Source organism: Carassius auratus, chromosome 50 (assembly GCF_003368295.1).
Source record: "Carassius auratus strain Wakin chromosome 50, ASM336829v1, whole genome shotgun sequence".
NCBI classification, from domain to species: domain Eukaryota; kingdom Metazoa; phylum Chordata; class Actinopteri; order Cypriniformes; family Cyprinidae; genus Carassius; species Carassius auratus.
In genome coordinates this window covers 10,124,621-10,244,106 of record NC_039292.1, presented here as the reverse complement: position 1 = coordinate 10,244,106, position 119,486 = coordinate 10,124,621, and the positions used below count along the sequence as shown (strand labels likewise).

Below are 119,486 nucleotides of genomic sequence, written 5' to 3'. Positions count from 1 at the left end.
GATCTCGGTGGAAATACTCGATTTGTGCATGTTATTAGAGATATCTTGCTATCTAGCCATGTCAATAGGTTTTGTCTAAATTTTTATTATCTGTCAATCATATTTTATTAGAGCACACTGTGACATGCATTTGAGGATACACACACACACACACACACACACGTTTTAGCCATATACACAAGAGAAATACTGAAGGCCAACACCTGTGCAAACAGAACATGGAAAATAGAGAATAAAGAAAAAATTCCATCATACATGTTAACTGTTTTGAATATGTTTTCTTATATTAAGCTTTTTGCGGATTATTTCAAATCTGTTTTGAGCTGTGAAAAAAGTTGAAATGAAAAAAGATTGACAAGTGTCAGAGCAGTCGATCAGATTTTGACAGGGAGGAGAGGAGGATAATAAATCCTAGGTCACATGAATGCATAAATCAGCCTCATACCAATCGTGGTGATGACAAAGTGTATGTTTAAGTAAATGTATCTTATGCATTATGAAATGTTTTATTAAATATTTTGATATGTAATCCTATTAAGGCATGAACCAGGGTGTTATGTAGGCTAATAAAATATGTTTAATGGGACTGACTTTGTATTTCATGTGATTACAATTTAATTAAAACATTAGAAATGTATAATTATTTAACGTTTCCAATAAATTACACAGCCGACAGAAAGTGAGCTTATCACTAACTTTGCTCTAACCAGAATTTAAGAACTCTCTTTCTCAAAAAACAAAAACCTGTCGTTATAATCTCTGAAGCTGCCTTCACTGCGAAATGAACCTCTTACTTACACGTAAAGCATTAACTACGACTAAAATATGTACAAATTAAAAAATAATAATATAACTATCCATTGCTTTCATGCACTTACTTTCATTTCCTATACAATCATCACGTATTAGATCAAATTGAGGTCGTGCAAATGAATTTATATTTTCAGCCCGAGTCTGATTTTAAAACCGTCATATCCTCCGGGTTTGAATGCAGTGCCTGGATAGCATTATATTGTAAACAAGATTGGAAATTAAGAATGGCGCAACAATAAAAACAATTCATTTAATAAAATAAAGCCGGTGTATATATTTCAAGTATTCCTCAACAGTAACGTGAGCAGGCGGGAATATTTTCGCTACTCGCTCGAGTCCAGATTTGACCACACGCAGACTTTTGTTTTGAAAAAGGTCAGGCTTTTTCACATGTTGCCAGATCAACCTTAATTTAGCGAAAAACTGGCTCATTTGTATCAATTGTGGAGATACTGAGTATGAAGTATAAAATATATATTTGAAAGAATTATGATTTTATTGTTTAAATAATACATGGTTTCCTAGTTCAATAACACAGACACACACACACGATCAAAAACTGCTCCTCTTCGACCTAAAAAACAGACCTGGCAACATGGGCTATAACGGTCCCGCCCCTCCTGCATTTTCAGAGGCCTATGAGGAGATTCCTCATGTTGAGATTTTGGTGAAAGTAGCTAAAGAAAGCGCTGAAGAAAACGCATTCATCACAGACGGAGGAGGGTTTCTTACACTCATGATCAGTAAGTTGTTCAGTATTTACGTGGAATTACGATTTGTTTCCATCGTTTATAATCTGGCCGTGATGATTTTGCAGGCTATGCTTGAAAAAGGTCTCTAGGTTAATGTTAGAGTTTGTGAGCGCTCTTTCTGGTTTGCTTAAACGATAACTTGGAGAGCCAAACAAAGCCAAGACTGTACATTTAAAGGCTTCTTAAAATACTTATTCGATTAAAGATGACATTCTTCATGGAACGTATTTAAACGCTATTTCCTGTAAATGCTGTTATAGCAGCCCGCGGGATTGTGCTGTTGTGACCGTTAAATGTGACGATTCTTGAATTCTTCAATTTTGGTGCATAGGTCCAGTGATAAAGCTACGTAACATGTATGTATTTAATTTATATTTAATTTATGACAATCATCTAAGTTAGTCAAGGACAATAGGTGTGGAAGCTAATTGCTACTTTTTTATCCCACAAATTCACATTCAGACGATTTTCTTGCAAGATGGTCAAAAAATAAACAAACTCGGAATTCTGAGGGAAAAAGCCTGAATTGAAATAGCAAGATATAGGATCAGTTGCATAAATTTGGTTTCTGTGTTAGATAGTATTAATATTAGTAATAGTATATGGTAGTTATTGCTATTGTAATACACCTGCACTCTAAAATAAATATAAACGAACAATGAATATTTTATAGCACGTATATTAATCAGCTTTACAATAATATACTTTTATCTCAATTTCTTAAATTTCAAGAGCTAAACCCTTGAGACGTTCAATCCTACATATTGTGAAAAGTAGTATCAGTTTTGGTTAATTTTGTTTTAAAAGTGATGAAGGCAGTTTGCTTCTTTTAGCAGAGCCGGGTGAATTAATTTTACTCTGTGCATATGGTTGTGTGGTTTAAAAGTTTTTGGACCTATCTTTTGGAATTTATTTCAGGACCATTTGGACAAGATGGTGCCTTTGTTTTTAAATGCGGATTGGACCCCTATAGTGAGGGTAATGGGGGGAAGGGAGCTGTGAGGTTTAGATTACTGATGGAGGAAATGGTGAGAACCAGCAGAGGTAGAGATGAGAGAAATGACTAGAATTGACTAGAACTTGTTTTGGGGTTAAAGTGTTCTCATTTGAAGCCTACTTAGTTTTTTTTACGAACCCATTTCCAGTTGCTAATATAATTTCAAGACATTACTCCCTGTTCTGTTTGGTGTGTACTTTCTGTCATCTACTTTTCACACATTGTGTTGAGCTCTTTAGGGTGAGGAACTGAAATCAGCTCTGGACAGACACTTGCATGCACCTCTCACTTGCATTTCGCACCTAATGATTATAGTGCTCTCTATGCATGTAGAGGGTAATGTTTCATTCAGCAATGGTCTGACTTCAGTTTTGTGATACTACATAAAACATCTGAACTAGAGCTGTAATCGGGCCTTAAAAGTTAGGCCCGACAGGACCCGAGCCCCAAAAGTGCATTTTAATTGACAGCTTTTTAAAAGCCCAAACCCGTTTACAGCATGAGATTATTCAAATGTGCGCCCACACACCGCTCTTTTGCCTTTTGTAAAGAATGACACATTTATACATAATTTATTCATAACTAAAATAGACTATAGGCCCCTCGGAAGTTGGAACAAAGAAATAAGTCCTAAAATAAGATGAATCGCCTTCGATAATGAACGCGATATTGCGTAGCTTGTCAGGGAAATACAGCTCTGTCTATTAAATGCCGCTCCATTTGAAAGCAGGTGATGGCGATTTAGCATGATCATATCATTAGATATATTGCCCAGCCCGAATACATGTTTGTATTAAAGGTGCTGTAGGGAACTTTTGTAAAAAAAATATTTTTTACATATTTTTTAAACCTGTCATTATATCATGACAGTAGAATATGAGACAGATAATCTGTGAAAAAATCAAGCTCCTCTGGCTCCTCCCAGTGGTCCTATTGCCATTTGCAGAAAGCCATCTGCTCCCGGTAAGAAACAACCAATCAGAGCTGTGGTCCGTAACTTGAATGAACATAATAAGCGAGTACACCATGAATCCATTTTCCAAATCGTGTTTTTAGCTTGTCCTGAATCACTAGGGTGCACCTATAATAAGTGTTTATATTCGGACTATTTTAGATTGCTTCGGGGGTACCGCGGCGGAGTAACCCAGTACCTTTGTGATTCTTCATAGACATAAACAGAGAGAAGTAGTTCCGGCTACGATGTTCTTCCGCTAGAGCATCAAAAGTTCCCTACTGCAGCTTTAAAGTAAAAGTGGATTGAGAAATACACCTTTCGTATGGAAAGTATATCAAAGTTTTTGCTGGGAATTTCATGTCCTTTAATATATATTTTTTAGTAATGTTTATTTATCTTCATTGTTACTAACGTTACCTTATGCACTTCAAGTGTTTTCAGATGGAATATTTGACCTGGAAATGGTCTCTATATATTAGCCAGGGCTCGACATTTAACGCTTGTCCAGGACAAGTGGATTTTGTGAAGGGGCAAGTGAAAGAGAATTGTACTTGCCTGAACGGACAAGTAACCTAATCAAACTTTTAATAACAAACAATAACTAGGGCATCACCGAAATTTTTAAGAGAATGATTCTGATTTTATTACTTTCAGTGTAAACAGTGACTAATAACAGATAATGTATTGACAGTATCAAGGTCGCGTCAGTTGAGGCTCTTGCAGTCTGTCTGACTCGCAGAGAAATAAAAACTATAAGAACAGCACACACAAAGAAACACTGCGGTTGAAAAAAAAAAATATTCCGTATAATATGTGCAACATCACACGACCAGGAGTGATGTTTTTCTGACTTTCAGCTCGATTGCAAATGTGAAATTGATTTTATACATCTTCAGTTAAATAAACAAGTAATATTAACTGACTTACATTTTAGACACATTAAGGGTCATTTTTGTTCCATTTCAATCAAAAAATAATTCTAAGCAAAGCCAAAGCAGAACAATCGCGCATCTGAGAGCAAGAGTCTTTCGTTCTAGCCAATGATTCAATGAACCATTCATAAAAACGTTTACTTGCTAACTGAATATATGTGTTATCAAATAAGGGTTAGCACAAATGTAATCCAAAAGTAATCAGATTACGTTACCAAAAATGTGTAATCTAAGAAATTATATTACTGATTACAATTTTTTCATTTAATCTGTAATCAGTAACTGATTACAATTCATAAGTAATCTCCCCATCTCTGTTCCCACAAGGGGAGTCGTGAGGTTTCCAAGGTGATGAGTGTCTCCAGGGAATTGCAAGTTAAGAGAAGACCACTTTTTGGGCGTGGATAAGGTTTTACATTTACATTTACATTTAATCATTTAGCAGACGCTTTTATCCAAAGCGACTTACAAATGAGAACAATAGAAGCAGTCAGGTCAACAAGAGAACAACAACAGAATACAAGTGCCATGACAAGTCTCATTTAGTCTAGTATAGAACGCATAGCCAGGTGTATAAAATATTGTATATATGTTTTTTTTTTTTTCTAATTAAATGAAAAAGACAAGAAAAGGAAAAGTACTGGTGTTAGTAGGTTAAGTGCAGGCGAAAAAGATGAGTCTTTAGATGTTTCTTGAAAATGAGTAAAGACTCCGCTGTACGAATTGCGATTGGGAGGTCATTCCACCAGCTGGGCACAGTCCAGGAAAAGGTCCGTGAGTGTGATTTTGAATTTCTTTGGGATGGCACCACAAGGCGTTGTTCACTTGCAGAGCGCAAGCTTCTGGAGGGCACATAGGATTTAACCAGTGAGTTTAGGTAAGTTGGTGCCGTGCTAGTGGTTGTCTTGTAGGCAAAAATCAGTACCTTGAATTTGATGCGAGCAGCTACTGGTAGCCAGTGTAACCTGATGAGGAGAGGAGTAACATGAGCTTTTTTTGGCTCATTAAAGACAACCCTCGCTGCTGCATTCTGGATCATTTGCAGAGGCTTGACAGTTCATGCAGGAAGGCCGGCCAGGAGAGCATTACAATAGTCCAGTCTGGAGAGAACAAGAGCTTGGACAAGAAGTTGGGTTGCTTGCTCTGACAGGAAGGGTCTAATCTTCCTAATGTTGTATAAGGCAAACCTGCAGGACCGGGTCGTTGTAGCAATGTGGTCAGTGAAGCTTAACTGATGATCCATCACAACTCCTAGGTTTCTGGCTGTCCTCGAAGGAGTTATGGTTGACGAGCCCAGCTGTATAGAGAAGTTGTGATGAATCAATGGGTTAGCTGGAATCACCAGTAGTTCAGTCTTTGTAAGGTTAAGCTGAAGGTGATGGTCATTCATCCAGCTAGAAATGTCACTCAGACAGGCAGTTTTATCTGGTTTTCCTGTAACACTTGTACTCGTTAAAATGCCTCGTTACCAAATGCCAATACCACACAGCACGTGATAAGTGCCATATTCAGACAAAGAAATACAGACAACAGAACAACAGAAAGCAAAACTAACTTATTAGACATAAAGGTTGTCTACGTAGGATATCTATGCAATGAATATAATGTTAAACACTCAGTATTAATGTCTGTATAGCTGACGTGCACGAGCTGATAAAGCACACTGAGTGGATTGAGTGTGCGGCATCGGAGATGTGCAAACTTGTCTAGTGAAATACATTTTATCACTGGAAAGTTTGCAATTCATTTGGACATGTCAAAAACAAGTAAAACAATGCATAGGTTACTTAACGGTAGGGAGAGAGAGGGGACGCTCACTCGTGCACTTCTATTGTCATGATCTTTGATGTTCCCTCACTTAGCACACGCATTTGGATTAAAACTAAATCGTAAAAAGAGACAATTTATAGGGGCATTCACTATAAAAAATAATTTATTTTCAACCTAAGGCATAGATGACTTTCTGGCTAAAGTGAATCTAGCCGACTGTGTGTACATTACTACTGTCCCTCTCATTCTGAACCAGTACAAATACATGCATGTGTTGTGTGTGTTTTGCTAGCTTGAGTGTTTCTGCATTCTATGAGTGGCTTTGGAATCTAAATTGCAGCACGTTTCAGATAAAAAAAAAAAAAAGTGACTACAGTTTTTGAAAAATATCGCAGGAGACTTATAACATGTGGTTCCCTTCATTATTACGGCAAAAGCTTGTCATTACAGTACTAAGTCGTTGCAATGGATCAGCTCTAATTCTATTAAATTACAGATGATGAACGGAGCAAAAAAAATAACAAAGAAAGTAACAAAATCTTGTAACATATATTTTAATGGGCACAATTAAGTGTGAAAATAACTGAAGGATATAACCAAAAATTATATATAGACCAGATATATTTTTTTCACTAGTGGGTGCCAAATGTAAACAAAAATGCAATAGTAGCCTATTTATCTGTATGTTCACATACACGAATATAAAGCCCTGGAAGTGACGGTGGAAACGCGACTGGCCCTGGCACGCACTAGCACACCCGGTTTAAGCTCGACAGTGGAAACGCAGCTAATGATCAGCCGCCTGCTTGAACAGAGGTGGCCTTTGACTGCAACACTTTCCGATCCTGATGTCACACCATGGGGGAAGTGCTTCATGGATTTAAAACATGTTCAGTGGAGCTTACTTGAGGAAGTGGAACAACTCTTGAGGCCTTCGAGTGTGCTGCTGTTTTCTTGAGTGGAGAGTCCTATGTGACTGGTTCCGCTCTAACTCCCCTTGTAAAGGGCCTCCAGAAATCCATACAGAGCACAATTTTCGAGACCGCAGCAGCCAAGGCTTTCCAAAGTGTTGCTGCACAGGAGATGACATTAAGATGGGAGCGGGAAACTAAATTCAGAGATGATGGAGAAAATATATGTCTTATTGCTGCAGCCCTGGACCCCAGATTCCGCAAACTAAAATTCCTGCCAGCAGAGGACAGATAAAAAGTTCACCTCAAGGTTCAATCTCTTGTTCTTGAAGAAAAAAAAAGATACGAGGAGCAAACACATCAACATCAGTGTGAGGAACAGGTTCAGTCAGCCAATGCAGACATGAAATTTTCAGAGAAGAGGCAAGTGTCTCTGTTGGACACTTTGCTCGGTTCAGATTCGGATGACCACAGTAATGGTGAGGATGACACTGGCCACATCCAAGATGAAGAAAGTCACAGTGAAGTTGTGAAAAATGAAATACACATGTACTTTAGTGAGCAGGCTATTCCAAAGGAAGAAAATCTGCTGAAATGTTGTAAGGCAAATGAAGTGAGGTTTCCCATCTTGGCAATGCTGGCAAAGAGTTACTTGTCTAAGCCTGCAACATCAACCCCATCTGAAAGGCTTTTCTCAGTTGCTGGCAACATTGTGACTAAAAAAATAGCCAGCCTAACTTCAGAGCATGTCGATATGCTAACCTTCCTCCATTGCAATGCTATATAATTAGTAACACGGGCCCCCAACCTTTTGCACTGTTTGTGTTGGGCTGTATTTATGTTGGACCTCTTTAAACTACAAGATGCCTCCAGGTAATCACTGCACTGTATTGGCTGCCTTTTTTGCACAGTTTTGAGCAGTGCTTTTGTTGGACAGCTCTCAGGCTTTTAATGTCAGGTGGACTTCTAGATGTTCCGTGTTGGTTTCAAGAGAGGGAGCGGAAGGTTGCCGCTTGAAGAAACTGCAGGGGAATCCCTCTCTTAGTTGACTAGAGGGGAGTGTGTGTGTGGGGGAGGGTCATTTTTGGACTTCTGTTTTATTATCTCACTTAAATGTTTGTTCCAGTCTATGGTTTGTTCAGTCAGTGTATTTGTTTTTATAATGGTATAGTCTAATTAATTAGCACAGTATATTACATACAGCACAAGGAAATTGTAAACTTTTTTTTAATATTCATGTAATTTACATTAATACTTACCAAGATGGACATTTCGTATGCAGGATTCAAGAAATGATCTGTTCATGTTACGGAGGAAAGCACTGTTCATGAGGGGGTGTGGCCTCAATAGCCCTGCAATAAGCAGTGTGCATGTGATTGAGCAATGTGTAGGGTAGAAATTAAACTGAAATTGGATTAAATAAGGTTGTTTTAACCCAAGATTATGTTGCAAGATTTTTTCTCAACTACATTTAAACCCCCAGTTCCAGCAGTTTAGCAAATTTCCAGTTTATTTCCATTAATTCCCATGGAAAGTTTCCAAAATTCACAGAATTTTGCAACCCTAATTTTCTGGAATTTCTTTGTGAAAGAGGATTGTGTCTGCTCATTCTTTCTCCCAGGCCTCGGTTGTAATGAAAAACCACTGGGGTTTGCTGATACAATAAGTAATAGATATAATAAACTTCCAAAGAATTACTCTAACTCTAATGATCGTTGTGTGCATCTCGTCAGTAAAGCTGGTTCTCTAGTCAGCTGTAAATTCCCTCAGGTGCGTGATTTCACAAAGAGCAGCTGTGACTACACAGAGCCTTTGTTAACTGCGAAGCTTCACAAATCCACGTTCATTTTCAGTGTTTATTTGAGCATCTTCTCAGTCAACAACGGCTCTGTTTAGTAACCGCTGCTCTATGTGAAATCACGCACCTGATGGAATTTACCGCTGATTTGAGAACCGGCTTTACTGCCCATAACGATCGGCCGATCGTGATTGGAGCACCCCTTGTATTTTAACTTTGAAAGTATTTTGTTACCTTGACTCTTTGCTTGTCTTTTTTTCCAGGCATGTGATTATTCCACTCCTACATTCTGTCTGGGGTTACAATTGAGCATTCAGTAGAATGCAAGCCAATTCACAACATTCTGGACAATTGCAAAATTTGCATGGAAAAGGAGCTACATCTGGAGATGGGACAGGCCAAAACTTTTACCAGCTATGGTTACCACCTCACACTGTAAGTCCCTCATATCCTGGACAAAGTGACACTGGAAGTTACTTCACCTGCACAATCCAACCGGCAACCAGTGACCAGATTTTGACTAGTAGCGTTCAAGCTACCAATGACAAAAAGCTTGCTCAACAAAATATGCTTAATTCAAAACATGCATTGCCAACAGGAAAACAGGACTCCCAAATGATTCTGTGGAACATGCCCTCTAATTGCCAGATAATCCTACCTGTTAGCAACATAAATTTACAAGGTGCTCCCAACATGCACCAGCAAACTACCTCCTCAGCAGTTGGCCCACATAATTCACAACAGTTTAAAGCAGTGAACACTACAAGTCTAAACGAAGCTACAAAAAATGTGAACACTAGCAACTTGTATAGCAGGCAGCAACATGCGAATGCGCCTACTAATTTGCCAAAAGACTCCTCGGAAACAAGGCAGAGCTTGCCATCTGATCTTAAATATTGTCCCTTAACAGAAAACACATGTTATGGTCAAAGTAGTTTGTTTGGTGGGTACCCTTACCAGTTGTTGATTGCTGAGATGTCAAATGCTAACGCAAAAACGTTTTCTACATGTGTGCAGAACCTGCAACCGAATAATGCTACTCAGAGAGCTGTTGCTGTTGTCACGCCATTGTCTCCTATAGGAACAGCACCTGTTAATGTTTCTGACAAATCTGCTAATATGAAAATGAATGTAATGCCTGTACAAGCGACTGTACACCATCATCCAAATATTCCACATCATCTGGTGGCCAACGCTAATCTGAAAAACCAAACTAGAGAACCAAACAATCCAAGAAGCCAGCATCAAAGACCTAAGTCGGCCGAGCCAAGGCTGAATGATGGACTTTGCAATGTAGTTGGAGCCAAAAGTCCAGTTTTGGCTGATGAATCAACTGGCCAAAGTTGCTGCGCAAAATTGCTGAAGCTGAAAAATGTGGTTGCAGAACAAAAGGAGTCTGTTCAAACTCTAATGCAAAGTGAACTAGCTGAAAAGACAAATAAAAACTGCACCATCACAGACAAGAAAAGTGTTGAACCGGACACTGTTCATTTTATTGAATGGCCATTAGATCGATTGCAGGCCTTAATTGCAGTGATTCAGCAAATGGAAAATGGGGATCAGATGAAAATCCACAAAACTGATCCTTGGAAGGACATCTTAAAGATTTACTGGAACGAGGATTATTTCAAGTTTAATGAAGCTGTGCAAAGTGGCATATATCAAAGCATAATGAAAGAAGTTTCTGTTTACTCTTCAATGAAAGATCCTGTGATACTGAGGCAAATTGTAAATGATGCACGTAGCAAAGTCAACGAGGATTTTCATGTTTTAAAACACAACGAAGAGCCACCGAAGATGATGTACAAGTCGTCTTGGTTGAATCTTAATGAAAACGTTGATGACATCGACAAGGAATGTGGTTACTCTTGGTCTTTTCAAAATGTCTCTGTTCACGAAGCTCAAAACTTGGAATGTGAAACACCAAGCAAATTGCAAGAAGCCACTGAAAAGCCAATATTGATTAGGTGCAAACAAGTACCTTCAGAGGTGGAGAACAAAGTATCAGCAGACAAACCATCATCAAACAATGAGAGTCTACATGAAAACATGCCCATTTCGTTTAATGGGCAATCTCTATCTGTGCCTGACATCAGCAGCTCACCAAAGCATAACTGTCAGTTTACAGAATTGACCAACAGTCAACCAATTATTACAAATTCTCTGGAGGCAATGATTACTCTTGTGAAGGATTTGGATAAACAAAGTGTATCGACTGGAATGTCCAGATTGGATGACCAATTTAATAATGATGTTGGAGCCAAAAGTGCTGTGTCGCCCAAATCAACTGGCCAAAGTAACCGTACAAACTCGCCAAAGCCCATACATGTGGTTACGGAAGAAGAGGTGATGGCATTATCTTCTCAAATGCAAGTTCCATTCAGTGAAAAAATTCATAACAATGGTTGTGCTGAGACCTTGTCAAAACAGAGTCAAGAACTTGGTGTGCACATGAATGAAGAGGAGACCGAAAATAAGTATGCTTCAGCCACAAAGTTGATAGAACAAAAAGTCATTGCTGCATTACTAGAAAAGCACAGGGAGTCTTTGTTAAACACACCCCAAGGACTTGACACAATATCAACAGAAGAACAAGCAAGCAGGGAGAGGCTAAAGGAGAAAAACAAATATCCAGCATCTACATTTCTAAGGACATTGCTATCAGCTCCTTATAAGCCATCTTTAACCGAACGTAGTCAGGGTGCAACGGAAATAACGGACAAAGTAAATGAAGAAGAACACATGTCCTCAGAGAAAAGTAGGTATGATAAGAGTTGTGAAAAATCTCCTGTTCCCTCGAATGCTCCCTCTCCACCATTGATTGATAATTTCTCTCCGAAACTTAATGAACAAGAACGCAGTTGTCAACCAAATACTGTTATTCCGCTGAAGGGCATGACCGATCTGGTGACGAAATTGAAAAAGTGGGATCTTTCATTAAAGTATCAAAACTTCATTGAAAAACGTGGTGGTTTAAAAAGAAAGCAGAAACCGTTATCTAGAACATCAAAACTGGACAAGAGTTTTTGTAATCGTGTTGGAGCCAAAAGTCCCATGATGACTGATGAATCTTCCAGCCAGAGTGACTGCTCAAATCCACTGACACCTAGTCCTGTAACGTTTGAGCCATTAACTCAAACGCAATATGAATCCAGTGAAATTATGCCTAACAGTGACTTTGATAAGGCAGTGAGATATGAGACTGATCCAAAACCTTGTCAAGAACTTTCTGTACAAACAAATGAAGAGAATACTGTTGAGATGGACGCTTCATCTTCTGTTAAGATTGTTGTTCTCACTCATGAAGTTGCTAAACAGTACTTTGCTGAAAATAAAGACATTGCTTCAAAACCAAATGGATTAACCAGCGATATTGACTATGCCAGTCCGCCAAAACTTTATCCTGTTCTCGCAGGACCATCTCAAATACAAATAAAGTCCAGTGAAGAAATGCCTGAAATTGACTGCATGCTCACAGATGAGAGTGTGAGATACGAGACTGATACAAAACCCAGTCAAGAACCTCCTGTGCAAATGAATGGAGAAGATATTGTCAAGTTGGACACTTCAGCTTGTATGAAGATTAATGTTCTCCCTCATGAAGTGGCTAAGCAATGCTTTGCTGGTCAAATAATGGAAAATAAAGACATTGCTGCACCACCAGCGACAATACACAAGACCTGCTTGTTGAATTCACCACAAGACATAGTATCAACAAAAGAACAGATAAACATGGGAAGGTTGAAAGAAACTTATGGAGCTGGTAGTCCAGGGTTGACTGATGGATCAACAAGCAAAAGTATCTCTGAAACTCCACCGAAACTTTATCCTGTGATCACAGAACAATCTCAAATACCAATAAAGTCCAGTGAAGAAATGCCTGAAATTGACTGCATGCTCACAGATGAGAGTGTGAGATACGAGACTCTTCCAAAACCTAGTCAAGAACGTCATGTGGACATGAATGAAGAGGAGACTGAGAAGATTGACCATTTAAACTCTACTAAGATCAGTGTTCTCCCACATGAAATGGCTGAGCTATGGTTTGGCAGTGAGATGGAAGATGAAGACTTGCGGAAAGATATTGCAGTTCACATTTCCACTGAAGAGAAGGTGAAAGTTCAAGTCCTGGAACTCAAATCTGAAAAAGGACTGCTCCTAAAAGATGTGAAGCCAAAAGAGTGGAAATCTCAAAGTTCTGGTGGTGAAAACTTGGAGTCTTACTGTTGTGTTGCTAAATGGTTTCAAACTTTAGACTCTGGAAATGGCTCAGTGTGCATGTGCCAGATAAAAGCTGAATTGAGAGAAAAGGAGATTAAAACCCATAGCACAAGTTTAGAGGTGCAGACTAAAAAAGACAGTCCACGTGAATGTGAACGAGTGGAAATGGATAACGCTGCTCTTGAAAGAACAGATGATTCTGAAATCACAGATGATTCTGAAGCCACAGATGATTCTGAGGACGAATACCCATTGCTGCACAATCCTTCTATGGACAAAGCAAAGATTGCAAAGGACATTTCAAGTTCCGAAGAAGTGTGTAAGGTAGAGACTGAAACTTCAGAGCAGAAAAGAAATGAATCACCCACAGAATGTGCAGCAAACCTGAATCTTATGAATGAGATTGAGCAAGACATCCCAGCTCCAAATTTGAAGAGCAAAACTAATACAGTATATCTTGCACTGTATGGGTCGTCTTCTGAAAAAAGAAACAAACTAAAGCGAACTAAAAGATCCAAAGAAAAGAGAAGTTGTGAAGAACCCCCCAAAACTATTCAAGTAACCATAAGCTCTCACCAGGGGGTTAAAGAGATGGATGAATCAAAAAAGGGCAAATGTGTGGAAACACAAGATGAAGATGCCATGGATGGTCGAGAAAGAATACGAAGGGCAGTCTTGCAAAAAATGGTTCAGCATAAAATCTTCCCCTTGCGTCCCACTTTTGCACTCTGCAAAAATGGACTTTCAGACAGTGAACTTCTCAGTCCAAGTGCTGTTGTGAAAAGTGACGCCCATTTGGCTGAAGGAAATACACGAAAGAGAATATGTAATAATGCAACACAACAAATGTCTATAAATAAATATATCATCAGAGGGAAAACTGTGCCATCCAAATTATTTAATTCACCCGAGAATGGGACGAAAAGTAAATATGAGTTGGGGAACCCTGTTTTGATGCCATTGGATGAGGGTCCTGCTTTGGAATTCAGAGTATTGCCAGAATCTTTTAACTTTGAAGATGGAGCTGAACTTAGTTGTGCTCAAGGAGACACGTCGCAGAGTACGCAAAATGGTAACTGTTGAGAATATTTAATATTTCAATTTATATATATATATATATATATATATATATATATATATATATATATATGTATATATTTATTATTATTATTATTATTATTATTATTATATTTTTTATGCCGTACCTAATACTTTCCCCCCCCCCTTTTTTATCAGGGATGTCAGGCCCAGAAGAAAAAGCTAAAAGGATGAAAACTAGTCATGTGCCAACCCAAGGTATTGGACACAAGATTAATTTGAACTGTAACCATATGCTATGCATAGGCTAAAGCAAACTTGCAGTGTACCATTTTTGAATACTGATAAATGAAAATAATGATAATGCAGGTTAAAAAAAACAGTGACTTTTTAAAGCTTAAACAGGGAGTCTGAATTGAATCCTGTTATCTACCCATCACATAACTTTGTTTGGCAGGTAGTTTAACACTCATCTAAATTGCTTTGTACTTATCTACAGGTGTTTGGAGTTTAAGTCCCTTGAAGAAAAAGCAAACTCAATCCATCCAGTCCACCAATGACTCTGGTTCATGTAGCCTCTTCCAAGAATTCAAGAAGAAATATCAAAAAAGAAGAACATCGCCATCAAGCAGAACTTGAATTCCAGTGAAATTTTTATTAACATTAAAGCGAATGGGTCATATGTTTACTTCCTGTGAATGATAAAACTCAACAGATGCATATCCAAGTGTACAAATACATTGTTTACTGTTTAATTATACTTGATTATTTGCATTATAGTATAAATGCATCGTTTGCACATTGGTCATCCAATTCAACAGCTGCTATTAACCAAGTCATCCAGTATTTTGTGTACAAGTTTTATATTTTACATTTTCAAGAAACGTGTTTGTCATTATTTTGTCATTATGTATATTGTGGTAAAATCATTTGGATTCGACTGGTTTGTAAAAAAATCTATTTTTGTTTTTATAAGACCTTTTTAATAAAAACATTTGGTTACAAATGCAGTTAATTTTGCTCCTGGCGTTTAAGTTCTGCTAAACCATGATTCCTTGAAGACTGGTAAAACAAGTAGACATTATTTTAAAAATTGTAATCCTTCAGAGAACACAAGTGAAATTGTGAGCGGGAAAGTGCATAATATTTCAAGAAACCCTTTGGCAATAGGCTAGATAGATTCCCAGACACAGGCATTACCATTACCAGTAAACGTACTGATAAAATATTTGTTTTTAAGCTCTAGCGTTTTTACACTGCTTTTGTAGATTCATTTTAAGATAAGTATTAAACATAAGAAATAAGTGCAAAACAGAATTTAAAATAAAAAATATGGATTGTGGCGAGTGGGGCGGGGCCGAGAGACGTAGGAACAAGGAGTGAGGCCAGGTGTAGTGATTGGAGATGAGCTACACCTGCGACCCACCACCCGTCTCGAGCCCAATGTAGGAGATGGAAGGATATAAAACTGGAGCGACGACCGTGAAGGACGAGAGAGGACCAGGCCTGGGCAATATTTTATGTTTGCTTTTTATTTTGTGTGCACCAGTCGTCCGTGAGGGGCTGGTGCACTGTTTTGTGTTTATTTTTGTCATTAAAGTTTCATTTCCGGTTCCCGCCTCCTTCATCCCGATGAGTATGGAGTTTTAATATTATTACACGGATAAATACAAAAGAACACTTTTTGTTTGTCGCTTATGAAGTAATGCTATAAATGAGACCCGCCAACTGTGATACTCCCAAATGAGAGAAAACTAAAACAATGAACGAAAGTTGACACTGATCAAATTAGAAAACAATATGAATGCGTATTACATATATCTTCATAGTTAGTCATATAAATGTGTATAAACAGCACTGAAAACTACCAAATCATGGCTACCACAGATTCCCTGGTGAGCTTTGAGTAAGATAAATTAAAGTGCTACTAGATGAGCCTTAATAAGCTTAAGGAACTTCTTTTAAAAACATAAACAATTGAATTATTCCAAACCTTTGATGAGTAGTGTATATACCAAAATCATAATGCTTCTCTAACTCATGTTTTAGTAAATTGCAAACATTTTGCTTGCACACATTATTGATAATGATTGTTCATGATTTTTTATATTGACAATGATTATATTGATATTATTATTGACTTGGGAAGTCAATATTATTATTTATAAGTATTATTTTGATTATTTAATATTACAGGAGTTACAGATGATATGATGTCGCAATTTGACTGATGTGGCAGTGACTGTTCTTGCAAACTGTGCCAACATCAGAAGTTCCTTGGATGTCTCCTGATTACATGTAGTCACATGGTCCCTGACATAAAATGCAACATATATTTTGTTGTTCAAAAATGATGTTTCTGTACATCTACGTGTCTCTTTTAGAAAGATCAAGGGAGGCGCTCAAAAACTTTACTGGCCCCAACAAAATCCAAGATGTCTTGGACTGTGCACAGATCACACTGTTGACTGAGACTATGAACCATCTTCAGAACATCAAAACATCAACTCTATTGTCGTAAATGCAATGCAGTTATCAAGCAAGATAAATGACAATCATCCTTGTCAAATTTACTAAGCAACGCGTCAGTGTTTGATAAAAAAAGATAAAATCAATGCATTTTCTTAGTAATGTAATTCAATATTTCAGACTATATTTATGTAAAAATTGTTGTTTACCACCTTTAATTTTCTGTCTGATCTAAACATGTCCCATTATAAGATTTCTTACAAAGTTAGTCACTTACTGATTTTTTATCTGTTGGTATTTGATAGAATCAAAGATGCCATTTGTCTGAACAAGACGTCCAGGACCTCCAGCAAAAATATAGGCCCACAACATAAAAAAAATACAGCAGTATATTTCATTGTACACATGGGGTACTTGTTATCCCTGTGTTCACCAAAAAAAAGCTAAAAAGCTAATTGTTTAGTTTCATCTGACCATAGAAGGCAGTCCCATTTGAAGTTCCAGTCACTTATAACTGAATATGCTTTAGTTTGTTTTTGGATGAGCTAGGAGAATTTCGGTAGCACTTTATTTTACAGTCCTGTTCCTCGTGTACATACTATGTACTTATAGTAATTACAATAACTATGTAATAACTAGGTACTAACCCTGAACTTACCCCTAAACCTAACTATACCCAATGTAGTTACCTTGTATTACCAGAACTTTCTTAGATAAATACACTGTAAGTACACTATAAGTACATGTAAATGTACTGTAAAATAAAGTGCAACCAGAATTTTTCTTGAAACCCTCCCAAACAACATGTGGTGATGTAAGTACTGTTTGACCATTTTTTAAAGGTTTTCTGACCCTGACACTCAACTATTTTCTCCAGCTTTCGTCTTTTGAGAGTCTTTAGACACTCAACTCTCCTCCTCACCGTTGTAAGAATAAATTGTATATTGTTGCCTTCGAGATCACAAATATTATTTTGGTTCAGGTTGGGTTATCTGAGCAGAGAAGAGCAGGTACCCGGGAACAAAGAATGAGTCACACACGTGGTGCAGGTCATTCTAAGCTCAACTTTATTGTACAAGGGGTGTTACTTTTATAGGGAAATGAAGCAATGGAATGTCTGGCAAATATTTCGATGATCAAGCATAACACACTGCATTGGGTAATACCATGAATCTAGAGTAAAGTTAAAATAAATACATCATACTTTTCATCACACAATGTCCTTTATCACAAGATGTTCACGTACACGAGCAGAACACAGTTACTGGTTTAAGATCATTAATGGGGCTATTTGATTTTAATCGGGTTATATTCCTGATTTTTCTGATTTGGCTGAACCTCTAACCGAGGCTCTAAAGGGAGGCCTTCCGGGTGCTTCCCCTCTAAAGTGGACAGCAGACATGGCTGAGTCTTTCACTCTTCTCAAATCTGCACTAGCCTCTCTCCTGTTAAATGACCAAAACCACTCCACATTTGGACACATGTAGGCCCGAATGCTTACAACTGCATGCTGGGACAGCATAAAGGTGACAAAAGTTTTGGAACTGTTGGATATTATTCAATTGTGATTCCCTCTTCTATGAAAGGACAGATGCCATGCTTGATGGCGTTGGACTGTGCAGAGTGGGCACTGAAGGTCACCGAGCACATCGTCGGCTACAACCAGACTTTTTTACATACCCCACATCACTTTTTACGTTTGCTATCTGAAACAAAGGTGAAATCGATCTCCAATCAGCGACCTGCTAAGTGGGAAACTGCTCTAATGAGTCCTCAGCTTACTGTCGTTGCAGATATCCGGACGAACCCTGCCTCCCTGATGGAGAACGAAGGGAGTGCACATGACTGTGCTGCGGTGGTTATTTGTGACAGAGGACATTTCGTCAGAAATGAGACATCTGTATGTCATGGACATGTTCGTGGATGGCAGCAGCTTTATGAGGGGGAAACACGCTACACAGGTTGGGCGGTAGTAGAGGGGAGGAGGGGCGAAGTCTTGGCTGAAGGGTCGCTACGGGGAGGAAGTGCTCAGATCGCTGAACTGCATGCTTTGAAAGCTGCTTTAAATTTTACACTTAAATTAACTGCAAGCGAAAATAGCTCCATTTATGTGAATATTTTTACTGACAATGCCTACAGTTATCATGTAGTGCGGAGTTATGGCCCTGTCTGGAAACGTCGCGGTTATCTGACCACCGCCGGTACGCCAATAAGTCATCAAACCATTATTAAAGAAATTCTTGAAACATGCGAGAAAATTTCACCTAACAGTGCAGCGGTTTGCAAGGTTACAGGTCACAGTACTTTCAATGATTGGTGGGCAAAAGGAAACTCGCTAGCTGATAAGGCTGCGAGAGAGGCGGCCAGGGGTGCATCACTTGGAGAGGTAACTGCAATTTTCCCTGTTCATCCAAATTGTGCAGGATCAGAAACTCTATCTAAACTGTACACAAATGAAGATAATGAAATATGTCAAACAGGTTAGGAGCTATTTTAAATGAAGAAGGAATTTATGCTCTAAATGAAAAGGGTGTTCCGCCTAGCGGATATTAATTGATCTATACCACAGGATTGCACACCAAGGGGTTCATAAAACTAATACTATGTTATAACAAACATGGTTTTGACCAGAGCTGTTACAAACTGTGAGGGATAGACTGTCCAGATATATCCATCATTTACAAACAAAGCCACGATTATGAAGAGGTATGATATCAATTAGCCACAGTCCTCGCCTGCGAGGACCTTTTACACATTGACAGGTAGATTTTATTTTTGTACCCTCTGATCATGGGTACACATTATGTGCATTTAAGGATGCCCATTCAGTGCCCTCAGCGTCCAAAATGCTGGAGACTTAAAGACTGCTGCATTTAATTTAACGGCTAAAATCCTGTACAAGTAAGGGTGCAGAAAATAGGGGATTTAGGTCTTCCAGGTATGAAGGTCCTTACTCAGTGTTGCTGACTACTCCAACTTCTCTCTACTCATTGAAATCGAGCCAGGCTTGACTCGATGGAAGCATCTTGCACAAGTGAAGCCCCTGTTGCAGCTTGCTTATACTAACAATATCTCTCAATGCACAATAGATTTTCTTTATATAGATTAAGGGTACCCTTTCTAAAATTAAGGTTGTAATCAATGTTTGTTTCCAACCTCTGTGAGGTGACTGAGGGTCTGACTTATGTCAGGAGTGTAACCGTGATTATTCACTTGCTTCCAGAGAATCAAAATTAACCAAAATTCACCATATCTGTTCCTTAGGTTTGTTAATGATACCGTTTTCACTGTGAATTTGTCCAACAGGTGTAAACTCTATCAGACGGATTGCTGCTAAGGACGAACAATGATTAATGATTAATTGTTAACTTCTCTGTGACTTCTATGCTGAGTTCCCCTGGATCTGATGTATTTATTTGTTTATGAAATGATGAAATGAAACTGAAAACCATGATGTTTACATGTAACAATTGTAATTAATGTGTTTTATCTTTCTTGTTGTGTCCTTGTTGTGTGTGTGTGTCAAAATGTTATATGTAATGTTTGTCGCTTCGCTTTGGCATTATATGTGTTTGTGTGTGTGTTTGTGTTTGTGTTCTTTTTGTTTCCACATATTTCTGTTCCTACTACTCTAAAACTTAACAGGTATGAGTGCATGCTGATACAGACCTATCCTGCGTACATTTACCACACGACTGGTTCTAAGGGTGACCCTTTGGTGTGACTTCTGCAACAGTGCAGCTCATTGACGATTCGGGAGAGGTTGCTGTGCTCGTAGCTGGACATCAGTGTTTGATCCCAAGAACTGGACGTCATCACATTGCACGCTAACTCTACATCATCTGAGAGACTTGTGCTTTAATCTACCAGCTTATATATAGATTTACAAATCCCTACATCAAGATGCCTCACAAGATTATTGATCAAAAAGATTCTTTTACTCCTATTGCTATCAGCAGTGATGAAGAAATGTATGAATTAGAAGTGAAGGGTAAGGAAAGATACGAGATGTTGAAAAAGATCAACGAAAGTTTGGAAATTTGCGACATGATACCCCAATCTGATAAGGACAAATATCTTAAGAAATTACCCATTAAGAAGAGAAAGTACGATGATAAGTTTAGAGATGAAAAGAAGGGTATGCTGTAGTAAGTCCTCGACCCAGCAAAAGTCCAGGTGAGGTCAGGGGTCGGATGCTTTTAGTGCTCCTCGTCTGATCAGCTTGGTGAAGAATTCCTGTCAACTTTAACGTGGCTGGGGTTAAAGAGGTATCTACAGTCTATCTGAAAAGATTTATTAACTTTTTCTATATCTCCTTAATGTTTACACAGTTAAGTGCTTATCTGAAATGTTTCATTTACTAATTTTTCTGCATATGTATTTGTTTCTTTTGAATATTATGTATTTTATTTTTAGGGGAAAGAAATTTGGTTGCGAGTCTTTTGTTAAGACTCGAGTGGGGGACTGGTGTAACCCAAATTTTGACTTCTGTCATGTGTACATTTGCTACGTGCTTAAAAGTACAGGACAGTCTGTTCTGATGGCCTCAGCTGAACTTAAGACTTTAGAAGACTTCTGTATTAATATAGAAATAGAAAAACAAAAAGATGTAGATTTCCATCTAGTCTCACAGAACGTATATGTTTTGCGCTTATGACGCTGTTTGTCTGAGTTTTGGCTTCACAAGTCTGTATTTTGAGTTATTTTTGATCCTTGTGGGTTTTTGATAAGGGAAACAATACAGCCAATCTCCTGAGGTCTTTGCAACCCTGCATATAGCTGAGCAACACCTAAAGGCAGCAGCTATCTGTTGATCTTCTAAAATGTGGAAGTGAAACTGGACTGCAAGACTCATCTGGTATCTTTATATGGACCAGAGGCATATGACCAATGTCTTTCTATCTATTTGAGACATGACTTCATTTCTGGATCACGAGACTCTTTGCTTGAAGGGACTACATAAGGAGGTGCAAACCCCTCCTTCCTCAGCACAGACTGAGTTCAGCCTAGACCCTTCTAGCTGGACTTAGCCTTTTCTCACCTTCTTCTTTATCTTGATTCCGGGCTCACTTGAATACTTCGAACTTCTCTCAGGTTTATTCATCTCAGATATGATTATTATTATATTATTTGTTATTATATGAATATTATTATAACTTTTGACTTTTGATATACAAGTATTGTTGTATACTTTGTATTATTATTTGTAACATCTTGATTACTTTTGAATATTATAATGCATTTTGTATTAATCTTAATTGGGCAACATCCATCATATATTGATTGATTTTAAAACTATATTGATTTTGGGATTTGTATTTTCTATATTTGAAGCTGATTTATTACTTACTAATCTGTTTGTAAGTTATGAGTTGTATTCTCATTTCCTTTATTCTTTGAATAAATTTGCATACTAAAATACCAACCCACCGTCTGACATGGATTGAAAGTAAATTTTTTGCATCAATTGGTTTGGACATTTTTTTCCCCTTTGGCTCACGTACCCTCTCTGTTTCCCCAGGTGGCGCTCCTCCCCCGTAAATAGAAGAACTGCTGAAGCACCTCCAGCAGCAAATTATGGAGCACATGGCCTTCCGGCAAGGGGAAACCGAACGTGAGTTCGCCGCACTCCGCATTGCCACTGCCCAGCAAACTCTACTACCTCACCCCCATGTCCAGGCGACACAGTTGCTGCCGAAAATGTCGGCGTATGATGACGCAACACTGTATCTCCAGATATTCGAAACCGTTGCTGCGCGGGAGGCTTTGCCCAAGGAGGAGTGGGCACGGATTGGGGCACCGATCTTAACGGGGGAGGCGCAACGGGCCTACTTTGCACTGACACCGGAGCAAGATGCTTCCTATGAGGAGTAGAGGAAGGAGATCCTGGGACGAGTAGTGCCCACCGAAGTACCCCGCTATCCTGGACGACCTTGTCTGGCAGGCTACGCCATGCACACGGAAAACACGCCGCGGGTGGAAGTGAAAATAAATGGCCGCCGGTTCCTTGTCCTTCTGGACTCCGGCAGCGTGATTAGCCTGGTCAAAACATCTGTCCTACCCCCGCGAGCTGAAACCAAGGTGAAGCTGCCCATCACCTGTATGCACGGTGACACCCGAGAAGTATCGATGCAACAGGCCCAGCAGCGACACTACAACCAGGCGGCCCAACCACGGGATTTCCAGCGAGAAGACCATGTACTGGTTCTGGTCCCTATGGCTGCCTGCAAATCTTGGCCACCTGGCAGGGGCTGTACAGGTTGGGACGCGGTCGGACCGGGCCCCAGCTCTTGAACACCACGTCCGCAACCCCACTTGGGGTCATCATCCGGGAGCGGCCTTATCGTGTCCTGGAGGCTCGGCGACAAGCCATCGAGGAAGAGGTACTGGAGATGATGAAGTAAAGGGTAATCGAACCATCAAGCAGCCCATGGTCCAGCCCCATCATCATGGTTCCAAAGCCCGACGGCACCTTCCACTTCTGTAACGACTTCCGCCGCCTTAATTAAGTCTCCGAGTTCGACAGCTACCCGATTCCCCTGGGCCAACGAGTTGCTGGACCGCTTGGGAAGGGCCCGGTTTATTTTGACCCTCGACCTCGCCAAGGGCTACTGGCAGGTCCCCTTAACGGAACAGGCCAAACCGAAGATGGCCTTCTCAACCCCAAGTGGCCATTGGCAGTACCGGGTCCTTCCCTTCGGCCTACATGGGGCCCCAGCCACCTTCCAGCGACTGATGGACGTGCTCCTGCGGCCACACCAAGCATACACGGCTGACTACCTCAATGATGTCATCATCCACTTGGAGACTTGGGAAGACCATCTGGAGCGGCTGCGCAAGGTGCTGTTGAAACTATGCCGGGCTGACCTGACCGCCAACCCCCGGAAGTGTCACCTGGCCCTCGCCGAAGTGAAGTACCTGGGTTACCAGGTGGGTCGAGGCCTGATAAGACTGCAAGAGAAGAAGGTGGCAGATATGCTCTCCGCACTGCGGCCTGCCTCCAAGACTCAGGTACGGGCCTTTTTGGTGTTGGTGGGTTACTACCTCTGCTATATCCCTAACTTTTCCTCCTTAGCTTCTCCCCTGACAGACCTGAACAGGAAGGGGCAACTGGAGAAGATCCCTTGGACAGATAATTTTCCTTTCTACCACAGGGATCAAGATCTGAAGAACCTGGAGATACAGATGATAACAGAGAACGCAGAGGCTCAGATGAAGATATCTGCCCTGGAGCTGGGGGTACAATGACAGCCATGGTGTTAAGTCGTCTACTTCTTCGCCTCGCCACAATATAATGATCCTTAATGGAGCTTAATGATCCTTTATGGAACAATAAACTATGCAAAAGGTTTCAAGTCATCAGATCATTTTCCTTTCTACCACAGGGATCAAGATCTGAAGAACCTGGAAATACAGATGATAAAAGAGAACGCAGTGGCTCAGATCAAGATATCTGCCCTGGAGCTGGGGATACAATGACAGCCATGGCGTTAAAAGTTTCTCACAGCAGAACAGATTCATCCGATGAGGTTTCAGTATCACACGTCTCTGTGCCTCTTACCTCAATTTTTGGACATAAAGGACAGGGAGTGGTCAGTGAATGCAGTCCTGAGGACTTAGTGTCACTGAAGGCAATGTTAGAAGGTATTTCCTCATGCTAATATTGAGTAAAGGCCAAAAATGTATCATACTGTTGGGGAATATACAGTTAAAACCCAAGGACCAGATATGATGAATGAAGACCAGGAGTCAGAGATGTGTTCAATTAAGGAAAGATTTACTGAAGAACATGGTTTGCAGTTTCATAAGCAGAAGTCAGCTTCAGTACTCTCGATTGAGTTCGTAGGACGCTCTGAATACAATTCAAAATCAACAACAATTATACCCTGACAGAGGAGACTAATTGCATCAATGCATAAGTCAACAAAATTCTGATTGGTTTCTAAACCTAGATAAACTTAGACAGTTTACATATATGGACGTTAATGATTCAAACATATCTTCCGACAACTTTTTTGGTGATAAGTGATCCGAGGTCAGACACAATAAATTTTTCCAGAGACATATATCTGATATGCTGGACATCGGCAGTTGAACATTTGTCCTGGGACTGTCTGAGCTTCTCCCTGTACAGAGAGATACTAACACACATACACAGAGAACTTATCAGAACTTCAAGGCTGCCTGGCCCTAGCTAGAATTTTATCAGTATGGTTCATTACACACACACTATGAAGTCATCATCTTAGAGAGTAGAAATACAGCATAAAGCAGGATTCTTTAATATCTCATAAGCACACAAAAGGTTACACATTTCACTCTTGCCATAACTTGATTAATAGTCAAACAAAAAATAATGTTATAATATAATTAATATCAATATGTAGGATATGGCAACTCTGCATCCACTCCTTCAGTCCCCCGTTTTAGACCAATGTCTTTTCCTCAGGGTGTGATCCCCTGGCATAGTTGCATCAAGTTGTGGACACTTGCCACAACAAGCCATCAAGGAATGCGGTTGCTGGTGATCAGGTCTGAAGGAGCTCACATTTTTGAGGCAGATTGCTGTACTTACCTACAATTCCCCTGTTAATGATGCTCTAGGCCTATCAAGCATCTGCTCAACTCCACTGCTATCTCACATATCACACCTCCCTTCTGGGTTCTAAATTAACACCCGCCAACCCAGTTTGGCTGGTGATGCATGACATGAGGCTCTGTTCTCGGTCATCCCCCTGGCAGCACTTTTCCCATGAACACCGTGCTGTAATGCTACGTGATGACGTTTCATATGCCCATTGGCTGCACGCAGTTTGCAGTGAAACCAGCGTGAAAAAACATGGAAAGGAATAGGAGCGTCCATCAGAAAACACAAGGAAGAAAAACGAATGGAGCCAGAGCATGGAGCATAGATTGAAAGAGGAGGGAGTTAGCTATTAAAGAAAAAAATTAAGATTAAACTAAATGCGGCGGTGATTGGGACAGATTTCTGGGGGCGAAAAGAGGAACGAGGCAGGGGATGAGGATATTACGGAGCCCTGCACGTCACCTGTAGGAGAAAAAAAATCAATCCGTCCCCTCAGTTTATAAACCGTACTCACGAAATCATAAACTGTTCCCTCGGTTTAACAAATCGTACCCACGGATTAACAAACCGTGCGCTCAGATTTTGTAAACCCTACCCTCGGTTTTTGAATCCGTTTTCAAAATTTTGAATTCATATTAATCCGTGCGCACGCTTTCGCAATTCGTTTCCTCGGATTTGTAAACTGACGCGCATTTGTAGCTCCGCCCCCACCGGCAGATTCATTTCTGTTTATTAAACATTATTTTTCATAGTATCCAATGAGTCTTTGAGCGTTTATTTTACATTAATCACCAATAGGATAAGACACAGCCGCCTGTGTTTTATGGCCAAATAAATAAACGCTAAAAAGAAGAAGAAAATAAGGGTAAAAACAAAACAAATAATATTCCGGTTATGTTTTCATTCCTTTTCTCTCTAACTTAATGCAATGTTATTTTTGGCCTCATTATTTAATAATAACATTAACAGTGAAACTTGCATCTAACTGAGGCATGGTGGGGTGGATGGAGCTTAGTATAATAAAATCACAAAAATAAGTCTTCATGCATATTAAGAAAGAATTGTACACAAGCATTTACAAAACTGTCAAAGTTTATTTAAAAATAAAGCAATTCATGAATTATTTTCTTGTACTCATTTATTTAGCCTACAAATTAAAATTATAAAAATAACTTAATTTTTATCAATAATATATATTATTATACAGGTTATGCATAAGAATCTTTTATCCAAAACAATTTACAACCGAGGAAAAAATTACTCCAGAGTTAGTCACAATGGCAGGTTTATTGTACAATAATAATCAAGTGCTATTATAAGATTATTCTTTTATTATTATTAAACCTATTCCACATAATAATATTCAATAAAACTGTGTGTTAACTGGAGCTTGCTGCATGAATCCGTGAGTACGGTTTACAGATCCGTGGGAACGGATTGCGAAAGCATGCGCATGGATTATGAATTTGTGGGTACGGATTCAAAAACCGAGTGTACGGTTTACAAAATCTGTGCGCACGGATTGGAAATTCGTGGGCACGATTTGTTAAACCCAGGGAACAGTTTATAAATTTGTGAGTACGGTTTATAAACTGAGGGGATGGATTGCAAAACCGTCGCCACGGATTGATTTTTTTTTCTCCTACAGGAGACGTGCGGGGCTCTATGATATCGACAGAGAAACAAAGAAAATAAAATGTAATGCCAAATGGCTGACGGTTCATGAATGGCTTGTGTTTGATCACAAGAATGTCGTAATGCTTTGTCAGGATTGCCGCATGTAAGTTACGCGAAAGAAAAAAAACAAAACAAGCAATTTCGTGGTGGGAACTAATAATTTTAAATTTGAGTAAGTGTATATTTTGTTGTATGCATTGTACTTTATATGTGTCTTTCATGCAAACAATGTTAATAAAATGGTCAAATTCATTCAGTGGCACTCATCATTTGTTATTTTTACCGGAAAAAAAATGGCTAGTGGAAATTCTGATTGGCTGGTAACTTTAGAAAGTTACCAGCCACATTGGCTGGTGATCAAAAAAGTTAATTTAGAACCCTGGTGGTGACCCCCTTCCTGAGGTTGTCCCCTACTAGCCAAAAGAGTATCTTGTCATTGAGAAATTACCTCATGCACAATGGTAACTGCTCTTTCCCATTGCAACATCCTCAACAGTTTTCTTCCAGAATCCAGTATTTCCTGCAGCTTAGGAAAGGTGCACTCAAGAACCATGAGAGCCACTGATACCACCTACTTGTGTTAAAACATTGAAACAGGTTAATCAAACTAATATTTAATCACTACAATCAGTTGGATATCTTCAAACTATCATGCTGAATTTATTCAGTGAATTTATATTTCACACCAATTCATTCAGTGTATTTTTCTGTTGCCTCTTTAGCTGCAGCCATCAATATTAATAGAACACAAAAGTCCCTAGATATACAAGCTCAATATTTTACTTGTTTTTGTGTTCCAAAATGTGTCAGAGTTCAAAAACACAGCGCAAGTATAGGATTTACACTCTAGGCTCTCTGGAGTATTAGCATTAGCATCTGCTGTAAAGGTGGCGCAGTAGTTTGAAACTAAAATAAATTGAAACTGTTGACCTCATAGACAGTAAAAGAAATGGACACAGCGACCCCATTGGAACTCAATTGAGACAAATGAAGCCCAGTTTTAGCGTTTTTTAGCACTTCCGTCTCTGACGCGCAGACTCAAATGAAGCTTGACGACGTCAGCAACCTGTCTGACAGATGTAAATCTTCTAAGTAGCTGTGCGTGAAAACTGCCATCGTTAATCTTGCAGAGACGGCGAGCTTGAGCGGGGAGTTCTTTGTCGTGAGTGAGCAGGAGTAAGTATTCTGATTAATTATTTTGTATAGTATTTTAAAATGTAATGCCAGTACGCCATATTAAGTCAATTGCCTGCGAGCTTCTCCTCCTGTCTGTACGGTAATGCGACAGAGAGTCGAGTGTTTATGACGCAATCGTTAGCCTATTTTTTACAAAAACTGTTTATACGGGGCCATAATGTAACACAGAAGGTAATGGAGCCCTTTATACATTGTCGTGTATCTTTAGAAATAAATAATGGACAAACAGAGCCTTTAAACGCCTCAGATGTAAAGTTATTCGCTGTCAAAGTGATGCCAAAATGAATGGGAGTCAATGGGAATGCTAACGCAAGTGAAGTTCTGCTAAAAGATGGCAGCCCCCACCTGACTTCAACTTCCGGTCGAGTTCCTTGCCCCTTGGTTGACCTGTGTATAGCTAGCTACCAGAATACGGTTTAAAAGCACAGCCGTTTGTAGGTGACTCTATTGCCCTCTTGTGTATCGGGGAAATATTTCTGCCAATGCAACTGAAGAACACACGTTTTGTAGGGAATGTATTAGCCATGCGTTCATGTGTATCTTTCAACTTGGTTTTTATGTTTTAGCTCCAGAAAGCAAAAGGTGAGCAGAAATGAGCTTGAGAAGGAGAGAGACCAAGCCTTACAGAAACTGCATGATCTTGAACCTCCCCAGCAGGTAGCCTATTGAACATATTTTTTATAGTTATTTTATTACATCAGTTTAAGCTAAATGAACAAATGTTTCCTCTGCAATTTGCTGAAATATTTATTTAAATAGATATGTCGTTTTTTTATATATATAGTTTTAGTTAACTACAGTAACCCTGCTCCTAACTCTTACTCAGTAGATCTGCATGAATCTTGGCTCAGAGAGGGGGTGGAAATGCTGGAATTTTCCCAGTGTCATAATTCACATTTGACAGGAGTGGGCATTAAAACGCACCTTAAAGAGAAGGCCGTAAATCAAGTTTTATTGACATTTGTAAAAAAAGTTTGGCAACATGCAGGAGGGGGGTGCAGAACAACTAACCAGCCTAAAGAACCACAGCAAGACATATGACATATGATGATGAAAAAAATTAAGTAAAAAATTATGGTAAAAACCTACACAAAACCTGCCCTACCATTGTTACAATTGTAACTTTGTTTCTAGCATAATTAGCATAGTTAGTCTAGCATAATCATATGACTAAAATCTGTGATATCTAAGAGAGGGAACTTTACAAAACAAAACTCTTAGACTCTAACTGGAGTGTCCTGATCTCACATTTTGCTGGGATGAAGGGGCACATAAGCAGCTTTTAGTGTTGCAGGAGGGCGTCTGCAGAGATGTGATCAGAATCAGGGATAAAACACAACAGAAACCCTGTATTTAATGAAATGTCTAATGTTGTGTAGTTTTATTTAATTTTGTATCCTTACAGCACTTAGAGTAGAACTACAATGGGATAAACGGCTTTAGTGCTGTGGTGCAATATTATTAAAATCAGTGAACCTTATCTAATCTGTGGTGAATAAAAAAAAAAAAAAAAACATTGAAATGTCACACACTTACTTCACAGATGTCAGCAGTGAGAGATGCAATGGAAAATATAAAAGACAAATTAAAATCAGGGACCAATTTGTTTGAGCAATTTTAGTTTCTCAGAATGCTAGCAGTCATTTATTGTGGTGTAATTGTGTTTCTTTTCAGTCTTGCTGGTCCAGCCAAAGTGATATCTCCTCAACCAAACTTACAACAGGACAAATTTCCCCTGGGCTGCTATGATGGAACATTCCTTGTGAGGCAGATTGATGTTTGTGACTCAGATTTGGAAGACACGGAAGGGTCCATTTGAGGAGGAGAGGGGAGCCAGCTTCTGGAGTGATCATTATCCACTGTGAAAATCCATACTGCACTGACTTAATAAACTTTAATAAATGCACCTTAATCACCATTTATTATGAATTATACAGTACAGCTAAGATTTTAAAAATGAAACAAATTTTCATAAGCATGTTGCCAAATTTTCAGATATTATTTAAAGATGTTCATGTTCCAAAACAGTCAAAATGTCTTCTTACATAGAATACACAATGCCAGTATAATAAAGGTCATTAATATTTGGTTGATTTGAGATCATGTCAACTTTCCATTTTGCACTTCTGGTTGAATAACAAGATGTTGCACAGTTTCTGCGTGACTCGTGCTACACAGTGAATCTATCCCTCTTCATTGGCTTCTAAACCAACAAGAATATGCCCAATGAAACCAAGTAGGTGCATATCTGCCAGAAAAAAAGAATGAAATGTTCAATAAAATATGCATTATAAAAAATAAAATCACCCAACCATTATGGACACATTAGTCTATTAAAAACATGTACATGATCCATATAATATTATTTGCTAAGGTTATTTCATCTTTCTCTATACTTAAATATCAAAACCAGGGTTAATATGTAGTTGTACAACAAATGTTACACCATAATTTCTTATGCGTTATCTATGGAGATAAATTCTTAGTAAATGACCTTATGGCTGTGGCCCCCCTTTACTGAGATTTGAGCAGGTCTGAAATGAAAGGGTTTCGGACTGCTGCCTGAAAGATTGAAGAGGGAGGGAGATTAAACTACAGTGTCATTAAAATAGGCTCATCTACTGTGGCTCTTGCCTCTCGTAAAACAAGCATTTAATCCCAAACATTAAAAGCAAACATTTAGGCTTAGTTTATGATGGATAAATCCTTTAGCTTTTACATAACAGTCATGTAAGCTGGAACTACCGTATTCATATGGCAGATGTGCTGTCATGACAAATCTGTTCATTTACCTGATAGGAGGGATTTGTGGTGCAATATGCTTTCCTGCACTCTCAGGACATTAAACTGTTTTCTGGGAACTATTTTGCACTGTATCAGGACAATATGGCACCTCTTGACATTTTAAGCTTTGGGTAATGTTTTTGTGTGAAATTTGGTTAATTCAGAATTTAAAACTGGAAGAGGAAAGGAGTGTTTTATGTGAAGGACATCAAGTATGAAAGTGAATTATTTGCTTATGAAGTCTGCCCCCATTTGTTCAGTATGTTGGATATATGTTAATAAGGTAAAAATTGAATTTTTCATAACTTTTAGCCTTTCAGTTAGGCTCTCTGCATCCATCTTGTGTGATGGAAACATCACAATGCCTTCTTCAATCAGGCAAAAAATTAATGCAACCTCAATAAAATCATGAAACACAGATGTGCTCACCTAGTATTCTTTTTGGCCCCACTCAAACACAAAAATTGAACTTTGCCTATTAATGGCCCTCTCCCAAATTCCACACTCATTTCTAACAGTCCTCCTCCAAGTCCTCATTTGGGTGATATGATTCACAAACACTGCCAGGTAGAAGTCGACTGTGGAGTCTTCACCAGTATGGCCTTAGAGAAAGGGCACAATGATGGTATATACCAGCCCATGAGCTACCTTCTGAATAATACGATGAATTATTCCCCATTTGGAATAGAAAATGTCTCTGAGTCTGGGCAGGGGTAACCATTGGAGCTAAAATCTGTAGAATGGTGGCCCTCCAGGAGCAGGATCCAGCTCCAGTCCTGGGGACCAGTGTTTTGCAGACTTTATCAATCCCATTTCAACTCCCCGTTGTTATTTGCTAGTAGCTCTCAACACTTTGATGAACTTATTTGGGTGTTTGGTTAGGGTTAAAGCTCAGCTCTGGCCCTCCAGGTTTGGAGGTGATGAGCCCTGTTTTAGGGTCCAAAATTCTGCTCCCAATCCCCTTTTGAGACGTCCACTGTTCTGGACTTCAGAGTGGTCATCATGATCTATAAACTTGTACAGCTATCAGTCCAACTGATATTAGGTCAATGGTACCATTTGGGAGAAGGTGAGAACAGTGTATTGTAATCTCACCTGGAGTCTGGTTGGTAAGACTGTCTGCTTTCAGAATGAGAACCGTAAGCCAATGGACCACAGTCTGGTACTTCAACAAGATAAGGAGCTTACCGAAGACCTCATGATCTCTCTCGCATGTTGAATTAAATATGAGCCACTCTTGTTCTTTGAAAGACAACAGGATATTTAGGTATTTCGGATGTCTGGGATGATGTTTTAGACAAGTCTAGTTTCACAACAAGAGCTATGAAGTGTCCTCTTTGGACTTGTCCACAACTTGCCTTAGTTCTCTAATGCAGCTGACAGGCCTGTCTGGTGTCCAGTCCAGACTACTGCAGCAAACTTCCAGCTCCTCAAATAGGGATGTCTTTGGATTATCCTGCTTGATGTCCAATCTGAGCATGCAACTCTTAAGCCCCTCCAGAGATCCAACATTGATCACCAAGTTCTTATTATAGAGTCCAGAGCTAAGGTTGTAATCTTGAGCAGATATATCCAGAGGTTCAGGGCAAAGTGGGGGCAGCCTGGCCTGGACAGTCACTTCTTCTAGACGATGGACTACGCCGGTTAAGCCCACTAAGGATACAGTGAGTGTGTTCTGTGTTGAAGAGAAGGTCAGGGTAAAGTGCAAGAAGGGATCTAAGGTCTTACTGGAAGAATTTGAACCATAGTTAGGAAATAAAGTTTCGTCCTGTATTAGACCTTGGGTTTGAAGTGGAGAAAGAGCACAGGGTGATCGAGGGTTGGGAATAGTGAGCCTTCTGTGTTCGCTAAATGAGTAGCTATCTCCAGCCACAGAGCAGTGCCGTTCCAGAACCTTCCGGGTCTTTGAGAGAAGACTATGTCTTGGGAGAGTGGGAAGAGAGGAGCCGCCACTGGCCATGGTCTTGTATAAAGAAGAGGTTGGAGAACTGAGCCGTCTCATTGGGAAGCATGACTTGTTAACCTCAGAGACAGCAGTCAACTCTTCATCCGATGGTGTAGAGCTCTCAAAAGCAGATGGATAGTCTTGAACCTCTCCTTCCAGCCCCTCGTACTGTAATTTGGTAATTGTGGTTCCAGATAAAAGGGCAGGACTCAAAGACACAATCACGTTATCCACAGAATCACGAGGAGGGGGTGTCCTCACAGTATTTTTGTCTTTGAGTGGTTTGTGTCTGGTCTTTAACCAACAAATGATGCATCCCAGTATAAGGGAAAAACACAGAAAGACCAAGCCCACACTCAGCAGAATCTGCAAGTGGACTGAAGAGACAGAGGAGGGTTAGAACAGCATTTTAATCCGTAGCTTTCATTTCAAATGTTGGAACAACTGATAAATTGTAGCCTAATCCGCAAACAAAGGAAACAATTTAATCCGCATAAAGTCAGCTTTCAGTAACAGAACAGTAAAGACCAGACATGACATCTGAAATCGAAATAATGGTTGGTTGCTCAGTGCTTGTAGGTTTTATCTACTATACCTTCAAGTTGCTTTGTGAAGAGCACCTGCAACAGCAGCCAGAGAAACAAGAGGACGATGATTCCCTCGATCATTCCCTTGCAGCCAAAGAGAAGAATGGACTGCCACACAGGTTGTGCAGAGTTCTCCTCCTCCTCCTCAGCAGGCATGATGACCAAGGAACCCAACAGATCTCACTTCATCTTCACCTTATGAAATAACATCATGCATTTCCAAAGAGGTAGCTTCAGAATCACAGCAGGATTTCTCATCTGCATGCATCTCCAGAATTGAACAACTAAAGTGCACTGGTTTCTTTAAAATCTTTTACTGGACACGTGTCATTTTTAAGCTTGAAGTCAACTGATTTTGTTGAGTCTTTCTTTTGTCAAAATGCTTTAAGATGAACCCCAACCAATTTCCCAAGGCAAAGCAGCAAGAACAGCTGTATAATACCATCCATCAAGTTGTCGGAAGAATTTTCTATATAATTAAAATGCAAATCGTCATTCAGTCTAAACAAAATCCCATCGCTTCTCCTCTTGTGGTCTTTTCTCCCCTACATCTGTCTTCTGGTTATATCCAGAGTATTAATCCTCTCCACTGACTCCCTTGGTGAGAGACTGATATGAGTTTAGAGGGTGGTCCGGCTCAGGACGGGGATGGGACACGCCAGAGATGGCGAGAAGAGACGGTATGCTGATGATGGGTCAAGGGCAACTATACCATGTGTCCCACACTGTGCCTATTAAAAGGGCATCAACAGAACAATCCCATCCCACCACCCCCACAAAACAGCATCTGTCACATCCACTGCAAGTTCAGCACGTAATCAAAATCTCTAGGCTGTTAATGTGAATTGCTATTTTAAGCAGATGCGTAAGTAAATATTCATGCATTTCATTATTATATGCACTTCCACTCATCAATCTCATCAGAGCCTTTAATAAGGATTATGAAAACAGACCTACAAAATCAGATTCAGTTAGATTGAGGTGTGGACATAATCGTTTGAGTTCGGAAGTAAAATATAGATGTACTGCCTCCTGGTGTTTTAAGACATTAACTGCATATTTCCTTAAAATTTATTTCAAGTGGTTTATGTTTGTATCACAAAGATACTATATATATATATATATATATATTTTTATTTTTTTCATTTTGTTTTTGTTAACTAGAATAAAACATGGTGTACATGGTGTTACATTTCAAGTCTCCCCAAAATAAAAATGATAAAAATAAAATCTTTTATTTACATTGATATGTTTTATTTTAAACTATATTAGTTTGTAGATTTTATATATTACTAATTTATAACCAAAAAACTGGGCTAAATTACATTTACAATTATATAAACAAATGACCGTGATGAAGGAAAGCAATTAACTTTACAGTTAAGCAAAAAATAATCATATTTTACACACACACAAAAAAACACAATAAAAAGAAGTTGCATCAGATCAGACTTTAATTTCATTGTGTAAAGTTGCATATGTCCATACAGTGAGGTCATCAAAGAGGATAACAAACACATGGTCTTTGGTTTTCAGCTATGTCGTTATCTGAAGAATATAGAAATTAAAAGTGTCTGTATCCCAGCAGGTCCCAGGGTCAAGCAAATGCAGGATTTCTATTTTGTTGATGAGGCTAAATCAGCATTTGTATTTGAACAAGCCTTGATTGCTACTGGAAGTGTATTGGAAGTACTGGAAGACAGTTTTTGCGATAATTAATACTTCATGGATATGAGATGCTGCATTTAACTATCTCACAATGCCGTATTAAAGTTGTTCTGCCTTTCAATGAGGTATTTTGCAAATTCATTACCTGAGAGAGTATTTTTTGCATTAAAAGACAGTACTTCTGAGGTAATTCAGTGATGTACTGCAAGCATTGAACTACATCTGAGGTAAAACCTGAGTGAGGTAGCTATTTCAGTCCCACACTGACTGACATATAACTAGTGTCATCCGTTTCAGGAGCAAGACTGAGTCTAGGTTCTGAAATTAAAATTTAATGAAGAAGAAAAAAAAAAAGGAAATTCCTGAGAAACTCGCTTTCCAATATGGAAAGATACGTGAGGTCTGAAGTTCGACAGCTAAAAAAAAAACATCCAATCTTCCTTTGATTTGAATGTTATCCTGCTTTTCCGTGACCTGGTTTGTTTTAAAGAACTCGTAGAAGAGTAGAAGAATAGTACACTAATCAAGGCCCTTATATTTACGAGCCTGTACATGATCGTCCAACGCACCGAAATGATTGACATGTGCGACACAAACCGTGCGTGTCCACATCATTTCCTTTCAACCGTACATTGTCTTGTGTCTGAGGTAGAGAAAAATCTTTCAACCAAACTGTTGCCTGTAAATATGTCTAAATAAGAACAAAAAAACGAAACCTCTCAGCTGTGTAAAATGCAGTTTCAAACTCAAAACTCTTTTCAAATCATATGAATATTTCTGTATCTAGAAGCTACAAAACAACGGAAATAGAAAACAATAAAATCAAGTAAATAATTTTTAAAAAAGGAAAAAAATAATATCTGTGACCCCTTTTTCTTACCAAACCAACTTCACAACACTTGATGGGGATTTGTAGCGTGTTTAAAAATCCATCATATTAGATAAAGAGCTACACAGCAGTATCATAATCGATCCTGAGTCTTTTAAATTCACTGCAGATGAGGTAAATTCAGCAAACATTTTTAAATAAGAGAATTAATAGACAGCAAAAAAGAGAAAAGGTGTCAACCACAACCTCACAAATGTGGCTTTGGCAGAAGGTGATTCGATCATGCCATGATTGCTTCGCAGATCTCTGTGAGTGAATGTAAGGCATGATTACACGATCACCGAAGTGTTACACTCACGACAGCACTGAGATTAAGACAGCTGAGGTGTTCTGTTGAATCAAACATCTCTAAAAACCAGTCTTCTCAGTCCTGAGAAAACATCTTGTGGAGAAGAGCAGGTGGGGTCCGTGATGAGTTTTTAACAGCTGACGAGTTTGTAAAAGTGTGTGTGTGTGGTCCTCCCTTCACTGGAAGGAAAACACAGCTGTGGTTTGTGCGGGAGGCAGACTGGGATTTGCTGTGTCGCCTCTGGAGACTGTAGTTTGGACTGACTTGCTGATGACAGTTAGGGTGACCCTCCTGTGGCCGGATCCACAGAGTCAGAGCCCTTTGAGGAGGAAGAGGAGGAGGAAGAGGGGATACTGGGACTGAGGGTGGAGGTCTGGCCTGCGAACATGGCTGTGACAGCGGTGGGAACCGCTCCAGCCTTCTGAGCATACAAGGATCCTGTAAACGGTATTAAAGACGCATTCATTCATTTACTTCACACTGAATTATTTCTGTTTTATTGTTCAAAAGTTTGGGGTTAGTAATTTAGTTTTATTTTGAGAAATGAACAATGCAGCCTTGCTGAATAAAAGTATTAAAATGACTATAAATAAATGTTACAAAAAAAACTTTTTTAGAAACATTTTGTAAAATTATTATTGTGGTTTTCACAAACATATTAAGCCGTACGACTTTTAGTTTTCAACATAAATATCAAATGTTTTCAGCAGCAAATGAGCATGTTATAATGATTTCTGAAGGATCATGCGACACTAAACACTTTTTAGCCATCACAAGAATAAATTACATTTTAAAATATATTAATATGGAAAACTGTTATTTCAAAATAAAACCCCCCAATATTAAATCTTTCCTTTATTTTGGTCACTTTCAGTAGTGTATCCACTTCCAAAATTTTTATTTTATTTTAATTTTTTAAAATATCACCGACCCAATTTTTTGAACTTTGAATTATATATATATATATATATATATATATATATATATATATATATATATATATATTATTATTATTATTATTATTATCATCATCATTTTATTGAAATTTCAATAGCTAGATTAAATTGCTAAATTAGAAAACCAGGGCATCAATTAAACAGAAAAACCCTAACATTTAGAACAGCCTTTCACTTTTTATTTTACTGGATTGCTTCAAATTTCAAGTGTATAATGAGCTACATAAAACTCTTTTATTAGGATTAATATTATTATTCCAGTATTACAATTTAATACTTTTATGATCTGGAACACTTGTAGGCTTATTTGATGTGGATTTAAGTATTTTTTTTGGACAACATTAGATAATCCCAGACATGCACAAATACAATAATACACACCTGCGTAAATAATCCCATTGACCTCCACAGACACATTGATGCTTGCCGAGCCATTAGAAGAAATGCTGAGAGACAGGTCCTGTTTGTCCTCTGAAAAAAAAACAAGATCCAAACGTTAATGACACTCGTCTCACTTTCTGAGTCACTGCACATGTTTTGAATAAAAACGTCTCAGAACTCACCGCGGGTGCTGGTGTTGGTCATCCGCAGGCTGGCGGGGTTCACCTGGGATGCCATGGCCAGCAGGTTTTGTTGGAAAGCCTGCTGCAGTAGCCTCTGCTGCTCCTCCGCCAGACGCGCCATCTTCCTCTCGGGCCCCTCCAGCGCCGCGGCCCCCGCGCTCATGCCCGTCTCCAGCCTCTCCCTCAGCTGCTCCAGGGTGGCGGCGCGTGCCAGCTGCTGCTGATGCCCGAGAGCCAGGGCTAGGGGGAGTCGACCTGGCAACATGGAGACTGGACCGTCCTCTGGGACTGAGGAGAACAACAAAACGCTTCAAATCTTATATCGATTGAATTGTGTTTTAGTAAATGTAGCTATAAGAGTGTGGCTCTCTGTCTCACCACTAGAGTGTGCCAACACACCAAAAGTCTAAAGATGATGATGCGTAATGTTTTTCGTTTGCCCAACCAAATTATTCAGGGAAATTCTCTATTGTCTTGAGCAGCAATGATTATCTCATTAAACAGGCTGCAAACCTGTGGCTTTCTTCAGGCCAGGACTGGGGGTGGCCTGCAGTCCGTTGTGTCCCGTGGCTTGCAGGTGCATCTTAGGAGGAGAGAGGAGGTGCGAGGCCGAGGCACTGGGGGAAGGGGAGAAGCGGTACAGGCTGTTGCTGTATCCTGGGCGACGGCCCTCTCTTCGGTTGCTGTCGATGGCCGCCTGCAGCTCTCCAGGGGAACTCAGACCCTTCTTCTCACACTCGTATGGGTACAGGTACTTCATATACCTGCAACAGAATATCAACTACTTCAGCTTGCTATGATACTTCATTTAAGTAAAAAAAGAAAGTACTGAAGGTAAATGAATGGGTGTAGATGTTTGTACATGGGGAAATGCAATTAATCATACTGTGTTCGCAGGGTGAAGGCGGCGCTGGTGATGGAGGTGGGCAGGTTCAGGCCTTTGGTGATCTCCCTCCAGATCTTCTTGTTTATCACCTCCACCAGACCTCCCTTCTCAGTCACCAGCTTATACAGCATGTACAGATCCAACACCTGCTTGGCCATGATGGGGATTCGATTCACAGGAGTACCTAGAGGAGACAGAACGGACAGGAACAGCGGAGTTTAAGTTTCTATTTTGTGAGATGGGAATTGATGGATTCGTCATGTTATGGGCTTTATTAATATCGCTGGTATTAAGGTGTTGACTGTGGGAAGTGATAGGCCATTCAACACAGTAACTATGCTAAATGATGGTGTGATGATAGGAATTGATAAGCTGAAATATAGAGATGCTACCAGAAGACTGTTTCTAGCATAGATGTGCATCCGTAGCGCCCACCCTCCAGTGAAAAACAGATTGAACTGATTGAGTTTTTAATCTGTGATCAATGAGCTGGTGTGGGTAGGCAAATGAAATGAAGCTCATTAGAAGGGATTTCAGCAACTAAAACTACACATACACACACGCACATGCTCTTTAGTGCAGTTACAAGTGTGTATACAGAACAGGATGGGAGGGTCTTTTAGCCCCATAACTCCCCCACCGCCCCATACCATACCACACTCGGTCTATTCTGGATTAAAACCAATTCATGTAAGTGTGTGTGTTTTGTGAGAAGTGGGGGTTTAAACAGTCCTGGTGACTTAAAGTCAGGATTACGCCCTAATTTAGCCAATCCATTCTCATTAACATGGACTCACATGAACATAGATGGACACCTGTGCATATATATATATATACACACACACACACACACACACACACACACACACATTTAGATATACACACGCAACATTTTAGATTAAAAATGTTATAACATAAATATATAAAAATACATGTATAAATGAATAAATTGGATACATTTAATATATATAAAAAATATAAATAGTTGAATACATTATATATATATATATATATATATATATATATATATATATATATATATATATATATATATATATATATAAATTATACATCATGCAAATATATATTTATTAACTCACACATACATGTGTATATGAAAAAATTATGTAAAAAACTATTATTTAAATTGTCATTTTTCATGTAAATATTTCCACACACACACACACGTGTATTGTATAATTAAGAAATATATATATATATATATGGGAAGTGATAGGCCATTCAACACAGTAACTATGCTAAATGATGGTGTGATGATAGGAATTGATAAGTTGAAATATAGAGATGCTACCAGAATATTTATGTTATAACATTTTTAATCTAAAATGTTGCGTGTGTATATCTAAATGTGTGTGTGTGTGTGTGTGTGTATATATATATTTATATATATTTTCCTATTATATAAAGACTACATATGATCAAATATTAATTAAGAAATGTGTACACAATTATCTACATAAAATTATATATATATATATATATATATAAATAAAATACAAAGATATAAAAATACAACTATAAACATAAATGCTAAATATTAATATTATAATATATAACATTTTAAATAAAAACACTTAAAAAAAACCACTTGTTCAATGTTCTTTACACATGTATGAAATATAGTCGCTAGTTTCAAACAAACACCAAATGTGTGTTTCGTGTTTGTTCGTGTGCTTCCTCTTGAGTTATTGGGATCAGAATGTTCTGTTCTTAAACCCCTCACAGCAAACAGCTATAAAGCGTTCATTTGGCCAGTGTAATTTAGAAGCCCAGGCCTCTTAGTCAAGACCCAGCACCCCCTGGAGAGTCCGAGCAAGAGCTCCCTTTGAAAGGCAGTTATTTAATGCTGGGAATGACATTACTCATTCATCAAACAATCGCTGCTCAGATTCGAGTAAAAGGTTAGCACTAGGTCATGGAGCTGGAGATTCAGGTACAGGTCCACAGGAAATCGTGCGGAGCGATGGCGTCTAGAGACCGACCTTGTGACATGCTCCATAGCTGCAAAACCAATTTAGCTCAAACTCAAGAATGGAAAAGTCATTGGAAGCCTTCTGCTGCTGAAGAGGCTTCATTATTGATTGATGTGAGCTGTGCTACAGCTTAATGCTGAAGCATTGCACTCCTAATTGATATCATGTTGTCTCCCTTCATACGTCTCAAGAAATAGCCAATGAGACACATCAGATGGGGTTAATGAAATAAAAGTGTGAGGTTGCAGGGATGCAAACATAAAATTCTGAACAGATCTACGAAAAGAGCAGTCAGAGCTTAACCAACTTAAATGTTCATAAAGACAAACATTTATGAAACAAAAGCAGGCGGTTTCATATTTGATTCCCAAAAAAAAAAAAAAAAAAAGGACAGAAACATTACTAGCATTGTTGCTTTAATAAATTTACTAGTTGTTTAACTACTGTAAATCAATACAATGCTGTCATTTTTTGCATGTAAATGCTGATTTCATAGAAAAAGCTAAACTGTTTGCAGAAAGGAAGTGGAAGCAATTTCTAAGTAATTTACTTTTTATCACACCATCAAATTTGGTCCCCTCCCCCATTTGTTCTCTAGAAGAAAAAATAGGCCACTGAATCTGACCACTGCCCTAAATATATGAGGAAACAGCTGCCCACATTAAGAAGCCAGCGTTCTGAGATGAACCAATAAGGCACCCCGAGACGCCGGGCTGGTGAAGGAAATTCCACTCTCTGACCTAAACAATGATTGCCATTCTTACTGTAATGCAGCTGTAGAAAGGAAGTGAGGGGGCTTACAGGAAGTGCATGGTCTAACATCTGACGAAAGGTTCTGGATGCTGCTGTGTGGCTAGATCTTTTGTTTTGATAACCCGAATAATGTTTCAGTATTGCCAGATCACATTTCACACCAAAGTCAAAGGATAAGTGAGATATTGCATTTTGCAAAAAAAAAAAAAAAAAAAAAAAAAAATGCATATTTGTGCACCATGCATATATATATATATTTTTTTTATAAATATTTCAATGGTTTTATTTGATTCTCATTACACAAATTTTACTGTGAAAAAACATATTTTCTTAATAAATGCTACCATCACAAATTTATTTAACAAAAAAACATTTAATTCTTTATTTACATAGGAATTTAATGATATACATCATCTTTAAAATTTTTATTTTATTGCATTGCAGTTATTTTAGTTACTTTAGTAACGTTTTTAACAGTAAATTAAATTGTGCCACTGTTATTTTAGCATCAAGAAACTATTATAGTTATCTATATTTTGCATTTGTTTATTTTTTATAAATTTCCATGTTCTTTTTCATTTTAGTCATTTTTACGAAGTATTTTTTTTATGTTTTAGCAGTTTTGTTGTTTGTCATCTTTGTTAGTTTTTTAAACTATATAGTTTATATGATTTTTATTAATTTTTAAATAAAATTTTAGTTGGAGCTATTTCAATACATCAAATTCAATTAAAATGAAAATGGGAATGTTTCTTTTGCAAATAACTGAAATAAAGCTTAATTTTCTTTTATTTCAGCTAACATTTTATGAATGAAAGCAACGGTTTTATGGTTTTAGTCAACTACAAGGATCCTGCATTGTCAATAAAATCCAGATTTTTGGGGGGATTCACCAAAACGTTCACCCACAACATCCTTGAAAACAGCAAAATCATAACAAACAGGGATTCTGAGAGTCATTTTTCATTTTCTATGGCAATAAGCACTTTCCATTCTTGTATAAAATATTCATGTTTCCTCTAACACCCATCTTCAACTCCACAACTATAAAAACACTCTGTATATGCAGCAGCCCTGGCTCCTTACTGGCAACTACTTTCAGATGGACTCGCAGAGAAAATTATTCTTTTTGTGCATTTAAAAAAATACAATATGCATTATATTATATATAGTTTGCCTATCCAATAAGCCACTGGGTCGTAATTCAGCTGGATTTAATGCTGCACAAGGAATTTGCAGTCATTCTTGATTTAGTGCATTTGATTAAGACTTCAACATGTTTACTAGATTAGGAGAGCCATGTCTCTTTACCGCTGAGACATAAAAACGAACGGATCGAGGGCTCAGTGCAAGACTGTTCCTCTGGGGGACCGTGAACATTGCTGCAGAGAGAGAGGGATAAGGAAAGAGTTTTTGGGGATCTTTCTGACTCTCCTAAATAAATCTGTAGTCTGTGGTTACAAAAGGACAGAGGCCTTCGGGTGGGAAAGGAGCAGCCCATTTCAAACCCAGGATGTCATAAACATGCTTGAGGAGACTGACAAGCCTCAGGAGTGACGAGACAAATGCTCCAAACAGGACATGCCACACTTAATATGAAGTCACACAATAAAGGCTGTGCTATAGTTTGCTAACTATAGCAGACCCAGCAGCTGTTTGCCATGTCCACAATAAATTAAACTGGACGACAAATGCTCTTAGTCATAATTCTAAAATGTTCTTTGTTACCAATGAGAAGCTACAAAACATTCAAATGAGCCAGTTAAATAATTTAACAAAGGAAGAGTGTTCAACATAAGTGGTAAATAGATACATTTATGAGACTATTACATTTGTATTTAGAATACTTGGCTCTGATTGGCCAACTGTGACATTCTCATACATATTTGTGTAAATACTGTATAAAATGTTTCAATATTTGGTATCGTCTTGCATCACTGCACCAAAAAAAAACGTAATACTTTTAAAACATTAAGATATTACATTGATATCAAAATTCTGACTGATGTTGATAAACTCATTGTCATGTTATGAATTTGTATGTTCTAATATTTTAAATGCCATGTTTTTGTGCCATACTTTTCACTCCAATATAATATACTTTTCACTCAGTCTACATAATTAAAAACTAGAAATAAATGCTACCAACATTCTATACTACAACATCTCTTTCTCTGCTCATTTTGTCATCATTTCCTCTCATCCATGCAATCCCCATCCCGCTGCTGTTCAGCAGTCACTCCATTGTCTTTGCTTTTCTACTGTCTGTTATTCTTCTAATATCAAAGGTGGGGCCCTGATTTTTATGGTCTCATTAATCTTCAGAAGAGGGACAGGGGCCCCTTAATCCACCTCAGCCACCCTGTATCTGATCCCCCAGGCCCTGAGCAAGACGCCCCCCTCGCAGCCCCCAATCAACACACACACACACACACCGAACATCCCCTCACAAAACTCCCCTGCAGCCACTGCTCCTGTCCTCCTCCCATCTTATCAAGTTTCAAGGGCTCTGATGTGGACAATACACAGGGCAGAGGCCGACTTTTATAGGTGTGTGTTTTAAATTTAGAAAGATCAAAGCTTTTATATATATATATATATATATATATATATATATATATATATATATATATATATATATATACACACACACACACACACACACACACACACACACAGTGGGTTTGGCATGTTATGGAATTTTCCTGGTTTAATGCAAGTGAAGCTCAGTCAATAACAGTGGATTACCACAAAATAATTTAAACTATTCCCTCATTTTCATAACAAAAAAAGATAACAGTGAGGCACTTACGATGGTAGTGATTAGGGGCCAACATTTGGAAGATTTAAAAGCAGGAATGTGAAACTTATAATTCTATAATTTGTCACCATTAATAATCACTTATATTGATTTAATTAAAATGTATTAAACAATCAGTAACGTTGTTCTCATCATTTTACTGGACCATTTTAAGGATTACATTGTTACGTTTTACAATAGAATCAAATAACAATGTTTGTGTCTTGTGGCTATACTATTTGAATAGTGAGTATTTTAACATCATTGGCCCCATTACGTCCAATGTAAGTGCTCTACTGCAACCCACAATTTTTTTATTAAAGAAAAGAAGGGAAAAGTGCTTTACTTGTAACTAGGGCTGTGCAAAAAATCTAATGTGATTTTCATGCACATCTCGTCAGTAAAGCTGCTCCTGTTATTAGTATTAAATCACCAGCACGTGTTTTCAGATCAGTGTTGTCAATTCCACGGTTTTCCCGCAGAACTGGGTTACTCTAACACCGTTGCTGGGGGTTGTTTTTCATATCCGCGGGTTGAAGCACCCCCAATAATTGTGATGTTTAGCCCCTGGAATGTGAATTTTACAGAAGGAAACCCTCCGAAAAATGTGTATTTTACCACCAGAATGCAATTTTTAATGGAGTACTCCCCTGAAACGCAATTGGGCTAGTTTTGAAAAGCAAAGAGTAGGTTTTGTTGTTTTGTTGTGCAACCTTGTTTCAGATTGAGCAGCATTTACTACACAGAGCCATAGTTCACTGACAAGCTACAGAAAATCGCATTCATAATTGGCAATGAATCGCCTGCGATTTTGAAACATTTTGTGTAGCTTGTCAGCGAACTACGGCTCTGTGTAGTAAATGCCGCTCCATCTGAAAGAATGCACTGGCGATTTACTACTAAATCACAGGAGCGGCTTTACTGAAGAGATATCGCATTGGTATTTTTGCACAGCCCTACTTGTAACCTGGAATATTACTTTAAACATGCGATTAAAAGGCCACCAAACTTATTTTGGACATCAAACACCAAGAAATGTGTCCAAAGCAAATTGAGGCACCATACTGTATGCTGTTTTTAGTGTACCAGAACATTTTTTTTTTTGACACACAAGCTCCCATTTTCCATTTTCATTACTTTTTGTTTAACAGTTTGGTTTAGTAATTTATTAGACAAAATGCTAAACAAAGAAACAAAAAGTTGCAGTCTCAAATAATACATTTATGTTTATTTCACAGATTTCATTACGTTATTCATTAATACGGATTCATTTTTTGAATAATTCTCTAATTCATTAACTAAATAAAATAAGAACATTTTTACAATTTTATTGCAGCAACTTATTTACTGGTATTTTTTTCTTCAAATGAAATTGTGCGTTATATATTGGTTTTATATTGTCCACCCTGCTCTCTACGATATTATAATTGACATCTGCCATCACAACATCTATATTGTTCGACTACTAGAATGAAACTGAAGTAGAACGAGAGATGCTAGTGAGCTAGTCACTGATAACATGACACCACAGACCATTCAGACCAACACCAGACAACCGAATCAACAAAAGAAATGTCTGGTCGCCTTTCAAAGTTGCTGATTGGGAACTGGTCGCAGTCTATACAAAACCAGCTACTCATCCCAGACGAGTCAAGTCACACGCTGAAACGCTTTCAGGACTTGAATAACACCTAACTGTCACCCACAGAAGTCATTTTCACAGACTCCATCAGTCAAAAAAACATCATTAATCATGGATAAGAGGACCTCCGTGATGGACATTTGGTAAGATCACACTATTCCCCATCCCCCGCCCATGATGAAGTCTCAGCTGACAACCCCACTTACGCACACTGGTACGAGGGGTTTGATGGTAGACCAACACAAACAGCTCTCCATCTGGTTGAGTTTAAATCTGTGGTATGGGGTTAATAGCCCCATCAAGCTGTGTCACTTAGAGCTTAGTCGGATGACGGCGTCAGACCCATCTTTCTGTCACAGTATGCTAATCTGAGACCGGGGACATATGACTCCACTTAACTAAGGCACGGTGCGATTCTGAAGGTCGGAACATCATGAGTCCTCTCACATGTCACGACTGAGTTTATCTGGAAATCTTACGGAGGTATTCCCACACGATACGAATTTACTACGGTTTTACGAACTCTGACATAAGCATTACGTTTTCGCGCCATTCATAAAAACATGGATTCTTAAATTATGGCCTGTTCTCGGTATATGTTGGATGGTTGACTTGTTTGAGGAAGGATCTTTAGTGTCTTTCGATAGATGCAAATTAGAGATTACATATTCAGAATTCTACACTTACCTCTAAATACTCTTTCTCAGTTGTTAAGGAAATCCTTCTGAATACTCCTCCATACAAGTTGATTTCCTTTTTCTAGAAAGCTCTATGCTTCTATGGTGCAGTTAGCACTTGATATCGAAGACTGACTTGGGAAAGAGAGCTGGGGGTGGTTATTCCAGAAGAGGAATGGGAGACAGTCTTGCTCCAAGCTAAAAGGCTCTCAGTTTGTAACGGCAAGAACCATTCAGCTTAGAATTTTGCATAGAATACATTTAACGCAACACTTAAAAATACAATGCAACTCATTCACTGCTCTGCCTTAAGTGTAAGTCTAATATAGGAGGTTATATTCACTGCTTATGGAACTGTGATATGATTCAGGCTCATAGATCCAGAGCTGTGGCTCAATTAAATCTTTGGTTTGGATCTGGAGCTAGATCCTTGGTCACTTCTTCTGGGTTTTTCCTGCAGGCTCTAATAAATTTGAAAGACACGTCATGGATCATTGATAAGCCTCCCTCTATCCAAGACTGGCATTCAATCATTAGGGAGATTATTCCTCTGAAACATTTGACCTGTATTATTCTTTATACAGCAGATGCTTTTAATTGTATATGTACACCATACCTTAATTGTGTTATATATATATATATATATATATTAGGGGTGTAACGGTTCACAAAATTCACGGTTCGGTTCGGTACGATTCACTGATGTCACGGTTCGGTTCGGTACGGTTCGGTACGTTTTAGATACAGCAAAAAGAACAAATTGGCAACAAAGTATGTTTTTTGTTTTTTTTTACATTGAACAATGATCTATTCTTTACCCATCTTCTATGGTGTTTTCTTAGCAGCATACTGTATAAAACAAAAACAGCTCCTTATTAAAAAAAATTGAAAATGTTATATTGTTGTAGTAGTTATGAACAAATACAAAGATGTAACTTTTCATATGGAACTCTATAACTCTTTATATTGAGTGTGTTTTTACTCAATTGGTTCTCTATAGGGCTTATGTTTTTTGGAACAAAGCAGGAATTACGGTCTGGCTGAAATGGGCTCGTGAAGGAATATAGTAACGGGGCTAAATTACATTAAGAATGTTCTTAAAACATGCGTTTTCCACTATAGGCGCTCGCTCACTCAGCACACGCTGAAGGCTCGTTGCAAAATGACTAAAGGGTCTTTCACACAGGACGCGATACGCGCGGCGCTGGATCCTGGGCTCAGCGTTGCCCTTCAGATACAACGCGATTTGCGCTGCACTATGCCAAGAGCAAAGTAGGTGGAGTTTTCAAAACTGCCCGTGCATACGTTCTATTTATAACAGTTCTTCTATAACGTGCAGGCCTGTTAATTGTATCGTACTGCTCAGGAAATTCCGACACAGTACAGTACTAGTCCATTTTGATTACCGTGCTTGTTTGGATGCCCCGATCTATTGGTAAAGTGCACCCAAACACCAGACCTGTTGGTTATTGGAGGATCTTCTATTTGTGGTCTGTTAAACGCATTGGCCATTTTGCAACGAGCCTTCAGCGCGTACTGAGTGAGCGAACGCCTGACCTGAGTAGCCTAACATAAACATATAAGCTGGTGTTTTTTTTTTCTTGTTCGGGAGTGTCAGGGGCGTTGCCTGTTACGTCGTTTGGGTTATTGGGCTACCTTGTTGAACGCATATCATTATATTTCACAATTTTTTCTTTATTTTCCAAATATAATTAATTAGTCCAACGAACCGTTCGGTACATAATGCGTACCGCGTACCGAACCGAAAGCCTCGTACCGAACGGTTCAATACGAATACGCGTATCGTTACACCCCTAATATATATATAGTTTTGCTTTGCTAGCTAGCTAGTTTTGCCAGAAATACTACGGGTATATTCATTCATAAAGCTAAACGGCAAATTTGCCACAATTCGGGATAACTAATAAAACATAGAGCTGTATAATTTAACAAAAATTACTATACAGAATATTCATATGCATAATATGTGGTTTTGTCATCTTCTGATCGGTTAGCTTCAGAAAGAATGCCGTATCATCTCGTGCAACCGCACATACGCGGTATGAGCTGCGACCATGCGAGCATCTGAAATTTGCTCCCAAGACAAAAAAATAAATAAATTGCCTGCAAGCTCGTACGACAGCAAAAATCACAAGGTGTATGGCCTCCTTAAAGGGGCAGTCTCCACGCTAGGTGTATGTGCCCCGATTAAATCAGTCATCACCAAAGAGCGACGCTACAGTGGAATCAATCATTCCTACAGATACTAAGACAAGATGTAGGTCCCTTTGGGAGGAAATTCATGTTTGAAATAGGACTAATAGAGCCTGTCCTACCTCGTTTCTGCATGTATGCAAAGAGGTCATCGAGAAACTCCTTCCGGTTTGGGTCGTTGTCCAGTTCGTAAAGCTGACAGAAAAAAAAAATTGTGAACAATTATTTAGTTAACCTTTGTAAAATCCTTTTGGAAACTTCATGTCAATTTCTTTGTAGACATAAAGCTACAGTTGTGAAGGTTGTTTGCTCAAAATACATAATTTAACATCAAATAAGGGCTGTCAATTTGTTTAATGTACAGTACTTGATTAAATAAGTATATAATACTGTTAATTTGTTAATGGATAATTCAATTTTTGATTTTATTTAATATTTTATTCGATTTTTTTTACTGGAAACTTAAATATATTAAATACATAAAATTAAATATATTTCTAATAAAAAAACTAAATATATGTACTGTTTTCTACAAAAATATTAAGCAAAACTATTTTCAGCATTGATAATTATCAGAAATGTTTTTTTTAAACCCAGATTATCATATTAAAATTATTTCTGAAGGATCATACGACTTTGAAGAATGCAGTAATGGTGCTGAGAATTCAGCTTCACATCAAAGGAATAAAGTACATTGTAAAATATATTACAATAGAAAGAAATTTGTATAAATAATTGTAATAATAATTATAATAATAAATTCACAATATCACTCTTTTTAATGTATTTTTTCCCAAACAAATGCAGCAGTGTTTAACAAAGAGACAAACACAATCTTTCTTTAAATAGGAACTGAATACACACATTAATTGTGATGGAAAAACCTACAGCCCCAATCTATAACAAGTGTTTTCTCTACATGCTACTGTAAAGTTAAATAATTAAGCAAAACTGGGTTTGTGTGCCACTGACAAAATGTGCAATGACTAAATGTCCATTGCTTAGAAACAATGTTTACCTTGGCAAAGTCTCTAGAGGCCTCTGCTCGGCTTCTCCCACCCTCGCCTTCCTCGTTCCAACTTGAATTTCCATTCTACAGGAAAAGAGAGAAAAACAATTAGCAAAACAATGTGACAGGAGAGGGAGACATAGCGGGCCACTGTTTGAACAGACAGAAAGTGAGTTATTGGGTGTCGGGAGTCAAGATGCACAAACAGGCTTCTGTCTGCATCGCGTTCCTTGACACAAACCTTTGAACTCCAAGGGTCGGTCTTGTGTGAACAAGAAGGGGTACGGAGCTAAAAACTGGATTACAGTGGACAGAAGCTAGAAGGAAAGTACAAATGTACCATATGCAAACTTTACAAATTTCTGGCTGATTATAATTTTCATGTTATGACCAAAAACCAAAAAATTGCCAATATACAAAAATTATATTCAATCTGGTCAACCACCCCCCCCCCCCCTCCCAAAAAAAGAAAAATTAAAACACGTTAGAAAATAAAAATATATTTTTAAATGCAAAAGTCAATATAGGCACTACACTATATACGGTATGAAAAAATGTAATTTTGAGATTTGCTAAAAATAAATATAAAATAACTTTTTTTTATGATTAATTCTAAATATACAGAAAATGAGAATTAACAATTAAATATTAAATAGCCCGATTAAAAAAAATAAAAATAATAATAATTAACTGAAATGCATCTAAAATACAGGTGATACCAATAAAACATTGGTAAGTCAGTGATGACTGATACTTAAATTGCATACAAATAAAATTATAAATACATATACTAAATATTACAATTAACGGTGTTAATGTCACTGTTAACTGTAACTTTTATCAGTGATTTTAAAGAATAACAGAGTTAGATGTTAACAAAAGTAATCTAAAGTTAAAAAGAGAAGAAATAAGCATGCAGAAATATCTAATATAAGCTGACACACATCTAATATGGAGTGATACACGTAAAATCTGTAATATCAGCCAATAACCCATGTTACAGATACATTGGTGTAGCTCTAGTGTTAAGATTGATGCAATGTTTTTAGTTCATTAGCTTGAAGGCAATCAGCTTTAGCACTGCGTCTCCCTTGTTACCCAGAGGCCCAGACCACAAAACAGTTATAAAATCTAATAGTCCCCCTGTGCACATGCCCTGTGCTTGATTACAAGTTACCCACTGTGGCTCCAGTATTCATTTACACAAAGTCTGAAAGGAAAAGGCAGAGTGGCAATAAAGCAGTTTACAGGATTCATCCACCACCCCGCTCTTTAATATGCTAAGTGAATCACAGCTGGGTAAGAGCGCGCTCTACTGCCAGGCCCTCTTCACATTTACAGCAAAAACACAACAGCTGGGCCCGGGAGCAGGAACCCGGCAGGGAATCAACTACGGTGGCCATCCATGCTGTGTGGCATTGTGATGTGTCAAGTGAATGGCCATCTACTGTATAACCTTGAGGGAATCGGAAAACAACAAGCACCTGTGTATTGATTTCCATTTTAAAAGGATTACGTGAAATCTCTGACTTCTACGGATTTCGCCCGGTGCACACGTCATGCCAAATGGCGTCAACACGTGATCCGAATGCAAAACATTATCCTGCATCGAAGACACTGACAAGAACTGTGCAAGCTGTTATCAGGGTTACAGGTCAGGCTTTAGCCTTACTAATCATATTAAGGGAGAACTGATTGGCCAGTAGCCAAATTAGCTGAGAAGAAGCAGATGACCATCTGGGTCACCCAAAGGAAATGAAAGCCCCTTCCCCCATATTAATTCGACAGAAACCACCACCCTAGCTGACCATGGCAAATAATTACTTGGATTGAAGGAACAAACACGTGACATTGTACAGCGTTTGTCACATCTGAATGTGGCAAATAATGACTTGGGCTAAAAGGAAGGACAAAAAAAACTCTATACTCTTAAAAATGAAGGTTTCAAAAGTTTTTTTTTTAAGTGATGCCATAGAAGTACTATTTTAGATCCTCCAAGAACCTTTGAATAAACAGTTCTTTAAAAAAAATAAATCTTAGTTTAAAGAACACTCTAAAAATCTAAAGAACCTTTGTGTGAAGAAAGTGTTCCACAGATGTTGAAGGTTCTTCACAGAACCATTGACAACAATGAAGAACCTATATTTTTAAGTGTAGATCACTAAAAATATTATTCTAGTGAAAAACATCAGTACGGGTGGAAACCACAGAATGAGTTTACTAGATACATGATATCCTAACAAAAGGGCTCAAACAGAGATCTTCTAATGTGAATATAGTCTATCATTGAGAAACCAGAGACATTAAATCAACAGGCAGTAATGCTATAACAGGGTGGGCTTCTCAAAGTGCTATCAACACCTAGATAGAATTGTTCAACTGAGATGAAACAGTAACCTCCCCTATCAAGCAGACCTCTTTGGGTGTTAATGCAAATATACCAGCATGCTGATAGGAATGGGTAGTAATTGCATTTTGATAAGTTAGAGATCATGCTGTGTGGGACAGTTGTGTCATCAGTCCTAACCATGAGGCACTTGATTTCTTCTTAAAGCATTTTTTTACAACAGGGTTGGGCGGTATGACTATTTAAAGATTCTGCTATACTGTAAATCTGTAGTGCAAATATATAAGGACACAAAAATATAAAATGACCGCCTTTAAATGGTACACTTTCAGTACATAGCTTTGTTGATTATAGCTTTGTTGGGAGCAATTTCATTTTGATGCGTCACATGCATTTAACATAAATATAGGTCATTTACAGTCACTAAGTAACATTACAAAACACCAAATCATACAAATGAACTGAAAACAGAAGAAAACAGAATAAAAAGAAGAAATAAATGGTAAAAAAGACAGATACACTCAAGTTGTGTGTATATATCAAACCGATATAAAAACAAAAACTGAACCAAAAGAAAAGAACAAATGAATGAATAAATAAATAAAAAGAAAAGACAAAAAGTACTCAAGGTCAAAACAAAAAACAAGACTTTAAAAAACAAAATCAAAGAAATACCCAAAACAATAATAAAGAAAAAATAACAAAAAAGATAGAGGAAAGTTCTCAAACAAAATAAATAATAATAATTAAAATCTGATAAATACATTTTAAAAAGAATACAACAAAGTTCTAAACAAAAATAAATGAATAAAACAAACAAACAGAAAAGATAGAGGTACAGAAAAAGGCACAGGCAATTCTCAGCAAAAACAAAAAAAAAATACTACATACAACTACTTTAATATAGGAATATAAGATTTTTGCCATTCCGCCCATTACTATTATACAATAACCATATCACATAAAGACACACATAAATAGATCAATGGAACTTTCTCTGACTAGAACGGGAACTTGTCCAAGCGCCACACACTCATTCGATTTTCAACAACGCTGCAGCTGCTCCACAGGCGACAGCACTGAACAGCACTATGGGGGATGGCCTAGATCTTTAATCCAAATCAAATAATTGGGTCTCCACCGTCAAAAGTCACAGTTTCACTTATTCGGCTCCTTGCTGTGCCAGGAGCAATCGAGGCTGGAGAGGTGGGGGTGGGAGTAGATTGGGGACTTTTATCCCTGGGAATTTGTAATGGATCCATTAAGAGCAATTCATGGTTGTATGCCGCACAACACTAAGTGATATTTGAAGGTGTGTGGCTGTCCAGTATCCCACAATAAGATGATGTGGGAACTCCACTCTGGGAAAAAGTCTGTAAAATGTGCAACCTGTACAACTTTATCCAAAAAAAAAAAAAAAAAAGAGAAAAAAGTTAAGTTTACTACAAAAGGATGCTGGTTAAAAAAAAACACACAAAAAAACAACAGTAGCTTTATTATGCCTTCTTGGTTGTTATGGCCCTTTGAACAATACAAATGGCAAGTAGTTAAGAAGAGCCGAAAGAGAGACAAAAGGCTCAAAGCAAGGGCCTGTAACCGCTTGCCCAAATCCTTAAACATCCTGCAAAGGCCTGAGGCAGAGTTCACATCCATTATCTTTGTCCTGACTGGGTGCTACATGAGAAAACAGATAGTCTTTCAAACAAATACACACAGGTGTGAACATCTCAGTCCACCATGGCCCTATCTCAGTATCGGAAAGTTTGGGAAGGAAGAAACTGAAGGAGGGCAGATCCCAAAAGATCCCCTGTCCTGGGCGGCTTTTCTTCTAAATTTAAGAATTTTAAAACACCAATAATCTTTCAAGAATGAAATCTGGGCCCTTAGAGGATGCAGAGCATGATGATATTCCTGATGATGATATCCTGTTTATAATACCTTGCCAACCCAAAATAATTTTACCAAAATAATACATAAAAAATTATTGGATACACACAAGTAATAATCATAAAACAGATAATAATAAAAAATAATATATATATATGAAAAAGGGAAAAACAGAAATACGTATATAATACAAAATGTACTTTTAGCCAAAATAAACATGTTTTTATTGATGACGCAATAACTTTACTTTCAACCCTGCTGGGTTATGTGTAAGAATGCATTTTTTTAAGCACTTGATTTCTTCCTAGGAGTGCTTGAAATTCCACATTCTAGTGACACTGATAAATAGATACTGTGTGATGATAAAGCCCTAAGCTGCTTTTGGTAAAGCGAAGGCTGCAAACATCTCCAGCGAGTCGGGACAGGTTTTGAGGGGGGTTGGGGACAAACATTCTACACTTGTTAAGAGGGAAAGGAAATGGACAGACAAATAAGAAAACACCCCTCCCTTCCCCATATACTTTTCTGGTTGATTACCATTCCCCTCTCCATTACTTGCTTCTGTTACATTCGGTGAAATGGACTAGAATTGGTCGCAAATCATAGGACGGCTGTAACAAAGACACTCCCTCTATTCTCCCTTTATGCACAGGCCCCTAATGGGAATTCTCACCATTTGAAGAAAAGAAACTCTAATTCCACTTGGAATGTTTCCTATGGGTGGGGCTGAATAAACTAGACGCAGACACCAGCCCCTCACCAACCTCACATTCTTGCCTCAGGCCTTTAAAGATTTTAACTATCAAAAGCCTCCTATTCAAGGGTTAGAGTTACCACTCGACCAGATAGTTCACACTGCGCTGAAAACGGGAAGGGTGAAATGACACCAAAACAAGGCTGTAAAACATCCATCCGACAGCTCGCAATTCTAATAAACAATGTTTTATCTTGGAATCGGCCTGCCGAGATGATGCTCTTAAGAGAAAAGACCACTGCTAATTGAATCGGCGCTGATCTATCGCACAGCTGGGCTACACTTCGAGCTGACGCCAGTGATCACATCATCACAGGACCCATGAAACTTCTCCATCAAGATGGACCACTGTCAAAGCTACCAGATAAAGACTGACAGACCTCGAGAGCGCATTAATTCCCGTAATACGCAAGACAAGCAAGCTACGCCATGCTAATAACGCGCACCAGATGTCGTGCTAACATTTGAAGCAAATGTACAAGTGTGAGGCCATCAGGTCATTGATCATTTATATGGAAAATCATTCCACTGCGACAGCAATCCCTGATATAATAAGAATTGATTGCTATGGGTTTTGTTTTATTGTTGGCGTGGGGGATGAAATGTTGTCAAGGTGACGCTGACAGTTAAATAATGCAAGAGTTCGACAAGACTGTCCCTGAACCCAAGGACAAACTTCCTGTTGATCGTTCCTGAGCACTTTTGGGAGAAGGGTGAACATCAAGAGTGTGCGATCTAAAGCACTTTTGTCTTTATGTTTATACGTACACCACTTTTGCCGTACCCGTGAAGACAACAATATAACCCAATCCATGTTAGAAACACTCCTAAAAATAAAGGTTTTCACAGCCATAGAAAAACTATTTTTGATTCTCCAAATAACCTTTTCTGAGTGTGAACATTTTAAACACCTAAATAACCTTGTTCCACTATAAAGAACTTTTCCAACAATGGAAAGATTGTACACTATTAAAAATTCTTAAGTTCTTCAAAGGCTTAAATGGTTCCATGAAGAAACTTTAACTTTTTCCACTGCACAAAAGGCTCTTTATAGTGGAAAAAGGTTCTTTAGATTAATAAAAGGTGCTTCCCACTAAGAAAAGAACTGTTCTCTCAAAACCAAAATTGGTTCTTCAATGGCATCATTTTGGGAAACTTTATTTTTACTAATGTATGGATGTTAAAGATTCTCTATGAAACAATCAATGCCAAAAAATAAGAAAATTGATTTTTAAAGCTTGTGGCAAAAATGCAGCCAGAGGCTTCAAAGTAAGACTTGGAATGAATATTTGGCCCCTAAAATAATAAACAGGTACTTGGTTTAAAGATTTTGCTAATTGCCGCCATATATTTCTCCTGACAAATGCAGAATCAAAGTAGCGGGGGTGTTTCTATTGACCCGATGCCTTTGATATGGTCATCATAATCGCCAAATGGGAGGTTGTAACTCAAGGCACATGCGTGCCTCAACGTCAACTGAGCCTGATTAAAACTCCATTAATCACCCTATAGATTACCATGCCAAGCTCTCTAAAAAGGGCATTGTGTCAGCTACCGCTAAATACGCTAAGTTTAAAGGGCGCCAAGCTATCTGGACTGGCCATGTGTTCAATCAAAAGTTTAATGGCGGCCATTTGACCTCCTCATTGACTTGGGAGATGATTTACTGAATTCAACGCTAGTAAAAGCAAAGCTCAACTTTACAAACACAGGAAGTAGAAATAATGATCATAACATCCCCAAACCAAACATCTCCATTCATAGGTCTCCCTGAAACACCTGAAAGTCCTTCCCCTTGGAGATTCTAAACAAAACTGCATGCCACAAACTTCCTTTATCTGCAAACTGCCAATTAATTCCCCCGTTCACTAAGATTATGAGTAAACACCGGCTCCAACTTTACACCCGACTACTGTGCTTTTACCAAAGGTGTTTACTGATTGACTGAGGCTTATCCATTTAAGCGTGAAAAGCTCCAAAAAGACAACCCCCAACCCTCATTTAAAAATGCCATTTGTGGCATCTGTTCTCTTTTGTGCAGTCAGTGCCATCAAACCAATCCCCCCCACCCTGCAATCTGATACTGTTACCACAGAGAGCATCATTAAATACTAAAGGACAGAAATAAAGCCGGTGGGACCACAAAAAAATAAAAAGAGGGTGGGAGTGGGATTGAAGCCCCTCAAGCTGTATCACCTTGTTTATAAAAAGAAATCTGTTTTTGCTTTTTGTGCATTAAAATTCAACCAAAAATACTAAATAAAAATCTAAATAAATAAAAAGAATCGGAATCATTTAAGTAACTATAGTGTATTAATTTAATAAAAACTGACTTCAGTCCCATGCATTGAACCTGATTATCTAAATTATTATTGCTTTTAACTACAAAGTTTTACTACCTAAAAACTTGTACAAACAGGCTTTATGTTTTTAAAGCAATTTCCAATTTTCTATTCTATTTGGTTTTTGTGAAATTCACCCCCCCAAAATACACTCACCATGAAGTGACTCTATAAAGCTCATTCACTAAACTCTTCCCTCTTAGTAATGAGGTAGAAGTCCAACCGTCAGCACTGAATCTCCTATTGTTACCTATACACGTGGACAAGCCTATATTTGAAAAGCAGTATATAAGCCCTCTGACCATTACCCTCTAGAAATACATATATAATGACAGGGGTGTAATGAAAACATCACAGACCTGCCGGTCAACACACAACCTTCCCAAACATCACCAGCATACTTTTACCAACTTGTGCTTGTTGCTACTGATCTACCGCAAATAAAACCGCTTTGAATGTGTTTGATGTCAGTTACCGTCAATGAAACCATGTTGGATGTTTTGCGTAAAAACACAGTAAGAACATCAAAGAAACTCGGAAGAAAATGGATGCACTGCTAAATGGCATTTTGGGGGTTATATATATATATATACACATGTTGTGCCATTTACATATATATATGTTGTATTATTCAATGCAGGTAGGGTAAATGGATTTTGATTGAAGCATGCAAATATCAAGGGCTGAAGGAAGCCATATTAGTGTGCATATGAAATTAGAGCAATCCATTTTTCCCTGATTGATCGATCACTCAAACGCAGCTGAGCAAACAAAGAGCTCAGTTCTGAGGCCACTAAAATGGATGACAGCACTGCAGGGAAATGTCTCTCTCTTCATATTAAACCCACTGAGATGGTCTTTTGAAAGACGGATTCATCCTATCGTGATTGACACGAGCGTTTTAAAAGGACAAAATGGTGTTTATGAAAACCACTTCACCCAAACTGAATACTGGCTTTCTTATCTCTTGTGAAACATAAAATGATCCTTTGACAAATGTCCAATGTCCAACTTTGGATCCCATTGACTTTGATTGTATGGACACAAAAAGCAAAAAAAAAAAAAAAAAAAAAAAAAAACATCTCTCAAAATATCTTTTTATGTGTTCATACAGATTTGGAACAACCTGAGGGTGAGTAAATGATGGCAGAATTTTAATATTGGATTATCAATCCTTTTTAAAAATGCTTTTTTAAAGAGTCCCACGCACAGTTGTCTAGTTTCGCATATTTCAACTGTGGGAAATCTCCACGTGTGAACTGTCAGGGCAGCTCTCCAACAGCACGCGCCTGAAACATTCAAGCTCTTGTATTGCAACTTGACAGCGTGCCTCTCTGGTCACAGGCCAAGACAGCATTACAGCACACTGCCAAGAGCTTTTTAAGAAACACCAGCAGTAGGGGGAATGACAGAGGAAAGTGAGATGGCAGAAGAAAGAGAGAATGAAAGCGCACTCCTGTTGGGCCGCCTGCCAGAACGCCACACTTCAGGGATATCCAGGAACAAAAGACTTATGTCAGGACAGAATTCCCTAAAGACTAGGGATGAACAAACTGAGAAATTAACTGATGGAGTTGTAGGACCATGTCTGAGGGTACAGCTTGGCTCACAGCAGGAGACTATTGACAATAAGGGAAGATGAGGACAATAGCTTTCAAAAGAAGTAGAACGGAATGAGAAGAAAAAAAAAAACAGAGGCCTAAAGTCTTTTGTACACATTTGGAAGAACGCAAATTCCTCTTGTGCTCAAAAAAATAAATAAATTGTATTAGATATCTTAGCATATATATATATGTATATATATATATTTTTTTAATTTGAAATCAGTAGAAATTAAAAGCCGGCATAAAATACTATCATTATTTATAATTATATAACTTTTTTTTACATTATGGAAATGAAAATATGAAAACACACCATAAAATATATTAATAAAATTTTTTATTTTATTAGTAATTATTTCAGACAATTAAGCACATTTTACCCCAAATTCTCATTGAGGCTTTTGACATTTTATTTCCATTTCCATTTTTTTAATTATGATTCTCATTAACACAATTTCATTTTTTTTTTTATCTAGACTGAAATAAGCATAGTTAAAGGCAGTTTATAAATACTACCATCATTTATGAACACTTAATTTAATAATATAATACCGTTTTTACGTTAAGGTAATGAAAATGCAAAAACAAGAAATCTTTTTACATTATAGTAATGAGAATTAATGGGGAATAGAGCTTAATTTAAGTAAATAATATCAAAATCTCAGAAATCTTTAATAGTTGTAAAAACAGGTTTTTTTTTTCTTAAAGCACAATAAATCTTTGATTTCTTTTTTTTTTTTTATTGGGGTGATCTGGACATATTTAGTGAAAATCTCCAGACTAAAATTACACTCAACAGTGCTGTATGAAGTGACTCTATAGCTCAATCACTAAACATTTCCCTCTCATTAAAGAGGTAGAAATCCAACCCAATTCTTTTGTACACTTTAGGGAGAACACGTATTCCTGTTGCGCTCGAGAAAACTGGATTAGATGTCCTATTCAGAGCCGATAGCATTTCAGTAAGCCGAGATGAGTCTGTTTTAGTGGGTCCAGGGTTTATGAACATGTAAAGACTACAATTCATCTCATGATCTGGTACTCCTCAAATCATGCAGAGATGAATGAAAATATGCTGTTATACTGCTTTTGTAGGTCACTGGTGATAAAGTGAGAGTAAACACAAAGCCTGCGAATGCCTGACATACTAAAACCTCTTGAGATTAATGACAAGTCAGAGAAATATAGATACAAACCTGTTTGAATGAGTCATCGAGGCTCCAATCAGCCAGTCCGTTTGGTGTGCTGAATGATTGTTGGTCAGGAAGGGAGTCTTCAGGCTCGTCTTTCACCTTAGTGGTCGGCGACAGGGGACGTTTTTTAGCAGCGGATGGCGATGCGGCATAGACAGGGAACGTATACGGAGGAACTCCGACAGACGCTTGCTGGAGCGCAAGACTTTGCTTCCTGAGGAACTCCAAGCCTTCGCTTTCCTCTTCTTCGCTACCGTCTTCCCCATCCATCATCTCATCGTCGTCGTATTCGTCCCCCTCGGACCCTCGTCCTCTGTCCATCTCATCAGCGGCGTCTTCCTCGTGTACTTGGTCAGAGACGGTTTTCATGGGCCCCCTGGCAGTTTGAGGGCCCCCTTGGCCAGCTTTCAGCGCTCTGTCTCTGGAGTTCTTGTAGAAATCAGGGGTTAATGGGGTGCCCTGGGCTCTGGAGGCCATGATTGCTTGCTGTGCAGCCAGCTGCTGGGCATACAAAATATGAGCTTCCCTGAGGTGTCTCTCCTTGCGCTCCATCTCTAGTTTAGCTTGCTGTTGTCTCTGGAGCTGCTCCATAACCGCCTCCAGTTTGACTCCAGCCGCACCTCCAAAAGCTACCTGGGAAAATGCACCAGCCAGACCACTGTCCTGAGACAAGCTGGGCTGGATTGTGGATAGAGGGAAATAAGTAAATTAATTTGGTAAATATATATATATTTTGTAAGCTAATATCATTTTTTCCACTTAAAAAAACTTTTTTTTTAGGATGAAGAATGTACGACATACTATACTAAAACAACAGTTCAATATGATCAACTTTTAAAGGGCTACTTCAACGCTCAATTTTTTTTTTATAATAATAATAATTGTGTCATTATTTACTTAAGTTGTTCAGAACCTGGAAAAAAAATTACTTTCTTCTGCTGAATTTGGAAAAATGTGAGTAACCAGACAATTTCCCTCATACTATAGAAGTCAATGGGGACCAGCAACTCTTCAGTAACACATATTCTTTAAAATGTAATATGTAGTGTTAAACAGAATAAATAAAATCATACAGGTTTGAAACAACTTGAAGGTGGAAAATTTCTGACCAAATTTTCGTTACGGGTAAAAATACACATAAATAAACATTTGAAAATCTAAATTTCTAAAGTTACGTTTTTTAAAAAACGTTCAAGTAACACAACAACTAATATGTAAACAAAACATCACACTGTTTATAAGCCACTTTAATTATTTTAAAAACCTACAGCATTTCCTTTTAAGGCATTAGGGTTCGAATTATTGACGCAATGTCAAATAATCAAACGACGTGGTCGAGAAATTCAAACTCAATTCGAATCAGATACAAATAGGACATAAATACGTGTAAACAAATAAGAACAAACGAAATGGAGAAGGAAAGTCACATGTGTTTAATTTAAATGAAAAAGAAATACGTTAAGCGTAAGCAAATCATCACAACGGACATGACTGGGTGGAATTAGAATTAATTTCGCAAGAATTTTTAATTCGCATTAACAGTATTTACATGTCCCAAAAAGATTAACGTCGCATTCCGCGGCTCGCCTGTTGACCAGAAGGCCAACCTACCTTTGACCCCCCCATTGAGACGACCAGTCGTGATAGGAGGACCGGATGTCCGGCCAAAACGGCGTGTCTCTTTACATTTTATTAAATAATTAATATTATGCAAAAACCAGTCGATTTATGCTGTTACTTTTTAACTAATTAAAGCACAGTCTGGTAAATGAGCGAAATAACAGAAGACGTTCAATTCACAGTCGAATCATGGCTGCCCAAAAGTATGGCGCTCTTCCAGAAACAATTAAGCTATTAAAAAAAAAAGAGAACGAACACACGACGCAACAAAGTATCGCGTTCTGACGGAAACAAACGGAGATGTTTTTGACTTTTCGAATCAGGCAGCACGCGAACTTTATCAACTAATAAACAGCTCAAGTTGCATCATCAGAAAAAAAATCTTGAAATCATGACGTGTACAATGTGGATTATCGCTACATATAATAGCTTGATCATTCACACGAAAGTAATTATAAATACTGACTCATTGGGTTTATATAAAAAATCTTTAATGTACATGCAATATTTTATACACTCGATGACTGCTGATTAAATATTACAGTAGCTTATCAATACATTCAACAGGGCTCTGTGCCAGCAGGACGGAACTCACCACTTGCGCTTTACTGCTACTGGAATTGTCCACCATCACTCTTTTCCTAGATAAACCACCGTGCGTGTTTTGCTCAGCGCACCGAGTCCGTGTTCATCCACCCGAACGTGTAATATCCCCTCCGATAGAACGGTAATAAACCTCTCGGTGTTTACAGAAGGGGAAAAACACTCGACACGGGGGCCAGCCAAAGGGGAAACGCCTGACCTCACCTCCCGAACTGCGCGCTGAGGGACTCCCAGAGTCCCCTCGACTTTTCCTCCTCCAGCCGGAGCCAACCTCCCCCCGCACATTAACGCACATTTAGATCCCGCCCCACTGGCTCGTGCAACAAGTAACTACGTTCTTACGTTTCCCCTTTGCAAACAGCTAAGTAAAATATTTATAGCACAAAAAACGATAGGAGTTAACATACACTTGCATGTCTGTTTAATGTATTTAATATGACACTGCCATTTATTGACTTGAAACTTTGACCACAAATTAGCCACACACACACACACATATTATATATAGCTATATATATATATATATATGTGTGTGTGTGTGTGTTTGTGGAATCGTACGATTAATAATTGTTAATTTTCGTTCTTCTATTAAAAAAAAACGTGTATATATATATATATATATATATATATATATATATATATATATATATATATATATATATATATATATATATATTATATAATTTTTATATTCTATAGAAGAACGAAAATTAATCGCACGAGGGAAAAAAAACGTTTTACCTAAACTGTTTTTATTCATTATGCACACAAAAACTTTCAATATTTTGATTATTTAACTTTTTTGATTTGGTTTAGTTTGAACGCATTCCTGCTGCGCCCTCCATTGGTTCAAAAGGGCTATGACGTTTCCTAAATAATTATAGCTGGTTTCAGGCAGAAAAACAAGAACTGTTTACCATCCACGTTGTTTTTAACGTAACGAAGGGCGCAGCGGTTTTTACCTTTAATGTGCGAGACTTCCGGTGTTGGGCGCTTCCAGTTATTTTAACGGTGCAAAAACTGTCTGTTACGCTGCTAAATTTCATATTAAATTTATTGTCGTAGTAACCTAATCATAAACCCCCAGGTTTGTAGCGTAAATGATTATTATTCTGTTCACATTAAAGAAACGAAACTTTTGCACATTCATATGTAACTTTTTTTATTGTTTATTAATAAATTCCAAATAAAATAAAAATTAACTAAATTCTTAATGCATTTAACAGAAATAGTTTTCCATGCAGAAATACAAGGATGATAGATTTTTCTGTGGTTATTCATTATAACCCTTAAACAAAACTAAATAGGTTAATACAAGTCTGAAGCAAAGCCTGAGGCATCAGAGAAAACCACAAGATTGAGTAAAGATAGATCTCCCTTTATTATGTCCACATATATTTTACAAGCAAAAGAGCATAATAAAGGCCAATTAAATATAACACAGACACCATGACATGAGGCAAAGACTTCAAGTACAGTGGTCTACTCAGTCCAGACGAGAGCAGCAGTCTCCTGGAAGACTGTAAGTAAAAAGTAAAGATGCACTTGTTAAATCAAGTAAGGAAACACATCTCGCAGTTGCTTAGAGGTTGAACTGCATGCTGTTATACTCACCACAATCGCAGACATCTATGCTTTGTCAATGCCAAGCTCTTCAGGTGTAGGGATACCGAGCTCACTGAGGGTAGGCTGCAGCTCTTGGAGAACATAGGGGTAGATCTCTTTGTGTGGGCCAGATTTGTCCTAAAAATTAAAAATCTTGTTAAATAATACAGCTTCAAGACAATTCATGTCACCATGTTGTATTCTGCTATTATCTAGAGAGTTTTACTGACCTTGACTGCCTCGAGGATGCGGATGGCACTGGCCAAATCGTTTAGCCTCCGACAGGCCCTCAGAGCTGCCTCCAGGATCTTTGGCTCAGGTACCAAGTCATAACCGATCAAAGTGTTCATTCCTGAAGCAAAACAAAGGTGGACATGTATTTACTCTACAGTCAGTTTGAACTTATAACCGAAAACATACTTCCCTGTTCCAAAGATTTTGTCATACATTTTTGAAGAAGTGATACTAACGGTTCAAACTAAACCAGCTTTACAGGTTAGCAGACATTAAAAACAAACAGACGGGTACTGTTATTGGTGGAAACCTGTTCTGTCTAATGGTGCAAGTAATATATAAATGAATGATTTTAAATGTAAAGCGTTTAAAAGTATATGTAATAAAACAATTTATATATTTAAGTTTGTATACTGATTTTTCAGAGGTAAAAAAAAAAATTGTCAGCAGACAACAAACAAAACACTTCAGTGGAGATAATGCACTATAGCTTGCTACTGAATTCACTTTCAGAAATATAGCAATCTTAAAAAGCAACATTCAGATTCTAAATTCTCATTTTACAAGCTGAACAGTCGAATGCACAGCTGCGGATTCAATAACAAGGTCAAATTGCCTTCGTCACCCACCTTTCCTCAGCTCCCAAGCATCAATGTCTGGCTTATTGAAGTAAGTGACCCAGCGGGCATCAAACTCTTCATCTGTCTCCTGTTTGCCATGTGAATAAGAACGAGCAGCTATTGAAGCTGTGGAGACAAATACCAGAGACAATCAGAAGCAAAAATTACTCACTTTATCAGCCTTAGAAAAGGACATACAGACAATAATAACATGGTCACAGCCAAAGTACTTCCTGGAAGTACTGGAAGCATGAAAGGGCAATAAATCTAATCCAAAATCATTTCATGTTTCACTGATAGTGAAAAACACTTAATAGTGCAGTCAGTGACATTTTGCATACAGGCCTTGTTCCAGTTGGAACTTGTCCAGTGCTCTTGTTTGATGACCTATGTTTGACTGGTACATGGTGCTTTTGGAAAGTATGATTTGGGCTAATGCTTATCTATCTGCTAAAGAAGGTCAGACAAAAAAGTTCAACTGATATCTCCAAAACGAGACGTATAATTCAAAACATGCAAAGTAGACGTTTGTACGTTCATAAAGTGAAGTACAGTCTTATGACACTATATTTGCATACAAGGTGTGGGTTATCATAGAGGTCAGTGCACTGTCATTGAAAATATTCTGGCTGATAGCATTAGCTACAGCGACGCTTTATATTCACGGAAGAAGAATGTAAGCGCATTCTTCATTCAAGCAACCTTGCGCCGCACGTAGTCATTTAATGTATAACAAAACTGCGACATAATTGTTTATGTAAACCACACAGGCTGTTTGAAGAGCGGTCAAAACCCACGTATATACACAACAGACTAACGGTTTCAATGAAATGTCAATCTGACAGAAAAAAAGTGTCAATCTGAGATGCTTTCAGTTTGAGTGTAACGTTAGCGTTTCCTCCTCTCGCTGGGCCGAAGCCTCACTCTTGCGGGTCATTACAAGGACACTGATAAAATATAAGTTACAGGACTTCATAAATGACTGGGGAAACGCAACTGTCATATGGATATGCAGTTATAAAAATTTTGACTTAGATTGTGATAACTTCTGAAAGGTATAACCTTTCTCGCAAGGCACCGGTGCGGCTTTGGCTAGCTTACGTGCTAAGCTAAGTCCAAGGTGTTTCCGTTAACTCTGCCTCTTACTGTGGTTTTTCTTATTAGCGGTTTCATAATTTATGGAAATCCTGCATTTACCTGTATATTGTGGCCGTGTCCTTGTTAAACTCCGAGCACCGGAGACTGAGAGTCGAAGGGCGGCTCTGAACATGGTGCGGCTCACCGGGCTTAAGCGCAGCTGGGACTGAAGGATAGCCGACCTGCTGGCTGCTACTGCTAACCCTATGCTGCTAACACGAGACTGGCGTGTGACTGCGCATGCGCACTGACTGTGCGAGCGTGGACTGGCTGCGTGTGGTAATATATAGCGAGAGGGTTTGCTAAAGAGATTGTAAAAGAGCACGAACAACAAAATTTTAATTTCTGTACTGTATACAAATCACAGTCCTTCTCTATGAGCTGACAAAAACGTACGGCAACTGCAATATTCTGGATTCATTAAAACACAAGCAGTTCGTAATAATTTATATGGCTTTTAAATGCCATCATTAGTAGGCAACATTGGTGCAATATTACGTCACTGTTATCATATAATTACTTTGATCGAAATAGCTCAGTTTCATTACATATGCAGATTTTGCTATCGTAGCGTTGATATAATTTAACTGAAATAAAAAGGTATATCTTTCGTCTCTTATTGAAAAGTTAATGGTAAAAATATGTTGCCAAAGTGCTATAGTTTTTAGCTTCTAACATTAAATGTGAATTTCATATAAAGATAATGCTTGATACAGCAACAAGCATGTTTCCAAAATAGTTGTTCTCACCAGCAGGGGGCTGTATTACATTTCATAAAGTAAACATTGGGTTATTAGAGTTATCAAAAACTAAAACTAAACTAAGTGCTGTCAAATAATTACATTAATTTAAGTTTAAGTTTCTTAAAATAATTTAAAGTTAACTGAAATAAAATAAATAGTTTTTACCTGATGTACAAAAATAATTAGTAAAAAAAAAGAAAAAGAAAATGATGTAAAAATGTAAACATGAATGATTTTATACATTATTTATCCTTAATTATTATTTTAAAAAAACTAACAAAATTTACAAAACACAACAAAATTACAAAAAAACATTAAAAACTAAATTATAATGGCAAAAATGTTAACAAAATATTAATAGAAACTATAATAGTATCCCAATCATTAAATAGTAAAACCAACAGCATGAGAGCAAATATGAAAAACACTGATCAGGCAAAATAAAGTAGTGTGAGAAATAGCAGACAATAAATTATTTGTTTTTATATTTTATTTAATTTAATTGTATTTATTTGTCATTTATTTACAGACTATTATGAAGTAATACTAAAAGAAATCACATGACCATGCATTTTATCACTCTGATTATACATTCACATCTATTGCATCCTGATATGGCCACATTATACAACAGTTAAGCAAGTTATAAATAAGCACAAAAGACTTTATATGAATTCCTCCCTTTTATAGTAACATTTTGTCACTGTTTCCAGAGCTGGAATTTTGTCCTGTCCCAGTGCAGCTCTTTTAAGACTGGGGAGATCATGAGAACAAGGACCCGCAGGTCTTTTTTCTGGCTTTCCAGCCCCCTGTGCTCCATCTGGCCATTTGCTTTCCTCTGAGAGAGCGTTTATTTTGTCTGGAGGCTGGTATCCCGGCTCCTGTGGGTCCAGCGGTTCTTTGGAAAGAAGAATACAAATGGAAGGAAGAGTTCTGTGTACGGTCATCTGCACCGGGCTGCCCTCCTGGTTCTCCCACACCTCAGTCACTGTCCTGTACTGGAGCTTTGACAGCTGGTGTAAACCCTGTACTTTCCGTTTCATTATCTCCGCACAGGTGATAGTTTTGGTGACCGCCCGGCCCGTCCCGCTGAACACGACCTGCGATGCTGGAGCCCTGTGTCCGTCACCTTGAATTCGAGACATGGCAAAACCCAAAAGGTTTCTTATCTTGCTCCCTTCCTTCACACGCATTTCCAGAACCTCAGACGCCAGTCCTGGGATTGGACATGGGATTGGTTCCCCTGTGGAACAGACCTTCCTGAATCCATCTGGCTTTGGTTTGCTGGATGACCCAGTAGGATTTGTGGGATTGAGTTTAGAGGGTTTGACAGATGTGGTGCATTTAGATTGTGTGTTATTATGAAGCTCTCGGTTCGGCATAAACATATTTATAGATTGTTTTATATGTTCCTTGGGGTGAAAAACTTAGTACGACTTGATAATAATTCCCAGAGCTGTGTAATTTCTACGTTCAGAAAGATGCAATACATTCTGTTGCTTTCCAGCGTAAGAAATGCACAGGCATGAAGGAAATCTTGGAATGCTCTCAGCTGCTAAATGTTGTGTGATTCCCAAAGCTCTGAACTGAATGACAAGGTGTCATTTACTTCATACTCTCTGGCCGTTGACATGAAGGAAAGAAAAAAATATGTTCTGTAAATCGAGCAAATTCATCAAAGCTGAAAGTGCTGAGTATCAGCAATTTCTCAGTCACTACCTCTGAAGCATATTTCAGTCTCCGTGAGAGAGCTGTAACCAAACAAAACAAAAGACGATGATTTCAGAGACAGAACCACGGTTTTGAAGCCAACAAGCTTGTTTTAGTCAAAATGAACCATCATTTGAACTTTTATCTTAAGTCAGCATGTAGTTTATGGATGCAACCAAACAGATGCTAGCCAAATACATACAAAACAAAGAAAAAACAAAAAAATAAATGTCAATTTAAAAATCTAAAAAAAATAAAATGAAGTAACATAAACAACAATTAAAATGAAATAAATCTTTGTAATAAATAATAATAATAATACAATACATGTGTATTTAAATATACACACAAATAAAATTAAAAAAAAAATTCAAACAAAATAAAAACAAAAACATAAAATGAAATAAAAAACATAATAAAATGTTATAATTATAATAATAATAATAATAATTATTCTTAAATGTACTTAATAATAAAAATGTATTTAAACATAGGATCACACTCAAACACTCATACTTAACATTATTCAACAAACATTAAAATAATGCAAATAAAATTACTACTACTACTATTAATAATAATATAAAAGCCAAATGTATGTGTAAATTTAAATGCAATTACATGCAAATAAAATAAACAATACAAAAAAAACACATTCAATGTAAACAAGAGGGATTAATAATAGCCATATAAAGCCAAATGTATTTAAAAAAAAATACAATTACACAGTAATTAAAATCAAATCAAATTGAATAACATGTAGGACAACTTTATGAAACGACCAAATTAATGTCAAACTGAATCGTTTAGTCATTCGTTTACCTTCTCTTAGAGTTCTGCAGTAAGGTGAAGTTCTGTATGTGGTAACGTCTGGTCATAATCTGAGACCTTTCGTCTATTTACTCTTAAGTGGTCCCTACCACACTCCAGAATGCACTGAAGACCCAATCTGAGGCTTGTGAGGGACACAGAGAGGGAGAGGCGGAGAGCCGAGCATCTCTTAAAGGAACAGTCACTGTGTCTGGCAAGTGCTCTGTACTGAATTACAAATTTCATCCTGGTGAATGCTTTCCCGAGTCCCCCTTTAAAATTCTCAGTGTTAATGAAGTCCTGTCAATCAGCGCGTGTCTGTAGCTGATTAACATGCGTGACTGATTAAGGCTGAGAGTTTAAAACCACATCCTCCCATGCATGACGGCACAATACAGCCGCGAAACAATTTTCTACATAAGCACAGTTGACTTATGCCAGGCATCTGCTTTTAAATATGGCTTTGGGCCAACTTAATAAATTAGGAAATTGTGTTTAAAACTAAAACTATAAAACTTGCCTGCTAAATTGATACAGCACACATCAATGCAGGTCAAGAAACTGCCATTTACCGAGCAAGAATTCACTGTTGTTCAAAGGGGGCTGTTTCGTCAGGTCTGTTTCTGCATCTTCTCCCACAGTGACTGCTGAACGCTCTCGAAGTGTTAGAGCCCCGAGGCTGTGATTTCAATCAGAGAAGAAGGCCATGCAGTTCTGCTTGACAAAATACACAGTCTGTATCCCGAAGGGGAGCATCCAACATTCTAGAGACGGGGATGACAGGAGGCAAGGCAAGCTTTCTGTTCAATGAGACCAAGAGCAGGAGGAGTAAGAAGCACTCTTATACACTGTAAACAATATAAATACTTTTTGTATGTGTGATGGTTCATGCAGGCATGTGTTTCTCCATAAAAATAAGGCAATTTAAAATAAATGTTTATAAATTTTATAAATATCAATAAATACAAAAATAATATCTGAATACAAAAGAATGTATAATTATGTTTATTATTTTACTACTTTGAAATATAATACAAAGTTATGCTCAAGCGTAGATAACTTTCTCCATAATTAATGATTCATAATTTAGAAAATAGCTTACTGTAAAATACTACATATTGTATTTAAGATTTTGTACATAAAATAAATAGTTAATAATTTAACACAAAAATGTGCATGATTGATAACAAAAAGAAAAATACCTTGAATTAAAAAAACAATTCAATATAAATAGTTATAAGATTATTAAATATTATTAAATATTTAGAATTTAGAAATGATATTTCATATAAAATACTCGTTTACTCGTACAAAACTATTTTAACAATATTTACATTACTAATTTATACAAAAAAGTATAAATAACTGCACATTTTAATTGAATAAGTATTAAAATAAAATACTTGTAATTTAATAAATGAAATACATTTTCATGTCAAGTATGTTTACATTTAAAAATGACATTATCATTTAGAATTAAATATAATATTTAAAAATATATATACATTTTACTTTTGCTTGAAAAAAAGCTATTTATAAATATAATTAATAGTGAAAATGTATTATAATGTATAATAAGTAATAATGTTTATTACTTTTTAATGTTTATCTACCACTATTTTTTATTTTTTTTTACATTGTTTTACAGTGTATAAATGATCTGGAGTGTATTTATCTGACGAGTGGACGCTTCAGTGATGTTATAGGACCGGTTACAGATCTGCTGGTAAAACTGGGCCTTTCAAGTGCACTGCCAACCAGACGCTCTTGTTTAGTAAGCTCCCAGAACAGATAAAAGCCAGCATGTTGACAATTACTGTTTCAATGACTTTATCAATCTCCATAGACGACACACTCTCACAGCCGTTATCTGCCCGACAACAGAAACCCAGCCGCAGGGCCTCTCTGGCACATTTCTTTGGAAGTCTTACTAATTTAATTAAAGGGAAATTAGGTCTCAAAGAGGAGCTCTGCAGATTGCAACACCCCGAGGGAAATGAAGTCAGAATGAAGTTTGTTTAATGGTGTGAGGAGACTGAGTAGGGCTTCACTGAGAACTTTGGTTAAGGAGGCAATCTCGCTTACAAAAAAAGGAATCACTTTTTGCTTCACGTCCGCTGCTGTGGAAGGATAAATTGTGCAGCAGTCAAGAGCATTTCAAAAACAAACTGTAACAGCAAGTTCCTCTGTAGCGAGAAATATGCAAGCTTGAAAACTGCCCGGGTAATTTTCTCGCTGATGAAAACCTGGAAAAGGGCTCCTTCATGCCTCACTTGCATTCTGGAACAGTTCTCCCTCACGGCTCGGACCGAGTGCTCTTTGAACACTTTCTGCTGAGGCTGTCAGAACGACTCGAGCCGGGCTGTACTGAGGTGTGTTCAGCCGTGATCTGCACTTGTAAAACATTTGTGAGGGTCAAAGCATTCAAATGTTTCCAGAGAAAGATAATAAGCACGTTCAGCCAAGGGTAGAGAGAGTCAAAGAAAAGAGAAGAGAAAGTGGATCATTTAAGCAAAGTAGTGATGTCTACATTAATGAAAGATGTGCTGAGCATAAATCCAATTTCCCGTCGACTAGAAGAACAACTGATGCACTTTAGAGTAAATGATGGAGAAAAATCATACGCACATTATCATACAAAACCGCTTTCGTAAATCAAAACAACATTTAGCCTAGGAAGAAGCAATTTAGTCAGAGTGGATAATCGACAAATTAAAGCTAACAAAATATTGCACTTTAAAACAAGAACAGGGAACAAGTATATTTTATGTGACATAAATAGTTTTTTATTTAAATTTTTTCATAAAATGAGTGTTACGTTTATGTCTGATTTAAATCAATTTTGTATAGGACCTTATTAATGTATTTACAATGTTAAATGACTATTGTAAGCATCATAAAGTATGTATTTATATATTATACATTATATATATTATATATTTATACATTTTTCTTAATTATTTGTATTTATTAATATCATATATATATAGTATAATAGTTATTGTAATTGTCATAAATATTTAAAATATAAAATTTAATAAATTATTATATATTACAATTATATATTAAATATATTAAAATAATGTAATACATATATATAAAAGTTTGCTGATATTGTTAACTAAATACAACATTTGTATTAATATTTTAACTTATTAATATAATAAATAATAATAAATAGTACATAATATATAAACAATAGTAAATGCAATGTCATAAATATTATACAAATATATAAATAAAAAGAAAATATGTTATACAATTAGAATTATATAATTAGAATTATATAATTATATATTGCACACACTATTGATGAATATATATATATATATATATATATATATATATATATATATATATATATATATATATATATATATATATATATATATATATATATATATTTATAATTTCATATATAAATATTTCCAGATATTTATTTTACATACATTTATTTATAGTTCCATAATTTACATTTATTTAAAATATAATGTAAAATGGGAGAAGGAAGTGTAGGGGTCTTGGAGCAGATGCGGGCCTCATGTGGATGTAGCGCACTGTTATGAATTATTACGTGTTTCTGCTTCAGAGGAGAACAGACCCGCTGGCTAAACCGAGAAGTCGAAACCTCCTCTGGGACTCCGGGATTCAACACACTATTAATTTTTGTAGGGGTCGTGACAGATAACAGAATGACAATAGACCCATGTGCGCGCACAGGCATTTAACACCATTATGGGGACTTTCCATTGACATCTTCTGTTTATATAAAATTAATTATATTTCTAGGGTAGCCTATACACCAGCCACTCATAGAAACATTTTGGCAGGTTTAGATTTTAATTAAGACACTGTTTAATCCCTTTATATCCTGTTTTCATTGTTAGGGCTGTTGAGAGGTCTTCGTAATGCAGGTCACTTTAGTTTTACTGTCATTGTGGGATCATTTGGTCACAATACATCCAGTATTCTGGCATCATTTACAAAGTAACTCATTCATAACATGCTCTAAATTAATTGCCGACATACAAATATAGGCCGTATGAAACCATGACCCTCCTTTAGATTAGTTTTTCGACATCGACACAATCATATGTTACATTTCTAACCTGTAATGCGTCTTTTATTGGGAGTCTTCTCCAGTTGAAGCTTCTGAAAAGTAAACGAGAACTCGATGCCTTCAAGTTTGGTGCCTTCTAACAAGCACTTAAACTTGTTAACATTTCATGTTCAGAGGTTATGATCCATGACAAGTAACTGGCAACATTCCCATGAAAATGAACTGATGGATAGACTGCATTAGTAAACAAACAGTACATAATAATGCGAAATTGTCCATAATGGTAGATGTAAACACTTTAAAATGGCAGGTTTATACAATTATAAGCTTATATACTCAAACCAAAATTATTTTTATGCCATTTTTAATTCTGTTATAGAGCAATAGAGACCCCCAGTGGGCAAAATAGAAATTACACCTTTTCAACCGCTTTAAATTCAACGATAATTTGTCACTTTTTTCTCATGACGTAAAAAACAAAATCTAAAGCAGTGAACATGATGTAGAGATTAAATGAGAAATAAATTAATAAAATGTTTATCAAAAAAGTTACAAAACGGGTTTCCCTTGTTTCAACGTAAAGATAAACTTGACTGGATGCTAGCATCATCAAAAAAGGTAAATCTTTACCATATTCAGTTCATATGTTCCCTTGTAAACTTTCTCAAAGCGTCACAGTGATGAAACGGGTCAGTTAGGTTGACTGTCCCACAGTCACCCGCAAAATCTCTTTCTGTATCTGGACATCCTGTGTGTTGATGTTAGCATCTCCTACCTGGCCATCCTCGTACCTGAGGAAAGATAGACAAGACAGCCAAAATATGCAGAATTTGTAATAAGTCAAGCGATAAAGTGTAAAAAATACTCACACAAAAAAGAAGCATGTGCAGACCAGATCAGAAATCGTGCAAACCCAAATATTTCCATGTTTCTGTAGATCTTTGGAAGTTATTACTGTTGAGAGAAATACAAAATTACTTAACTTTACATTAATAGTGCACAAAAAAAGGAATACATTCAATTTTAGTGAACTCTTTCTTTAGTCAAACAAACCAGTTCCTTAAAAAAGTAATCTGCCAGTATCAATAATATTAGGATATATACTGTATATCATACAGAATGATTATCATATTATTCAAATATCATGGTATTTACAAGGCAAGGATTAATTTTTTTTAATACCTTTGCGAGGAGCTCCTCTTTCAAATATAAAGGTAACTGTTTATTTTAATATACATTTATTGTGTAATTATTCTGTAAATGACCTTAATCACAAGAAATATAACTTCATCTCTTCATCTCAAAGAATGAGTCAATCTTTCGTTCATTATCTGGCTCGGCTCGGCTCGGTGTTCATCTTCAGTTCTCTCTTCACAGCAGTTCAGTCACTGTACTGTTTGAGTACATGGATTACTCCGGGATATTGGTTTGTTTGAACTCAGAGTGAGTGTAAGTCACGTTAAAAAAGTGAACAGCTTAAGTCATTTGTGGATTAATGCGTATTAGAGACGCGAACCGTTTAAAATGATTCAGTTTGATTTGGTGAACTGGTTCAAAAAGATCCGGTTACATCGAATTATTCAAATGAACCGGATATCACAAACTGCTTTGATTTGAACTGTCTCACAACAGACACGGAAGAGAAGACAATGCTGAATAAAGTCATAGTTTTTGCTATTTTTGGCCCAAAATGCTTCAAAATATTCTAATGTTCATAGATGCTGCTCTAGTGAGTTTCCTCTGCCACATTGATCCATTCAAGCTAAGTGTGGTTAGGCTAGGCTGGTTTGGGAAGTCATCACAGGTTGAACAAAGCTGACAGAAGGGTTGCGCTCATTTTCTGGAGTCTATTAGCAAAGTCGTCCCCATGATAACCTGCGACAACACAATGGAAGAGAGGCAAGTCATTAAACGTCCATTTAGAGTTCATTTGTTTCACCACATATTGACGCTCCATGTGCCGCAAATTACGAAACACTTATAATGCACTTTAAATAACTGCATGTCTGTATTTGATGTGGTGAATTTAATTAGATTTTAAGTGCAGCATTTTTTTTTTTTTTTACAGATTTAAACTTAATTATTAAAAGTGAACATTAAATATCTTTTCTTTACAGATGTTGTTTGACCTGTAATTACCCTGCACACCTGTTGGATTCTCTAAGAATTTATTTAAACAATAAATTAACAAAAATATGAACTGAATAAAACATAATATGTGCACAAGAATCCATAAAATATTAAACTAGTTCAATTACATTTGTGTTAATTCTGCATTATAATAGAAAATTCCAGTCTTACCTCTTGAGTGAGTCAGCTGACACAAAGAATCTTAATTAGAAACGTGCATCCATATTGTCTAGCCATCCCTGTTTCTCATCTGGCTCCTCTCATGGGTTGCTTTTCTCTCTGTCTCCACTGTCTTCTTTCTCCCTGACAACACCTGACAGGCCGGCCATGCTCAGTGCGTGCCGTTCTGGTCATGAGACCGGCAGCTGACAGCCAGTGTGCTAGTAGCACGAGGAGAGGAGGGGTGAGCAAAAAGACATGCCTGGTAGATCATGGAACAGAAGATCAAATTCAACCCCCTGCGTGTCCCTGACCTGATATCTTCATCTCTTAATGCATTCTGTGTTATACATCGCCTGACTCGCTGTGTGTGTCATTCATTTAATATAGGGTGGATCTGCTGTATTTTTATAGTGTGTTCTAACCTATTCTATTGTGGGGAGTTGAATTCCATTCTTGTCTGTTTTGTTCTTTTGAATTATGTTGAGTTCTATTCAATTGTTTTTCCAACAGTGTTCTTTTATGGCAGGGATAGGCAACTCCGGTCCTGGAGGGCCACTATCCTGCAGAGTTTAGCTCCAACCGTAATTAAACACACCTGAACAAGGCAATCAGTGTTTTCGGGATTACTAGATAGAGACAGGCAGGTGAGTTTTTATGAGGGCTGAAGTTATACCCTGCAGGATAGTGGCCCTGTAGGACCGGAGTTACCTATCCCTGTTTTATGGTGTGTTAAATTATGTTCTGTTTTGCTCTAGTCTATTGTGTTGAGTTTGAACAGAATTGTTCTATTCTGTTGTGATTTGTATTTTGTTTTATTCCTTAAGGCAAATCACTAGGCATTGGTGTTACACTTAAAATGAATTATAGGCAAGCATTACATCTTGGTAGATTCTAAAGCATTTAGATTAATTGTCCTGATGGGCCTCATTTCTCAAGAAAAACATCCTGTTTCAGGTATGTTAAGCTTTCAACAAACTCATTTTCATAATTTACCATTTTAACAAGAACTTTGAGTGGATAAAAATAGGTTGCTTTGTGACAGTACCTCATCATTTAGTCATTTCAGTGGGTGGGGAACAACACAGGACATCTGAAAGAGATGGATGTTGGTGGAGACCGTGTGAGAGATGAAGTGAGCCCATATATAAGGAAAAGGTACAGAGCAAAGGAGATCATGAACACACAATAACTTAGCCTCCCGACAGCTGGAACCATCCCATTTGTATCATGTTCACATAACACTAAGGGTGTTTTCTTTAGATATACATCTTTACAATACAGATCGTACCAAAATAATTGCTTTTATAATATTCAAGTTATGCCATTTTTGTGATCTCAGACACAATATCCTGGCTTCAGGCACCCGGTAATGTTCATCCTAGACTAATGCAGGTACTGCAGATGTAGCATTAGCACCCACCCAAAAACTGCATAACGTCACTGTGTACATTACGGACTGTCATGGGTTTTATATTTTATCCAATGCAATGACATTTATACATTTTATGTGTGGCTTAAGTGCTCAAATATTTTTAAGCCAGTTTATGTGGATATTTTTCTTATGCATACGGTTTTTATTATCTTGGATACTTTTTTAAATGCAAATTTCAACCAATATGTTTTATTTTCATTCCATAACATAATTGACAAAGGGATTAAGAAGCAGTAATACTAGTCAAATCCTAAAATCGAAGGAAAATACATTTAAATAATTCAGTGTTTTAGTAAATAATTATATAGCTATTAAATAATCAAATAAATACATAAATAATTTATAAAATAGTTAAATAAAATGAATTACTGTGAATGCCTCAATAATTTGTCTAATATCAGTTCTTAGTGGGATGTATAAAACGGGACATTTGTGCCTGCATATGCACCAGAGACAGGTGAACTTCAATTAAAAGCAAATGATCTAAATTTAGCTCAACAAACCTAATCTCCCAATGTCTGGAGATACAAAAGACGAGAGGATGTGTCAAACAGAGTATAGAGAAGATAACTTCAGTACAAGAACAGTGCTGGCTCCTGGAGATGTAGATTGAAAGTAGGGTGTGCATTGAGAGCAGGATTTTTAAATAACCTATTATTTAGCCCAATGTAAGTCATGAGCTAGGGTACACAGGTGTATCTTTCCCTTGCATCCTAAGGGGGCGGAATTAAGAGCTAAGAAAGGAAGCGAGGAAAGGAAACGTCGAGGATGCACTAAAAAAAATGAGAAGCACGCTTTGTGTCTCTAAGAGAAATTAATAAAAGAAAATAAAAATCCGATTTTACCACAGAATGTTCTTAAAGAATGCAAATCTTTCTGACAATTATAATTGTATAATATTTAATAGAATAATAATAATAACTTTTTATTTTCATATTAATTTACCACATTATACATGTTTCAGGTCCAACCTTGTCACTTGTCAGGGGCTTCCTTGAGATGTGCCCTTTGACATGGAGAACATACTGTACCAGAGGACAGAAATGGAGTTACAGCCTCCCTAGAAGTGAATCAAGAAGACAGACAACCAAGAAGCATCATGATTTACATAGCAACCAACATTTTTCATTCAACATTTAAAATATGATAGCTAGGGGGCGGAACTGTACAGCCTAATGTTAGACAGAAAGCTATGCATTTTTAAAGGTCATGTCTGCAACACGAGAAATACTTTCTAGTTTGCACATTGAAGGGTAAATATGTGTAGTGAATTTAATGGCAGACTAATTATGACAAACATTATTTGGATGTATATGCAAAGCGTCAGATGATCTCACCTTTCCTAGTCTGTGGAAATGGCATACAGGCAACATATCAAACAGAAGCAGCACTTCTATCATTGGCATCAAAGTTTCAGCTGTAGGCCTTGAGCTATTATTAGTTCTCCAGATGCCTCTAATGGCTGGTATTTATGAAATGACATGAAGGAGTGTTGAGAGCGTTTGGGAAAGTCATATGTTGGCCTACTGTTCTACTGTAAACAGTGCGGAGTGAAACTGAATCGTACATTTTAACCAAATGGAATGCCAAATTAAAATATTACAATATGGAAATCTGTTTTCATACAAGAAAATGTTTGTAACATGTTTTTTGTTCATTAATTCCCAAAATAAAACAATTCACACTCAGTCCTTCATTCAATGTATCTAGTTCCCATGAATCTGCAGGTGGTTTTTTGATTGGCTGAAGTAAAAAAAAAAACATTTGCCAAGTGAAACAGTCCCTAATATATATCATACATTTGTAAAATAAAACATGACTGATTGGTTTGTACCTCGGTTTTGAGTAACAGTAGGTACGGTTTCGGTATATCGGGGGAAAACTAAACATTAAATTGCTGTTTTAATATTAAATATTGGTTTACTGAACAAATTAAATTTACTTGTTTTACAATTAAAATTCTCTTGCTACGAATGAAATTAAAGGAAAATGCTACGTGACATTTTTATTTTATTTTTGTCTTTCGGCATCTGAAACACTGATTTGATTGATTACATAAAACGTAAGATGTTCAATCATGTTTATTTCGACTAACTAGTAAAGAGGAAGGGATGATCGAGCTACAGTTTGAACTGAGGTCTGTCGCGCCATATCAACGTGCGTCAAAACGGCAGTTATTGTTTGAATTTGCTGGTGGGAGAAAAATGGACTTAACTTGAAAGACAGGACTTTGTTTCTTATCAATTATATATATATATATATATATATATATATATATATATATATATATATATATATATATATATATATATATATATATATATATACGTTCCACTCATGCAGTGGTTAAAACAACCATTTAATTGTTCGGTAAGTTACACACATGCGTAACACGAATACGTGTGTAGTTACACTCGTAATTAATATTATTAAAAAGAACTGTTCAGAACCTGTCTGAATGTCGGAGGAACACGCTGGGCTGAGGGAAGTAGTGCCGGTCAGTTCAGACTGGATAAGTTCAGACAGTGGCGGCGGAAGAGAGCAGAAGTTCCCGCAGGCGCTCATCTTCTGAGGTACGTTAAGTTTATAAGGCAGTGAACTCAACAGATCATTTAAACATTTAAACGTTACCTATTCCGAACTGAAAGCACGCTTTAGATGTTTGGAGACTCTTTTTTTTGTTGCTAAAATAAACGTATATTGGGACCATTCCTTAAATGTTTTTAGAAATATAACGTTATATATATATATTATGTTATATATATATATATATATATATATATATATATATATATATATATATATATATATATATATATATATAATTATCCACTTAATTACAAAGTTACAATGTCATTTTCTGTCGAAAATTGAAGCTTAAACTTATTAATTTTTGCATTTAGTTCATTAACCAAAATCTGTTTAGTTAAAACTCAAGCATGTTTTGGTGTTTACTGACATGATAGTTCTTCTTATATTTATACACTATATTTTATTAGTTTGACAAGTTGACTTTTCACCCTGAGATCACAGTTTGCTGGAATGTGTGTGTGATGTGTGTGAGTGTGTTCAGTCATGCATTTAAACACACTCTTCCTTTCTGGCTCAGGCAGTGCTGCCAACGGCTCTAATTTACTCTTGTGAACCATGTGAAACCATAGGATAGCTTTGTGCAAGGATCAGAATCAAATTTAAATCATGTTCAGCCTTGTGAAAAGCAAGTGTGATTAATTGCATTGAATATGCACTTGTAGTGTACTTTAAATCTTAAAAGTATATTAAAAACTATAACTGCAAAATTAATGAAATAAAAAGTGTACTTAAAGAGTTACACTTTATAAACACAAGTACACTTTAAAAAATACTTTGTAATTATGTCATTCATTTTACTTTTACTTTAAAGTACTTTTTAATATTTTTTATTGTGCTTTAAAGAGGTACATTTATTTTGACTAACATACTAAACATTTAATGCTGGATGATAATTTGAACTGTAGTTTGTTATTTGTTTTTATATTTAAAGCTGATATATTTTATATAAGTGTAATTTTATCATTGCAAATGTGTAATTACAAAATCTAATCAAATTTCTAATAGAATTTAATAGAAATGCAATTATATTTAAGTTTATAATGAATGCTTGTCAGTACATTAAGCAGTTAACTTTAACCATATTTCAAAGACAAAATAAATGACATATAGAGATGTGCTTAAGTCCTACTTAAGTGGGTCCAAAAGGCACTGTTAAGTTCAATTACTTGAATTTAATATAAATTTAAAGTGTAAAACATTTTAATTTCATTGCAATTAACATACAGTTAAGTGTCGAAAAACTTTCCATTCAGTTTGCTCTTAAGTATATTATTTTAAAGTTTATTGTTTCCATAATACTTATTTATTATTATTTTTTTTAAATGCTAAAGTGGGCTTTTTTCACAAGGGAAGTCTTGTATGAAATTCTGTTGGGAAATCTTTGCATCTTTGACATCATGACCTTTTGTGTGCAAAAAGAAAGTCAAATGTGTTTCCAAAGGCCTGAAGATAGTTAAAAGCTCAAAATAATCACTGTTTTTGCATAATCATGTAAACCTGCTTTGTCCATATTTCTTCCAGGACTTTTCTAGCAGTCACAGATACAACTCCAGCCATGTCTCAGACAAAGACTACGGGTTCTACCTTCATTCAAACGCAGCAGATGCCTGCTGCAATGGCAGAAACCTTCCTGGAGCACCTGTGCCTGCTGGACATCGACTCTGAGCCTACTGTGTCTCGCAACACAGGCATCGTCTGCACGATCGGTCTGTGAACTACAAACTTAAAGAAACAGTTCATACAAAAATGAAAATTTGCTGAACATTTACTCACCCACAGGCCAAGATGAAGATGAGTTTGTTTCTTCATTGGAACAGTTAATTTAGCAGAAATTTAGCATTACATCACTTGCTCATGCTCACCAGTGGATCCTCTGCAGTGAATGGGTGCTGTTAGAATGAGAGTCCAAACAGCTGATAAAAACATCACAATAATTAATAGTGATTCAAAAGAAAAGTAATTCAGACGTCTCCAGTCTATGAGTTGATGTCTTGTGAAGTGAAAATCTGTTTGTTTGTAAGAAACAAATTCATCAATAAGGCATTTTAACTTAAAACCTTTTAAGTTTTAAAAATTTTTGGTCAAAATACTAATCCATAATCTTTAATATCACTTCCCCCATTGAAAAAGTGTCCTGTTGTCCTCTCACAACAAAATCCACCAACATACTGTATATATATATGTATTTTGTTTACTGATTTGGCAGTGCTTGACTTGTGCATATTTCTCTACTGATTCAGACTGGAGAAAGCATTATTATGAACAGATGACTCCTACTTTAGCCAGAAGCAACAGTTTATTTAAAACATGCAACTTACTGCTTCACAAGACATTAAATGATAGACTGGAGATGTCTGAATTACTTGTGGATTATATGGATGTTTTTATCAGCCATTTGGACTCTCATTCTGACGGCACCCATTCATTGCAGAGGATGCATTGGTGAGCAAGTGATGTAATGCTACATTACTCCAAATCTGATACAATGAAGAAACACACTCTTTTTCGTTTTGGACGAACAATTCCTTTAATGCAAATTGTCTGTTAAAAAGTTTTCAATATTCTGTTTTATCTTAATGCAGGACCTGCCTCCCGATCTGTGGAGACACTGAAGGAGATGATCAAGTCCGGCATGAACGTCGCCCGTATGAACTTCTCCCATGGAACTCACGAGGTACACGATCTCATCCGTTCTTGAACATATTCCGTCAGCAGCTCATTAACCTCAGCTGAAATGGTGCACAAATGGATTCTTATATCATCAAGCAGTCTAATAATCTTGCAATAATTCTTCAAAAAGTTCTTCATCCCCTTAGCCAGCCTTGACATCCTTACCATCGTAGATCCTCCATTATAGGGGTATTTCCCTCGTGCCTCTTCAAATGTCAGAAATTGTAAGCTGATCTTGTTAGTCACTCTAATCTGTTTGGTCGATACATTGAGAAGAGTCACCATGGGCTTAAGCTTAGACTGTGCTGACCTCCCCCCTTTAAAAGTCATGGCTTTTTACCTTTTTTTTGCATGGCACCATTGCCACTGATTACTATATTAAGCATGCTATCATGAAGTGATGCTGTAGATATTTCTGTCTGGAGGATTGAGAAGGTCGATAGGTCATGTTCATCATTAACAAACTCTCTTCTTGTATATAACAAGTAAATATAAGCACACAGTTCATTGAGATTTCCAGTGAGCATTACTAAGCACCATCATGTGGTTATGAGACAGGTTAGTTTCTTTTAAATCTGCTTTTAAAGTAGACAATCAAGATTAAAATATAAAATATTTTAATTTTTTTTTAATTAATACTATATGTACATTGTATTGTAAATTAAAGGCACATCTGGAATTTTTTTTTTCAATTTTGGATTATTTATTAAACTGTTTAGTTTATTGAAAGGAAATTTACATATAATTTACTATAAAAATGTGTGTTTGTTTAAATGTATTTTATTTTCACCTTTATATACATAAGAAATTTACAGTTTACATTTCAAGGTATTTATTAAAAAATAATGGAATTACTTAATCTTTTTAGTTTAGCAAAACTTAATTTAAAATATTCTACTTTGTTATAAAATATTTTAAATATTTAGTTTTATTATAATATATAATATACACTTTATAAACATACATTTATTATTTGTTTTATTTGCATGAAAAATAATTTATTTATTTTATCATCCTATTTATCATCTTATAATTATTACTAACATGAATACTATTTTAATATTTGTTAATACTGATATTTATTTGAACCTGAGATCACTATAAATTCACCATATTTAAGATTTAATCCTTTCTTATCTGAAATTCGTAATCTGTAACAATACAACACTATCCTTTTATTTGATTGAACTGTAAATTATATTTGTTACTCATTTGAATAATTCACTTTTTTATTATTAATATAACATTGTTAGAGTTAGTCACAGTCATTGACGCTTTATACATGTTGTGATATGGTTGTGAAGTGACTGTCTTGTTATTTGCTTACAAACGGTCTGTAATCAGAGAGACAACAGCCAAAATTTTGACTTAACTATGAGCAAAGGTGTCGGATAAGTAATGTTTATTCACTGAAACGAACAGTTTGAGAAGAGAAGCAGTCAAATGTTGCTGTGAGTCACTGGAAACATAACCTGTCTCTCTCTGATCTCTCTCTGATTCTATATATATACTCTCAGTCTCTGCCTCGTGTCTGCGATTGGACAGACAGGACAGAGACTATCACGTCGACTGAGCTGAAGACTTTACAGCAAAAAGACATGTTCACTTTGTTCTTTTGACTTCGCACCATCGTGTTCAGTAGTTTTACAGGTCTCAGAGCTCACGCTGCCAATCGATGAAACTTCATTCTGAGAGCAAGAATCAGCGTACAAGCAGAACAAAGAAGAAAAAATGGTCTAAAAAGAGTTTTTAATGTTTCTAAAGGACAAAAAATGGTCCCATACATTGATGAAATGATGAAATTGAGTTGGCTTGAGATCTTGAATTACAAAAAATAATAGAATAGAATTTATAAGATTTTATTACAATTATTCAGTATTAGCCACTTTTGTATATTTTTCATATTCCTGCTTATTTGCCCTGTTTGTACATTTAGATTACATTATCTTATGCTCATTTACAGTTAATATTTAAAACATTTAAATATTGCACACTCAATTTTTGCTGTAAATAACCTTTCTATGCAGTACCATGCTGAGACCATCAAGAATGTTCGTGAAGCCACTGAGAGTTTTGGAGCTGGCAGCATTGAGTACCGACCTGTGGCCATTGCTCTGGACACCAAAGGCCCTGAGATCAGGACTGGACTCATTAAGGGCGTAATGACAGCGTCTTGTTTTCTGAGGTCCTTTTTAAAATTAGAAACTCTGTTTTAGAGCTTGTCTTATTTCTCCTGAATGTGGTTTCTTCAGAGTGGCACTGAGGAGGTCAAGCTCGTTAAAGGTAACATGATCAAGCTCACTCTGGATGACAACTTCAAGGACAACTGCGATGAGAACATGCTGTGGCTGGACTACAAGAACATCACAAAGGTGGTGCAGCAGGACAGCCTTGTTTTCGTAGACGATGGCCTCATTTCACTCAAGGTTAAGGAAATCGGTGAGGTCCAAGTTCAAGTTCAGTGAATCGCTCTTATCTTACCCACATCATATTTTCAAGCCCCTTAAAACATCACTGTTCCAGGTTCTGATTTCCTGAACTGTGAGATTCAGAACGGAGGCATGTTGGGCAGCAAGAAAGGAGTGAATCTGCCCGGGGCCAGTGTTGACCTGCCCGCAGTGTCTGAGAAGGACATTCAGGACCTTCAGTTTGGTGTGGAGCAGAACGTCGACATGGTTTTTGCCTCCTTCATCCGCAAAGCTGCTGATGTGCACGCTGTCAGGAAGGTGCTCGGAGAGAAAGGCAAGGACATCAAGATCATCAGCAAGCTGGAGAACCATGAGGGTGTGCGCAAGTGAGTGATAATATAAATCAAAATGTAACAAATAATAAACAAATAATTATATCTTACAGAATTTCTTTATGTGCACTTCTTTATTTGTGTAGATTTGATGAGATCCTGGAGGCTAGCGATGGTATCATGGTCGCCCGTGGAGATCTGGGTATCGAGATCCCAACGGAGAAGGTGTTCTTGGCTCAGAAGATGATGATTGGCCGCTGCAACAGGATTGGTAAACCAATCATCTGCGCCACACAGGTTAGTACAGATACCATGCAGAAGCGAATGAACTGGCTCAGTTCAGTCAGCATGAACTGACTGTCTCTTTGACTGACAGATGCTGGAGAGCATGATCAAGAAGCCCCGCCCCACCCGTGCCGAGAGCAGCGACGTGGCCAATGCCGTGCTCGACGGTGCAGACTGTATCATGCTGAGCGGAGAGACCGCAAAGGGTGAATACCCTCTAGAGTCTGTGCGCACGCAGCACCAGGTACCATCGAGACCGCCTAAGCAGAACATTCATGTAATCTCATCATAGAACTCCAAAAACACATCTAGCAGAATTAAACACTAGCTAAATACTAATGCTATTGCTGTAATTGTACTGTTTAAAAAGAGTATTTATTATGGAAATAATAGACTTTAAAATTATATAATTCTTAATAATATACAGATTTGGAAAAATGTATCATTACGTCACTTGCTCACCAATGGATCCTTTGCAGTGGATGGGTGCCGTCAGAATGAGAGTCCAAACAGCTGATAAAAACATCACAGTAATCCACACGACTCCAGTCCATCAATTAACGTGTTGTGAAGTGAAAAGTTCTGTGTTTGTAAGAAACAAATGCATCATTAATATATTTTAATTTCAAACCGTTTCTTTCAGCTTAAAGTTGTTAATTGATAGACTGTTAACTGTCAATTGATAGACTGTCATGATGTAGATTACTTGTGGATAACTTGTGTTGTTCAGCTGTTTAGACTTTCATTCTGACGGCACCCATTCATTCTGACGGCACCCACTTTACGTCAGAGGAAGTGACGTAAAGCTAAATTTCTCCAAAACTGTTCACATGAAGAAACAAATTCATCTTGGTTGGCCTGAAGGTTCTCGCATGTTTTTGAGAACCTGCAACACATCTTCTCTCACTATCAGCAAAGTTTTTTTGTAATCATTGTCAAACTAAATAGAGCTTACATCATAATAAGGAGTGTTGTTATCAGTGATGTTATCAGATGGTAATACTGTGATATATACGATGGCAATACAATAATAAGGTTCTTGTTTCCTCATTTCTTCATGTTGCGTCAGATCGCCCGTGAAGCCGAGGCTGCTATGTTCCACAGGCAGTTATTTGAAGAGCTTCGCCGTACCACCCATCTGACCCGTGACCCCACTGAGTCCGTGGCCATTGGTTCAGTGGAAGCTTCCTTCAAGTGCTGTGCCAGTGCTATCATTGTGCTCACCAAGACTGGCAGGTCAGAGACGCTCTCAATAACCCTAAAGGCTTACAGTGGCATTTACACACACACACACACTTGGTTCTAATATTAGGTACAGTGACCTCTACTCAGTGTCGTGCACATGAGAACATATGTACAGTATGCACTGTAAGATGCACATCTTCTTATGCCAGTTTAGAATATATTTAATACTTAATTTGATCATTTGTGTAGAGTTAGCTGCATTTTCTCACTGTCTCTCCTTCACTCTCATATATTATGCGTTTTGCCCTGTGGCTGATCGAAATGCATCTCGTTGCTCCGAGCGAGACAGTCTGACCTTTGCAGGCCTGAACCTTGACATTTCATAGGCTAATTTAAACTCCTTATTCACTTGTCCCACAGTAGGTTGCAGAGAGGCAAACGTGCACCCTCACTGGGGCTTGTATGCAGGAGTACGTTTTTCTTGCTCACTCCAACCAGAGCAAATACAATTTCAAGCTAGCATTTACATGTTATCTATTTATTGCATGTATGTCTGGAATACTTGATTCTGATTGGTCAGTTGCATCAGTATATTGTTATGTATTTTGCATAATGGCAGCTAAATTATATATTTGACAGTTTTGATGCATAACTATGTTAGTTTTATGCCTCTTACGAACCTCAGTCACTTATTAAAATGACTACAACTTTTTATGTATTTGGTAGGAAGCCAAATTAAATGCGATCATGTGACTGTACACATTATCCTAAGCCAATTATTAATGTAAAATAAAACTTTAAACGTTTTTAAAAAGTTATATTTATATACTTATTTTTTTCTTTCTTTCATTTTGTCCATTGTCAAAATTATGCCATTATTCTCTGAATTAACTCTTATTATTATTATTAGTTCTATAATAATTCTGTTCTAATATTTTGTCTCATCCTGTCTTTGTCTCCTCAGGTCTGCCCAGCTGCTGTCCAGATACAGGCCACGTGCTCCTATCATGGCGGTGACCCGTAACGGCCAGACAGCCCGGCAGCTGCACCTGTATCGCGGGGTCACCCCCATCCTCTACACCAAGCCTGCTAATGATGTCTGGGCTGAGGATGTGGATCTACGTGTCAGCTTCGCCCTGGAGATGGGTAATGAGACATCTAGAGAAGTCTAGCACTTCATCTAGTGTGGCACACTAACAGATGCATGCTGCTTTTTTTTGGTCCACTGAACGTTGGTGTGGATGCTAATATAGTTAGCATTTTTGGTGTAAACAGGCCTTTAAGGATCATTTACACCAAGTATGCTAACTATAACCACAACTATAACTGTAAAGTTTGCTTGAATGGGGTGTTTGGAGGTATGCAAATAAGTATGTTGACAGGCAGGTAGGACAGCCTATTGTAGCCCTTAGACCGAGGAATATAATTGGACGAACATTTTATGGTCCTACATCTTCCACAGAGAATATAAATACATAAAGACATTTAGACTTTCAATCAGCATATCAAAAAAATGTTTTGAACCAAATCACAGACCCTGCCTTTATTATAAAACATGGGTTTTAGATGTGATCAAGACTGTTTGATAATCACATATCAGATGCTTAAACCGTAGACCTTTGTACTAGAGTTATTATTTACATCTTCCATTTTGATTTTCAGGCAAAGCCCGGAAGTACTTCAAGTCTGGCGACGTTATCATCGTTGTCACAGGCTGGCGTCCAGGATCTGGCTACACCAACACCATGCGCATTGTTGTGGTGCCTTGAGCTCAACCTCATGAACTGTACCCCACACCCCCGGCGCCCAGGATGTTTTCACATGCAAACATTTTGTCAGCTGTTCAGCCTCCAGTGAAGAGATTCAAGTCCCAAAAATAGACTCGTGGTGTGGCTCATATGCTTAAACTTGCATCAACCCCTTTGAATCCCTTTTCCATACCACCAGAAAATTATTTTCATCAGCGCTGTACTGCATGTGTCTACAGTGAACTTTTTGTATTCTGAGACATTGTGGAATTCCATTATTTTGTCCTGTATTTTTTGTTGTTTTTCTTGTTGAAACGATTAAACAGCATATCAGTTTTGTTCACTGTTGGTGTTTTTCTTACCGTATGTACTGCAGTCAAATGTATATCCCAAATAACGCCACCCCGTGGACCACATTGAAAATACAGAATCTCGACAATCAAGTCAATCCAATGTCTTTTTTTCCTTCTTCTTCTTTTCTTTTTTCTTTTTTTGTTTAAACTCACCTGATTCCAATGGATATTTAATATTTTGAGATCAATTATTTTGTAATTTGTGCTACATGCTTAGCCATACGCACATTTAATAACTTGGATTAGAAAGCTCTGATTTATTTGCTTATCAATGTCTCTAGTCCATTAGCTGTAATATTCAAAATTACCCCTAGAGAGCAAAAGGAAGATAATTTAATAATACGTTGAAGCTTTAAAATGACCACTAGGGGTCAGTGTGTAATTGGAGATCCAAGTCCCTGCATTGCACATTATTAAAAACCAAAAGGCAAGCGTTCATAATTTATTTATTTTATTTATTTAATTCATTTGGATAGCGAAAAGACACTATGCAGATACCATGAGTATTCCTCCTGGAGTGTGCACGGACCTAAATAAAAACGTATCATCTTTGCAGGAGCTGTTCGGATGCGGAGTGATTCAGCAAGTCCTGACGCGCAATTAAAATTCATAACACACTGGGTAACTTTAAAGGAAAGTTTCACAAGGGCCTACAATAAGGGCAAAATTCAGCATCAGGTTTCATACCCTACTTAAGGATCAATTTTGCATTAATATAACGGGATCACACTGTAATTAGCAAGGCTTGCTGTCTGGGTGTACCTTGGCTGCATTGTCAGAGCGACAGGGATCAGCTGGTCAATTTGTATGCAAATAAGGTGAGGCTTAGCCAGGCTTTGATTCGCCAGCAGGGCTCGCTGACATCAAGCCGCTATGAGTGGAATTCTTACGAAGCATCAGCTCCAGTGCGGAGACAAAGTGTAGCTGCCATAAACATCATTTCAGCCTTTGGTGTGTTCTGCCAGCACTCCTTCACAAGCCATCTCTGCTTGGTTTCACCAAAGGAAGAACAGTACTTCTCTGGTGAGCGCTAGATCTGAGCGAAACACAGATCAGATGCTCTGTTTCGCGATGAGACTGGTTTAGTGGGGGATGGAGAGCAGGACAGTGATCCACTGCTGTCTCGGGGAAGTGAGCGATACTATCTCAGTTCCCCACTGGAGCAACAGAAAGTGTCAGAATCAGGGCTCAATAACTGGGAGAACAGTGCTTTAAATTTTCAAGGACGCGACCTTGTGATTCTCTCCTTCTGTGGCAGTGTTACATTAGCCATGCGCTCGAGATGACGTTTGAATGCCCGAAAAGCAAATTAGGCCTGTCGATTAAACATGTTAATTGAATCACAGTAGCCTAATTCCATTTAATTTATTATAATTTATAGTAATGAACTATTATTAAAATATATCAGTATTCACTTTATTTTTCAATGCAGAAGCAAGCGATTTCCTGTGAGTGTGCGAGACTTCCGCTTCATTATTAGCCGCTGTATGTAAACAACTCGAAGAATGACTAACATAAAGGCATTTGTGCTGCAAACCAGTATGAAAATATGCTGAAAATTGACTCACCCTCAGGTCATCCTTGATGTGGATGAGTTTGTTTCGTTGTAAGAACAGATTTGGAGAAATTTAGCATTAGATCACTTGCCCGCCATTGGATCCTCTGCAGTGAATGGGTGCCGTCAGAATGAGCTGATAAAAATATCACAATAGACATATTAAATAATCCACAAGTAATCCAGACCGCTCCAGAACATCAGTTAACATCTTGTGAAATACTGCATCAAAGGCGTTTTTAAATGTACATATATTTTCTATAAGCAATATTGCTTTCTCTAGTGAAAAAAGTCATATGGTCTGAATCAGGAGAGAAAAATGCAGAAATCAACCACTATTTACAAGTGAAAACAGTCCAAAAAAGTTAAAATGCCTTAATGGTGGATTTGTTTTTTCAAACACAAGATGTTAAACAAATAGAACTGTATAGATCATTTGTGAATTACTGATTTTATCAATGATTTGAACACTCATTCTGACGGCACCCATTCACTGCAGAGGATCCACTGGTGAGCAAAAGATGTATTGCAAAATTTCTCCAAATCTGTTCTGATGAAGAAAAATACTACATCTTGAATGGCTTTAGGGTGAGTTCATTTTCAGTTCATTTTCCTTTTTTTGGTACTGTTTGTTGTATTTAAAACATACATTTTTATTTAACATTTAATTAAAAAATTAATGTATTAATAACAGGAATAGGCTTTAAATCTAATAAAATACAGGGAGGTCCTATACTCAAGATGCAATCTGGTCAGGAAGAGACAAAGAGAAATAAAGGACATAACACAAACTTAACAAAGAAAAACAAAACAATTTATTATTTTTATTTTTTACAGCTATTTATCGATTAACATAGTTCAAATGAAATATTATATAGCTATACTCATGAATATTTGCACATACATGATTATTCAGTATTCATGAAGAACATTATATTCTGTTATATTTTGAATCTGAAGCATGTTAGTCATGTTACATATTGTTACCATAATTATTATAATCATGATACAGTGAAACACTGACCAAATATGGCAAGTCTGGTCATCTTTCAACTAAAAACTAAAAAATATAATAATAACCGATGGAAGTTGTTCATAGTCCATGTGAAAATATTGCACTAATATGTCTATGAGTTCTGAAGGGGACATATTCCAGGAGAAAGCTTTTTTTTCTTCTTCTTCTTCTTTTTGATTTACTGATGGTGATGGTGCACTGTGGACTGATGCATAATGACACAACTTGTCCATCTCGGATATGCCATATGGCTTAAATATTTTGCCATACACTGACCATAAATTCTGTTTTGGATTATTACAATGCTCGAAAAATAAAAGGAATGAGCATGCTTTATGAATACACAGGCCACCAATACTTGACCACCTCTTAATAAAACACCGCTGTATAACAATCATTAATGATACCTCACTTTGGTTACGATAAATAATAAATGCACAGAATATTATAAAATGCTACAACATAAATGCACAGAAAACACTCATCCACACACTCAGACCTGAAAAAGAGAAATATTACAGTGTAACTTGTTCTCTGTAATACTAACAAAAAGCTCTTGGACGCTTTGATATTTAACACATTAAAATTAATCACATACCGCTCTCATTTGGATTTTGCCTTGCAAATTTATCCAACTTCAGTGCAGGGAATGATGTTAACTTGGAAAAAATCAGGGTCTAAAAAAATGAAATGAATGATATGATAATCAAATGCATATTGCAAGAATGGAAGAAAATCAAGATCTGAAGGACCAAGTGATGTATAATGACAGTATATGCAGACTGATGATGACAGTATATATATTAAATTATGAAGATACAGATTAACAAAACAAACACATACACAATAGATATATACATAGACATGTATTATAAAATCATATAAATTATACAATATATAATAACCTGGGCTAAAGCAGGGATTTTTCACGATCCACCTGTGTAAGCTTTGCTCAAAAGGAAGGACACTTAGAAAAATACTATTCCTCCTTTTACCACCAGCCACATATGGCATATCATAGCAGGTGCTAGGCTAACTATTGTGTTAGCAGAGTTGTTTTTGTTATTTAGTCTGTTGTACCTCTGCTGAAATACATTTTAAATGGTTAAAAATGTTTAATTTCACAGATATGAAATATAACACGTACTAACCGAAACATGTATTGCACAACCAGAAAGCATATATAATCTCATGCAGATTGTGGGGTATTGGCTTACTGCAATTATACAAAATGTGCATATGAACAGATACAAACTCAAATTTAAACATGACATTGGAATTACAGGTCTTAACTCAAAAGCTTTGGTAATTGCAATGGGCTTTTTTTTTTTAACTGCGTCATAGTAGTGTCATTGCCGTTGTCACAATCATCCAATATCTTTTGTTTGACAGGAAGAAAGCTTCAATTTACAGTTCAACCTCTGTGCATGTACAAAAACCAAGCATACAGTTTATTGCTTAAGTACTGCACAAGTTCACTTACAAAGCACATACAAAATGATTGCAAAACATTCTTAATATTCTCGGTTCTGTTGTGGAAGTGAGGGTGTCGTTCCCTGGTGTCCAGACACTAAGGCAGTATTGTTACAAAAAGGAAAGGCCATAGATACTAAGCAGTACCTCTTCATCAGCAAGGAGGTATGTATGGGGTCAAGGTCTAGTGGAAAGATCATACTAGGTCTAGATAATTGGGATTTGAGGGCTAGGTATGTTTGTGCATGTGTGAATTTATCTGTGCACCTTTGTGTTTGTGTGTGTATATATCTGTGCCACCTGCCCGGAGAGACCTGTACGGCGTGGTCTTTCAAAACACAAGATGATGCCCAACTGATGAAGTGCGACGAATGTAGCTTTGCTTCCCTGACCCAGCATAATTCCCTCCTTTAAAAAGAGCACACTATTATAACATGACAATAGCAGTCGCTCACACAGACACACACACAATCACAAACATACATACATCCTTAAGAAGTATTACTTTGAAGTAACTTTTTTTTTTTTTGGAAGTCATAATTTGCATATCCCTATACAGTCTTTTCATCAAACAATTATATTGCAAAAATTACTGACAGAACTTGGAAGACAAATTTTAGTCACACCTTCATTCTCCGGTCAGTTTTGTTGGTCCATTCCTTCTTTTGGCTTAACAAATAGGGAGGTCATTGGACCAATAGAAATCCAAGCAGATAAACATACACCCTCCTTCTCTGGTGAGAAATGTCAGTGTCTTCAACGTATTAAAAATGTTGCTCACTCATCGTAGGAGGGTGCAATCCATTCTCACAAGTTCGATGGGAGTTTGGGGTGCAAGCCTGGAGTCCCAGGGGTCGACCTGTCACTAGATCCATGGGCTGGTGACCCACCTGAGGATCCAGTTTGAGTTATGGACAACTTAGAAGTTTGTCTTGATAGGTCAACATGACCAGGTTTTGAGCTAAATGGTTTTATAAGGAGAGGGGGCGACGGGAGTGGCAAGTAACCTGAAGCAGATCCTCTGTGATGGGATAAGTCCGGTGGCTGTGGTCCTCTTCCAACTGGCTTGGACTTTTCAGGTAGTCCTGGGTTGGGGAGAGACATGGAAATGGTGCTTAAATGTTGGGAAGGTAAGTCAACTAGAGATCCGCCCCTTTCTCTTGGTTGAGGTGGTGGTGGGAACAGTGTCTGAGGGGCTAGGAGTGAGCTTTGGGATCCACAGATGCTAGCAGGGTGGCTGTGCACTGAGATTCTCATCTTCTTCACTGTAGGACTCTGACATGTTGGGCTCCAGGCTGAAGGTGTGCTACATGGGGACGCATTTCCCGACCCATATTGTGCAAGGGAAGCAAGAGCAGATGGTTCTTGAGAAAGCTTGGAAAGAACATCTAGCTGAAGACCAATCTGAGTATGTTGGGAAGGGATACTTGTTGGACTTGGGACTTGTTCAATAATGCTGCTGGGGCGAACAGGGGACTCTATTACAGAAGACTGGGAGGCTGTCCTTTCAACTTTAGTCAAATCTTGAATTGGTTTTGTTTGTTGGGGATTTGGCTGAGATGAATGCAGTTGGGTCAGGATGGGACTTATTGAGTGTGCTATCAAAGGAGTAAGGGTGGACGCAGGGGGAACTGCAAACTGGACAGCCTCTCCTCCAAGTGCACCTCGTTGGAAAAAACCAGAAAGTGACGCAGCAATGCCGGGGAAAGAGGCCTGAGGAAGTTGTGGTTGAGGATGAAGCTGGGAAATACTGAAGTCTTTGGACCCATGGGAGGCAAGGGGTCTCTGGGGGTAGAAGGAAGACTCTGTGATGTTGGAGGTGGTGGTGGTTACTGTTGTTGTGATGGCGGATGGCAGAGAGCTGGAGGATGGTGGTGGAGGTGTGGAGGTAGATGATCTCTCAGTCCTAAGTGTGTCCAGAATTGGGGTCTCAATACAAGAGCTGAACTGCGAGCTGGTTGAGGAGGAGCCACCAAATGCAGCAGTACTCGAAAGTGCCGTTGGGAACCTTTTTACATACCCTGGCTGGTCTTTCAGTGAGCCAAGCAGTGGGACAGGGGGTCGGAAGAGAGTATGGGGCAAATGGGGGTGGCGAGTAAGGGCAATAGCAACTGAAGTGGTGGCTGCAGCAGCTTGTAGAGGAGCCTGAATAAGAGGTGCCCAGATGACGGGGGTGTGAGAAGGAGTCACTGCTGGATGAGAAGCTGGAGGAGGTGTCTGCATAAGGTGGGCACAATGGGCCATATCCCTGTCATGCTGTACAATCTGCTGGATGATCTCATTTTCTTGGTAGTTCAGAACTCCAGAATTGAGATCCCGTTGGACCTTGTGCTGGAGTACAGAGTTCCGCTTTCCTGTGAGAAAATAAAGGAAGACAGAAATGCATGGATAACAAACTCAAAAAGGTATTTTGATTATTTTGGTATCATTTGATTTAATATGGAATGGTTTCTTGCTCCAACTGGCAATTCCAGAGCTAATGCGTGCAAATTAGTGCAGACGTCTCCATTTATCAAAGTTAACTGTAAATCCAAACAAACTGTATAAAAGTTCAAAGCATGCTTTTAAATGATAACCTTACATGCCTCATCAACATGAAATGAAAACTAACCAAAATTTACTGGTGTTAATGCTTCATCATTCTTTTTTCACTGACATTACTTAAGTTAGAGGAGTGTCCAATCCTGCTCCAGGAGAGCTACCTTCAAGCAGAGTGTAGCTCCAACCCCAGTTGAACAGAATGAGCTAATCAACACATTTAGGATCGCTAGAACCTTCCAGGTAGGTGTGCTGGAGCTGAGCTCTGCAGGAAAGTGGTGCTCAGGGACACCCCTGACTTGATCAACAGGGGTTCTTGGATAAATGGTCAAATTGAATATTTTGAATGAAAGCAAGGGCCAAGATGTGGCCGCCTATTAAACTCTACACTCTTCAAGGGCATCTCAGAACAGCTGTGAAAAACGTAGGTCTATTGAACTGACAGCTCTCACCTATGCGGTCAAGCCGATCGAGGGCTACGGTCTCAAAGGCGCGTCGCATCATGGGGTACTCCTCCAACACCTCATTGAAATGGTCCACAGAAAGTGAGTACAGTCGACAGTACGTGTCAGCTCTTACGCTGGCTGTTCTTCTGCCTCGAGTCAGCAAACAGATCTCTGTGGACATTTTGCAACATGAGCAACTTGAAAGCCACACAGGAAGAACATGTATACTACTCTTTTTGTAAGAGCAACCATGCAGAAAGTACATGTACAGTTTTAAGTATATATGTGTGTTTATGTGTATAAATAATAGAATAAAGGGTATGTAAATGTATGTATGAATGGGTATACCCTAGCATCTTGCCCCTAACTGAGCATTAAACATACATGTTTCTTCAGCCTAAGTTTAGAGCACTCCAGCACTATATTCACAATAGTGGGCACCATGAATTAAACATACATGCTGTAAATGCAGTGACTCAGACTTTATATACTTCGTGGTTGCTTTTTCGAATGGTCTTTTTTAATCTGAAGCCAGAGCATTAAAATAAAATTTTGACAGCTTAAGAGTTGTCTTCGGCCATCATCTATCCAGTCAGATCACAGAGTAAAAGCTCTATCTCAAATACAGAGAAAGTTTCTAAGCGACAGACAAGCAGGAGGTTCGAGGAGAGGACACGGGGGACTGTCAACACTAATGTGGTAATTGGGTGTTCTCGGGCAGTATCTCGCCTTTGCACCTAAGAAACACAGTATTACTTTTTTCCTAAAAGTTCACATACTAGTTCATACCATTTTTAAAAGCTAAAGAAGTGAATTTGCGTGATTCTCTTTATACTTTTATGTTAACTGTATGGTTAAAGCTGCTAAGGACTGTTAGCCATTTTGCTAACTCCCACAAAGCTTCATAACTGATTTGCACAAATTAGATCAGTTTTCACTTGCTTGTTTTAAACATAAATCTAGTAAAGTCTTAAAATGAACAATGACAATGACTTGTTAATAAACCTAAAAATCTATATGAATTTTGATTGGATAACATGCATCATGTGCTCAGGTACATTTTGGCTGTCAGACTCACAGAAACAGTTTTACTGTTAAAGACAGCCAATTCATTGACCTGTTAGGTAGTAAAAACATTGTATGTGTTGTATTCCAATTATAGTAGCTTATAGCACTTTTAAGATTATTGAACGAGGTGATGTTGGTCCTTCAAGAACCTGAAAGATGAAGTGGTGTTGTTAGGGAAGGCGGGGAGGTAGAGGAGGCTGTAGACATTATTCTCATTCTCTTTTTCACTCTTTTTCTCTCTGTCTAGTTATCATGGCCAGAGTCATAAAGGACATGCTGCCAAGAGCCACTCCATCAGAGCACACACACTCACTAACACATCCTGAGATAGAAAGGGGGGAGAAGGTGGTGTGAGGGTCAGGGAACATCAAAAAATCAACATGAGATGATGCATAAAAATACAAAGACAACCCTGTTGAAAAAAACAAACAAAAAACAAACAGCATCTGCTGATCCTAAGCAACTAGCTCCAGGTCAGAACCTGCTCAGGATCATCTTAAACCAGCTGCCATCTTCAAAACATACCTAACCCGCATATGCAGGTTTTTTTTCAACAGGTAACATGGTTACATGGAACATAGTACCACATCAATACAAATGTTTTTTGACTCTATTATAAGGCATTGCTATTCTTCCATATATCATTAAATATGGTATCTCATATATTTATATTTCATGGTGTATAACAATATAGCAATCATATACAGTAGTACCATGACACATTATCTTTATTATTATTATCAATGTTGAATAGTTTTGAGGAAACTGAAACATGTTTCAAGGTTCTCTGATAAATATAAAGCTCAAAAGAACAGCATTTATTTAAAGTATAAATGATTGTCTTTGCTGTTGCTTTTGATAAATTTAATGCATCTTGATTCTTTTAAAATAAATTCTGACCTCAAATTTTGAATGGTATTGTATGTATATATACTTTTGTGTGCTGTTTCACATTCAATTTTTTTCCGAAATAGTAAAATAGTAGGCAGTATACATCATATACTTTGCAGTGTGCAGTACTAGTAATGCATTCTCAAAAAAAGAAAAAAAGAAAAGAAAAGGTAAATCTATTTGGATATGTACAATGGAAATTATAATGAGAAAACTTGCAGTGAACAGCCTCTGATGACAAAGCTAAACTCAAACTGTTATCTTCCCCTCCTTCCTCAATCTTGTGAGTGAAATTAATTTCATGAATGGTTAACTTATGCTGGGTGAGGAATTTCCCCAGGCTCCAAAAGTGTGGCCATTCACTGATTTGTTTCCCTGGGAGAACCAGCAGATAACACTGAAGAACACGGTGGTACCAGCCTGAACATTAAGCACATAAAACCTCTCTAATAAAAACACAAACTTATTTTCTGCAACTTAAATGCCAATTCATCCACATTAGATTATATAAGAAAGTGCTTTATGGTAAGCAACATTTCAAAACTATCATCATACAAACATCATGAATCAAATGAAAGTAGCCAAATCAAACCATCCAAACCAATGCTAACTGTTTTCTTACCTCCAAAGTAAGACCCGTCAGAGATTTTTGTCTCTTTGCTGCCCTTCGTCAGAACAGTTAGTACACCGTGTTGGATGAAATACATCTTCTTCCCAACCGTCCCCTCTCTGATAATATAATCTCTTGGCTGGAACACCTCGAAACGTAACTTGGTAAGCATGGAGGTCACAAAGTTGGGATCCGCGTTGGCGAACAACGGCATGGTGGCCACAAGCTTTCGACAGTTAAAACTAATGATTTCCTGTAATTGAAGGATGAAGAATATCAAAATAAGTGGATAGAATTTAATTTAATACTTTAATACAAGCTATGCAATTAAAGTATACACTAACTAGGTTATATGTCACCACTAACCTCTCTGAGTGGCTCGTTTAATTCTCCCAGAATGCTCTCTTCGTCAAACATTTTCCCCTGATAGCGATGCTCATAGTAATCATGAATCCTTTGTCGCATGTCTGCAGGAAGTTTGTGGAAGGACATGTACTGCTCCACCTGCTTGTACTGTTCAAATGACAAATACACAGTATTATCAACCTGAATATTACATGTTTATCTACATGCTTAGAAAAAAATAGCCAAAAAAAGAAAAATTAGATAGACAGACAGAGAGACAGACAGACAGACAGACAGACAGATAGATAGATAGATAGATAGATAGATAGATAGATAGATAGATAGATAGATAGATAGATAGATTCCAGTTTATCCCATAGGTGCTTAGTTTATCCAGTAGAGTCTTAGGATTATTGCCAAAACAAAGATTGTTTCCAAACCAAATCTAATTGACCAGTGACCCTTGTTTGGTATCCAAAATGAAAACAATAAAACAAAACAAAAGCAAAACAAAAAACAAAACAAAATAAAAAGTAAAACAAAACAAAACAAAAGCAAAACAAAAAGAAAAAAGAAAACAATCAAAAGAACAGAAAACAGAAAAAATATAACAAAATTAAAACACACACACAAAACCATGAAGGAAAGCAAAGCAAAAATTAAAAATTACCTAGTTTAAATAAAATAAAAAATTATAAAAAAATATTTTATATATTTTTTTTCTAACATCAGAATAATTTGCATATGCATAATGGTATGAATATGGTAATAATTAATTACCATAGTTCATATCAAAGTACTGAGATCCTACCATCTGATACCATCAATTTATAATAGTACTGTCATTAATTTTTTAAAGGATCACAGTCCAATATTTTTGTACTTGGAACAAAGGAGCTCTTCATAATCTATTGTCTTTTTCAAAGTCTTGTCATGTATGATTTTATGTTTAGGTGTAAATAGTCTTTAAACTGTCAGCAGACTCTGAGGAGTTGTCTCTAACTACACAACTACCAATAAATAAATATTGACTAAATGTCTTTAAATACAACAGTCTGGTCAGTGTAACTCCCCGGCTCCATATTTACGGCAGCCTTCCCAGGCTCCATTTGCAAAGCTCGGCAGTATTTTCACATCTCCACATTTATCATTGTCTTTCTGTTGGTCCTGCTCTCCAAGTCTGTCTCTTTCACTTCAAGGAAGGACATACAGTAGTGATAGGGCTTATTTTACCCACGATCCCCTTGTACTGTCCCTTTGTTATTTCATTTGTGTCTCCGAAACTGGCAGAGAGTGTCTGCAGCACTGCGGCTCGTCGACGTTACGCCGCACGGCTCTCTGCCTCTGCTGTCCTTTCTAATAAACTTTGTTCTGTCACAAGCCATTTTGCTTTCTCTCTCCTGCTTCCATGAACTCCTGTCTCGGCTGTCGACAGAAGCTGGTTCCAATGTGCCCTTCTCCACATGCTAATGTTCCTGCCATGTCAGCTGTGAACATCTCACCGGCGCAGACTCCTCGGCAGACTCCTCTCCGAGTGGCTCTTATATTATCATATTCAAGGACAGTGGACAAAGCTAGCAGGATGTGTTCAAACAACAGGAAATAATGTCACGCTATACAGTTAGGTTTCAACTGCGGAGCCCAGCGAGGGTGTGAAGTCACTCGCCGAAATGCCAGAGTAAGGCGAGCATGACTCATGGTGTCAGGAAAAAAAGTGTGTCATTGGAATTCGTCCTTTTTCTGGAAATGGATGCTGGTAATCACATTGACACTGAGGAGAGTGGTGTGAAAGCCCAAATACAGCCGGTAATGAAACTTAACAGGACAACTTCAGACATTTTGTTGAACTCTACCTAACCGAATCTTCCTCTCTCTCCTGGTGTGTTTGTGTCTTCAAAACCTTTCGATCAGATGTGGAGAGGAACTGTAAATTATTTACTATGAAATAGTGTTGCTTTCGTCAGCGAAAATTATGACTAAACATCGTCAACGAACCTTTATCATGTGAGGGAAACGAGTCGAGACGCAGCGAAAATGCTGGTCATGTGATGATGACTATAATTAAATGTATAATGCAATACTGTTGATGAATAAAAATGAGAACATATGTGGTTAACAAAATAAAAACTATTCTAAAATGTCTCTTGTTTAGTCACGTAATTATTATTTAAAAGTATTCCTGTTTGATATGTCTGATGCAACCGACATCACATCCTTAAGCCCCAATCGTGTGTTGATTGGAAGTTCGGTCTTTTCCGAGAACCGCTTCTTTCGGACAGATCGATTCACTGGCAGTAGTTATCTGGCTCGGCTCAGTGTTCATCTTCAGTTCTCTCTTCACAGCAGTTCAGTCAGTGTACCGTTTGAGTAAATGAATTACTCTGGGATATTGGTTTATTTAGACTCAGAAGGAGTGTCAGTCACGTTAAAAAAGTAAACAACTTAAGTAATTTGTGGATTAATGCTTATTGGAGATGTGAACCGTTTCAAACGATTCAAGACAACAAAGTTAAATGGGATTTATACTTTTGCCTGGCTCCGCTGACCGTGAGCGCTTCTTCCCGAATGGATAAGGCTTTTATACTTGTCACGTTCGCTGTTGTACTAATCTTTAAAATGACAGGGGAGCAACGAACAGTAATCGTCCTCTAAAACCTTCTGGAATCACCGGTGAGAAGTCGTCATTGGCCATAAATGAGTTGATGAATTTTTCTTGTGATAAATGAGTTGATGAATTTTTTTTTGGAATGAATGTATTCTTAAATCTATAAGGTAACAATAATATAATAAGATAACCTTGTTTGAAATGAGTTTGGCTAAAATAAAATTTTGGTTTCGTCTATACTTCTAGTTACTTGTACTATATTGACTGGGTTAAATAGAATTGCGTTACTAAAAAGAGACTAAAATACTATTTTCATTGACTAAAACCAGAATAAATGTCTAAAACTAGACTAAATGTCATCTGTTTTCATTGACTAAAATATAATTAGTTTTCGTCTACTAAAATTAGACTAAAATGTCATCAGCTTTCGTTGACTAAAATATAATTCGTTTTCAGCGACTAAAACTAGACTAAAGTGTCATCAGTTTTCGTTGACTAAAACTAGACTAAAATGTCATTAGTTTTCATTGACTAAAATATAATTAGTTTCCGTCCACTAAAACTAGACTAAAATGTCATCAGCTTTCGTTGACTAAAATATAATTAGTTTTCATCGACTAAAACTAAACTAAAATGTCATCAGTTTTCGTTGACTTAAACTAGACTAAAATGTCATCAGTTTTCGTTGACTTAAACTAGACTAAAATGTCATCAGTTTTCGTTGACTTAAACTAGACTAAAATGTCATCAGTTTTTGTTGACTAAAATATAATTAGTTTCCGTCTACTAAAACTAGACTAAATTGTCATCAGTTTTCGTCAACTAAAACTAGACTAGACTAAAAAGAGTATGAACATGACTAAAACTAATAAAAACTAAAATGACAGCTCCAGACAAAGACTAGACTAAAACTAAAATTTAAAAAGGCTACCAAAAACAACACTACTGTGAAACCATAATCAAGACCATCGGCCTTCATGCATACAGCTTTTGAGAAATCAAAACATTCGCTGCATGCAAGAAACGGCTTCATCCTTTTTAGAAGAAAAGGAGGGAACCTCACATCAATATGCAATCCTCTATCAACAATGCAAGTTGCCCTGACAACCGCAGTTGGGTTGAATTGACTTGAATCTTATAACACAGCAGAGGTCAAAGCACTGCTATTTTCTTCTCATAAAAATGGCAACAGTTTAATTATCGCTCCAGCACACTTACAGACACGATAAAACTGAGTATTGATCACCGCAGAGGTCAGAAGCCTCTACGACTTGCAAACCGCATTTCGAGCACCGCTCAAAACTCACAAACCGTCGTCATTTACCATTTTTCTCTCCACTCGTCTGCTTGCGACCCTGGTTTTTCTATTTTTAAACAGGACTTCAAAGGCATTCTGGGTTCTCGGAGTGAGGAAATTTTGTCTGCTGGGAAATCTTTACATTGCTCAACAAAGTGGGAAATGGCAGCTGCTCACCCTCATTAAAATGATCTTCGCCTTATTTGCTGGCTTACCAATGAAAATTGTATTCTTAGGGGGTTTTCAATATAGTATATATTTTCTACAATTATAATTAACCTACCTGCCAACAGTTATATGTGTTAATATCATCAATTTAATATAACAAACTATCATTCAAAAGTTTGTGGTTAGTACAATATTTTTGGAATAAAACTGATCAAAAGTGACAGTATATTTACAATGTTACAATATATTTAAATATTAAATTAATGCTGTTCTTTTGACATTTCTATTCATCAAAATATCTTTTCAAAAATATGTTTTTTCCCAAAATATTAAGCACACAAATGTTTTTCGCATTGATAATAATAAGGAGAAAGGTTTCAAATTATAATGATTTCTGAAGGATCGTTTGACATTTAAGACTGGAGTAATGGGTGCTATAAATTTAGCTTTTCAATGATAAATGACATTTTAAAACATTAAAATAGATATCAATTTAAATATTCATAGTATTTTACAATATTACTATTTTTACAGTACTTTGATCAGAAACATAAAAAAACTTATCAAATATACTTTATATACTACTTTTATGTGTAAATATGTGAACATATACAAATGTAAATTATATAAATAATATTCATATATTATCATTTATATGGCTGTACATTATTTAGCAATATATTATTTAACAATATATATTATTTATTATTATTTTAAGATAATATTTATAATACATTTACAATTTATTTTTCACAAATTTAATTTTTATTTCATAACTATGAATCTAGCATTAACATCATTAGCAACTTTTAACAAACAAAATTAAATAGATATCAACTGGGTTCCAAGGGCATTACAAAGTCATACATCCAAAATGGACATCCCAGAATAATTCCTCAATTAATGTTCCTCATATGTTAATGAAAAAAAGCACACATTTTATAGAGCAGGGTAGCTATCATAATTAGCTTATTTATGAGTGAATAAATTTTGTTTAGCTCTAAGCTCCCCTACATTATGTAATGAAACAGAAAACAACTCCCTTTACATCACAATGTATGCAAACACCCACACTTTAGCCTCCCTGAGCCAACTCTCTTTCACTAACCTTCTCCTGGTACTGCCTGCGTGAGGAGTCCAGTGACTGAATGAGGGCGGTGGCGTGGCCCACAAACATGGCATAGCAGGTTGCACCCACGATCATGCTGAGGATGGTCAGCCACACATCCGTCATGCCCACCGGAGGGTGCATGCCATACCCGATACACAGCATGTGGCTCATGGCCTTAAACAGGGCATAAGAGTACTGCTGACCCCATGTGTCATTCTGTGAGGAAAGAGAGAGCGGGGGAGAGATAAAGAGAAAAAAGAACCCAAATTAAAGCATGAATATAATTATGAGCATGAAAGACGGCAATTGTGATAAAGAGCAAAAGAAATAGGAGAGCTGGTGAAGTGTTGAGAAGGGACAAAGGTACGGACCAATGGGAGGGAGAGGAGAGAAAATAGCGTCGCGAAAGACAGAATGTGAAAGAAAGAGTGTGAGAGAGTGTTAGACTGGTGACAGTTTTTCTATATATTTCTGACAGGATTTAGAAGGAGGCACAGTAAAGGCCAGAGAGAGAGAGAGAGAGAGAGAGAGAGAAAGGGAAATATCACATCCCTTAGCAGAAGGGTCATTTATGAACGCTGTCTGCGCTTTCTTGATATCAGAAGATGGAGGAAAGCTGAAGGTACTGTTTTGCAAATGCTAATGAATCATAGTCACGGACAGTGTTCTTCTTTAGCAAAATGAGTCACTCTGTCTGGCATTTTAGGGTCAAATACTTATCATGCAGGTAACGGATATGATGCACCTGTGACTTTATTTTTTGTAATTGTTATCTTGTTTCCCAAATTCTGACTTTATATCTTACAGTGTGGGTTTCTCTTTTGCAGTTTGACTATTTATGTAATTGTCTCTTTATATCGCATACTTGTTACTATTTTTCGTAATTGCAACCTAATTTCTTGTATTTACTACTTTCTCATAATTCACTTTATATCTAAAAAAAACAAAACTATTTTTTTAACTATATAATTAAATTTATAATTTATATTGCCCAATTGTGACATTATATATTCATAATATTAATTCATCCGTCAATTGTGACTAGTTTTTCCATAAATCCAACTTGGTTTCTCATAATTGTGACTTTATATTTTGAATGTGACTTTATTTAACAAAATCTGACTTTTTTTTATCTCATAATTGCCACCTTACTTCCCTAAATTCTGACTTTATGTTTTATAATATGATTTTACACCTCTCAATTAGATTTTATGGGCACTGTTTTAACGATCTAAGCACATGGTCTAAAGTGCATGCCGCAGTTGCACTCAGGTCGTGTCTAAGTCCACTTTTGCTAGTTTAACGACGGGAAAACGGTTGCGTGCCTGGCATATGGTCTAAATGGGTTGAGCCATATTGCACAGGGCCCTATATATCCAAATTGTGACTATTTCTTTTAACTCCAACTTAGTTACTCATAATAATGACTTTTTATCTACCAATATGACTTTATTCCTTGCAATTTGAAGACTTTATTGCTTTCTGTGTTTTCACTGTTGTACGCTCTAAATGAGACCCGAATCTCTCGATCAAAAACACATGAAGATGCAAAAACGAGCGATCTCATAAGTAAGCAGATGCATATGACAAATAATGTGATCTTTAAAAATAAACAGCATATAAAGTGAAGTGAAGTGAAATTCAGCCAAGTATGGTGACCCATACTCAGAATTTGTGCTCTGCATTTAACCCATCCGAAATGCACACACACAGAGCAGTGAACACACACACACACACACACACACACACACACAGAGCAGTGGGCAGCCATTTATGCTGTGGCGCCCTGGGAGCAGTTGGGGGTTCGATGCCTTGCTTAAGGGCACCCAAGTCGTGGTATTGAAGGTGGAGAGAGAGCTGTTCATGTACTAACCCCACCCATAATTCCGTCCGGCCTGAGACTAGAACTCACAACCCTTCGATTGGGAGTCCAACCCTCTAACCATTAGGCCACGACTTTTCCAATGAAAACTGTGTAATGTTATGGAGTGAAATGTCTATCCAGGAAGTGGTTAAAGACTGTGCAAGCTTTGGGGGTGTTGATGCAAGTGATTTATCATTGTGCAGATTATGATCTAGATGTAATCTTTGATAAAAAACAACAACAACAACAAAATATTTTTTTTCAGCTCAATATGTTGCTTACCTATATTCAAGTGTCTATAAAAAAGAATGCTTGAAGCTACAAATAAAACAGTTGCTCTTTCTCACGTATTGCATGTGTTTAGGTATTCATACCTAAATTTATCATACCTTATCCATAACAAAATATTCTGGGGGTCATGAAGATTCAGTGAAAATAAATAAAATGCTATCAGGGACAGATTAAATTGCAACTATATAACAATGTGAGTTTTTATCTTGCAAATGCACATTTGTTACTCACAACTGTAACACACAATGTGACTTTATTTCTCAGTGTAAAATCAAACTCACAAGTGGTGAAAACAGCTTTCTATAATTCAAAATGCTTCATCCAGGCCATTCATTCTGCAGCAGTATCAACCCCTATCATATTCTGCTGCATTTATATCTTCAGTTTTATTTATTCACTTTATCTCAGAATAACTTGAAAATGTGGGATTAATAAACCATGACCAGCTCTGCCGATGAAAGATAAAGAGAAAACAGACACAGAGCGGCCCTTCACACTTACCACCATATTGTTTTTGGCCACCCAGCAGTCTGAAGGGAAATCCTGCAGCATGGGCACCAGGAACTGCAAGCATCCGTCCCAGTGGCACAGCAACAACATCATTCCAATGAGATTCACAATGCGCACCATGGCACTGGCCAGGTCATAGGTCATGTGGAAAATCTAAAAGGAAAAGAGGTCAGAGATGTAGAATATGCCACACTGGGTCACAATTAAGATGTAATCCCCACTCAATTCTAGGCCACATTGTTCTTAAGCTGGTTTTCAGTAGCAAAACACTTGGCTTGTGGAGTATTACATAAGGTACTGTATCTCTTCTGCTAATGTCACTAATAGTTCCTAGGAGATCAGTGGGAGGCCAGACTAGAGGCTGATGTTACCCACAATCCATAACAGCACCGATGAAACACCACCCCTCAGTGGACAAAAAGGTGGCGTTTCCAAATAGCAGTAATGAAAGTGCAGATTCCAATAGATTTCCGTTAACTCGCAAGGTTGAGGGCCGATAGGGTTGGGCGATCGAAGCAATTAAAAGGTCATGGTGGACGCTTTTAACTTTGCCATGGACAAACAATGGTTATGTTGAGTAACAGCGCTGCCTGTAATCGTGGCTAATTGCTGCCATTCTTTGACAGAGCTAAAGTTAAATCCAAGTGATGGCAAAGCAAGCAATCTCTGAATTTCAGATACGACTGGGAAGTTTATGTGTCTTTCTGTCTGGGATTTTAACAAGTAGGATGTGTTCTTCGATCAACTCCATTTTTGTTCCTATAACAACTTCACTGTTAATTCTCACTGTAATTAAAAAAACAGTCCATTCAAAATGAAATTTCAGCCAACATTTGCATTTATTTGAGGTTGTTTCAAACCTAAAGGTGCCACATTGTCTTTAATGTTTACCAGGGCTGCATTTATTTGATCGCAAATTCTGTAAAAACTGCAATATTGGGAAATATTGTTAAAATTGTTAAAATGTAACTTGTTCCTGGGATGGTAGAGTTGAATTTTCAGCATCATTGCTCTTCAGAAATCATTCTAATATGCAGATTTTCTGCCCAAGAAACATTCTTATTATTATCAATGTTGAATTTTTTTTTTTTTTTTTGCCATTTAACTGTAAAAAAAAAAAAATTCAGGACACTTTGATTAACAGAAAGTTAAAAAGAACACCATTTATTTGAATTAGACATGTTTTATAACAGTATAAATTAGGTCAACCGATATTTCGCCAAGGCCGATATTTCTGCCGATATTTGGCTTTTTTTAAATATCGGCATTGGCCAATACATTTTCTTTTATTTTGATGGCGCGGAAGGCGCACCAGACTTTAATTTTGATGGTGCTGTGAGCGGCAGTGCTCAGACTATCTCTCTTGTTTGTTATCGTCATTAACAGTTCTGTCTAATATGGACAGAAGTCTGTCTAATAATCAGATAGACTGCTAAACAAAAGAATTAATGTATACAGAACGTAGAATAATGATTGCTTTTATATTATTAGTAAAAAAAATGCAAACATTATAATACTTCATCATTTGTCAGCATGAAGCAAAATACGCCTTTTATCATTTAAACAAATCTTTGAATGTCTAATGAACAGGGCCGCTGCTGGCCAAATGGGTGCCCTAAGCAGGACTTCCTCAAATATGATGATGAAAAAAAACAATTACTATGGGGTGAAAATAGGACTTTAATCAAATAAAAAAGTAAATTAATAAATTGTATTATTTACAAATTACAATTGTAGCTCTCGACATTTACCTATGGCTATAACTTTATTACGACTCTAATTTATTTTATAGTCTCAAGCATTAAGAAATCATGCAAAAGGAAATTAAGCAGTGATTTATAATATATTTAATTTATATTAAAATGTATAAGGTGTGTATTGTAGCTGACACAAAAATGAACACATTACAATTGTTTTATGACTGCAAGTCTTCCTCCTCAAATGCTATTGAGCTTCAAATTTGCGTTTGAGCCCATGTAGCATAATTTACATATGACTTACAGTTTATTTTAATAAATATCAAACATTCAAGTCAATTGTGTATTATAGCTGTCACCTAGATGAACAATTACAGTTGTTTTTATGACTTTAAGTCATTCTCCTCAAATGTCACTGATGTTAGAAAAGTGTATACCAATATCGCATGTAACTTTAGAGACGGTCCCTAAATTTGAGACTCGACCCTCCAAGGTCAAGCCAACTTTATGCCTTTTTTTTTTTTTTTTTTACTTTCTTTAGCTTTCTTTTCTCTGTGCCGAAATGCTGATGTTCATCCATCAATTATGAATATTCAGGAAACATGAGGTGCGAGCGGTCGCGAACACCGATGGGAGAATGGCAGAAGTTTTTTTTGAGCAACTGGGATGGTGCCCCCTCTGGGAGTTGGTGCCCTACGCAGACTGCGTACTCTGCGTGTAGGGAGCGACGGCACTGCTAATGAACATTAAATTTCACAAACCTTGCAAACTTTGCCAAGTCCAGCTATGAGATCTTGTGAAGTGTGCATTTTATCCAGAATGATCACATGTTCTCTGTGTGACGGTCAGCCAGTGTGAATTGAATGCTTTAAACTTTGAACTCGCGATTTCAAATTATGCTACACTTTATGCATTTGCCCACTGTCATTTTCATGTCATTTTCACTGTGTGCTGTATGTAAAATTAATGTTACCCTGGATTTATTTGAAAAATATGATTCCCAATGCACACAAACTTCCCAAAATACTGAGTTCCCTGTTTTTTACTTATTTCTGAAAAATACTTTTCATCTACAGTATGTACTTATGTATGTAAGTATGTTTATTTTACATATTATATATATATATATATATATATATATATATATATATATATATATATATATATATATATATAGGTTTTATAGCGGCTTTATATCGGCTGTCGCCCCCCTGCTTTCCAAGATATTGGCATCGGCTGTCAAAAAAACAATGTCAGTCAACCACTAGTATAAATGTATTTAATGTCACGTTTGATCAATTTAATGCATCCCCGATTAAGAAAAAAAAAGAAAAAAAAAACTGTGCCGACACAATTTTTTAAACGGTATTGTATGTATTAAATTACACCGTTTTTTGTTCTTACTTCTATGGTACTTTTATTTTATTTTTTTGTCATTTTGGACCACAACAGCACAAATCCCATTCTGAAAAAGCACAAAGGCAGAATTTTCATTTTAAGTCTGAAATATTCTTTGAAGCGTTTTTCTTTTGAAAAATTATGGTTAAAGTTGTGGTTATGAGAAATGAGAGTATTTGTTTGACAGAAATATTGCTTCAGCACAACCAAAAGAAACCATTGCCAGCTCCATTATTGGTATGGGAATATCAAATAAGGTTCATGTCACAGTTAATTTTCACAAGCAAACAAAAATGTATTATTTGTGATAGATACAGTACTGTATGTTACAATCTAAGCGTCTGTAAAGATGCATCTTACCTCTTCCCATTGGTGGATGTATCTAATGAGTCTGGACAATCTCAACAGCCGAAGCAGACTGAGTATTTTAGTGAAACGCACAATCCTCAATGCTCGTGCCGTCTTGTAGAAGTCTGAGTCGATGCGGGTCTCCACAATGAGGAAGATGTAATCCACAGGGATGGATGAGATGAAATCCACAGCGAACCAGCTCCGAAGGTACCTCACCTTGATCTGCTGAGGGTCCAGGACGATTTCCGTGCTGTCTTCTTTGACGATCCCCGTGCGGAAGTTCAGCACCAGGTCAACCAGGAAGAATGTGTCAGAGACCACGTTAAAGACTATCCAAGCGGGTGTGTGTTCATCTTTAAAGAAGGTGATGCCTACGGGGATGATGATCAGGTTGCCCACCATCAACAGAAGCATGATCAGGTCCCAGTAGAACCTGGAGGATATAAAAGGGACAAAGTGTTTATTTAAAGCCTTAGGAACAGAAGAGTCTACATGACCTTTGCAACCATTAGCGATTAAGACAATTAAATATTATAAGTTACAATTAAGTGCTTCTTCTTAATAGTTTTTCAATTCTGTTGTGCAGAGACACAAGCCCAGAAATTATTTAGCTGAAAAATTGATTCTGCAAGCTAGAATATTGCTTCATAATAGAAAATTAATTTAATAGTTGCAAAAAATGAATATCGATAATAATTATTCATGGCTAACTAATAATAATAATAAATATTAGATATTTATAAAAAAAATATCTATTTAATTAACATTGCACATTTTTATTTTATGAAAACAATAGTAAATAATGAACATTATCACTAGTATATTTTTTACGGTTCAAATTAATTATTTTCTTTTATATACTGCTGATTTTATCTAAAACAAAAACTATTAAATATAATTTTGAGTAATTGAGATAAAGCTGAGATGCAATGAAATATTGATATTAGATTTAGAACTTAAAAACCTAAATTAAATGTTCATGTCAACTAACAAATAAAAATATAAGTACTACAATTACTAAAACTTAAACTGTAAAATAAGTTAAAATTAAATATATATGAAATGAAATCTGGAAATATAAAATCTAATCTACGGAATATAAATAATACTAAAATATACTAAATAAAATAATACTTAAATGAAAGAAATATAACATTTTCATTCACATTATTATTCTTCCTGAAACTTACCTACAGTTTGTGTATGGTTTCAAAATGAAACAATGGCATTTTTAAGACCAAGCAGTTCAGCAGATAAAGTGATGCACTAGCAAGGTCATGGGTTTAGTTCTCAGGAAATATAACTGATAAGATGCATGCCTTGCAAGCAGTTAGTAGCTTTGGATAAATGCATGAATGTAATCGTCTGCCTTCATTTCCTCAAAATAATCATTGTGATGTAAGCAATCAGAAACACTAATCGCACTCAGGATTCCTTGAGAACGCTGCATGAGCTCAGCCCCTGACTGACGCTGGAAATGGCTGGCTGTCTGGTTGGGCTATTACTTCTCGTTTATGGATGAGTTCCCTGTTTGGTAATTGGATGTGTCGTACGTATGTAAATGAAAGCGGCTGGAAGACATCCAGGAGACCTCTGGCAGGTCCGCCATTTCATCAATAAAAGATCTGCTGGGTGAAACGTTTACACAAAAACAAGCCGCCATAATTGCTGAACGCAGCATTAATTACCCCATTAGCCCTGATATGCCAAAATGAGCCTTCTCTGGTTGCATGTAACATTTAATAATTCCACTAATATTTGACACGGCTTACAGTATTTGCCTTGCTTTTTTCCCCACTTGCTAATATTCTTTCGCATCATTTGATGCACACTACAATCTGAAGTTGTGGATTAGCCTTCTTCATTTGGTTGGTTACTAAATTCCAGTCCTTTGCTGCTGAGTTGTAATTAAGCAGAAATCAATCACACAGAGGGTTGATAAACCATCCAGCTCGATATGGATTGCAAAGAGAGAACGAGGCTCTCAGCATTTCAGAGTTGTCCAGAGGGATTATGTGTTGTCTGACACCATGGACAAGGAATAAAAAACTCTGTTCGATTTTAAGCCCTTATACTTGTGTATAAATAGGTCACAGTGTTTTTTCTCCAGTAACAAATTGTTGGTGAAAAGAAATGATCAAAAGCAGATTAACCAAAGTACTGGATCATGACTGAAGGTTACTGTTATCAGCAGTCTCATTAGCATAAACAACCGTAAACATAAACAAAACTAGTATCTTTTTAATGACATGACATATCGCACTTAAACTTACTGTTTTAATAAGAAATACATTATATAACACAACAGAGCAAATTAAGTATCCGAATAATACTACTATATCAGCTGCTTTTCTGGCAAGATAATACCGTAATCACAAATATGTTAAATACCTACTTTTAAATGGAATAAAAAATCTAGGTTTAACCAAATGGAAAGATACCACTTTCACATTTCTGCATTGCAGGGCTCTATTTTACATTTCATGAAATGAGCTTTGGAGGAGATTAAACAAGAACAAACCATCTATAGGAAGTGTCACTAAATCTGCCAGATTATTTCCAGTTTTCAGATTATCAAGGATTTGCCATTGACATTTACCCTTGGACAGATGCTCCAGTGGTCAAAGCGGGCAAAAGAATAAGTTTAACAGCAACATGTGCTGAACGGTTTGTACCGTACACTTATGTAAGAACTGAAGGCAACACACAGATACCAAGAGAAGTTCAACAACGAAATAAATGTAGTGATCTCTGTAATCAAATATTTTTTTCTATTTTTACAAAACTGAAACATAACAATTCCCATAAAATGTTCAATTAAAATAGTTTTCGCATAGAATCATGAAGTTGAATTTAAAGCCATTTAGCAAGCAAACACAAATTTGGTAAAGCTGTCATAAAGCTGACAAAATTAACTGTCCCCAGACCTTTCCCTTGACATCAGCCCAAACAAAACAGATTCTGTCTGCTACTACCAGTTAATTGCTATTCAAATCATATTACATCATCACAGTATTTTCTTGGTCCACTTAATCTCCGGATTATATTACAGCCTGTAAACTTCCATAATTATCTGTATTACTGCATATAAATAAATGCCACTGTCAACCCACGCTCTTACTAGAGCACTAATTTTATTAGGCACATGCAATATCTATCCTATCAACCATAGTATCACTGTAACCACATTACAGACATTACTCTCCTCTCAATTCACACGTGTAAACAAATGATACATCATGAGAACTACACTATAAGCAACCAGAAACCACAAGAGGTATTATGCAATGCCATTTGTAGTATAAAACGTACACCAGTGAGTATGAATTTGAGAAAGCTTGGAAAAGTGGAGGTATAATTCTGCAAAAATGTAATTGGTTGCTGTGTACATTTTCTTTTCTTTTCATTTTGAAGCCGTGCGGATCTTTAATGACCCTCTTTAGGCTAAAAATCAACTGACAGACGGGAGCCACTGTTAAATGACAGCAGAGGGAACACATTTCATTCAAACAAAAGGCTTTGCAATAATCAGCTTTCTGTTACAATCTGCCAGAAATGCACTCACTATTCTCCTCTGTCTGTTGCTGCTTAGCATACTATGAGTCCTAATTGTCTTTCTCAATCCCCATCCCTCCAATTGTGATGATCTCTCTGTGGAATCTGTGTCAACTCTACTCACCAGATCTAGCCATCATCTGAACGCTCTGCACCACAGCTCAACCAGTCGCTCTGCCCGCTGGAGTTCCCTGCAGAAAGCTAATGTGTTGGGTACATAATAATAGGTTTATGCAAGACTATTGCTATGATGCACTTGGGCGGCTGTCATGCTGCCGTCATGCAAAGAATCACATGAAATCAACCCAGATCAAGATGAATGAAACAGGGCCCTCTGCTGCATTTGAAAAATATCACCCTATGACCACAAACGTCCAAACGTCTGCTTAATCATGAGACACAACACGATCACGAACAAATCAAACAAGTTTTGCACTAAAAATATTGAATCTTTTTTTGATTGTGTATGTTATTTTATGAACATATTGGTATGTTGGCTGACATTATCTTAGTAATTTGTTAAAATTTTGTTTATTTTAGTACAACTATCAGATTTTTTTCCTTCTCTCTTCTAAATAAGTTTCAGATATCTTTTATGTAACTGTTATGAAAATTGTTCATGAAATTGTTTATGAAAAGATCTGCTGTTTTTTAATTTAGAAAAGTAAAATTTTACACTGATACACTTTTAAACTGCAACAACAAAATGGCTCAAAAAACTTTTCTCCAAATATTCATAATAATAGGCTATGTGCCATCATTATTTTCAATAATTTGCAACTTATATCTTTGAACATCTGTTAACTTTTCAAGAGTTTCATGATCCTTCAAAAGTTGTTGTAAAATGGCAATAAAAAGCATTAAAATATATATTTTTTTATCTAACCTCTGCGACATAAAAATCTATAACACTGAAGAAAATGCTTGAATTGTTTGAGAAATCCACATCCACTTTAATAATATGTTTAGACCATAATTTAATAAAACCAGCTATAATGTTTGCTTACACGAGTCCAATGATTAAAATTTTGAGCTCTGTGAGAGAGCACTGCTTTCATTTTCAGCTGAAACTAATGGAGAAATGATGTGATGCACCATATTGTTTAATGGAAAATTATATTTCCTGCTCTTTCTAAATGCACTGCAGAACAGACCTGCTCTGTTGTGATTCATTAAAAAGCGTGTCTCTTTGCTTCCCTTATTCCAGAACCCCTTGAACACTGATGCTAACCTTCCACCCCCCTCTCAACAGCCTCTCTCCACATTCTGACACTCTCTTCTCGTTTTCTGCATCAACCAGGTGATGCAATCAGCAAATGGAAGTCCCTGCATCGCCCATCACCTTCCCTAACAGTGCTGAGGGGAAGCAAGTTCAAGATGAAGGAGACAAGGGCAAATGTGAAAATAACACCTGAAAATGCCACACGACTAAGGACGGTACCTCTTGTGACAGATGAAACTTCACAAATCACCTGCTACTGTGGTCATTTGGTACTCAATAGATCTAGATGCTTCTTGAAATAACATTCATTTAATAGAGTCACAAAACTGAAGTTTAATACTGTGTTTCGAAACTGTAGATAATTATTTTTTATTTACTCGTCTAGAAACGTCTAGTTATTGATGGACTGCACTTAATTGGTTTAGGTCCTGTCTTACAGACCGTAAGCAATTTGTTACCATGGGTGGATTTAGGTCTTAGGTCGGTGTCGTGTAATCTGGAGTCCCTCAGGGATCAATTTTGGGCCCCTTGCTCTTTTCCACTTGGTCAGCTTGTGAAGCCTCTTGGTCTAAAATGTCATTTTTATGCAGATGACAGTCAAATTTGCATACATTCAAAACCTGATGATACTGTGAAAGATCTTCTTTCTCAAAGTATTTCTAAGATAAAAGAATAAAAAGACTGAGATTATGCTCATTGGTTCACCCCACCAATTACGTAAAGCTGGGTCGGTTACTTTATTGCCAAATCACGTCCAGTACTGTCCTTCCCTGTTGCTGAGAAGTTGATTAACACTTTTGTATTTTCCCGGAATAACTACAATGCTTTTTTGACTGGGATTTCAAAAGCTACCCTAAACAAATTGCAGGTCGTGCCTAACTAGAACTGGGATAAGAGATCCTATCACACATATCTTGGAGTCTTTGAGTTGGCTCCTTGTTAGGTTTAGGGTTGATTTAAAAATTCTGATGCTTACTTATGAGGCTTTGGTCTGGCACCTCAATATTTGTCTGAGCTTTTGTCTCCATATGTCTCAATGCGTAACCTTCATTCATCTTAAACTGGTCTGTTAACTGTTCCAAGATCAATGGGAGATAGGGCTTTTTCTTCATTAGCTCCAAATTTATAGAACTCTTCACCTATTGAGATAACGCAAGCGAAGTCTCTACGCATTTTTAAATCTCGCCTTAAAACTAATTTCTTTAGGCTAGCTTTTACTTGAATTTTTGGTATTAATTCTATATTATTTTATTTATTCAAGTGTTTTGAATGCATCTTTTTCTTTTCTTTTCTCATTGTATTATTTTGTTGTTTTACTTGTTTATGTATACCACTTTGAGATGTAACATTTAAAAGCACCATGGACAATAAAGAATATTATTATTATTAAGTTGACATAAGCATTTTGGATGGTTTTGCCAGTATAAGTTAAAGGAATAAATTCTAATAAATTCTATTAAAAAAATAAAAAAATAAAAACATTTTGCCACTGTATCCCATTAGTATGAATATGATTTTCCATATTTATATTTTTACAGTTGTTTTAGTCATATTTTGAAATACATATTGCATTGTCTTGTATTTTATGGGTACATGAAATGTAAGAGATAATGTCTTGGCTTAATTAACAGTACTTTTTTCACAATTTCTACACCGTAAAAATGATTTTCGACAAAACAAATATTATTGGAGTACAAAAACATACTTTAGTGTTTTACTCTTTCTACTTCAACATTTAGATGTTTAATGCAATGTGTTATTTTCCTTTTCTTTGAAATTAATTGTGATTTCTGACTGAAAATCATTTCAACACCATTTCGTTCGAGTGCACTAAAATATTTGGTGAAGAAACAATTTCCGTTAAGAAATTGTTAGTAATTTTGACAACTAATAGTGTCACTGAATTAAATGTTACATTTTGAAGTAGAAAGACTGAAATTGTATTTTTTTAAGTAAAAAATACTCCAATAATCTTTGTTTTGTTTACAAATTCAAAACAATTATACAGTGTAGGAAAAAAAATCAGTGTAGTTCAAACAACTACAACAGTGTAGTTAAAGTTCATTCTGTCATAATTTTCTCACCCTTATATCATTTCAAACCTGTATTAGTTTAATTTATATGTGGAACAGAAAAGACGATATTTTGAAAAAAAGTTTGGTTGTTTTTTTGTTACATACAATGGAAGTCAATGGGGTCCAAACAAAACACACACACACACAAACACACACACACACAAAAGGTTTTTTTTGGATCTCATTTACTTATACTGTATGGATTGTATCTTCTACTAAGAAAGAAAGTCATGCAAGACCTGAGGATGAGTAAATGATGACAGAATTTTCATTTATGGTGTTGATTCAACGTTGTCCTCCTTTGCACTGTATGACCCTGATCTCATATCATTTAGATATCAAATGATATCAAAACAAAGTGGAAATCGCTGATCAGAAGCACATAACTGCTCGGCTTAGACGCCATCCTGACGAAGGCCATGTGGTCCATTTCAGCTACCTGACTGCTAGCACTGCCCCCTCCAACTTGGACCATTCAGTCACACTGACCAGAGTGCTATTAAATAAATTGTGTCGTAATCCTCTGATTGTTGCTCCCAATAATTCTGTTTGTCATGTTAACCCGTTTTGATCACCCTATTTCCCAGCCTGTGCCGAAATGGACAGATCAGTTTGAGTGAAAATAACGGCTAAATGTGATTGTGTGACTTATTTCTATAGTAAAGCTAGAGATTACAGTTGACTTCCCTTACTGGTCCAGTAAAAGTTCCACGCAATAAATGCAAAACAATCACAGAAACTCCTAGACAGCTGGCGTTGGTGACACTGTTTGCCCTTGCAATATGTGAATGGCATCAATGTCACTTGAACAGGAAAAGGGTGAAAATGACCGGGTGAGGTTAGTGAATGCAACAGAATGGGCCTGATTTTAATATCCTTAGCAAGCTCAAGGACACAGCAACTAGGAAAAGACAAATATGTTGCATTTAATCTGCTCAGACATGTGAGCAAAGAATTATTTGTTTTTGGAGTCCTGGTGGCTGTGGGGACATTTGTATAGCGGATGATTAGGCATGGGATTACCTGAAGTCACTGTATGGGTGAATGATCCAAAAGCCTGCAGATTTGACCCGTTCCTGCTCGCGCTCCACCGCCTTCTCGCTCCCGAACATTCGAAGCGAGAACTTGTTGACCCCCGGTTGAAGCATCGCGCCAAACTGCCTGTGCATAAAACCCGCCTGGTACAAGCGCTCATCGTCCGGCATGATTTGATCGATACCTTCCAACTTTACGAAACTCGACTGTTCTTCAGAGGGCGCCTGTTGTGCCCCCTCGCCCCGACCGCCCTGCGCGCCCAGGCTTTCTCCAGGTCCTGGTTGCTCCAAGGGACCGTCGTCCTCGGGGCTCGCATCCGCGATGAGGCACCTCTGCTCCGCCAGATCCGCGTCTGGAGCATGCCGACTGGTGATGGAAGAGAGGCTGCCTCTAAACCTCCGGCAGTCGCCGTTCACGTTGGTTCTGAAGGGTTTCCCCACATCGGTCTCCGCGTCTCCGCTCTTGGCCTCGCTGACACCTTTAGAGCTCCCCGTGGAGGAGGGTGATGGAAGATGCTTCATCTTGACACTCTTCCTCCGAGTGTCCTTGTCGCTGTCTTCGCCGTCTCGAGTCATAGCACCCTTGTGTCCAAACTGATGTGGCAAGCTATAGAGTCGTTTGCGCATGGAAGAATGCACCTTATCCATTGTGATCGACCACCTTATCAGAACAAACGACAGCCGGAATCATCAAAAAGGAGACGCGGGCTGGAAAATAGGTCGTCAAAAATATGAATGCACAAATATGCATCCCGCTGCATCTGTAATATTAGACACCGGAGTCAGAGCGCGCGCACTGGATGCGGGAAGACGGACGGACGTGTCTGAATGAGAAACAATTTTGACGCGCTTCTCAATGACAAATCATTGCACCCTCCTTTTCAAACTACTCTTTAAACAGCACTTGCGAAGCCCCCGGCCATTGACACATCAGTAATCCAATGTGCCAAAGATGTCCAGTTCAGTCGTGGTAACATGCGTGGGGAAAGGATAATCTATTACGTTGCCATAGAAGCGCAGACAGCAAATAAACACACAACACCTAAACCGACTGCAAACAAATAAATAAACCGTACATGACATGACTGTCTTCACCAAATGATTTGCTGATGTGTGTTTTCGCCCAATAACAACATAAACATTCCTGAATGGCATTTTTACGTCACTCCGTCTATTACGTCACGATGCCTTATGGAAAAGATTCGGTATTGTTCCATGCTAACAGCTGGGTTTTGTTTATCAGACGGCTTGACAGGACCAGACTAGCAGGGTGCGAGGAAGTCATGAGTAATACGTGTAGGTTTTTCGTTGCACATAATGATTAATACATCTTAACAGCGTTTTAAAACGTTTCTGTAATCATAAAAGCTGGAACACCGTTTAGGATCAGTATAGACGTAAAGCGGCAAAACAAGTCACTTTACTGTGGATTATTCACACAGCACAATAAAATAAACTTTTAATGTCAATTAAAAAATGTTTTTAAGGTACCCGACTGTTATCTGGTACGCTAGAGTTTGGGGATAATTTATAATATTATTCAGCTTCAGGTAGTTTGGTGGAGTTTTATGAAGAAGAAACGCGATGAGGAAACATTAGGTCAGACCAGAGGATGTATGGATGACAGAAATCCATCCCCAGCATTCAGGTTCAGGTTTGGTTTATGCAAGTTTGGTGTTGGTCTAGCTGCGAACCAGTAGTTAGTGCTCCTGACTGAGCAAGCGTTACTCGTTATGCCAATGAAGAGGTCTAGTGAGGACAACAGCTATGATGGCCTTTTCAGAAAGATGATAGCCGCCCCCACTGGATCCCCCAACATCATTGGGCTAGGGCACTATGATGCCTTTATGCCATTGGATCAGTGCATTGTCAAGTGCTGCCTGATTGTTGAATGTAAAGTTTTATATTATATAATATTTACATATACAACTTTAACGGCCCATAAAAAAATACAGATATAGTAAAAATCGCCAATTCACATTAAACTCTTTATTAAAGACTTACAGAAGCGTCGAAATGCTGAATCAA

General features: G+C 37.3%; 6 protein-coding genes and 2 long non-coding RNA genes across 10 annotated transcripts; 3 read left to right on the top strand and 5 right to left on the bottom strand.

Annotated features, from left to right (window-relative positions):
- Window positions 1-1,442: 1,442 nt before the first annotated feature.
- Window positions 1,443-15,197, top strand: LOC113066958 (uncharacterized). Its single transcript, XM_026239103.1, has 4 exons — window positions 1,443-1,556; window positions 9,192-14,221; window positions 14,386-14,445; window positions 14,687-15,197. Exons 2-4 carry the CDS (start codon window positions 9,250-9,252, stop codon window positions 14,824-14,826), a joined length of 5,172 nt encoding a protein of 1,723 aa, XP_026094888.1. The 5' UTR covers window positions 1,443-1,556; window positions 9,192-9,249; the 3' UTR covers window positions 14,827-15,197.
- Window positions 15,198-34,869: 19,672 nt separating this feature from the next.
- LOC113066957 (AT-rich interactive domain-containing protein 3B) lies at window positions 34,870-62,399 on the bottom strand. Its single transcript, XM_026239102.1, has 9 exons — window positions 62,116-62,399; window positions 59,904-60,578; window positions 49,783-49,857; window positions 48,887-48,959; window positions 38,685-38,868; window positions 38,312-38,562; window positions 37,799-38,086; window positions 37,617-37,706; window positions 34,870-36,717 (listed from the first exon to the last, which is right to left on the bottom strand). The coding sequence occupies exons 1-9, from the start codon at window positions 62,149-62,151 to the stop codon at window positions 36,557-36,559; spliced, it is 1,833 nt and encodes a 610-aa protein (XP_026094887.1). The 5' UTR covers window positions 62,152-62,399; the 3' UTR covers window positions 34,870-36,556.
- A 1,081-nt stretch (window positions 62,400-63,480) lies between these two features.
- Window positions 63,481-65,951, bottom strand: LOC113066956 (cytochrome c oxidase subunit 5A, mitochondrial-like). The gene is made up of 5 exons (XM_026239101.1): window positions 65,780-65,951; window positions 64,592-64,708; window positions 63,959-64,080; window positions 63,738-63,866; window positions 63,481-63,643 (listed from the first exon to the last, which is right to left on the bottom strand). Exons 1-4 carry the CDS (start codon window positions 65,850-65,852, stop codon window positions 63,753-63,755), a joined length of 426 nt encoding a protein of 141 aa, XP_026094886.1. The 5' UTR covers window positions 65,853-65,951; the 3' UTR covers window positions 63,481-63,643; window positions 63,738-63,752.
- Window positions 65,952-66,888: 937 nt separating this feature from the next.
- LOC113066454 (ribonuclease P protein subunit p25-like protein) lies at window positions 66,889-69,895 on the bottom strand. The gene is made up of 2 exons (XM_026238341.1): window positions 68,995-69,895; window positions 66,889-68,213 (listed from the first exon to the last, which is right to left on the bottom strand). Exon 2 carries the CDS (start codon window positions 67,848-67,850, stop codon window positions 67,128-67,130), a length of 723 nt encoding a protein of 240 aa, XP_026094126.1. The 5' UTR covers window positions 67,851-68,213; window positions 68,995-69,895; the 3' UTR covers window positions 66,889-67,127.
- A 2,561-nt stretch (window positions 69,896-72,456) lies between these two features.
- LOC113066453 (uncharacterized) lies at window positions 72,457-74,455 on the bottom strand. The gene is made up of 2 exons (XR_003279170.1): window positions 73,912-74,455; window positions 72,457-73,833 (listed from the first exon to the last, which is right to left on the bottom strand). It is a non-coding gene; the product is annotated as an uncharacterized LOC113066453 (long non-coding RNA).
- A 1,667-nt stretch (window positions 74,456-76,122) lies between these two features.
- Window positions 76,123-76,728, top strand: LOC113066452 (uncharacterized). The gene is made up of 3 exons (XR_003279169.1): window positions 76,123-76,288; window positions 76,392-76,489; window positions 76,674-76,728. It is a non-coding gene; the product is annotated as an uncharacterized LOC113066452 (long non-coding RNA).
- A 2,532-nt stretch (window positions 76,729-79,260) lies between these two features.
- Window positions 79,261-88,429, top strand: LOC113066955 (pyruvate kinase PKM-like). 2 transcript variants are annotated; one of them, XM_026239100.1, is made up of 11 exons: window positions 79,261-79,339; window positions 80,880-81,064; window positions 81,941-82,032; window positions 84,056-84,187; window positions 84,281-84,467; window positions 84,552-84,822; window positions 84,915-85,065; window positions 85,145-85,297; window positions 86,123-86,289; window positions 87,203-87,384; window positions 87,901-88,007. In XM_026239100.1, exons 2-11 carry the CDS (start codon window positions 80,914-80,916, stop codon window positions 88,005-88,007), a joined length of 1,593 nt encoding a protein of 530 aa, XP_026094885.1. In that variant the 5' UTR covers window positions 79,261-79,339; window positions 80,880-80,913. The 2 variants fall into 2 exon arrangements, with proteins under 2 accessions (XP_026094885.1, XP_026094883.1); XM_026239098.1 differs by lacking the exon at window positions 79,261-79,339 and having other exon boundaries at window positions 80,914-81,064; window positions 87,901-88,429.
- A 2,376-nt stretch (window positions 88,430-90,805) lies between these two features.
- LOC113066954 (potassium/sodium hyperpolarization-activated cyclic nucleotide-gated channel 3-like) lies at window positions 90,806-118,875 on the bottom strand. 2 transcript variants are annotated; one of them, XR_003279241.1, is made up of 9 exons: window positions 117,448-118,875; window positions 109,582-110,005; window positions 106,118-106,279; window positions 103,459-103,677; window positions 98,302-98,448; window positions 97,948-98,188; window positions 95,373-95,537; window positions 93,009-94,736; window positions 90,806-92,790 (listed from the first exon to the last, which is right to left on the bottom strand). XR_003279241.1 is itself a non-coding variant. In XM_026239097.1 (8 exons), the coding sequence occupies exons 1-8, from the start codon at window positions 118,104-118,106 to the stop codon at window positions 93,190-93,192; spliced, it is 3,564 nt and encodes a 1,187-aa protein (XP_026094882.1). In that variant the 5' UTR covers window positions 118,107-118,875; the 3' UTR covers window positions 90,806-93,189. The 2 variants fall into 2 exon arrangements, 1 of the variants encoding a protein (XP_026094882.1); XM_026239097.1 differs by having other exon boundaries at window positions 90,806-94,736.
- Between the last annotated feature and the right edge of the window lie 611 nt (window positions 118,876-119,486).

Excerpts from the sequence above, each read along its gene's own strand:
- LOC113066954 (XM_026239097.1), bottom strand. The coding sequence starts at position 118,106 with ATGGATAAGGTGCATTCTTCCATGCGCAAACGACTCTATAGCTTGCCA. Across the intron at positions 110,006-117,447 it reads CACCCATACAGTGACTTCAG|GTTCTACTGGGACCTGATCA; the intron begins GTAATCCCATGC and ends TATATCCTCCAG. Across the intron at positions 95,538-97,947 it reads TGACGGGTCTTACTTTGGAG|AGATCTGTTTGCTGACTCGA; the intron begins GTAAGAAAACAG and ends AAATGTCCACAG.
- LOC113066958 (XM_026239103.1), top strand. The coding sequence starts at position 9,250 with ATGCAAGCCAATTCACAACATTCTGGACAATTGCAAAATTTGCATGGA. Across the intron at positions 14,222-14,385 it reads GTCGCAGAGTACGCAAAATG|GGATGTCAGGCCCAGAAGAA; the intron begins GTAACTGTTGAG and ends CTTTTTTATCAG. Across the intron at positions 14,446-14,686 it reads TAGTCATGTGCCAACCCAAG|GTGTTTGGAGTTTAAGTCCC; the intron begins GTATTGGACACA and ends ACTTATCTACAG.
- LOC113066454 (XM_026238341.1), bottom strand. The coding sequence starts at position 67,850 with ATGTTTATGCCGAACCGAGAGCTTCATAATAACACACAATCTAAATGC.
- LOC113066957 (XM_026239102.1), bottom strand. The coding sequence starts at position 62,151 with ATGGTGGACAATTCCAGTAGCAGTAAAGCGCAAGTG. Across the intron at positions 49,858-59,903 it reads TCGATGACTCATTCAAACAG|AATGGAAATTCAAGTTGGAA; the intron begins GTTTGTATCTAT and ends CTTTTCCTGTAG. Across the intron at positions 38,869-48,886 it reads TGCATACATGCAGAAACGAG|GTACTCCTGTGAATCGAATC; the intron begins GTAGGACAGGCT and ends TGTCTCCTCTAG.
- LOC113066955 (XM_026239098.1), top strand. The coding sequence starts at position 80,914 with ATGTCTCAGACAAAGACTACGGGTTCTACCTTCATTCAAACGCAGCAG. Across the intron at positions 84,468-84,551 it reads ACTCAAGGTTAAGGAAATCG|GTTCTGATTTCCTGAACTGT; the intron begins GTGAGGTCCAAG and ends TCACTGTTCCAG. Across the intron at positions 85,298-86,122 it reads CTGTGCGCACGCAGCACCAG|ATCGCCCGTGAAGCCGAGGC; the intron begins GTACCATCGAGA and ends ATGTTGCGTCAG.
- LOC113066956 (XM_026239101.1), bottom strand. The coding sequence starts at position 65,852 with ATGTTCAGAGCCGCCCTTCGACTCTCAGTCTCCGGTGCTCGGAGTTTA. Across the intron at positions 64,709-65,779 it reads GACACGGCCACAATATACAG|CTTCAATAGCTGCTCGTTCT; the intron begins GTAAATGCAGGA and ends TTGTCTCCACAG. Across the intron at positions 63,867-63,958 it reads GCATCCTCGAGGCAGTCAAG|GACAAATCTGGCCCACACAA; the intron begins GTCAGTAAAACT and ends TTTAATTTTTAG.